The 141,918-nt window shown below is 44.5% G+C and overlaps 14 protein-coding genes and 2 long non-coding RNA genes across 18 annotated transcripts in view; 6 read left to right on the forward strand and 10 right to left on the reverse strand.

The window, feature by feature from the left end:
- Positions 1–3,713: 3,713 nt before the first annotated feature.
- LOC121274867 (histone H3) lies at positions 3,714–4,124 on the reverse strand. Its single transcript, XM_041182248.1, has one exon. The coding sequence runs from the start codon at positions 4,122–4,124 to the stop codon at positions 3,714–3,716; it is 411 nt and encodes a 136-aa protein (XP_041038182.1).
- A 230-nt stretch (positions 4,125–4,354) lies between these two features.
- On the reverse strand, positions 4,355–6,429 carry LOC121274858 (histone H1-like). The gene has a single exon (XM_041182239.1). It carries the CDS (start codon positions 6,347–6,349, stop codon positions 5,672–5,674), a length of 678 nt encoding a protein of 225 aa, XP_041038173.1. The 5' UTR covers positions 6,350–6,429; the 3' UTR covers positions 4,355–5,671.
- A 2,996-nt stretch (positions 6,430–9,425) lies between these two features.
- LOC121274896 lies at positions 9,426–42,018 on the forward strand. Its single transcript, XR_005942314.1, has 4 exons — positions 9,426–9,639; positions 12,384–12,470; positions 19,621–19,665; positions 40,833–42,018. It is a non-coding gene; the product is annotated as an uncharacterized LOC121274896 (long non-coding RNA).
- A 5,442-nt stretch (positions 42,019–47,460) lies between these two features.
- On the reverse strand, positions 47,461–48,378 carry LOC121274863 (histone H2B-like). Its single transcript, XM_041182245.1, has one exon. It carries the CDS (start codon positions 48,361–48,363, stop codon positions 47,950–47,952), a length of 414 nt encoding a protein of 137 aa, XP_041038179.1. The 5' UTR covers positions 48,364–48,378; the 3' UTR covers positions 47,461–47,949.
- Positions 48,379–53,161: 4,783 nt separating this feature from the next.
- LOC121274870 (histone H2AX-like) lies at positions 53,162–54,967 on the reverse strand. The gene is made up of 2 exons (XM_041182256.1): positions 54,397–54,967; positions 53,162–54,291 (listed from the first exon to the last, which is right to left on the reverse strand). Exon 1 carries the CDS (start codon positions 54,934–54,936, stop codon positions 54,544–54,546), a length of 393 nt encoding a protein of 130 aa, XP_041038190.1. The 5' UTR covers positions 54,937–54,967; the 3' UTR covers positions 53,162–54,291; positions 54,397–54,543.
- A 2,156-nt stretch (positions 54,968–57,123) lies between these two features.
- On the reverse strand, positions 57,124–61,317 carry LOC121274907 (histone H2B-like). Its single transcript, XM_041182287.1, has 2 exons — positions 61,167–61,317; positions 57,124–57,488 (listed from the first exon to the last, which is right to left on the reverse strand). The coding sequence occupies exons 1-2, from the start codon at positions 61,315–61,317 to the stop codon at positions 57,124–57,126; spliced, it is 516 nt and encodes a 171-aa protein (XP_041038221.1).
- A 307-nt stretch (positions 61,318–61,624) lies between these two features.
- On the reverse strand, positions 61,625–62,261 carry LOC121274883 (late histone H2B.L4-like). The gene has a single exon (XM_041182273.1). The coding sequence runs from the start codon at positions 62,248–62,250 to the stop codon at positions 61,873–61,875; it is 378 nt and encodes a 125-aa protein (XP_041038207.1). The 5' UTR covers positions 62,251–62,261; the 3' UTR covers positions 61,625–61,872.
- A 20,299-nt stretch (positions 62,262–82,560) lies between these two features.
- LOC121274859 (histone H1-like) lies at positions 82,561–83,903 on the forward strand. Its single transcript, XM_041182241.1, has one exon. It carries the CDS (start codon positions 82,593–82,595, stop codon positions 83,247–83,249), a length of 657 nt encoding a protein of 218 aa, XP_041038175.1. The 5' UTR covers positions 82,561–82,592; the 3' UTR covers positions 83,250–83,903.
- A 114-nt stretch (positions 83,904–84,017) lies between these two features.
- Positions 84,018–105,776, forward strand: LOC121274894. The gene is made up of 4 exons (XM_041182285.1): positions 84,018–84,434; positions 85,710–86,085; positions 91,925–91,933; positions 105,458–105,776. Exons 1-4 carry the CDS (start codon positions 84,149–84,151, stop codon positions 105,774–105,776), a joined length of 990 nt encoding a protein of 329 aa, XP_041038219.1. The 5' UTR covers positions 84,018–84,148.
- Positions 85,974–87,448, reverse strand: LOC121274888 (histone H2AX-like). Its single transcript, XM_041182279.1, has one exon. It carries the CDS (start codon positions 87,434–87,436, stop codon positions 87,044–87,046), a length of 393 nt encoding a protein of 130 aa, XP_041038213.1. The 5' UTR covers positions 87,437–87,448; the 3' UTR covers positions 85,974–87,043.
- A 1,645-nt stretch (positions 105,777–107,421) lies between the features above and the next one.
- Positions 107,422–107,832, forward strand: LOC121274908 (histone H3). Its single transcript, XM_041182289.1, has one exon. The coding sequence runs from the start codon at positions 107,422–107,424 to the stop codon at positions 107,830–107,832; it is 411 nt and encodes a 136-aa protein (XP_041038223.1).
- An 887-nt stretch (positions 107,833–108,719) lies between these two features.
- On the reverse strand, positions 108,720–109,121 carry LOC121274891 (histone H2AX-like). The gene has a single exon (XM_041182282.1). The coding sequence runs from the start codon at positions 109,110–109,112 to the stop codon at positions 108,720–108,722; it is 393 nt and encodes a 130-aa protein (XP_041038216.1). The 5' UTR covers positions 109,113–109,121.
- Positions 109,122–109,816: 695 nt separating this feature from the next.
- Positions 109,817–120,020, reverse strand: LOC121274902. The gene is made up of 3 exons (XR_005942320.1): positions 119,911–120,020; positions 119,088–119,172; positions 109,817–109,994 (listed from the first exon to the last, which is right to left on the reverse strand). It is a non-coding gene; the product is annotated as an uncharacterized LOC121274902 (long non-coding RNA).
- Positions 120,021–127,705: 7,685 nt separating this feature from the next.
- LOC121274909 (histone H1-like) lies at positions 127,706–128,362 on the forward strand. Its single transcript, XM_041182290.1, has one exon. The coding sequence runs from the start codon at positions 127,706–127,708 to the stop codon at positions 128,360–128,362; it is 657 nt and encodes a 218-aa protein (XP_041038224.1).
- Positions 128,363–129,432: 1,070 nt separating this feature from the next.
- Positions 129,433–141,918, forward strand: part of LOC121274852 — a 21,838-nt gene continuing 9,352 nt past the window's right edge. Inside the window, exons 1-2 of the mRNA XM_041182225.1 lie at positions 129,433–129,718; positions 131,080–131,455. Of these exons, the coding sequence (XP_041038159.1) occupies positions 129,433–129,718; positions 131,080–131,455 (662 nt within the window). The remainder of the gene's footprint in view (positions 129,719–131,079; positions 131,456–141,918) is intronic.
- LOC121274871 (histone H2AX) overlaps positions 131,404–141,918 on the reverse strand; it is a 12,696-nt gene continuing 2,181 nt past the window's right edge. Inside the window, exons 3-5 of one of the 3 annotated variants that reach the window (XM_041182258.1) lie at positions 134,272–134,346; positions 133,681–133,893; positions 131,404–133,004 (exon numbers count right to left, since the gene is read on the reverse strand). In XM_041182258.1, coding sequence (XP_041038192.1) covers positions 132,427–132,819 — 393 coding nt within the window. In that variant the 5' untranslated portion in view covers positions 132,820–133,004; positions 133,681–133,893; positions 134,272–134,346 and the 3' untranslated portion in view covers positions 131,404–132,426. Of the gene's footprint in view, positions 133,005–133,680; positions 133,894–134,271; positions 134,347–138,316; positions 138,420–141,918 lie in introns of those variants that run through there. The other 2 variants (XM_041182259.1, XM_041182257.1) reach the window with 2 other exon arrangements.

Raw genomic sequence — 141,918 nt, forward strand, 5'->3', positions numbered from 1 at the left:
CTCTCTCTCCCCGTCCCAAACTCACTCTCTCCCCCGTCCCCCACTCTCTCTCTCTCTCTCCCCTCTCCCCACTCTCTCTCTCTCCCCCATCGCCCACTCTCTCTCTCTCTCCCCCGTCCCCCACTCTCTCTCTCTCCCCCGTCCCCCACTCTCTCTCTCTCCCCCGTCCCCCACTCTCTCTCTCTCTCCCCCATCCCCATCTCTCTCTCTCTCTCCCCGTCCCCCACTCTCTCTCTCTCCCCCGTCCCCCACACTCTCTCTCTCTCTCTCCCCCATCCCCACTCTCTCTCTCTCTCTCTCTCTCCCCCGTCCCCACTCTCTCTCTCTCTCTCCCCCGTCCCCACTCTCTCTCTCTCTCTCCCCCGTCCCCCACTCTCTCTCTCTTTCCCGTCCCACACTCTCTTCTCTCCCCCGTCCCCCACTCTCTTCTCTCCCCCGTCCCCCACTCTCTTCTCTCCCCCGTCCCCCACTCTCTCTCCCCCGTCTCCCACTCTCTCTCCCCCATCCCCCACTCTCTCTCTCTCTCTCCCCCATCCCCCACTCTCTCTCTCTCCCCCGTCCCCCACTCTCTCTCTCTCCCCCGTCCCCCACTCTCTCTCCCCCGTCCCCCACTCTCTCTCCCCCGTCCCCCACTCTCTCTCTCTCTGTCCCCCGTCCCCCACTCTCTCTCTCTCCCCGTTCCTCACTCTCTCTCCCCCGTCCCCCACTCTCTCTCCCCCGTCCCCCACTCTCTCTCTCTCCCCCGTCCCCCACTCTCTCTCCCCCGTCCCCCACTCTCTCTCCCCCATCCCCCCCTCTCTCTCTCTCTCTCCCCCGTCCCCCACTCTCTCTCTCTCTCTCTCTCTCCCCCGCCCCCCACTCTCTCTCTCTCTCTCTCTCTCCCCCATCCCCCACTCTCTCTCCCCCCGTCCCCCACTCTCTCTCTCTCCCCCGTCCCCCACTCTCTCTCTCTCCCCCATCCCCCACTCTCTCTCCCCCGTCCCCCACTCTCTCTCCCCCGTCCCCCACTCTCTCTCCCCCGTCCCCCACTCTCTCTCCCCCGTCCCCCACTCTCTCTCTCTCCCCCGTCCCCCACTCTCTCTCTCTCCCCCGTCCCCCACTCTCTCTCCCCCGTCCCCCACTCTCTCTCTCTCCCCCGTCCCCCACTCTCTCTCCCCCGTCCCCCACTCTCTCTCCCCCGTCCCCCACTCTCTCTCCCCGTCCCCCACTCTCTCTCTCCCCCGTCCCCCACTCTCTCTCCCCCGTCCCCCACTCTCTCTCCCCGTCCCCCACTCTCTCTCTCCCCCGTCCCCCACTCTCTCTCTCTCCCCCGTCCCCCACTCTCTCTCCCCCGTCCCCCACTCTCTCTCTCTCCCCCGTCCCCCACTCTCTCTCTCTCCCCCGTCCCCCACTCTCTCTCCCCCGTCCCCCACTCTCTCTCCCCCGTCCCCCACTCTCTCTCCCCCGTCCCCCACTCTCTCTCCCCCGTCCCCCACTCTCTCTCCCCGTCCCCCACTCTCTCTCCCCCGTCCCCCACTCTCTCTCCCCCGTCCCCCACTCTCTCTCCCCCGTCCCCCACTCTCTCTCCCCCGTCCCCCACTCTCTCTCCCCCGTCCCCCACTCTCTCTCTCTCTCTCCCCCGTCCCCCACTCTCTCTCTCTCTCTCCCCCGTCCCCCACTCTCTCTCTCTCCCCCGTCCCCCACTCTCTCTCTCTCCCCCGTCCCCCACTCTCTCTCCCCCGTCCCCCACTCTCTCTCTCTCTCCCCCCATACCACTCTCTCTCCCATCCCCCCACTCCCTCTTGTCTCCAGCTCTCTCTCCCTCCCTCTACTCTCTCTCCCATCCTCCCCCACTATCATGTTCCCCTCCCCCTCACTATCACGTTCCCCCTTCCTCCTCACTATGCGCTCCCCCCTCTGCCCCGTTCCTCATTCCCCCAACCCCCTCTCCCCCATTCCCCCAACCCCCTCTCCCCCATTCCCCCAACCCCCTCTCCCCGTGTCTTGAAATTATTTGCACCCTTGGGAGTTATGTTTTCGGGGATATTGTGAGTGAGGCTTCCCACCTGCAGCTGCATCAGCTCCCGGGAGACCCATACAGCTGTGCCCCTGCTGTGACCAAGGAGGACATATGAGAGAAACTCAGATCAAGCATATTAGCTCGAAAGAATTTAAGGAAATCTCAGACATACATTGAAAAAAATGCAGTCTACTTGACAACATATTTGGGACATAAATGTGCAATGTTGTGTGATGTCAGCCATCAATACATCCCCAATTAAGCAAATTAATAAAAAAAAACATGCTCTAGACTCATAGTTAAGACAGCACAACAACAGGCCCTTCGGGCCTTCGTATCCGTGCCTGTATAGCACCAATCTGTTCCAGTCCAATTTTCCAACACGTGAGATAAAAACAAAAATAAAAACAAAAAACTACAGATGCTGGAAATCCAAAACAAAAACAGAATTACCTGGAAAAACTCAGCAGGTCTGGCAGCATCGGCGGGAAGAGCAAAGTTGACGTTTCGAGTCCACGTGACCCTTCAACAGAACTAATTATCCCTGCATCCACCCTCACACCTTCTCCTCCCTCCCAGAAACATAATAGGGTCCCCCTTATCCTCACTTATCACCCCACCAGCCTCCGCTTCTAAGGATCATCCTCCACAATTTCAGCCAACTCCAGCATGATGCCACCACCAAACACATCTTCCCTTCACCACCACCCCCTCCCCACCCTCCCGCCGGCATTCTGTAGAAATCATTCCCTCCGGGACACCCTGGTCCACTCCTCCATCACCCCCTACTCCTCAACCCCAACCTACGGCATCTCCCTATGCAAACGCAAAATATGCAAAACCTGCTCCTTCACTTCCCCCATCCGCACCGTCCAAGGGCCCAAACATTCCTTTCAAGTGAAGCAGCATTTCCCTCAACTCTGTCTACTGCATTTGTTGCTCCCGATGCGGTTTCCTCTATTTTGGAGAGGCCAAACGCAGACTGGGCGACCGCTTTGCAGAGCAACTTTGGTCTGTCTGCAAGAAAGACCCACACCTCCCTGTCGCTTGCCATTTCAACACTCCACCCTGCTCTCTTGCCCACATGTCTGTCCTTGGCTTGCTGCATTGTTCCAGTGAAGCTCAACGCAAACTGGAGGAACAGCCCCTCATCTTCCGACTAGGCACTTCACAGCCTTCCGGACTTAATAATGAGTTCAACAACTTTAGATCCTGAACTCTCACCCCCAACCTCTTTCCTCCCCCTCCCTTTGGTTTTTTTCCAATGATTTGTATAGATTTTTATTTTCCCAACTATTTCCATTATTTTTAAATGTATTCCACCCATGGTTTATTTCACCCCACCCCTGCTAGAGCTACCTTGCTCGTCCTGCTCTCCAATCTTAATTAGCACATTCTTTTAGCTAATATCACCACCTTCAACACCTCTTTGTTCTTTTGTCTGTGACATCTTTTGGTTATCTGCTCGTATCACTGCTTGTCCCAACAATGCTCCCCTTCCTCGTAAACCAGCTTATATTTCACCGCGTTTCCAGCACTTGACCCGTAGCCCTGTATATACTCTGGCGTATCAAGTGCTCATCTAACTAACTCTTAAATGCTGTCAGCATATTTTGTAACAATTATTGCTCTTTCTCTGACCGACTTGGTGGCTCTTAAAAGAGCCTTTGTGGTTCTCGGTGTCGGGGGAAGTTTAGAGTCTTGTAGGGTCAGTCTAGGCGCGCTCCCCGCGGATACGGCGCGCCAGCTGGATGTCTTTGGGCATGATGGTGACCCGCTTGGCGTGGATGGCGCACAGGTTGGTGTCCTCAAAGAGCCCCACCAGGTAAGCCTCGCTGGCCTCCTGCAGGGCCATGACGGCCGAGCTCTGGAAGCGCAGGTCGGTCTTGAAGTCCTGAGCGATCTCCCGCACCAGGCGCTGGAAGGGCAGTTTGCGGATCAGCAGCTCGGTGGATTTCTGGTAGCGGCGGATCTCCCGCAGAGCCACAGTGCCGGGCCTGTAGCGATGGGGCTTCTTCACGCCGCCCGTGGCTGGAGCGCTCTTGCGGGCAGCTTTGGTCGCCAGCTGCTTGCGGGGAGCTTTCCCTCCGGTCGACTTGCGCGCTGTCTGCTTGGTCCTGGCCATCTTCTGAAGAGCAGGAAAAACACTGAATCGGAGTTTGGCGCCTCCTCTTTTGAACTGCCCGAAGCACCGCCCAGTGAGCAGTGATTGGCAATCGCCGGGACACCTACCCAATCACCGACGACAGAACGGTGCGTTAGAAGTCCTGATTGGCTGAACTCGGATTGCGCCTTATTTTAAAAAAAGACCGCGAATTTCTGTGGCGGGCTTGGCATAAACAAACAGTTTATACGTTTTCTCCCCAGAAACACATTTACTTTATTCATAACATTTGTAAAGGTACATTGCATAGCAGTTTAAAATTTGACTAAAAAACACATTTACTTTGTTCATAATATTTGTAAAGGTACATTGCATAGTAGTTTAAAATTTGACTAAAAAACATTTACTGTATTCATATTTGCAAAGGTACATTGCATAGTAGTTTAAAATTTGACTAAAACAGTTACTTTGTCCATAATATTTATAAAGGTACATTGCATTGTTGTTCAAAATTTGACTTAGAGACACATTTACTTTATTCATAATATTTGCAAAGGTACATTGCATAGTAGTTCAAAATTTGACTAAAACAGTTACTTTGTTCATAATATTTGTAAAGGTACATTGCATTGTATTCAAAATTTGACATGAAGACCTGCGTAGATGAGTTTACTCCATTACATTATGTGGCACTCAAAACGCCTCATGGAGCTATACAGAACAGAAACAACCCCTTCGGCTCAATGCACAAAAAATACAGTTTTACGTTTACAGTGTAGATTTGCATTATCTGCTGCATACTGTCCAAGGAGTTTTCCATAGTTTCCTTCCCCCTCCTCGTTCGATCCTAGTGTGAGCGGAGAGCTTTTGGCCATTTTATTTGTTTTTTTACTCAATACATCAACTATATGTCACCCTGTTTTGTCGTCGAGACGAACTATTAGTTCCTCTACATCTGCCAGTCGCTTTAATCTCCGCAAGCCCATCGATCGTTTCAGATTTACCCAATGTTTTACCCTTACCTAGACGCAGCTCCCAGACTCGGAATCAACCCTCCGTCAATCTCGCCTGGGCAAATAAACAGTTGGCATTCAGATAAAAGCACAGCGCGGTCGAGGAAACTTGAAATAAATACGGAAAAGGCTGGAAAACACTCGGAAGACCTGATAGCAAGCACCTGTGGTGAGCGAGACTCCCCGTTTGACGTTACCCCACGCCCCCCCCTCTCCCAGCTCCACGCAAATGTTCATTATAATAGTTCAAGAGCAACAGGGAACATTTTTTTTTAAAACAAAGCTTATTTAGCCGGTATTTCCCCCTGGAGGCTGTCTATACAGTTGTGTCCCACACTGGACTTCGGCCACACTTTGTGTCACATGAAAAGGCGGGGTGAAGGGGATCAGGACAGGGTGACAAAATTAGCTCGGTCGAGAGGTGCATTCTTTTGCGGTCTCAGCTCATTCGGGCGAAGATGGAATGGCTCTTAAAAGAGCCTTTGGGTTCAGATGTGTTGGGTTTTTTTTTGGTTTTATGAGTTTTTTTTTGTTCAATATCCAAGTCGACCTTCTTCACTTCTTCTGTTTGCTGACCGTCTTCTTGCCCTTGGACGATTTGGACGGGCGATGCCGTTTGGCGACTTCCTTGGGCTTCGCCGCCGCCGAGGCCGGCTTCAACGCCGCGGCTTTCGCCTTCTTGGCGGGAGATTTCCTGGCCAGTTTCTTGGCGGGGGTTTTCTTGACCAGTTTCTTGGAGGGGGTTTTCTTGACCAGTTTCTTGGAGGGGGTTTTCTTGACCAGTTTCTTGGCGGGAGACTTCTTGGCCAATTTCTTGGCCGCTGGCTTCTTGATCGCCGCCGGCTTCTTGGCCGATTTCTTGATCCCAGTCTTCTTGGCCTTCTTGACCACTTTCCCCTGGGGCTCTTTCTTGGGGAGCTTGAAGGAACCGGAGGCGCCCTTGCCCTTGGTCTGCACCAGGGAGCCCTTGTCGACGCTCCTCTTGATAGCCAGTTTGATGCGGCCGCGGTTCTTCTCGACGTCCATGCCGCCGCTGGCCAGAGCCTTCTTGATGGCCGCCACGGAGATCCCCTTGCGGTCGCTGCTCGCCGCCACCACCTTGCGGATCTGGTCGCCCAACTTGGGGCCGGTGGACTTGGCGCGGGCAGACGGCGCCTTCCTCTTCTTCGGGGTCTTGGCTTGAGCGGCGGGTGCGGCGGCGGGAGCCGTTTCCACTGCTGCAGTGTCTGCCATGTCTTGATCTGTGTCGAAAACTCTTCTGTTTCACTCTCTCTTTCTTTCTGTTAAGAATTCGCGTCCGGATTGAAACGAGAGGCGGCGGCACAGAGCAAGTTAAAGGCAAAGAGCGGACGTGGGCGGCGACTGCTCGCTCTCAGCTCCCAGAGCTGGCGACCTGTCTGTGTTTCTCTCCCTCCTCAAACTCCCCAATCCCAAAGAAAGTAGGACACCCCGGAGCCCCAGAAGTGTCCCCAGGCATACCTAAGGAAGGGATATTCAGCGCTGAAAAGGTTCCAGCCAGAGTAAAAGGACCATTTGCGAGTTAAACCAGTCCAATTGCTGCACTGATCTCGCTCCCTCAGCCTGTCCGCCGACATCTGACTTCTTGTTTGGTCAATTTCGACGTCAAAACTGCACGCTTACCCCCAAATTCCCGCCTGAGGTTTCTGCGGGGTATCTGTGTTCTTCTGTGGCGGGGGTTGCAGTTCACCCCATCCAAGAGATTCGGGGAAATACTGACGTGAAACGGGGGCCACAAGCACAGAGGCAGTGGACTCAACCCTCGCCATTCTTTCAGCTTCCGGCCCTCGCCACTCCGCCCAGTCGGGATTTCTGGATCCTTGGGGGTTATGTTCCATATCCCGAGGCTTGCATCTAGCCCGAACTCTTAGCTGGGCAATGCACGGACTCTCTGTTGCCCAGGTTTATTGACGGATCCACAGCATTAGCTGCTACGCACAGTGGCAGCAGTGTGTGTACCATCTACAAGATGCACTGCTGGAACTCACCAAGGCTCCTTTGACAGCACCTTCCAAACCCACGACCACTACCACCTAGAAGGACAAGGGCAGCAGGTGCATGGGAACACCACCACCTGGAAGTTACCCTCCAAGTTACTCACCATCCTGACTTGGAAATATTTCGGAAGTTCCTTCACTGTCGCTGGGTCAAAATCGTGGAACTCCCTCCCTATTAGAGCTGTGGGTGTACCTACACCACAGGGACAAAATCCTGGAACTTCCTCCCTAACAGCACTGTGGTTGTACCTACACCACAGAGACAAAATCCTGGAACTTCCTCCCTAACAGCACTGTGGTTGTACCTACACCACAGAGACAAAATCCTGGAACTCCCTCCCTAACAGCACTGTGGGTGTACCTACACCACAGGGACAAAATCCTGGAACTTCCTCCCTAACAGCACTGTGGGTGTACCTACACCCAGGGACAAATCCTGGAACTCTCTCCCTAACAACACTGTGGGTGTGCCTACACCACAGGGAGAAAATCCTGGAAGTCCCTCCCTTACAGCACTGTGGGTGCACCTACACCAGACGGACAAAATCCTGTTCAGTGAGGGATTGACATAGTCTGTTCGCTCCCTGACTTCATGACAGAAAAATAAACCACAGAATTGTTTGCACCCCTCATAATGAGAAAGAGGTGGATTGTCTATTGTTCCCGCACTTGAAGACATTCCACTAAACAATAACCAAACTGTGTGTTGCGCCTCCTGCAGCTTCTCTGCCCTTGGATTTTCAGATTAATTCTGAGGGATGGAGTGTTTCACTCCAATGAAATTAAGCATCAGGAATCATCCCCAATTGATCAAAGTTTACGTCTTTATGTTTTGGAAGACAGATGCAGCCCTTTTTTGGATTGACTCGAGGCAATTTTACTTTTGTTGCTCATTCACAGGATGTCCCTGGAAAAGCCACCATTACCGGCAAATCACATTTATTTTCCTCCTTGGGAAAGTGGTAGGGAACCACATTCTCGAATGCAACTGAGCGGCTTGCTTGACCACCTCATAAGGCACATTGCTACGGGTTTGGAGTCACATGGAGGCCAGACCAGCAAGGGACAGCTGATTTCCTTCCCCAAAACCCATTTGTGAATTTGGTGGTTCAAAAGCACTAGTCCAAAACGTGGGAATTTCCTCCTTTGGCATCTCAGACTCCACCATTGTCACCCTTTCAAGTTCTCCTTGAAACCTACCGCTTTGAATAAGATCAGAAAATGCTGGAAAAGCTCAGCAGGTCTAACAGCACCTGTGGAGCTTTATTTCCCCCTATCTCCACAGGTGCTGTTAGACCTGCTGAGTTTTCCCCCAGCATTTTCTGTTTTTGTTTCAGATTTTCAGCATCCACAGTATTTTTGCTTTTAGCTCCGAACAAGCTATTTGGCACCAATTCCAGTTTGGCCTTATTGTCAAATTTTCTTTGATGAGGCTCATAACATTGAAGAAGCGTGTGGATGTGCACCTGCCATGCCATGGCATACACGGCTGTGGACCTAGTGCTGGAAAATGGGATCAGAATAGTCAGGCACTTGCCCAGGACTAAAGCTTGGGACAGCCAGAGCAAAGGCACAATGGGGAAAGGTCGCTGTCTAAGACCCTCCTGCCACAGTGCACTGAGGGGCTGGGAACTGTTGAGATCCCCTCGAGCTGTACAGCTCAAAATGAATGTATGCAATGAATACCAATTGTATTATAAATCTATTGAAACACCTCAGAGTGCAACATGATGTATGTCAATAACTCCATACCATTGTCTGATTGTCTGCATTGACCGGATTGAAATGATTGTAAAACAAAAACAGAATTACCTGGAAAAACTCAGCAGGTCTGGCAGCATCGGCGGAGAAGAAAAGAGTTGACGTTTCGAGTCCTCATGACCCTTCGACAGAACTGAAATGATTGTAATATTTATTGATTGTTTTGATGCACCTTGTGATACGTGTGTAAAAGATGATTCTGATTATACTTTTGTGATGAATATTTTGAAATAGTTTGGAATGTTCTTCCGGATATTTTATGAATGAAGTATACTTTTTAAAAAAAAATCTTGTTTGACCATCGCAGACTCGATGGGCCGAATGGCCTTTTTCTGTGCTGTAGACCCCTATGACGCCTGTTCAACATTTTGAGCCGATTTGGGATTATATTACATTCAGATTGTTGCTGCTGTTTGATGCACTTGGCCATGGAGAGGTCTGAGCATGCGTGCTCATTCCTTGCCTGCTGTCTTCAGTTTCTTTAATTGGCAGCAAGGACGCATGCGCCATCCCCTCCCCCCCTCCTCCTCCTCCTTCCCCTCCCCCCACCTAACCCCAGCTCTGCCAGCAGACTCTGCCCTGTTGATTGCTCACAGTATCATGGAGTGATGCAAGCAGCCAGCTCGTCTTTGGACTCTGTCGGGAGCAAGGCTTTCCAGTCTGGTAAAGTCAGAGCAAGTCCGGGTGTTTCAAGAGGCTCAGTGCATGAAGGGAAATCCACGCTGGAGGTAGTGTGTAAATTGCAAGGTAACACAGATCCCCCAGACCTTTATAAATCATTGCTGCATTTTGTTTCCTGGTGCCAGGTTCTTATTCTTATCATGTCCACGGACAGTCTATACATGGCCCGGCCGGAACTGGACACATTTTTGCGCCTTGTTGTTGAATTTTGGCATGATCTGCAACAGTGTAGGGTTCCTCTAGCCATAGGCATTGTAGGAGATGTTGCATAGTCTGTGGCTCAGTTCCACATTCACAAGTTGTGAGGCTGGTTGTATATCCCTATTTGCTTAGTGACACCTTTGAACGACCTACACCAGTCCTAAGTCTTTTAAGGCACTTCCAGGTTGCCCAGTTGCAATTAGCTCCTGGGGGAAGGCTTTCATCCGGTAGAATTTCCATTGCTGGGGGTTCTTCGAGACTAGTGAGCCGCTCTTTCCACAAGGCGAGGCAGGCGTCAGATGGCGTTGATTGTAATGGAACAACACTGTACATGAAGCTCTTCCTTGACTTTAGGTGGCTGGGTGTAGGTGTATGACCATGTACAGGGTGCCTCTCATCTGATGTTTGATGGAATTGCTCTTTCTTGCTCACTACCATTCTTCATATATCGGGGGAGCAATACCTGCCAGGATATATAGGCTGTTGGTGTTTGTTGGTTTTAAACAACCTGTGATAAGTCAGCAGCCAGGAGCTAATTTTCGTAGTGGTATTGTCTCTGAATTACTCGACCAGCGAGGAATCCAGAGACTCAGGGTATTGCTCTGGGGACCTGGGTTCGAATCCTGCCACGGCATTTGAATCCAATAAATAAAAGAATCTGGAATTAAATGTCTAATATTGACCATTAATGGGGTAGATCATTTAGGACCGAGATGAGGATAAATCTCTTCACCCAGAGAGTGGTGAGCCTGTCGAATTCACTACCACAGAAAGCAGTTGAGACCAAAACATTGTATGTTTTCAAGAATGTGTTAGATATAGCTCTTGGGGCAAAAGGGATCAAAGGGTATGGGGAGAAAGCGGGAGCAGGCTATTGAGTTGGCTGATCAGCCATGATCAGAATGAATGGCGGAGCAGGCTCGAAGGGCCGAATGGCCTCCTGCTCCTAGTTTCTATGTTTCTATGTAAACCATTGTCGATTGTTGTAAAAAAAAAACATCTGGTTCACTAATGTCCTTTAGGGAAGGAAATCTGCCACCCTTACCTGCTCTGGCCTACACGTGACTCCAGACCCACAGCAATGTGGTTGACTGTTAAATACCCTGTGAACAAGGGCAACTAGGGAGGGGTAATAATTTCTGGACTAGCCAGCAACACCCAAATCCCATGAGCGAATAAAAAAAACGTTCCCTGTTGGACAGACAGCTTTTGAAAGACTGATCCATCAGGATCCAGGCCCTGTGACAATCTACAAACTCTAAAGGCCCTCAAAGAATTGTTCCATTGAATGAGAAGAATTGTTGTACAGCACAGGTCTGATGGTCTCCTCTGTTTATATCCCCAAGAAGTGATTATAAATATTAGTTACTGGGACTAGGTGATGTAAACATGGGCAGGAACTTACTCAATGCTCTATTGGATAGTTCCAGTGCAAATTATTTTTTTAATTCTTTGTGATGTTGCTTGCAAAGCTGTTTAAGAATCAATCACCTTGCTGGTCTCAGAGGGAGACCGGAGCTGGATCATAGATTTCTTTCTACTAAAGGACATGAGTGAACCAGATGGGTTTTTATGTTACTTTCAATGGTCACCAGTACCGAGGCTTGCTTTATATTCCAAATATATTAATTCAATTCAAACGAAAAAAAAAGAATGACCCTAGAAATGAAAGGCTTAACATATGAGAAATGTTTGAGGACTCGGGGTCTATACTCGATGGAGTTTAGAAGGATGAGGGGGGGATCTGATTGAAACTTACAGAATACTGAAAGGCCTGGATAGAGTGGACGTGGGGAAGATGTTTCCATTAGTAGGAGAGACTAGGACCCGAGGGCACAGCCTCAGAGTAAAGGAAAGACCTTTTAGAACAGAGATGAGGAGAAATTTCTATAGCCAGAGAGAGGTGAATCTACGTAATTCATTGCCACAGAAGGTTGTGGAGGCCAGGTCATCGGGTGTATTTAAGACCGAGATCGATAGGTTCTTGATTGGTAAGGAGATCAAAGGTTATGGGGAGAAGGCGGGAGAATAGGGCTGAGAAACTTATCAGCCATGATTGAATGGTGGAACAGACTCAATGGGCCGAATGGTCTAATTTCTGCTCCTATGTCTTATGGTCTTATAAATCGCGCCCCCCCCCCCCAGTTGCCCTGCTTGGATTTGAACCCATATCCCTACAACACTCCTGGATTGCTGGATTACTATTCCACTATCACCACTACACTAACACCTCCCCCAGATCTGCACCTGGATTCTGATAATTTCCTCAATCCCTAACAGCACTGTGGGTGTACCTACGTCACGTGGACTGTAGCAGTTCAAGATGGCAGCTCACCACCACCTTCTCAAGGGCAATAAATGCTGGCCCAGCCAGTGAAACCCACATCCCTTGAATGTATGAAAAAAAATCTGTAAACATTGTCCTACACACTTAGTGTGGCGTATCTGAATGCTAATGCACTGTGGTTGGATCAGTTGACAGTACTGTGTCTTTCAGCGTTTTAGCCTCATCAGATATATACCTGATTAGAAACACATATATCATGCTTTCTCCCACACCTGTTCAAATAACTAATGTTCACCTTGTACCATTCTCACTGTTCTTACAGCAGATTACCTCAAGAAGGTAGAGTAAATGAGATCAGTCTTCAACCCAGAACACAAAGAAAGGTAAAGACACATCCCTCTCAGTCACAGTAAGTACATCGGTGAATTCTTTTTTATTTATTTGTTCATGGGATGTGGGCATTGCTGGCCAGGTAAGCATTTATTACCCATCCCTAGTTCAGGGGGCATTTAAGAGCCAACCACATTGCTCTAGCTCTGGAGTCACATGTAGGCCAGACCAGGTAAGGACTGCAGATTTCCTTCCCAGATGGGTTTGACAACATACTGCAGAAGCTGGAAATATGAAACAAAAACAAAAAAAAATGCTGGGAAAACTCCGCAGGTCCGACAGCATCTGTGAAGAGAAAGACAGAGTCAATGTTTCGAGTCTGTATGACTCAAAACGTTCTGAAGAAGAGTCAGACGGACTCAAAATGTTAACTCTGTCTTTCTCTCCACAGATTTTCGTAAGGTTGAGTTGGTAGTTGGGAAGGCAAATGCAATGTTGGCATTTATTTTGAGAGGACTAAAATATAAAAGCAGGCATGTGCTGCTGAGGCTTTATAAGGCTCTGGTCAGACCACATTTAGAATATTGTGAGCAATTTTGGGCCCCGTATCTCAGGAAGGATGTGCTGGCCCTGGAGAGGGTCCAGAGGAGGTTCACGAGAACGATCCCAGGAATGAAAGGCTTAACATATGAGGAACGTTTGAGGACTCTGGGTCTATACTCGATGGAGTTTAGAAGGATGAGGCGGTTCTGATTGAAACTTACAGAATACTGAAAGGCCTGGATAGAGTGGACGTGGGGAAGATGTTTCCATGAGTAGGAGAGACTAGGACCCGAGGGCACAGCCTCAGAGTAAAGGGAAGACCTTTTAGAACAGAGATGAGGAGAAACTTCTTTAGCCAGAGACTGGTGAATCTATGGAATTCATTGCCACAGAAGGCTGTGGAGGCCGGGTCATTGAGTGTATTTAAGACCGAGGTAGATAGGTTCTTGATTGGTAAGGGGATCAAAGGTTACGGGGAGAAGGCGGGAGAATGGGGTTGAGAAACTTATCAGCCGTGATTGAATGGCGGAACAGACTCGATGGGGCAAAGGGCCTAATTTCTGCTCCTATGTCTTATGGTCTTATGCTGTCGGACCTGCTGAGTTTTTGCAGCATTGTTTGTTTTTGTCCCCAGGGCATTAGTCTGGTTCTCTGGATTACTCGCCCACTGACAATACCATTACGCCATCACCTCCCCTGCAGTGTGAATTCCTACATTGGAGCTTTGGTGAATTCTTGCAGTTCACCAAGGCTCCTTCGGCAGCACCTTCCTAACCCACGACCACTACCATCTAGAAGGACAAGGGCAGCAGATGGATGGGAGCACCACCACCTGGAAGTTCCCATCCAAATCACTCACCATCCTGCCTTGGAAATATATCAGCCATTCCCTCACTGTCGCTGGGTCTAAATCCTGGAATTCCCTCCCTAACAGCACTGTGGGTGTACCTACACCACATAGAGAAAATCCTGGAACTCTCTCCCTAACAGCACAGGGACTGCAGCAGTTCAAGAAGGCAACTCTCCACCACCTTCTCAAGAGGCAATTAGGGATGGACAATAAATGCTGGCCCAGCCAGTAACACCCACATCCTGTGAATTAATTAAAAAAAATATATATATCTTAAACAGCAGAAAGTCAAAATTAGTCAGTACCACAGTGACCTGAAGTTGCAGAGTTACATTAGTTACATGGAACAGTAGAATTGTGTTGTTTCCAAATGCAGGCATAATTTAGCATTGGGGCTGCCCAATGGAGCATTGAGTTGGTTCCCGTCCATGTTTACATCACCCAGTCCCAGCAACTAACAGTAACAGTTTGAATCACTTCCTGGGGGTATAAACAGAGGAGACAATCAGGTCTGTGTTGTCCAACAATTCTTCTCATTCAATTGAACAGAAAAACTGAGTGGCCCTGTGGAGTTTGTAGATTGTCACAGAGCCTGGATCCTGATGGGTCAGTCTTTCAGAAGCTGCCTGTCGAACACCAAACAAGGTGAAATTCAGGTGTAACTGGGAACATTCACACCTGAGGGGATGGTCCCTTCACTCTCCCTAACTCTCACGTGCAAACTGATAAGCACCAAATACAGCGGCAGCCCATATTGGTGGTATGCTTGGCCTATCACAGAGAAATAGACAAAATGGATTGAACCAACCCTTCTTTTGTGCCAGTCACAAATAATGTTGGGTGATGATGACATAGCTGTAACATCACTGGGCAAGTGGTGCAAGGCGGAAGGCTCATGCTCTGGGGGTCGTGAGTTCAAATCCCACCATGGCAGCTGGTGGAAGTTAAATTCAATGAATAAATCTGGAATTGAAAGCTAGCGGCCATGAGACTAGTATTGTGTGCTGTAAAAAGCCAACTTTCTCTCATGTCCCCATCCTTATCCAGTCTGGCCTAATGTGACTCCAGACTCTCAGCAATGTGGCTGACTCATCAGTGACCGAGCAAGCCTCTCAGTTCAAGGGCAAATAGGCATAGGCAGGAAATGCTGGCCTTGTCAGCGGACACCCACTTCACATGAAAGAATAAAGAAAAAAAGCACAGACATTGCATAGAAAAGGAAAGCAATCCAACTGTGGCACAGAATGAAGAGTATAAAAGACTGATATTGCAAAACAAATTTCACACCCATACACATTACTAGTCTAACAACTGAATAACCCATCTTAAATAACAAACCATAGTTGAAACTGAGATACAGTAATTGACATACAGTTAAGGAAAATGATCAATGCAGAATCATTTCCAAACTCATACACGGCAACAGAGATTGGTAGCTACACTGTGCCTCCAGTGCTCAGAGCCAATGTATAACAGCTGCAGAGTGAATCCCACACAGTGATATCATTCAACAGATATCGTGTGAATCCCAGACAGGAAATGCTAGAGGCAGAGAGAGAATTAACATAAAAATCACAGCCACTTGAATCAGGCGGACTCAGAGCATATTCACTGTAAATATCTGGAGTAAATTTAATCTCATAGTAAAGCAAAGGACCAGAGACAGGTGGGTTTAAAATGAATTCCAATTAAAATACAGTAGAAGAGACTGCACAATACACTGACAGTGATACATTCACATTCACTAACGCAGGTTGATGGATATAGAAAAAAAAACACAAATATATGTATAAAACTATAGTGACTGTCCAATGCAGATTGAATGTTAACTATTCATGTAGTTCCAGACACAGGAATTTTGAACAAACACCACCCTCAGACACAGACCAGACATTGAGAGATTTAGAATTAATCTCACTCACATGCAGTATCAGAGGTTGTCAGATACAAAACAAATCTAGGCCATTCATCCTCTTGACATAGCAGCTGGTCTCTGCACTAATTCCATCCATACCCCTGTGCTCCAGATCCATTTATATGTTAGTCCAGCAAAAATCTACTGACATTGGGAAGTTCTGAGGAACAAAGGGACCTTGGTATGTGTGTCCATAGGTCTCTGAAGGCAGAGGGGCGTGTTAGTGGAGTGAAAAAGGCATATGGGACACTTGCCTTTATCAATCGAGGCATAGATTACAAAAGTAGGGAGGTCATGTTGGAGTTGTATAGAACCTTGGTGAGACCACAGCTGGAGTACTGTGTGCAGTTCTGGTCGCCACCTTATAGGAAGGATGTGATTACACTGGAGGGGGTGCAGAGGAGATTCACCAGGATGTTGCCTGGGATGAAATGTTTAAGTTATGAGGAGAGGTTGGACAGACTTGGGTTGTTTCCGTTGGAACAGAGAAGACTGAGGGGCGACCTGATCGAGGTGTCCAAGATTATGAGGGGCATGGACAGGGTGGATAGGGAGCAGCTGTTTCCCTTAGTTGAAGTGTCAGTCACAAGGGGGCATAAGTTCAAGGTGAGGGGCAGGAGGTTTAGGGGGATGTGAGGAAAAACCTTTTTTCCCAGAGGGTGGTGAGGGTCTGGAATGCGCTGCCTGGGAGGGTGGTGGAGGGGGGTTGCCTCACATCCTTTAAAATGTACCTGGATGAGCACTTGGCACGCCATAACATTCAAGGCTATGGGCCAAGTGCTGGTAAATGGGATTAGGTAGGTAGGCCAGGTGTTTCTCACGTGTCGATGCAGACACAATGGGCTGAAGGGCCTCTTCTGCACTGTGTGATTCTGTGATCCTAAAGTATGCATTCAAATAACCTACCCATCACAGATGTTAGCTTATGTCACGTGGCATATCTCACATTTGCTCTGTCGCTTTATCATTAAATAATGGAGACACATTTGAAATGTTCCAATCTAAACAGGTAATTCTCAAAGTGAGAGCGCTTTGGAAGATTATGTGTCAGCATCTTCAAAGCATCCGCAGTAACTTAAAAAATCATCATTCAGAAAATAAAAGCTCATGGTATAGGGGTAACACATTGTCAGGGTTAGAAGATTAGCTAGCTAACAGGAAGCAGAGAATTGGCATAAATGGGCAGAATTTTCTGCCTGTCAGGCCCCGCTGCCATTTTATGTGGGCGGTTATATTAAGGCCCACCCAGCATCATGCTGGGAGGCGCTATGCGCTCCCTGTGCCCGAGGGGGGGGATTCCCCAAAAGCGAGAGAGCGCTGTTTCGTGCATGCGGACGATAAAGCGCACATCTCCCTGAGGCTAAGTGCCGCCTCAGGGAGATCGTTGACCATCTTTAAAAATGTTAAAAATAGAGAAAAAAAAATCCTTAACATGTCTCCCTCATGTGACAACGTCACATGAGATGGGACATGTTCATAATTTACGTAATAAGTTTACTAAACTTTTTTAAAAACCGACATGAAACCTCATCCCGCTGCTGGTTGGACGGGCAGGTCCTTTATTTGTATAATTGATCCTGTCAATGGCCTCAATTGGCCATTGACAGGTCGGCAGGCCCACAGCTGATTTTTCTGTGGGCCGGCCTTCCTAAAAATTTAAATGGACCCGAATGACATCAGGGGTTCCGCCCGACATCATCTCGTGTCAATTTCGCTGCTGGCAACGTTCTGGCCAGTGTGTTTTTTTTTCTGGTTGGCAGGATGTAACGAGTGGTGTGCCACAGGGATCAATGCTGGGACCACAACTTTTTACAGTTTATATAAATGACTCAGATGAAGGGACCAGAGGAATGGTTGCTAAATTTGCTGATGACGCAAAGATTGTGTCAGATGTGAGGAGGATCTAAGGAGGCTACAAAGTGCTACACATAGGTTAAGTGAGTGGGCAAAGGTCTGGCAAAGTGGAGTATAATTTGAGCAAATATGAAATCGGTCATTTTGGCTGGGGGCAAAAAAAAGAGAAGCTTATTATCTAAATTCTGAGAGGTTGCAGAGCTCTGAGATGCAGAGGGATCTGGGTGTCCTAGTGCACGAATCACAAAAGGTTAGTTTGCATGGAAAGCAGGTAATTAGGAAAGCTAATAGAATGTTATCACATATTATGAGGGGAATTAATTACAAAAGTAGGGAGGTGATATTTCAGTTTTCAATGCATTGGTGAGACCACATCTGGAGTATTGTGTACAGAACTGGTCTCCTTATTTAAAGAAAGATGTAAATGTGTTAGAAGCAGTTCAGAGAAGGTATGGGTAGATAAAAGCAAAAAACTGCAGATGCTGGAAATCCGAAACAAAAACAAGAACAAAAATACCTGGAAAAACTCAGCAAGTCTGGCAGCATCTGTGGAGAGGAAGACAGTTAACGTTTTGAGTCCGAATGACCCTTCAACAGAACTAAGTAAAAATAGAAGAGAGGTGAAATATAAGCTGGTTTAAGGGGGTGTGGGACAAGTAAAGCCAGTAATAGGTGGAGATAACCAAAATATTTCACAGACAAAAGGATGGTTGAAGGTGGTGATATTATCTAAGGAATGTGCTAATTAAGGGTAGAAAGCAGGACAAGCAAGATACAGATAGCCCTAGTGGGGTTGGGGTGGGGTAGGGTGGGGTGAAGGAATCAAAAAAGCCTAAAAGGTAGATATAAAACAATGGATGAAAATACATTTAAAGATAATGGAAACAGGTAGGAAAAGAAAAATCTATATAAATTATTGAAAAATAAAGGGAGGGGGATCGAAAAGGGGGTGAGGATGGAGGAGAGAGTTCATGATCTAAAATTGTTGAACTCATTATTCAGTCTGGAAGGCTGTAAAGTGCTTAGTCAGAAGATGAGGTGCTGTTCCTCCAGTTTGCGCTGAGCTTCACTGGAACAATGCAGCAGGCCAAGGACGGACATGTGGGCATGAGAGTAGGGTGGAATGTTGAAATGGCAAGCGACAAGGAAGTCTGGGGAATGGGTAGGTTGTCCCATGAGGAAACACTGGACAAGTTAGGCTTGTATCCACTGGAGTTTAGAAGAGTAAGACGAGACTTAATGGAAATCTTTAAGATCCTAAAGAGTCTTAACAGGGTGGATGTGGTGAGGATGTTTCGTCTTGTGGGAGAGTCTAGAATTAGGGGTCACTGTTCAAAAATAAGGGGTCACTCATTTAAGACAGTGAGATTTTTTTTCTCTGAGGGTCATGAGTCTTTGGAACACTTTCTCAAAAAGTGGTGGAAGCAAAATCTTGGAATATTTTTAAGACAGAGCTAGATAAATTTGCGATTAGCAAGGAGGTGAAAGGTTAACGGAGGTAGGCAGGAATGTGGGGTTGAGGTTACATTCAGATCAGCCATGATCTAATTGAATGGTAGAGCAGACTTGAGGGGCCAAGTGGCCTACTCCTGTTCCCAATTCATATGTTTGTACCTTGATATCCCTCAAATTTATGTTCCTCTTCTGCTGCATGTTTCTCTCCCTTTAATCTTTATGTTCCACACATTCTTCAATTAAAACTTTTTTTTTACCAGTTGTGTGTATTTATTTTATATATTATATACATTATTTGTTAAGTAGAACGTATTACCTTCTATGTAGACATCAAGCTTTTATTAAGCTAAATTATGTTGAATATCCCTGTTCATCTATAGTTCTATGTAATTACAGCATTTACCATTTTGCTGTCATCAGTTACTCTCTCATCTGATTTGTTACCCCTAGCAAAATGTAAAATCTCAATATTTGTGTTAAGTTTTTCCTTTTGAAACTCAACAGTCAATTCCGTAATGTTGTGGTCATCAGGGGATTAGTATTCTCTTATGGTTAGATTATTAAATGAGTCTGGATCATTATTAAATCTATTCTGGTCTTTCCTCTTATTAGGTCTAGAGCATATTATCTCAGAAATTCATCTTAAATGGGCTCAAGGTATTTATTATCTTTCTGACATGAATTCTGCTATTCTCTCTGATTTATACGCAAACTAAAGTCTCCCCTAAAATCGACTTGGCTATTTTCTACAAGCTCCTCTCACATCTGAATTGAAAACTTCTCTCACATGTGAATTGAAAGCTTCTTTTACATCTGAATTGATATCATCTGTTGTTTTCCATTTCTTTGCCTCCAAGTATTAGATGACTCCAAGTATTGTATTCTACCTTTAATGACAGTTGTAACTGTGGTGTAGTCAACGTTTGCCTCCCCTTAATATTGTCCCCTATTACGAATGTCATAATGCTATCAAAGCTATGCCTGTATGTAATATCTCCAAATTTACAGATGACGCAAAGCTTGGTGGGAGGATGAGCTGTGAGAAGGAAGCAGAGATGCTTCAGTGTGATTTGGACAAGCTGAGTGAGTGGGCAAATGCATGAATGGCTATAAATTGAGAGAGGGGAATGTGCAACGAGACCTGGGTTTCCTTGTACACCAGTCGCTGAAGGTAAGTATGCAGGTACAGCAGGTGATAAAGAAGGCAAATGGTATGTTGGCCTTCATAGTGAGAGGATTCGAGTACAGGAGCAGGGATGTCTTGCTGCAATTATACAGGGCCTTGGTGAGACCACATCAGGAATACTGTGTGCAGTTTTGGTCTCCTTATCTGAGGAAGGATGTTCTTGCTATAGAGGGAGTGCAGCGAAGGTTTATCAGACTGATTCCTTATCTGAAGGAGGATGTACTTGCTATAGAGGGAGAGCAGCGAAGGTTTACCCGACTGATTCCTGGGATGGTGGGACTGACATATGAGGAGAGATTGAGTCGATTAGGATTATGTTCAGAAGAATGAGGGAGGATCTCATAGATATCTATAACATTCTAACAGGACTAGACAGGGTAGATGCAGGAAGGATGTTCCCGATGGTGGGGGGAGTCCAGAACCAGGGGTCACAGTCTGAGGATACGGGGTGGACCATTTAGGACTGAGATGAGGAGAGATTTCTTCACCCAGAGAGTGGTGAGCCTGTGGAGTTCATTACCATAGAAAGTAGTTCAGGCCAAAACATTGTATGTTTTCAAGAAGGAGTTAGATATAGCTCTTGGGGTGAAAGGGATGAAAGGATCTTGGGAGAAAGCGGGAGCAGGTTATTGAGTTGGATGATCAGCCATGACAATGAATGGCAGAGCAGGCTGGAAGGGCCGAATGGCCTCCTCCTGCTCCTAGTTTCTATGTTTCTATGAACACCATGTCTCTGTAAAGATACCGTGGCATAACATCTTTAACATGTATTTGCGCCTCTAGATCACACTCTATTCCTGATACTCCTTAGAATATAAACTATAATTTGAAGTGGGACATCCTAAACTGTTCTCGTGTTGCCTTTTCCAACAACGTTTAAATTAACATCTCTGCCATGGATCAATCCTACTGTACAATATGAGGTATTCTGTATTCCCTGCCCATGTCAGTGTGTGTGAGCTGACCTGTGACTTCCTGGTTTTTTGTATCATTTAAATGATGATTTTTATTATTGAGCAAGACTGAGCCAAAGCTTCATTTAAATGAACAACGATATGAAATTTTACAGTGGACCAAATTGTTAGTGATAATACCATGCCAATTTTAACCTGGACATGGCAATTATTAAATTATATGGAAGTAAGACAAGGCCAATAAATTCAGGCTGAAATTGCAATGGGCTGAGATAAAGTATAATATGTGACTACTTGCTATTTGCAGAATCGAATCACAAGCCAACTGCTTCAATGGTAGTTATACTCAGCATTATATCACTGCTACAGCACCATGGATCTACCACCCATGGGTTTTTGCATCTGTGTACACACACAGGTTCACAAAATACTTTGCAGCCATTTTGTTGTGAAAGGAACTATAAAGGCATTTTCTCTGCTGTTCAAAATGGTTGCTTATGCATGTTTCCCTACATGTGCCGCTCGCTTACCTCCAGTAGATGGAAGCAAATACCAGCAGTTTGGTCCTTATGATTTCTGTAGCCTGCACTCTGAAACTGGCCAAGGTGGTGATCAAATCAACATATTGGTGGGGGGGGGAAAAAGACACATGCAATCCTGTAATTCTGTTAGAAGGCAACAGCAATATCTAGGAAGGCACCTTACGTTAATGTAGCAGCTTAGTCAAGTTATTTGCTCCTGTTATCCATCTCTCACTGAGTTTTTTTTTGGAAAAATATACTTCATTGATAAAATATCTGGAAGAACATTAAAAAACATTTCAAAATGGCCATCACAAAAAGTGTCATTATATTCAAGATTTCCACATAGATCACGAGGTGCTTCAATACAATCAATGAACATTACAGACATTTCAATATGGTCATTACAGGCAGTCAGTGCTATGGCATTCAAGAGTAAAGGGAAGACCTTTTAGAACAGAGATGAGGAGAAACTTCTTTAGCCAGAGAGTGGTGCATCTTTGGAATTCATTGCCACAGAAGGCTGTGGAGGCCAGGTCATTGAGTGTATTTAAGACCGAGATGGATAGGTTCTTGATTGGTAAGGGGGTCAAAGGTTACAGGGAGAAGATGGGAGAATGGGGTTGAGAAACTTATCAGCCATGATTGAATGGCGGAGCAGAGTCGATGGGCCGATTGGCCTAATTTCTGCTCCTATATCTTATGGTCTTATGGCATTCAATTTATTGACATAGATGATATTGCACTCTGAGGTGTTTCAGCACAATTGTGATACATGTAGTAGTGACTGCATACACTCAATGTGAGTCATACAGCCCGAGAGGTCTATACACTTCTCAGCCCCTCAGTACCCTATGGTTGAATGGTCTTAGACAATGACCTTTCCCCATTGAGCCTTTGCAGTGGCTGCCCCAAGCTTTAGTGCCTCCCTCAGCACATCGCCCTGGACCTTGGAATGAGCCAGTCTGCAACACTCGGTTGGGGACAACTCTTTGCACTGGAAGACCAACACGTTTCGGGCAGACCAAAGAGCGTCTTTCACCGAGTTGATGATCCCCCAGCTGCAGTTGATGTTTGTCTCGGTGTGTGTCCCTGGGGAGAACAGAGTCCTGTGTCTTTCACTGAGCCACAGAATGATACAGAAAATCTTATAAAGCACTATCCAGTTATTTTATTCCACTGCTCTTTCTCCATAGCTTGCCATAGGGCCCTCCCTTCATGTATTTATTGAATTCCATATTGCAGTTAGTTTTCTGAATCTGCTTCTGCTCCACTATGAGGCAGTGCATTCCAGATGAAGTAACGCTTTGATTACTTTTTGCTTTTTATTTTCACGCTGATTAGCTTAAATCTGTCTTCTATGATAGAGAACAATGAAGTTATGTATATTAACATATTTACATATATAGCACCTTTAACCGACAGGTTCATCATTCACCTTATCCTTTCATTAAATGCCAGAGACTGGCAGAAGCAGAATGAACCCTGCTCTCTCAGAAACCACAAAGGTTAGACAAATGAAGAATGAACTTAATTTCCACAAATTGTTCCAGAGACTGTATAAAACGCTGGTTAGGCCACAGCTAGCATATTGTGTGCAGTTCTGGAATCTGCATTATAGGAAGGATGTGATTGCACTAGACAGAGTGCCGAGGAGATTTACCAGGATGTTTCCTGGGTTGGATAGTTTTCGTTATGAGGAGAGATTGGATAGACTGGGGTTATTTTGCCTGGAGCAGAGGAGATTGAGTGGGGGGGGGGGGGGGGGGGGGGGGGGGTGCATGATTGAGGTGTATAAAATTGAGGGACATAGGGTAGACAGGAAGGAACTTTTCCCCTTGGTGGAGGGATCAATAACTGGGGCCATGGATTAAAGGTAAGGGATAGGAGGTTTAGAGGAGATGCGAGGAAGAATTTTTTCACCCAGAGAGAGGTGGGAATCTGGAACTCACTGCCTGAAAGGGTCGTAGAAGCAGAAACCCTCATAACATTTAAGAGGTATTGTGATGCCATGGCATACAAAGCTATAGGCCTAATGCTGGAAAATGGGACTAGAATAGTTAGGTACTTGTTTGACTGGCTCAGACTCGATGGGCCGAAGGGCTATTTCTGTGCTGTAGACCTCTATGACTGGCAGTGACAGAGTGAACTGCAAACTCGCAGAATGTTCCAGTGACTGACAGTTGAAGAATAAATACAAGACTCACCCATGACTGGAGAGATTGAATGATACAGAATTAATTTTAAAATTGCACATGACACCTGACACTGATGAATATTTAATAAATCCCATAATCAAAATTGTACAAAGCACTGATTGATAGAAATTGATGTGCATACAATATCAGGGACTGACGCAGGTAGGATTAGCCCATATGTACTTTCAGAAGCAAACATTGACAATCAAAGTCATATTTTTCATCTCAGATAGAGGTTGACAGAGAATGAATCATATGCTCATGTAAAATACCAGGGAGGAATGATCTAACTAATCACACATGACTCAGTGTAGAAGAGACTGCAGCATGTGGGAATACACTGCAATCGTGGACAACCACATCCGCAGAAAAATGCAGTTTAGGCAACTTTGGCTATGAATTGCTTAGCTCGAGGCTAATTTGTGAACATTGTGGAGCATTAGCGAGGGGAAGAGTTACCTAACCACTTTGTTGCAGGAAGCAGTCACTCTCCTTATGTTGTACAGGACCTTCGACTTGGTCAGTGGTCAAGGACAGGATGACGTGACAGCAAGGCAAGTATCTAAGGGGAACCTGTGTGGATGAGGAGAAGGATTGCAAGATGGGTGGGCAGGCTGAGTATGTTGAGTGATGCTATTCAAGTGGGGGTGATGAAGGGGGATGTGTTAGTGATTAGGAAATGATATAGTCAGTGGGATAGATGCTGTTCCCTGCAGTTGAGAGAATCAGTACAGGTAGTTGTGTTGCTGGCCAGGTGCCAGGGTTTGGCATATCTGCTCAGGGCTGGAGGGGAGCTTGCAGTGGGAGGTGGAGGACCCAGTGGTCATGGTCATGTAAGTACCAAGGACAAAGGTAAGACTAGGAAAGAGGTTGTGCGTAAAGAGTATGAGGAGCTTGGCACTAAATTAAAAAGCAAAAGGAGCATCAAAGGCAATAATTTCTGGATTATTACCTGAGCCACAGGCAAAACGATTAGAGAGATGAATGCGTGGCTCAAAGATTGGTGTAGGAGAAATGGGTTTTGATTCATGGGACACTGGCACCAGTACTGGGAAAAGTGGTAGCAGTGCCATTGGGACAGTCTGCACTTGAAGTGGGCTGAGCCCAGTGTTCTTGTGAGTTGCATAACGAAGGAAGTCGATGGAGCTTTAATCTAATTGGAGGAGGTGGGGATCCAGTAGGGGAAGATTGAGTACATTAAAGGAGAATGACAAAGTAATCGATCAAGTTAGCAATAAAGGCAATGAAAATTAGAGTATGGCAAGAAGGGACAGGGATTTCAAATTTAAGAGTGTGGCAAGAAGATCGGCTCAGGGTTTACAAACACAGTGGGGAAGAAAAAAAACTGAATTAAGGACTCTGTCTGGATGTCCACAGTATTTGCAATAAAATAGATGAATTTTGAGCTCATGAAGAAATTCATATGCATGACCTGATAGTTATTTTTTATGATGTGGCAGGTGATGTGTGTCAGGTGGACCAAGTCTACAAGGGAAACTTGACCACACCATCGCAACAGTTTTGAAACTTATATTTATTAAGACAAGATGTGTGCACTGAATTCAGAACTAATGAGTCCACTAAGACCCATAGAGATTTTAAGAATTAAATTAAAATATTTATTAACAAAAGAAAAGATTCCAAACACATGCATAAGACGACAATTATTTAATACTATATTAAATCCTAAAGTTCCTAACTAACCTGACTCCAAGTTACGCACCCCCTTTAAGGCAACAGTCAAAATTAGATTCTAATTTGAAAAATAACAGCCGGCCAGTTACCACAGTACCCACTTAATGGTGGAATTGCAAAAGCTTGTCTCAAACTTTAGTTACTGGACGCAGCAGACTTATGCACAAGTAGCTGTGGGTTTTGTGAAGGCTGTTTCACACATTCCTGTTAGATCTTAAAAACAAAAAACTGCGGATGCTGGAAATCCAAAACAAAATCAGAATTACCTGGAAAAACTCAGCAGGTCTGGCAGCATCGGCGGAGAAGAAAAGAGTTGACATTTCGAGTCCTCATGACCCTTCAGCAGAACTGAAGACCTATTAGATCTTACATGGCCCCTCAACATAGCCTTTTATTTTCCTTTATATATGTTTCTCTCTTTTTAATGTGCAAATTCCATTGTTCCATATGTCTTTGCAACTTTACCATATGCATAATATAACCATTTTTCATGGAAACATTGAAACATAGAAAAAAGGAGCAGAAGTAGGCCCGTCGAGACTGCTGCGCCATTTATTATGATCATGTCTGATCATCCAACTCAATAGCCTGCTCCCGCTTTCTCCCCATACCCTCTGATCCCTTTCGCCCTAAGGGCTATATCTAACTCCTTCTTGAAAACATACAACGCTTTGGCCTCAAATACTTTCTGTGGTAGCAAATTTCACAGGCTCACCACTTTCTGGGTGAAAAAATGTCTCCTTATCTCAGTCCTAAATGGTCTACCCCATATCCTCAGACTGTGACCTCTGGTTCTGGATTTCCCCACCATCACGACCATACTTCCTGCATCTACCCTCTCTAGTCCTATTAGAATTTTATTGGTTTCTACGAGACCACCACCCCCCCACCCCCCCACCCCCCCCACAATTCTTCTGAGCTCCAGTGAACATAATCCTAACCGACTCAATCTATCCTCATATGTCAGTCCCGCCTTCCCAGGAGTCAGTCTGGTAAATCTTCGCTACACTCCCTCTATAGCAAGAACATCCTTCCTCAGATAAGGAGACCAAAACTGCACACAATATTCTAGGTCTCACCAAGGCCCTGTATAATTGCAGCAAGACATCTCTGCTCCTGCACTCGAATCCTGTCGCTAAGAAGACCAACATATCATTTGCCTTCTTTACCATCTGCTGCACCTGCATGCTTACCTTGCGTGACTGGTGCATGAGGACCCCAGGTCTCATTGCATATTGCCATCATTCAATTTATATTCATTCAGATAACAATCGGCCTTCCTGTTTTTGCTACCAAAGTGGATAAGCTCACAGTTATCCACATTATACTGCATCTGCCATGCATTTGCCCATTCATTCATGTTGCCAATATTGTCAGTGACACTTGGGAAAAATAAACACATTGCTTTGCCTTACTTATCTGGCTAGTCGTAAACATCCTAACATCCCTTTGACATCCAACCAACTCCTTCCCTTGTCTAAAAATGCAAATTTCCATCACACCTTACATGCTTAGTCTGCCATCCATGTTAACTCATTAGTATTTCAAGTAGATTTTTATACCCAATTTTTTTTTGTTAATTTCAAGCTTGCAGTCCACCTGACTCCAAGGTAATTGAATCACATTGATAGGACTAACTACACTCACACCCATTACCCTACTTTATAAACGAGGATAATACAATTATTATGCTGTCGTAACAGATCACAAACATATGGTTATAAGGGGAACTGATGCTGAATATCCAAGGATATATGGTTTTCAAAAATGACAGGAAGCTGGGAAAAGATGGTGAGGTAGCTCTGTTAATTAAAGAGGGCATTCCTACTGTAGTGAGAGATGGCCTTTGATTCTCCCTAATTATCTTTAGAACTGTTTGGGTGGAACTGAGAAACAGCAAGGGACAGAAAACATTGATGAGAGTTCTTTATTGGCCACAAAACACAGGAAAGTAGAGCTGTCTATTCTGGTAGTTACATCCTCAAAAAACTCCACAGGCTTGTTAAACATGACTTTCCTTTCATAAATCCATGTTGATTCTGTTCAATCCTGCCACGATTTTCTAAGTGTCCCATTATCACATCCTTACAGATTCTAGCATTTTTTTCTAATACTAATGTCAGGCTAACATTTTCTGTGTTTCAATATTATACAGGGCTTGGTGAGACCACACCTGGAATATTGTGTGCAGTTTTGGTCTCCTTATCTGAGGAAGGATGTTCTTGCTGTAGAGGGAGAGCAGCGAAGGTTTACCCGACTGATTCCTGGGATGGCGGGACTGACATATGAGGAGAGATTGAGTCAGTTGGGATTATATTCGCTGGAGTTCATAAGAATTGGGGGGGGATCTCAGAAGCCTATAAAATTCTAACAGGACTAGACAGGGTAGATGCAAGAAGAATGTTCCTGATGGTGGGGGAGTACAGGGGTCACCGTCTGAGGATATGGGGTAGACCATTTAGTACTGAGATGAGGAGAAATTTCTTCACCCAGAGAGTGTTGAGCCTGTGGAATTCATTATCCCAGAAAGTAGTTGAGGCCAAAACATTGTATGTTTTCAAGAAGGAGTTGGATATAGCTCTTGGGGTGAAAGGGATCAAAGGGTATGGGGAGAAAGCGGGAGCAGGCTATTGAGTTAGATGATCAGCCATGATCATAATGAATGGCAGAGCAGGCTGGAAGGGCCGAATGGCCTTCTCCTGCTCCTAGATTCTATTTAACAGGTAGTAGTTCCCCATTTGCTCTCTCCCTCCTTTCTTAAATTCTTAGGGTTATATTTGCCACTTTACAATCTGCAGGAACCTATAGAGTATATCGAATTTTGAAAGATGGCCACCATTGTCTCTGCAGCTATCTCTTTCAACACTTTGGGACCATCAGGCCCAGGGGGATTTATCTAATTAAGTCCCAATAATTTCTCCAGTACTATTCACTTTTTACTGATGTATGGTACTGAATGTGGTATATTTAAATTTTCAGAAAACATTTGGTAAAGTCCCACACAAGAGGTTATTAAACAAAATTAGAGCATATGAGATTGGGAGGGAATATACTGGCATGGATTGAGAGCTAGATAATGGACCAAAAACAGAGACTAAGAATAAATGGGTTATTTTCAATGTGGCAGGCTATGACTACTGGGGTACAGCAAGGGTCAGTGCTTGCCACCAGCTCATCACAACTGACATGAATGATTTGGATATGAGGATTAACTGTAATATTTCCAAGTTTGTAGATGAAACAAAATTAGGTGTGAGTTGTGAGGAGGATGCACAGAATCATGAAGGGCATTTGGAGTAGCTAAGTGAGTAGACAAAAAAAATGGCAGATGGAATAAAATGTGGAGAAATGTGAGGCACTGGTGTAACATGTCAGAATAGGAATTATTCTGTATCAGCCAGTCTCTGGCATTGAATGTGATAATGGGATTAATCCTGTCACTTTTGGTTGAAAATACAGAGTATTGCTTAAATGGTGAGAGTCTGGGAAGTGTAGAACTTCAAAAGGACTTGGGAGCTCTTGTTCATGAGTCACTGAAGGTAACATGCAGGTACAGCAAGGTATGAAGATGGCAAATGGTATGCTTGTCTTTGTGAAAAATGGACTTGCATTTGCAGTAAAGATGTCTTACTGCAATTATATGGAGCCTTGGTGAGACTGCACCTGGTGTATTGTGTGCACTTCTGCTCTCCTTACCTAAGGAAGGATATACTTGCCAAAGAAGGAGTGCAATGAAGATTCACTAAATTCATTCCTAGGAGGAAATATTAAATAGCCTGAGCCTTTATTATCTGAAGTTTAGGAGAATGAGGGCTGAACTCATTAAAACATTTTTAAAAAGTACAATCCTCAACATGGAATATGCAGGAAAGATGTTCCCCTTTGTGGGAGATGTGTACAGCCAGCAGACATAGCCTCAGATGAGGAGGAGTTTCTTCACTGAGACGGTGGTCAATCTTTAGAATTATTTTCCCCAGAGGGATGTGGAGGCTCAGTCTCTGAGTATGTTTAAGATTGAGATCGATACATTTCTACATATTAAAAGCACTTAGGGTTTCAGATATCAGGCAGGAAGTTGGTTTTGAACCACAAGATCAACCATGATCTCATTGGATGGTGGAGCAGGCTTGAAAGGCTGAATGGCCTACTCCTGCTCCTATTTATTGTGTTCTTATGACTGATTGATCCAAGCAAAACATGAGCCTCACACACAGGAGCTAAAACTGACATTGATGGAATGAATCTTGCTGACGCATATTGTAGCAGAGATTATCAGAGAGAATGCACCCCACATTGATGTACAAAGCTAGGCACTGACAGATACAGAATGAATGTACATCTCACAAGCGCTATCTAAGATGGACTGGGACAGGACAAATCCCACTCTCACATTCAATGTCACTGGCTGTTTGATACAGAAGGATTCCTGCAATAACATGTTGCAGCGTTGACTGATAGATAGTGAAGAAATTGATCTCTCCCACTCAGTACCAGCGACCATGTGACACAGAGTTGATCACAACTTCTCCTGCGTGCCAAAAATGAACAGGCACTGATTTAATTTCCTTCTCGCGTACAATACCAGAGATTCCCATTTGCAGAATGACTCTCAAACAACAGCAAAGACTAACAGATGCAGAATTAATCTAACTCTCGTGCGCAGTATCACAGAGCTGGAAGTATAGCTCACCAGGTTTCTTTCCACAATACCTGCCAAACTCACGAGCTCTACTACCAAGAAGGATAAGGACAGCAGATGAATGGGAACATCACCACCTGCTAATTCCACTCCAAGCTGCACAACATCTAGACTTGGAACTATATTGTCATTCCTTCATTGTTGATCTGTCAAGTTCCTGGAACTCCCTTCATAACAGTACTGTGCATGTCCCTACACAACATGGGCTTCTGTGATCAAAGAATGCGGCTCACCACTACTTTCTCAAGGGCAATTAGGGATGGGCAATAAATACTGTCCCAGCCAGCAATGCCCAAATTCCATTAAATATTCATTAAGAGAAAGAAATCCACACACTCACATTATAACAGTATTCACAAATCCAACACACACTTATATTATCAGAGACTGGCAGAAAGATTAGGAATCTTACTCCAATATACACCATCAGAAACTGAGGGGCAGAAAATTAATCCCACATTCGCACACAGCACCAGAGATTGGTAAGTAGAGAATGAAGCATGAAGTCACATTTAGCACAGGCCACTGACAGAAAAAGCAGTCAGCTTACTATCACACATGAAACTGATAACTGAAGAAAGAAAGCCCGCATTGTAACAATGTACCAGAGAGTTACAGCTACAGCGTGTATCCTAGAAAGAGTATCAAATCATAAAGGCGGAAATTGTCATAAGTGATAAGGAAACTGACATTCACAAGTTTGCACATCAGAAGAACCAATTAAATATCATACTGCCATTAGATCCATTGTCCAGTTCTATGGGAATACCAATCTTTAGAAAAATCAAAGCTAAACTGAATTTTATATCTTATGCAAAATGATGACGAATGTATTCAACCAACGTAAAGTTAGAAATTGCCATTAACTAGAAATGATATTGATTGTGTGGCTGATCGATCACAAGTCAATTCCTTGAAGGCAGCTGTTATCACCATTTAAGCTTCCAAAGGTAAAGGTATATTTTTGCTTTTTGACACTCTCCAGTCAAACATACAGTAAGCCGCAGTCCTCGAGACAGAGAGAGAAGACGTTGTATTTCCAACACTAACATGTCACAGTAAAATTGACACAGTACGAATGACAGATACATAAAATGTCCCATATTCTCCATCCAATCCAACATTGTTTCTTGAGTACAGTTTCAGAGATAGGATCGATCCGATGCTTAAAATATCAAACCCATAATGAAACAGCAATGTACAGATTGGCAGGTACAGTATCTGACCAACATCTATTAGTTGATCCTGAACTAACACCGCACAAGCAATATTAATTATTGAGAGTCCCATGATATCTGAATATGACAAATGCAGCATTTATTCAACACTCACCAATCAAGCACACAATGCAACAGATTATAAGGGAGTAGCATGATGTGTTGTCTTTGCAAATGCAGTATCCATCTAGAAACAGGTGCAGGTTAATATATCATATAGGATCAGAAAGTGACAGAGGCATTATTTATCCAACATTCATCAGGCAAACCAAAACTGGTGCACAGTATCAGAGAGTGAGACTGATTCCAGAGATGTGGGGCTTGTCTTATGAGGAGAGACTGAGCAGTTTAGGCCTATACTCGCTGGAGTTTAGAAGGATGAGGGGAGATCTAATTGAGGTATATAAGATGCTAAAAGGGAATGGACAAAGTAGATGTGGAGCAGATGTTTCCCCTTGTGGGGCATTCTAGAATGAGAGGCCATAGTTTTAGGCTAAGGGGTGGTAGATTTAACTCAGAGATGTGGAGGAATTACTTTTTTCAAAGGGTCATGAATCTGTGGAATTTACTACCTCAGAGTGCAGTGGATGCTGGGACGCTGAATAAATTTAAGGAGGAGATAGACAGATTTTCAGTTAGTAGCGGGTTGAAAGGTTATGGAGAGAGGGCGGGAAATTGGAGTTGAGGCCAAAATGAGATCAGCCATGATTATAGTGAATGGTGCGGAAGGCTCGAGGGGCTGAATTGCCCACTCCTACTCCTACTTATGTTATTATAAACTTGTCTACCCTTTTCACCAGTGAATCTGATGGCTGCAATATACAACACACCACTGACATTCTTTGGTACAGTTGTTTTTAAACCCACAATGACCTTCCAACCATATAATGACAGTCCCATTGCACCATCCCACATTGACACACATTGCCTGAGAATGACAGGTGTGGTGACTAGCCTATATTCACCAGACTATACCCCAGCATTTGGCATATAGAACAAAACTGAAAGAAGGAAGTGTTTATTTGTTTCTCTTTGTCTAAATTACCAGGCTTATTATTCACACAATTTTCTGAGATGGAAAATCCAGAGGAGACAAGTATTTAAAAAAAAACGTAATTCTGATGGGCAGAACCAGATTTAGATCTGAACTGCCACTTGGTGAAGTAACGTGGACTAAAAGGGGTTTACTGGTGATTGTGGGGAATCAGATGAAACTCAACAGTTGGAAAGATATCTGCGCTCATCAGTATGCTACCATTAGGTGACTAGGAGAAATAGTATGACAGTAATAGAGCAGTATACAATTTTGTTCTGTTTATTTATGGGGTGCAAACATCATTAGCAATGCCATTATATATTGTGTAGGAATATACCCATCAATACAATACTGACACTGGACCAGAGGGTCATTTTATCTATCCTATATTCAATCGTTAATCAAAGATTGAAACATATGGTATCAGAGAGTGACAGATGCAGAGCTTACTCAATATACTTGTCATGTTCTGAATGACACAGACAATAAGACCATAAGACGTAGGAGCAGAAGCTGGCCATTTGGCCCATCGAGTCTGCTCTGCCATACAATGAGATCATGGCAGATCTGATAATCCTCAACTTCACATTCCTGCCTTTCCCCCAGAACTCTTGATTCCCCTACTGATTACAAATCTGCCTATCTCAGCATTGAATACACCTAATGACCCTACCTCTACAGCCCTCTGCAGTAAAAAAAAAATCCACAGATTGACTACCCACTGAGAAAAGAAATTTCTCCTCCTCTCTGTTTTAAGAGATTATGCCCTCTGGCCTTAGACTCTCCCACAAGGGGAAACAACCTCTCAGCATCTACCCTGTCAAGTCCCCCAATAACCTTAAATTTTTCAATAAGGTCACCTCTCATTCTTCTAAACTGCAATGAGCACAGGCCCAACGTACTCAACCTCTCCTCGTGAGGAAACCCTCCATCCCCAGTATCAACCCAGTGAACCTTCTCTGGTATAAAAACAAAAAACTGCAGATGCTGAACCTTCTCTGGACTGCCTCCAAAGCCAGGCACACACTGCCAGTTGGAGTTTCACTGCTACTGTCATCTTAATCCCATACTCACACTTTAGCAGAGAGAGACAGAGACAATGTTGCTTCTGCACTCACCTGTGAAATCAACAATGTGACAACACACCAGAAAGCAACAGCTTCATTATACATACTTTAGCCATAAGTAAAACCCATAAAGGCACACAGTACGAAAAAGTGTCAGAATTTTTCCCCCAAACTATACTTTATTAATACCAATTGTAAAAGTTCATTCCAAAACTTTCCAACTTGACAATTACAGGATATGCAAATTGTCTCTCAGGAAGGCAGTTTATTATCTGAATGGCTATAAATTGAGAGAGGGGAATGCGCAATGAGACCTGGGTGTACTTGTACACCAGTCGCTGAAGGTAAGCAAGCAGGTGCAGCAGGTGGTAAAGAAGGCAAATGGTGTGTTGGTCTTCACAGTCAGAGGATTCGAGTACAGGAACAGGGATGTCTTGCTGCAATTATACAGGGCCTTGGTGAGACCACACCTGGAATATTGTGTGCAGTTTTGGTCTCCTTATTTAAGGAAGGATGTACTTGTTATAGAGGAAGTGCAGCAACGGTTTACCCAACCGATTCCTGGGATGGCGGGACTGACATATGAGGAGAGATTGAGTTGATTAGGATTATATTCGCTGGAGTTCATAATAATGAGTGGGTTCTCATAGAAACCAATAAAATTCTAACAGGACTAGACAGGGTAGATGTAGGATGGCTGTTCCCAATGGTGGAGGAGTCCAGAACCGGGGGTCACAGTCTGAGGATATGGGGTGGACCATTTAGGACTGAGATGAGGAGAAATTTCTTCACCCAGACAGTGTTGAGCCTATGGAATTCGCTACCACAGAAAGTAGTTGAGACAAAAACATTGTATGTTTTCAAGAAGAGGTTAGGTATAGCTCTTGGAGTGAAAGGGATCAAAGGAATGCGGAGAAAGTGGGAGCAGGATATTGATATGGATGATCAACCATGATCATAATGAATGGCGGAGCAGGATCAAAGGGCCGAATGGCCTACTCATTTTCCTAGTTCCTATGTTTCTGTGTCTCCAGACAGCATGTTCCACTTTTAGATGTCTCAATGCAATTGTAACACAGCCCCTCTTCATTTAATGGGGAGGCGATGGTGTATTGGTGCTGTTGCTGGACTAGTAACCCCGAGACCCAGGGTAATGCTCTGGGGACCTGGGTTTGAAAACCGCAGACAATGGGATTTGAATCCAATAAGAATCTAGAACTGTTTCATGAAACAGATGTTGATTGTTGTAAAAACTCGTCTGCTTCACTCATGCCCTTTAGGGAAGGAAACTTGCTGTCCTTACCTGCTCTGGGCTACACATGACTCCAGCCTCTGAAATGGCACTTGTCACTACTACCTACTCATGCGCGACTACCACCTTCTCATAGCCAATACACACTGGCCCAGCCAGCGTAGCCCACATCCCATGAATGAATAAAAAAAAAACACAACATACAACCTGGGGCTGTTTTCAAATTGGAAGTTCTGAAATGTGCAATTGAAAGCAACTTTGTAGAGCATGTTCCTCTCTGAGGTGTCTCGATACAATTTCAATTAATTTCATATTCGCAATGTACATTAAATATCAGGCATTCTCTGTTCCACACAGTCTCCAGCAAGTTGGTGCAGTATGGCTGAAAGATCTTAAACGGTGGCCTCTCCCCATTGTTCCTCTGTCACTACCCCAAGCTTTAGTGCATCGCTCAGCATGCAGTTCTGAACCTTGGAATGCTTCAGTCTGCAACACCAAGTCGAGGACATCTCTTTGCACTGAAAATTCAACAAGTTTAGGGCAGACATTCAATGAGTTGATGGTCCTCCAGACACAGTTGATGTTTACCTCGGTATGTGTTGCTAGGAACAGCCCATCGAGCACAGAGCCCTGCTCGAGATGTTTGGGATTAGCGCGGACAAACAAAACTCCTACTGCATCAGGGAGTGGCAATTCCCCACACCCGAACCAACCTCACATTAGTCCACAGTAAAGCAATGGCAGAGGCACTGTCACACACAATGACCAACCTCGCTTTCACCAAAACATCTGAGAGACTCCATTCCCAAAGAGCTAGAAGTAGCGGCAGGTTAAAGAGATAAAGAAGGAATGGGAAACGAGAAGAAAATGCACAAATTAATGTATGTGAAAACAAAAATGGCTTTCCCAAAGCAGCAACTCATTGTCACAGCTGGGAAATGAGAAATAGTTCAGAAAGCCTGTAGATGACTAGGTGGGGGTAGGATTAGTAAGTTTGCGGATGAGACAAAGATTGGCCGGGTGGTTAACAGTGAGGTTGAGTGTCTTGGGCTGCAGGAAGATATAGACGGGATGGTCAAACGGGCAGATAATTTGCAGATGGAATTTAACCCTGAAAAGTGTGAGGTGATACATTTTGGAAGGAGTAATTTGACATGGAAGTATTCAATGAATGGCATGACACTAGGAAGTTCTGAGGAACAAAGGGACCTTGACGAGTGTGTCCATAGATCTCTGAAGGCGGAGAGGCATGTTAGTGGGATGGTGAAAATGATACACATGATATGGGACACTTGCCTTTATCAATCGAGGCATAGATTACAAAAGTATGGAGGTCATGTTGGAGTTGCATAGAACCTTGGTGAGGCCACAGCTGGAGGACTGTGTGCAGTTCTGGTCACCACATTATAGGAAGGATGTGATTGCACTGGAGGGGGTGCAGAGGAGATTCACCAGGATGTTGCCTGGGATGAAACATTTAAGTTATGAAGAGAGGTTGGATAGACTTGGGTTATTTTTCTTGGAGCAGAGAAGACTGACGGGTTACCTGCTCGAGGTGTACAAGATTATGAGGGCATGGACAGGGTGGATAGGGAGCAGCTGTTCCCCTTCCTTAAGGGTCCGTCACAAGGGAACATACGTTCAAGGTGAGGGGGCAGGAGGTTTAGGGGGAATGTGAGGAAAAACATTTCTACCCAGAGGGTGGTGACGGTCTGGAATGTGCTGCCTGGGTGGGTGATGGAGGCGGGTTGCCTCACATCCTTTAAAAAGTACCTGGATGAGCACTTGGCACATCATAACATTCTAGGCTATGGGGCCAAGTGCTGGTAAATGGGATTAGGTAGGTAGGTCAGGTCTTTCTCACGTGTCAGTACAGACTCGATGGACTGTGTGATTCTGTAAATCTCTGAAAGACAGCTATGATTAGCGATACCGTGAAACATTCAATTATTACCTAAACACTTATCTCAGTAATATAGAAGGCAAACACCGCCTTCCTAAAGTGCCTCGGGATGCTTTAAATGTTAAAGGCACTGAAGGATGCCAAGTCTTATTTGATTTGTGGTAAAGACATAAGGGAAGAATGAATGCGAGGGGAGAGGCCATTTTCGAGCTTTGTTAGTGGGTATATTTTTGTGTGAGTGTATTTCTGGATGTGTGTGTGTGTAACCGTGGATGTCTGCATGTGTGAATATGCATTTGTGTAAGTGTATACGTGTGTGTGTTTGTTTGTGTGTATCTGTGTGAGATTTTTCATGAGTATCTGTGAAGGAGTGTGTGTTTGCAGGAGTGTGTATTGTTGTTTTTGAGAGTTAGTGTGTGTCTATACTTGTGTGCGTTTCTTTATTCATTCATGGGATTGGGCGTCGCTGGCTTGGCCAGCTTTTCTTGCCCATCCCTAATTGCTCCTTGAGAAGGTGGTGGTGCCTTCTTAAACTGCTGCAGTCCCTGTGGTGTAGGTACACCCACAGTGCTGTTAGAGAGGGTGTTCCAGGATTTATACCCAGTGACATTGAAGGAACAACCATTACATTTCCAAGTCAGGATAGTGAGTGGCTTGTAGCAGAACTTCCAGGTGTGGTGTTCCCATCTATCAGCTGCCCTTATCCTTATAGATAGTAGTCGTCATGGGTTTGGAAGGTGATATGTTTGGAGCCTTGGTGAGTTGCTGCAGAGCATCTTGTAGATGGTACACACACTGCTGCTACTGTGCGTCGGTGGTGGAGGGAGTGAATATTTGAGGAAGTGGTGCCAATCAAGTGGGTTGCTTTGTGCCCCTGTCCTCCTCCCTCCCCACCCCGGCCCTCCTCCCTAACTCCCCGGGCCTACTCCCACCCTGGCCCTCTTCCATCCCTACCTCCCTGCGCCCTCATCCCTCCCACCCACCGGCCCTCCTCCCTGTCACCCCCCTGGCCTGCCTCCCTCCCTCCCCCTGGCCCTCTTCCCTCCCTCTGCCCCAGCCCTTCTCCCTCCTCCCTACCCCCTCTCTCTGCCCCTGGACCTGCTCCCTCCACCCGCAGCCCACCTCCCTCCCTCCCTCCACCTCGGCCCTCCCTCCCTCCCTCCCGCACTCTGCCCCCAACCCTCCTCCCTCCCTCTGCCCTCAGCCCTACTGCCTCCCTCCCTCTGCCCCGGCCCTCCTCCCTCCTCCCTCCCTCTGCCCCCGGCCCTCCTCCCTCCCTCCCTCTGCCCCCGGCTCTCCTCCCTCCCTCCCTCTGCCCCCGGCTCTCCTCCCTCCCTCTGCCCCCGGCTCTCCTCCCTCCCTCTGCCTTGGCCCTCCTCTCTCCCTCTGCCCCCGGCTCTCCTCCCTCCCTCTGCCCCCGGCCCTCCTCCTTCCTCCCTGCCTCTGCCCCCGGCCCTCCTCCTTCCTCCCTGCCTCTGCCCCCGGCCCTCCTCCTCCTCCCTGCTTCTGCCCCCGGCCCTCCTCCCTGCTTCTGCCCCTGGCCCTCCTCCTTCCTCCCTCCCTCTGCCCCCGGCCCTCCTCCCTCCCTCTGCCCCCGGCCCTCCTCCCTCCCTCCTTCTGCCTCCAGCCCTACTCCCTCACCTCCCTCCGTGTCCTCTCTCTCCTACCTGCGTCTCCTCTCTCCTCCCTCCTTCTCTCCCCCTCTCCCCTCCCCTCCCCCTCTCTCCCTCTCTGTCCTCCCCCTCCTCCCTCCCCTCCACTCCTTCCTCCCCTCCACCCCCTCCTTCCTCCCCTTACCTACTCCCTCTACCCCCCCACCCCCAGGAGTGCCCTTTGTGCGGAATAAAACCTGTTGAGCCCGTCGGGGAGATGTATATCAAGGGCCCGAGTGAAGCTGCAGGCGGCAGTCCCCTGACGCTAGCACTTCAATTGTGGGCTTTGAGCCGATGGAAAGCTGGACAAGTTGCAGCCTGCCTCGAAGCGGAGCGGAGGATGAACTGCTTCCGCGAGAAGGGCTGAGGGGAGAGGGTAAAGGCCATTCTCAGGCTGTGAGAGTGTGTTTTTGCGAGTGGGTGTATATTTGTCGATGTCTGTGTTGGTGAATGTGTATTTGTGAGTCCATAGGTGTGTGTGTGCATTTCTGAAGAATTAGTGCGTGTATGAGTATTAGTGCGAGTATCTGCGTGAGCTTTTTATTTTTTACGTGCCTGTGTATTTGTGTGTGTGCGCGCATTTGTATGCGAGTGTGCGTGTATATATTTGTGTGTGTGCGTTTCGTTACTCATGGGATGTGAGTGCTGATGGCTCGGCAAGCTTTTACTGCCCATTCCTAATTGCCCCTTGAGAAGATGGTGGGTGAGCTGCCTTCTTGAACCGCTGCAGTCCCTGTGGTGTAGGTACACCCACAGTGCTGTTAGCGAAGGAGTTCCAGGATTTTGTCCCTGTGGTGAAGGTAAACCCACACTGCTGTTAGGAAGGGAGTTCCAGGATTTTGTCCCTGTGGTGTAGGTACACCCACAGCGCTGTTAGGGAGGGAGTTCCAGGATTTTGTACCTGTGGTGTAGGTACACCCACAGTGCTCTTAGGGAGGGAGTTCCAGAATTTTGTCCCTGTGATGTAGGTACATCCACAGCGCTGTTAGGGAGGGAGTTCCAGGATTTTGACCCAGCGACAGTGAAGGAATGGTGATATATTTCCAAGTCAGGATGGTGAGTGGCTTGGAGCGGAACTTCCTGCTCCCAAGTGTCTGCTGCCCTTGCCCTGCTAGATGGTAGTGGTCATGGGTTTGGAAGGTGCTATGTATGGAGCGTTGGTTACTTCCTGCAGTGCATTTTGTAGATGGTGCACACTTCTGTCACTGCATTTGGTGATGGAGGGGTTGAACGTTTGCGGATGGGGTGGCAATCAAGTGGGCTGTTTCTCATTGGACGGTGTCGAGCTTCTTGAGTGTTGTGGGAGCTATACTCATCCAGGCAAGTGGAGAGTATTCCATCACACTCCTGACCTGTGCCTTGTAGATGGTGGACAGGCTTTGGGGAGTCAGGAGCTGAGTTACTCGCCACAGGATTCCCAGCCTCTGATCTGCTCTTGTAGCAATAATGTTTATAAGGCTAGCCCAATTCAGTTTCTGGCCAACGGTCACACAGAATTTTGATAGTGGCGGAATCAGCGATGGTAATGCCATTGAATGTCATGGGGTGATGGTTAGATTCTATCTTGTTGGTGATAGTCTTGGCCTGTCAGTTGTGTCATGTGGGTGTATCGGTGTGGGTGTATTTGTGTGTGTGTGTGTGCACGATATGATGTTGGGGATGGGGAAGAGGGAGCTTTCCCATTTTTGAATCCTTGCTGTTTGCTTTCTCCCCCCTCCCCTAAATATTAGCCACTGTTCATCATTCAGTTTTACTCTCTCCAAAGAAGGGTCATATTGGACTCGAGATGTTAAACTGTGCTTCTCTCTGCACAGATGCTGCCAGACCAGCTGAGGTTTACCAGCACTTTCTGTTCATATTTCAGTCTCATTGTATTTGTTGTTACTGGGCGGTGAACAATTCAACCAGTAGCTGACTGGGAGGAACCAGAGAGCTTTTCATGAAGATTTGTTATTGCATGCAGCTGTAGAGAGGTATGGAAGGTCATCTTTCAACCTTCCTGTGAATTGGATTCTCCAGAATCACATCCTTGGTGACCCCTCCATAGATCAGCGCTGTTTTATTTATTTAGTTTTTCTACTTGGTTAATCACACTAGCTTTATCTTCAGTTCTAACAGAGTTGGTCGTTCATCCTGGTTGCTCATTGCTTGTAGGAGATTATGCTTAATTTTGTAGGTAGCCACACAGCAATGGTGGATTGCACCCATGACACTGACAATTTTACTCCTCCCTCAGACAGTCCCAGTCAAGGATGAGGTCAGAGCTTGAGCTGTGCCTGGGTGCTGATAGCTTACAAAAACCTAATCCTTCCTCCCTGCAGGTTGGGTGGACAATTACAATCTTTTCACCTCCCTTGCATCAGTCCAGGCATTAAACAATATGTGGACATGTTCACTCATTGTACTTTTATAAATATATTCCAATCCATACCTGTACATAAATTATAACAAACGCTTTTTTCTTCATTTTTGTATTATTTTCAGAGCAAGAAATTCCTAGGAGAATATATTGGATATGCCTTCATATCAAGACACAAGGTTAGATTTCAGGCTGCTCCTCACACACAGTAGGTACATTGTAAATCACAAGGCTGACAAACACAGAACTGGCATCACTTCTGCTATCATGGGCAGTCCAACCCTGTAGGGATGTGTTATAAATCTCACAGTTTGCATGGAACAATACAATCATATGCTGATTATGCACTGACAGATTGATCCATTTCTCTGCCTTACATCCGTATAATAACAGATAGTACCCACACTGGTGGGTGTATACAAGAGATCAACACCAACAACGAAGATAGGAGACCAGGCAATCAGACGAAATGGGTAAAACCATCACTCCTCCTGAGACCGATACAAACATTCTGGGGGATAAAAAATATACAACATGAAGCGGAGGAGGAAGAAAAACATCCCAACTGTCATGCTGACCAATGTAGTAGAGTCCTAAAGTGTGGCAATGATATAATTCATCTTCCAATAACATGTCATCCCAGCATTATAGTCATACAATGTAGGGAATGCCACACTCTTATGACAATGTGAGGCACTGAGCGACAGGGAAATGTTCTTACACTCAGAAACAATGAATGATGGATTGGGAATTAATCAATTAAATATAATACCAGACACAAAATGAAACCCTCATGCACACACGTCCAAAAACACTGAGTTTTAAATCTCATTGCAAATACATATTTACTGACTGATCCAGACGTTATCTCTTGGATACATAGAGTGTCAAAAATTTGCATAGCAAGGAATGCATTTTAAAGTTGCATAAGATTGCAGAAACTGAGAGATAGAGAATAGATTGCCGCAAACACACACAGACTGAAGTCCACATTCAGAAAATTGAAAGATTTGAAATGAATTTGGGACTTACATGAAGTACCACAGACTGAAATTATAGCTATTAATCTCAGAAAAAGGCAAAGTAATAATTTTAAAAAATGTAAAAGCACATATCACACTTAAAAACTGTAGAAGATACTGAAAGATACAGAATAAATTTCACCCTCACATACAGTATGAGAGAATCATGGAATCTGAATAATTTATACACTCAAACACTATGCCAGAGAATGACAAATTTACAATTCAGGAACAAACTCCCACACTACTGCTCTATACAATACAATATTCATATAATATAGAATATATATAGCACCATGGCTGACAAATAAATAATAACTCTCTCACAATCTGTACCATAAATGACTGATACAGAACAAGTCTCCAACTGACTTAGAAGACCCTAAGAGTGATAGAACAAGAATAAAAGCCAAACTGATTCACTTTGGATCCAGGGCACGACATAAAAGAGACTGACAGGTACAAAATTAATTCCGAAATTGCATACTGAGAAAAAGAATCAGAGCTGCAGTACAAATCTCAAACTCATGTGCAATACCAGACACTTTGCAAATATATAACCTTGAGCATTGTTGAAAAAAAAAAACATTGTGTCAAAATTTTCATGTTGCACTCATCAGGACAATTAGAAGAATACCAATCTCAGCTGAAGTAACAACTTTATACTGTAAGAGAATGCTGATTGGTTGGCAAGTGGACTCTGACAGGTTAGAGGTGTTTCCATTGGGAATGCACCAGTTAATGTTGACTGATAGTTAACTGCCCCTGCCAAGCATTGTTCGAAATTTCAAACAGGCAACAGCTTGACTCTGATTGTCCAAGGCATTGCCTTGAGGAATGCACTAGTGAATGGCTATCACTCATTATGTTTAGCTGAAGCAGACACAATATGTTTAGTTCACCATGGTAACACCTCTACCAATCAGAGTCCACCTGTCAACCAATCAGCACTCTCTCCTCATCCAGTAGAAAGTTGTTGCTTCCCTTGACATTGGCATTTAAATTAAATTAATATGGTGGGACACTGAGTGCAAGATGAAAAGCTTTGATAATATGTTTTTTTTTTGCAGCAATACTCAAGGTACTTCAAAGCGACTATTTTGGTATGTAATCAGTCCCTGGAGCATAAGGTATGATAGACTGACATGGATACGATAAAGCACAGATTGTGAACTTCATTTGGAATTGTTAGATAGAGACTTAGGATATTAGTGAACAAGATGGTTTTTTGAGTATTATAAAGCTTGTCTCCACTGCTGAGATGAGCTTTATAATCCCATATTCACTGAATTTAAATCACACCAGCTGCAGTGCTGAGTATCGAACCATTTATGAATGTTGTAAGTTTTCAATGAAATCACTTCTCATTCTTTGAAACTCAAGAAAAGAAAATACCAGTTTCCTCAATCTCTCCTCATAAGACAATCCTGACATCCCAGGGTTTAGCCTGGTGAACTTCTGTTGCACTCCCTCTATGGCCAGTACATCCTTCCTTAGATAAGGAGACCAAGCAGTACTACAAACAGTACTCCAGGTGCAATTTCACCAAGGCTGTTTACAATTGCAGGAATACATCTTTACTCCTGTTCTCAAATCCCTTTGTGATGAAGACCAACATGCCATATGCTATCTTTATTGCTTGCTGCCACTGCGTGTTAACGTTTACTGATTCATGAACAAAGACACCCAGATGCCTTTAGACATCAACACTTCTGAACCCATCACCGTTTAAGAAATACCCTGCCTTTCTGTCTTCCCTACCAAAAGTGGATAACATCACACTTATCCACACTATATTCCAATTGCCAGAGATATTGGAACTTTATAAATCACCGGGTAAGCCTTATCAGGAGCATTTTGTATAATTCTGAGGATTCCAAGTCAGGGATGGTATAGAGTCCTTAGAATGAGGATATTAACAGGGATGATGTGTGAGAGTTAGGAGGAGAGTTCCGGGTGTTCTCCTTAGAACAAAACAGGTCAAGGGGTTACTTCATGTAGGTTTTCAGGGTGATAGATTTTGATAACGTAAATAGGAGGGACACAATATTATCCGGCGATTGGGTCCAACCAGAGGTCCTGGATTCCAAACCAGATATAGAGGTGAGAAAGAGAATTTTCACCCTCAGATGTCACAATAAGGAATTCTGCATTTGAGAAGATGTTGGAAGTCGATTGAAATTACCAAAATTAGTACCAAACACACACGAAAGGTTAGGAACGTACAGGGTACACTAAGGTGGAAATATGGACTAGGTAAATGCTGACACAATTTGCCATTAGGGGGCAAAGAAGAGCTGAATGTCTCCATACAGGAGTGTAGGCCTCTTTGGTTCTTGGGACTTGATTAATGGGACATTGGGAACAGGATGTGCTGGAAGATTCTGTGAAATCAGGATGATCCCGGAATCAAAACCGAGATGCAAAATGGAGATGGACGAAAAATTAGGCAATGGAGGATGAAATTTGCCCTTATCATTGCTTCCGGCAAATTGTTTTTTTTTTCACTCTACCCAAGCGACGGTGAAATTGGCGGACTTTGTGAAAGTGACGATTTGCAATTTCAGCTCAGCCAATTGGGAATCCGCTCCCTGAAATCTCATCTCAAACTTGACTGAGGGAAAGGGAGGCATCCAATCACAGCGTCTCGTCTGCTGGACCTCAACCGAAAATGCATCAATGGCCCTTTTAAGGGCCACTTAATAGGCCAACGAAAGAGCTGTGATCTCGAATCCTGAACACAAAACATGCCATAATTGCACTGCGTGCTTACTACCCGCTCAATTCTCACACCTTGAAGGAGAAATAAGGTATCGTCTGATGGGAATCGGTAATTTGGAGGCGGCGATGTTTTGCTTTATTATTCGTTAATAGTTTTTTTTTTAAATCATTTATGGAATGTTGGCATCGCTGTCTGGGTCCAACATTTATTTCCCATCCCTAGTTGCCCCTTGAGAAGGTGGTGATGACCTGCCTTCTTGAACCGCAGCATTCCCTGTGGTGTAGGTGCATGCACAGTGCTGTTAGGGAGGGAGTTCCAGGATTTTGTCCCTGTGGTGTAGGTACACCCACAGTGCTGTTAGGGAGGGAGTTCCAGGATTTTGTCCCTGTGGTGTAGGTACACCCATAGTGCTGTTAGGGAGGGAGTTCCAGGATTTTGTCCATGTGGTGTAGGTACACCCACAGTGCTGTTAGGGAGGGAGTTCCAGGATTTCGTCCCTGTGGTGTAGGTACACCCACAGTGCTGTTAGGGAGGGAGTTCCAGGATTTTGTCCCTGTGGTGTAGGTACATCCACAGTGCTGTTAGAGAGGGAGTTCCAGGATTTTGTCCCTGTGGTGTAGGTACACCCACAGTGCTGTTAGGGAGAGAGATCCAGGATTTTGTCCATCAGGTGTAGGTTACACCCGCAGTGCTGTTAGGGAGGGAGTGCCAGGATTTTCTCCCTGTGGTGTAGGTACACCCACAGTGCTGTTAGGGAGGGAGTTCCACAATTTTATCCCTGTGGTGTAGATACACCCATCATGCTGATAGGGAGGGAGTTCCTGGATTTTGTCCCTGTGGTGTAGGTACACTCAGTGCTGTTAGGGAAGGAGTTCCAGAAATTGTTCCCTGTGGTGTAGGTACACCCACAGTGCTGTTAGGGAGGGATTTCCAGGATTTTGCCCATCAGGAGTAGATTACACCCACAGTGCTGTTAGGGAGTGAGTTCCAGGATTTTGTCCCTGTGGAGCAGGTACATCCATAGTGCTGTTAGGGAGGCAGTTCCAGTAATTTGTCCATGTGGAGTAGGTACACCCACAGTGGTTTTAGGGTGTGAGTTACAGGATTTTGCTGTTTGGGAGGGAATTCCAGGTTTTTGTTGTTAGGGAGCTTGTTTGCTGGATCTTGTCCCTGTGGTGTAGATACACCCATAGTGCTGTTAAGGAGGGATTTCCACAATTTTGTTCCTGTGGTGTAGGTGCACCCACAATGCTGTTAGGGAGGTAGTTCTGGGAATATGTCCCTGTGGTGTAGGTACACCCACACTGCTGTAAGGGAGGGAGTTCCAGAATTTTGTCATTGTGTGGTAGGTACACCCACAGTGCTGTGAGGAAGGGAGTGCCAGTATTTTGTCCCTGTGGTGCAGGTACACCCACAGTGCTGTTCGGGAGGGAGTTCCAGGAATTTGTCGCTGTGAAGTAGGTACATCCACAGTGCAGTTAGGGTGTAAGTTAAAATTTTTTGTCCCTGTGGAATGATACACCCACAGTGCTGGTAAGGCTGGAGTTCCAGGATTTTGTCCCTGTGGTGTAGGTACACCCACAGTGCTGTTAAGAGGAAGTTCCACGATTTTTTCCCTGTGGAGTAGGTACACCCACAGTGCTGTGAGGGAGGAAGTTCCTGCATTTTGCCCCTCTGGAGTAGGTACACCCACAATGCTGTTAGGGTGGGAGTTCCTGGATGTTGGCCCTCTGGAGTAGGTACACCCACAGTGCTCTTAGGGAGGGAGTTCCAGGATTTTGTCACTGTGGTGTAGGTACACCCACAGTTGTTGGGGAGAGGGTTGCAGGATTTTGACCCTGTGCTGGTAGGGAGGGAGTTACTTGATTTTGATCCTGCAACAGTGAAGGAACGTCCAATGTATTTCCAATTCAGCGTGGTGATTGATTTGTAGGGGAACTTCCATGTGTGGTGTTCCCATCTGTCTGCTGCCCTTGTCCTTGTTGGCTTGGCCAACGATTATTTCCCATCCCTCAAGTGCCCTTGAGAAGGTGATGGTGAGCTGCCTTCTTCAACCGGTGCAGTCATATATCAATTAGAGAAGACACATCATTGGATGCAGCTTATGTCATCAACACTGGGATGGTCATAGAACGGTTCATGGTGCAGTTATTTTAAATGTCCTATTCTAATGGCAGTTATAATCAAATGCAGTACATTTGGGGAGCCGCGGACATGAATTCGCTGGCTAAAAGGCACGCCTCTGAATGCAAAAACACAAATCAATGCTGTTATTATCAAATTTAGTATGAAGCCTGTGGAATTCGCTACCACAAAGTAATTGAGGCCAAAACATTGTATGTTTTCAAGGAGGAGCTCGATCAAGCTCTTGGGGCACAAGGGATCAAGGGGTATGGGGAGAAAGCGGGAGCAGATGATCAGCCATGATCATAATGAATGGCGGAGCTGGCTGGCAGGGCCGAATGACCTACTCCTGCTCTTAGTTTCTATTAGCCCCTCTCAGATTATAAGTCACCCTTTCACAGATAAAATGTGTGGCTTTTAGAAGAACCTTTGAGTTATCAGTTTAAAGAATGGTGAAATTCCGCCCAATTTTGCCCCCTGGGAAACGTTGGGAAGGAATGTTAGTGTGGGGCACTTGTGATTGGACACTCGGGTCGCATTGGGAACACGAACCAGCCAATCAGATGGCTGCATTGGTGAAGCTGTCAAGGTCAAGGTCAAGGTGAGTGGACGAAAAATAAGCGCACCAAGTTGTCAGGCGCCAAACCGCTATCTTTTCTCAAATTTGAAAAGCCCGCCCATATTTTTTTTTGTAAAACAATCAAAGGCGCTAATGTGGAATATCGCATCAGTAGGTAACACTTATCTTCCGACAAACGTGTTTTATACATAAATATTTCATGTTATTGACCATTTCGTCACAAGCTCCACCTTCAAAATCGGATTTCTCTGTTCAGTTTGAAATAGGCTGAAATTCCCATTCGCAGCACGCAATAACCCGACACATTTCTGATCATTTTTTTTTATTGCAACATCGATGACACATCGCGGAGTTGTGGAGTGAGTACTTATTCCGGCATGTCCAACCAAAGGACAGATTTTCGTTATAAATTGTCGAAAATTGAGACTGGATGACATGTTTTTACATAAGCTCGCTCACTAAAGGAGGATAACAGACATGAAATGGGTGTATAAAACATTTAGCAGGACATATTGTCCAAATAACGTGAAAGAAAATGGCGGAGTGTTAATTTTAAAAAAAGATCAAAATTGACATTAATTGATAAGGCGTTAAGGAATGAGAAACAATGTTCGCATTAATCATTGAAACACACAAGAGTAACAAAGCCCAAATGGAAATAGAAAAATGCACACGTTAAATAAGGATTATTAAATAACCCCAGGCTCATGGCTTTGCTCTTTCAGTGAGGTTTTGGGTGGCTCTTAGAAGAGCCTTTGTGTTTGGAGTTCTTTTGTTCAGTGCATTGTGGCGTTTCACTTGGAGCTGGTGTACTTTGTCACCGCCTTGGTGCCCTCCGACACGGCGTGCTTGGCCAGTTCCCCGGGCAGCAGCAGGCGCACGGCGGTCTGGATCTCCCGGGAGCTGATGGTCTGCCGCTTGTTGTAGTGGGCCAGGCGGGAAGCCTCGCCGGCGATGCGCTCGAAGATGTCGTTGACGAACGAGTTCATGATGCTCATGGCCTTGGAGGAGATGCCGGTGTCCGGGTGGACCTGCTTCATCACCTTGTAGATGTAGATGGAGTAACTCTCCTTTCTGGACCGCTTTCTCTTCTTGCCGCCCTTGGGTGGTGTTTTTTTGACGATTTTTTTGGACCCCTTCTTGGCCGCTCCTGATTTTTTCTCTTCTACCATGGCGCCACTTAGCCTTAGACGCACAATTAGCAACATCGCCCTCGGGAAGCTCCTTTTATAGACAAGGTCTGACGCCTATGCTAATGAAGGATCGTTGAAAGTATGTCTCCTGATTGGCTGTTTTACGATTGTCAATTTCTGATACTATGCATATTTCTGGTTGGTAATTGTCTCTGTACCTGTCAAATTCTGGCATATAATTGGCGGATTTACTAGATTGTGAATGCTGATTTTCCTCTGCACGTTTCTTAGCCGAATGTGACTGGGGCCTACCCACCGTTTGTGTTAGCTTCTTATATGAGTGCGGCTTTCAATATGTTCCTCTCAGCGCAGATGAGCCAGTGTGTATTTAAGTTCCCTGTTAGTTTTCGATACAAGAGAGACTGAGTGTTTAATATGTACATAACAGTTCCTGAACGGGAGAGATGGGTTTACGCTGCACTTGCACCTACCGACATAGGTGGATACAAATAAAATGGTCGCCTGCTTGATTTGGAGAATGCAGGAAGATATCAATGGACTGCTCCTTTGGGCAAGAAAGTGGCAATAGGAATTGTTATGACACAACAGTTGGTAAAGGCTGTTTAAATCCCCGAGGGAAACTTGAACAACTGTCATAACCTTTATATTCAATGAGTATGTTTGTGATGCAGCTCTGAATTCAGGAATAAGACCACCAAGCCTCAAAGGGTTTTTGTATAAAACTAAATTGAACATAAAAAACGACAAATTGAACACATACACATGTCTACAACTTACTACCTTAGCAACTTTTAGACAAATCCCCGAATTAATTACTCCTAGGCAAATCTTCATCAAGGCAACAGTAACCCATGGGCTTTAAACAGACACCAGACAAAGCACATTCGACCTTACGAATTCGAAACGAGGTACATTTCAATTTGGTTCTTTGCAGACACAGTTGTGGGTTGACAGGCTGGTTAGATCTTAAATGCATCTGACCTACACACACAAACCCCTTTCTGTTGGTATCTAACTTCCCCCTTGAATGTACGTTTTCCATTGTATTACTAACTTAAAAAAAATGTATCTCTCCTAACAATAATCCTCTTGGTCCATCAATTTTATTAGTAATATAAACACATTGCTTGGCATCTCCCAGCAAGATTTCATCCATTCTTTTGAATGGTTTATTCAACAAATGCAAATTGCATCTTACCTTGTAACTTCCTTACGTTTATCTAATTCGCATCTCAAAATTACTATACAACCAAGCACCAGGACTTTAATCCAAGTAAACCACACAGAGGCACACACGTAGGCAGAGGTACAATTCCAATTTAAAAATACATTCCAATAACATTACAGACATTAATATCACTTCATGACAGAATTCAGCCCGGGGAATTGTGAGGTGATGCATTTTGGGTGATCAAGCAAGGCAAAGGAATACACAATTCATGGGAGAACACTGGGAGGTGTAGGGGAATTGAGGGACAGTGCAGAGGATGCCCACTGGTTCCTGAAGGTAGCAGGACAGGTCGATAAATGGTTTAAGGCGGCAGATAGAACCCGTTCCTCTATATGGTGAGGTATGAGTATAAACAGGGAGGTTAGGCTGGAACTTTATTAATCATGAGTGAGGCCACAACTTGAGTCCTGTGTGCAGTTCTGGTCATCTCATTTCATAAAGGGTGTAATGTCATTGGAGACAATACAGAGGAGATTTCTGAGGATGTTGTCAGAACTGGAATAATGCGGTCACAACGAAAGATTAGATGTGTTGGGCTTGTTTTCAATTTAAACAGAGGAGGCTGAGGGAAGATTTGATTGAGATGTCTACAACTTTGTGAGAGGCCTGGATAGAATGGAGGAGGAATGTCTATTTACGTTAGTACAGAGGTCAGTTACTGTGGGTCATAGATTTAAAGGGAATAGTAGAAATATTAGAGAGGTGATAAGTTTTTTTTTTTCACCCAGTGTGTAACAAGGCCTGGAACTCAATTCCCGAAAGAGTAGTAGAGGCAGAAACCCTCAATTCATTTAAACAGTGCCTGGATATGGACCTCAAGTGCCATAACCTGCAGGGTTACGGAGCAAGTGATAGAAAGTGGGAATAGGTTGTATGGCTGGTGCAGACACGATGGACCAAGAGGCTTCCTTCTGTACCACGAAATTCCTATTCTTCTATGTGAATTCACTTTTCTTCTGTATGTGTCAGTCTCTTGTCTGTGAACATGAGTTTTGTCCCACCCTCTGTGTCAATGCCTGATATGTGATTGTGAAGTTTACTCAGTATAGCAGCTGTTTGTGATTTTGCAAGGTTTAATCCATAACTCAGTCTGCCATATTAGTAGCCTTCTATGCTCTGTGCCTATCACGTTGTAACATGAGAGTGTGGGTTTCATGGTGTACCAGTGCTCCTATGCTTTATGGAAACCTGTGTTACTGCACGAGTCAGAGGATTTTAATTTTCTGTCAATATATGCCCCAAAGGTGGTTGTCCCTCTGTATCTATCAGCCTGAAGCTTGTGTTTTCTTGGAGGCTAAGGTGGTGTACTTTGAGTTACCCCACACCTGTCTGTTTCGGTTTTTGGAATTCATCCACCATTATTAATTCAATCAATCTGATTATTTAAGCTGAAACTATCATTTATAGTAGGCGTGGGATGTTCTTGTTTGTTTCTTCATTTCTCTGTGAATATTTCAGTTATGGGCATGTGGATGTGGTTTTCATTCTATATCTATCACTCTTTGGGATGTTAGTGTGTGTGTGTGTGTTTGCCCTGTGCGTGTCAGTGTCTGCTTTCGAGATATGTCAATTATCCTGTACCTGTTGCTGTTTAGTAAGTGAATGTAGGGCTTAGGTTGCATCTGCGAATCTCAAGGAGAGATTGGGTCGACTAGGCCTGTATTCACTGGAGTTTAGAAGAATGAGAGGGGATCTCAGTGAAACGTATACAATTCTGATGGGGCTGGACATGCTGGCTGCAGGGATAGTGTTTCCTCTGGCTAGGAGCTCTTGAACAAAGGGTTACAGTGTCAGGATAGGTGGTAGGCCATTTTGAACTGAAATGAGGAGAAATTTCTTAGCTCTGAGGGCAGTGAACCTGTGGAACTTTCTACCACACAAGTCTGTGAAGGACAAGTCACTGAATATATTTAAGAAGGAAATAGATTCAAAGACACAAAATGAGTCAAGAGGTGTGGGGAGAACACAGGACTTTGGTGTTGAGGTAAAGGATTAACCATGGTCATACTGTATGGTGGAGCAGGCTTGAAGGGCCGAGTGGCCTACTCTGGCTCTGATTTTCTATGTTACTCCATGCCTACCTGTCTTTGCCATGATCCTAAACTTAATTATTTTCTGTCAGTATCTGTATTAAATGTTTTATCCTGTACCTGCCAGTTTGATATTTAAGGGTGAGATTTCGTCAGTCCTTACAGTTCCTAGTCTGGATGTAGATGTCATTGGGTTTTATAGCACAGAAACAGGCCCTTTAGCCCGTCGTGTTTATGCTGGACATCAAGCAACTATCTATCCCAATCCCATTTTCCTGCACTTGGCCCTTAGCCCTGTATGCTATGGCGTTTCACATGCTCATCTAAATACGTTTTAATTGTTGTGAGGGTTCCTGCCTCTACCCCCCCACTCAGGCAGTATGTTCCAGATTCCAACTACCCTCTGGATGATTTTTCTTATCCCTCAAATCCCCTCTAAATCTCCTGCCCTTAATGTTAAATCTTTGTCACATGGTTATTGACACCTCTGCTCAGGAGGAGACTTTCTTCCCATCTACCCCCCTCCTAATTTTGTATACCTCTATCAGGGTCCCCTCGGCCTTCTCTGCTCTAAGGAAAACAACCTGAGCCTCTCTTCATAGCTGAAACGCTCCAGCCCAGGCAACACCTTGGTAAATCTCCTCTGCACTCTCTCCAGAGCAATCAAATCCTTCCTATGGTGTGGCGACCAGAACTGCACACTGTACCCCAGCTGTGGACTCATCAAATGATTTATACAGCTCCAACATAACCTCTCTGCTCTTATATGCTATTCCTTGACGAGTAAAGGCAAGCATCCCAAATGCCTTCTCAAACACCTTATCAATCTGTGCTGCTGCCTTCAGGGATCCATGGACATGTGCTCCAAGGTCCCTCTGATCCTCTGTACTTCCTAGGGTCCTGCCATTCATTGTGTATTCTCTTCCTCCCAAAATGCATCGCATCACAGTCATCAGGATTAAACTCTTTTTACCATTGCTCAACCCATTTTACCAGCCCATCCATATCGCCCTGTAATCTAAGGCTTTCCTCCTCACTATTTTCCAAACCACTAAATTCTGTGTCATTTGCGTGTTTCGGGGCGGGTGTGCGCGTCTGGGTGATTTTCCAGTTCCCTGTTCCAAAATTTTTTGTGAAAAATAAGCATTATTCATAAAATATCTGTCAGATCATTCCAACACATTTCAAAATGACCATCACAAAAAGAGAGTCAACTTTTCCACATAGATCGTGAGGTGCTTCAATACAATCAATGAACATTACAGACATCTCAACATGATCATTACAGTCAGGTTCCCTCTTCCAGACATTCTCACAATCTCGTTGTAACAGAAGGATGCTGAAATCCGCCCACATTCGGCTCTCTTGTACCTGCGGAAGGAATGGTGATTCGAGCGTACTGATTGGTCACTTTGGTCTCGGTTTCATAATGATGTTAATATAACCAGATTGTCTGCTAAATTTACCAATCCGGAGATGCCAGGGTATTGGGCGAGAAACTATCAGGTTTCAAACGATTCCCCCCCACCCCCCACAATTTGAAAACACCACCAATATTTGTAACACCAATAAATAAAGCTCGTACAAAATATCGAATGAGTCAGTAGTTTATCTCACGATAAATATTTAAAACTTTACATCTCAGGTCGTCTTGTTTCACATCGGTTCACAGATTTCAGATTCGCCATTACAATCGGTCTCTGATCGGATTCGCTTCTATCCGTTTGAAAATTTGCGGGCAGAAAGTTATTGTTTTTACTCCCAGCATTCTATAAGCGGACACACGTCAGTTCAAGCATTGCGAAACAAACAGATTGTAGACTGATCCCCATGCTGTGAACGACAGAGGAGTGTGCGTCTGACAGTCTCTTGATACTCGTGTTTTAGTTTTAAACATACATTTTAGTATGTTGCATGGAAGTGTGATTTTCACTGTGTTGTTTAATCTCCGGGTCATGGGTGCTTTCACTATTTCTGTCCTTTCCGGTAATTGAAATTTTGTCTTCCCTTTGTCTGTTTATTTGATGTATGCGAGTTTTTAAAGCAATAATTTCGATTTCTGACATGCGAAACAGTCTCACCATCTCGCTCTTCCTCTATACGTGCGAGTTGTTGTTACGTGGTCCCAAGTTTCATGTCGCAGCTTTGAATGTCAATGTAAATTTCAATTTGGCAATGATAGAAAGCCACGTGTTTACTGAGGCCTTTGCTTATCATTCAACTGCTTAAAGCGGAGGAGACCCGAGACACAAAATAATAGTTGAACTAATTGCAGCAAGAAAGATATTCTAATATTGAAGAGTAGGTCGAGAGAGTGGTGGACCAACCCACGTTAGTAGCATTAAACTATAAATGGCAGGAGTAAGTACGATGCGAGGACTTCTTTCCTTTCACCCAGGGGGTGGTTAGAGTCTGGAGCAAGCTTCCTGAAAAGGTGGAGGCAGGTTCGATGGAGTTATTAAAAAATTGGGAACTGAATTAGTACCTGAAGAGAGAATGTGCAAGGTCACGGGGGATAAGGCCGGGGAGGGGGGAGTGGGAGCTAGGTAGAATGTTCTTTCAGAGAGGCAGTACAGGTTCGACGGGCCGATTAGCTTCCATCTGCACAGTAAAAGATTTCTGTGACTGAAGCCACAAACTCACATCAGGCACTGGCGAATCTCCTTCGAGTATGAAGTCTCTGTCCTGATTAAACGTCACCAAGGCCAGACAACAACGTATCTGAAGAAAGGGTTTTAACACATCGATTCTGTATGTACTAGCGAACATGAATGGTATAATTTTACAAAAGAACTCACGAAAAAAAGCGATAAGCAAGTGCATTACCTTCAACCCGAAAAACTGAAAACAATCCCTTAAATGCAGGATGATTGTAAGTAGCGCCTCTCAGCAAGCAATCAGTCAGCCCTTTCACTGATTCAGTGAGTGGCTCTGAAAAGAGCCTTTGGGTTCTCAGTTTAAAGAATGGTCGCTTCACTTGGTCTTGGCGGCTGCAGAGGCGCCGGTTTTCTTGGGCAGTAGCACGGCCTGGATATTAGGCAGCACCCCGCCCTGAGCGATGGTCACCCCTCCCAGCAGCTTGTTGAGCTCCTCGTCGTTGCGGACGGCCAGCTGCAGGTGCCTGGGGATGATGCGGGTCTTCTTGTTGTCCCGGGCCGCGTTGCCGGCCAGCTCGAGAATTTCAGCCGTCAGGTACTCCAGCACAGCGGCCAGATAGACCGGAGCTCCGGCACCCACACGCTCAGCGTAGTTACCCTTCCTCAGCAGCCTGTGAACGCGGCCCACCGGGAACTGCAGTCCGGCCCGGGAGGAGCGAGACTTGGCCTTGGAACGAACTTTCGCACCGGTCTTTCCTCTTCCAGACATCTCAACAATCTCACCAACTCTTTCGCAACGAATGTCAGATCCCGCCCACATTCTGCCTTCTTATAGCTTCCTGAGGGATGCTGATGGGGCATCACCGATTGGTCACATTGTTCACCAATCCGGAGACGCCACGGTGTCCAACAAGGGAAGGAGGGCGAACGTCGAGAGGCCTTCTGTTTCAAAGTTTAAAGGCCGCCCATATTTTCGAAACATTTTTTCTATACAACATCGCCTTAATAAATCGTTTATTTGGAGTTAAACATTTCAAAGTTATGACCGGTTCCACATCTGATCACACATTTCTGATTTGCTGTTATTAACTGGTCTCTCCTCGGAATTATTCATCGTCATTAGAGTTTCATAGCACAGAAACAGGCCCTTCCGCCCATCGTGTCCGTGCCGGCCATCAAGCACCTATCCCATTTTCCAGCACTTGGTCCGCAGCCCTTTATGTTAAGGCGTTTCAAGTGCTCATCTAAATACCTCTTAAATGCTGTGAGGGTTCCTATATATGCTTCTATGGATATAGCTCTTGGGGCGAAAGGGATCAAAGGTTATGGGGAGGAAGCGGGAGCAGGCTATTGAGTTGGAAGATCAGCCATGATCATAGTGAATGGCGGAGCAGGCTCGAAGGGCCGAAAGGCCTGCTCCTGCTCCTAGTTTCTATGTTTCTACCGCTACCACCCCTTCAGGCAGCGAGTTCCAGATTCCTGGATGAAAAAAAATCCTCAAACCCCCTCTAAACCTTCTGCCCCTTACCTTGAATATATTCCCCCTGCTTATTGACACCTCCGCTAAGGGTAAAAGTTTCTTCCTCTCTATGCCCCTCAATATTTTGTATACCTCTATCAGGTCCCCCCCTAAGCCTTCTCTGCTCTAATGAAAACAGCCCTAGTCTATCCAGTCTCTCTTCATAGCTGAAATGCTCCAACACAGGCAACGTCCTTGTGTGCAATTACGTTTCAAGCATTCAGCTAAATACTTCTTAGTTCGCAATGCTTCCTTTCATCCATTTTGTAACTTGTGGGCAAAAAGTTCTTTTTACATATGAAAAGCTGTCTCGTGTCAGTTCAAAATGGTAACAAGAAAAATCGGATTGTAGACAGTTCACAATTTTCTGAATTCCAACAGTGTAGTGTGCATTGTTGGTGTAGAGTTATGAGGTTGAGGGTTTTCTTTTACACCGGTATTGCAGGCACCTTGCTTAAAAGAGTAGGCCGATTAATCAAAGGCCACTTTTGGCGAACATAGTGACAGTGCAAACTGACGCATTCAATTGGCAAGAAAAAAGGGCAAAATCCTGCGAATGCTGGAAATCTGAAACAAAAACAACAAAACAAAAAATGCTGGAAAAGCTCAGCAGGTCTGAAAGCATCTCTGGATGGAAATACAGAGTTAATGTTCCAAGTCCGTATGATTCTTCATTAAATTGGCAAAGTGGTTTAAATGAACGTGTGTGACATAAAGTGCCCAGAGCATCTGCAGCCAGTGATTAGGTACCCAACGGGATTGAACTTTTTGCTTATTTATCCTATTTGGCGGTGAGGGCAGTGGCATTATTTGATAAGGCAACTAGACCAGTAATCAGCATGCCCAATGCTCAAAGCTCTTCACGGCCACTGGCAGAATACAAATTCAGTTAATAACTTCTGGAGTTGAAAACTAGTCATAGTCCGGGTGAAGATGACAACTTCGGTTTTTGCAAAAACCCATCTGGAGGAAGGGGAATTTGAATCCTCACATGGTGTGACACCGTACCCACCTATTATTGGCCTGGTGATACAATTGGTTCACGGGCAATTCGGGATGAGCTACGGATAGTGACCTTTCATCGACTCCCAGGTCTGGTGAAAGAATAAATCATAGAACATAAGAACTAGGAACAGGAGTGGGCAATTCAGTCCCTCGAGCCTGCCCCACCATTCATTATAATCATGGCTGATTTCATGTGATCACAACTCCAATTTCCCACCCACTCCCCATAACCTTTCAACCCATTACTAATTAAAAACTGTCTCCTCCTTAAATTTATTCAATATAAAATATTCAAAGGGCCAGACTCATGTCATTAAAGGCCAAAACAACTCGACACCAATCAGAAATGATGGTTTAGCAATTTCAAGGAGGATATGGGTGACTCTTTTGGAGCCATTATGTTTTTTTTCATTTCAGTGAAATGCAAGTGTTTCACTTGGAGCTGGTGTACTTGGTCACGGCCTTGGTGCCCTCCGACACGGCGTGCTTGGCCAGCTCCCCGGGCAGCAGCAGGCACATGGTGGTCTGGATCTCCGGGGAGCTGATGGTCTGCCGCTTGTTGTAGTGGGCCAGGCGGGAAGCCTCGCCGGCGATGCGCTCGAAGATGTCATTGACGAACGAGTTCATGATGCTTACAGCCTTGGAAGAGATGCTGGTGTTTGGGTGGACCTGCTTCTTCACTTTGCAGATGGAGATGGTGTAAGTCTCCTTCCTCACCCTCCCCCAGTGTTTAGCGCCCTTGGCCAGGGCCTTTTGAGTGACTTTTAGGCTCCCTCTTTGGGAGCCCCCTTCCCTTTCTTCTCATTCCCCCATAATCACATCGACCTCAAACAATGAACAGAAGCAAAAATAAATATAAAAATACCTGGAAAAACTCAACATGTCTGACAGCATCCACAGAGAGGAACACAGTTAATGTTTCGAATCCATGTGACTCTTCAACAGAACTAAGGAAAAATAAAAAGGAGGTGAAATATAAGCTGGGTTGGGAGAGGTGGGGTGGGGCATGTAGAGCTGGATAGAGGGCCACTGATAGGTGGAGATAACCAAAGGTTGTCATAGACAAAAGGACATTCTAAGGAATGTGCTAATAGATGACATTAAGGGTAGAAAGCAGGATGAGCAAGGTACAGATAGCCCTAGTGTGGGTGAGGTGGGGGAAGGGATCGAAATAGGATAAAAGGCAGAGATAAAACAATAGATGGAAATACATTTAAAAATAATTGAAATAGGTGGGAAAAGAAAAATCTATATAAATTATTGGAAAAAAAGGGGGATTGGAAAGTGGGTGGGAATGGAGGAGAGAGTTCATGACCTAAAATTGTTGAACTCAATATTCAGTCCAGAAGGCAGTAAAGTGCCTAGTCGGAAGATGAGGTGATGTTCCTCCAATTTGCATTGAGCTTCATTGGAACATTGCAGAAGGCCAAGGACAGACATGTGGGCATGAGAGCAGGGTGGAATGTTGAAATCTCAAGCGACAGGGAGGTCTAGGTCATGCTTGTGGACAGACTGAAAGTGTTCCACAAAGCGGTCACACAGTCTGCGTTTGGTCTCTCCAATGTAGAGGAAACCACATTTGGAGCAGTGAATGCAGTAGACTAAACTGAGGGAAGTGCATGTGAAATGCTGCTTCTCCTGAAATAAGTGTTTGGGCCCTTGGACGGTGAGGAGAGGGGAAGTAAAGGGGCAGGTGTTGCACCTTCTGTGGTTGCATGGGAAGGTGCTGTGGAAGGGGGTTGTGGTGTAAGGGGTGATGGAGGAGTGGACCAGGGTGTCCCAGAGGGAATGATCCCTGCGGAATACCACTGGGAGGGGGTGGGGTGGGGGTGTGAAGGGAAGATGTGCCCGGTGATGGCATCATGCTGGAGTTGGCAGAAATGTTGGAGGATGATCCTTTGAATGCGGAGGCTGGTGCGGTGATAAGTTAGGACAAGGAGGACCCTACCTTGTTTCTGGGAGGGAGAAGAAGGTGTGAGGGAGGATGCGCGGGAGATTGGCCGGACGCGGTTGAGCGCCCTGTCAACCACCATGGGTGGAAAACCTCGGTTAAGGAAGAAGGAAGACATGCCAGAGGAACAGTTTTTGAAAGTGGCATCATCAGAACAGATGCAGCAGAGGCGAAGGAACTGAGAGAATGGGATGGAGTCCTTACAGGAAGCGGGGTGTGAGGAGCTGTAGTCAAGGTAGCTGTGGGAGTCCGTAGGTTTGTGATGAATATTGGTGGACTGTCTGTCACCAGAAATAGAGACAGAGAGGTCAAGGAAGGGAAGGGAAGTGTCAGAGATGGACCATGTGAAAATGATGGAGGGATGGAAATTGGAAGCAAAATTAATAAAGTATTCCAGGTCCAGATGAGAGCATGAAGCAGCACTGAAGTAATCATTGATGTACCGGAGAAAGGGTTGTGGGATTGGAACAAGGAATGTTCCACATACCCCATAAAGAGACAGGCATAACTGGTACCCATGTGGGTACCCATAGCCACACCTTTTATTTGGAGGAAGTGAGAGGAGTTAAAGGAGAAATTGTTCAGTGTGAGAACAAGTTCAGCCAGACGGGGGAGAGTAGTGGTGGATGGGGATTGTTCGGGCCTCTGTTCGAGGAAGAAGCGGAGAGTTATCAGACCATCCTGGTGGGGGATGGAGGTGTAGAGGGATTGGATGTCCATGGTGAAGAGGGAGCGGTTGGGGCCAGGAAACTGGAAATTGTTGACATGATGTAGGGTGTATAGAGGATTCATGGATGTAGGTGGGAAGGGACTAGACAAGGGGAGGGAGAATTGAGTCAAGATAGCAAAAAAAGAGTTCCGTGGGGCAGGAACAGGCTGACACGTTCGGTCTGCTGGGACAGTCCTGTTTGTGGATTTTGGGTAGGAGGTAGAAGTGGGCCGTCCGAGGTTTGGAGACTATCAGATTGGAAGCTGTGGAAGGAAGATCTCCAGAGTAGATACGGTCAGTAACAGTCCTGGAAACAATGGCTTGATGTTCAGTGGTGGGGTCATGGTCCAGGGAGAGGTAGGAGGAAATGTCTGCGAGTTGACGCTCAGCCTCTGTGAGATAGAGGTCAGTGCGCCAGACAACAACAGCATCACCCTTGTCAGCAGGTTTGATGACAATGTCAGGGTTGGACCTGAGAGAATGGAGTGCAGCAAGTTCAGAGAGAGGTTAGAGTGGGTGAGAGGAGCAGAGAAATCGAGACGTTGATATCATTCCAACAGTCCTCAATGAAAAGATCAAGATAAGGTAAGAATCCAGAGGGAGGGGTCCAGATGGAGGGAGAATATTGGAGACGGGTAAAAGGATCCATTGAATGGGGAAAGGACTCCTGCCCAAAGAAGTGAGCACGAAGATGAAGGCGGAGGAAGAATAGTTCAGCATCGTGCCGAGCACGAAATTCATTGAGATGAGAGTGCAAGGGTATAGAACTGAGTCCTTTGCTGAACACTGAACGTTCAGCATCAAAGAGGAGAAGGTGAGGGGGTATGATGAATACACAGCCGAAGATGGGATTGGAAGACAGGATAGGGTCAGAAGGACAGGCGAGGGTATATCATCCTGGATGGGTGTTGAAATCGACGTGTTGATGAAGTGGCGGAAGTCGCTTTTTATAGGCAACTGCATATCCCTATGCAAATGAAGGATGAGCGAAGGGAATGTTTGTGATTGGTAACTTAGAATGATGTCAGTTTAAAAGTTCTATATGCTTCTGATTGGTTGCTTTAGGTAACCAATAATATTGAGCTCTACTCACAGCCACAAGGGGCCGCAGCATTCAGGTCCCCCAGTCCACCTGCCCGTTATTCCCTTCACTATTTTCGGGTCCCTGCTAAATCCACCAATCCGCCATGGCACAGGGGGCGCTAAATAATAGCATCGCATTCCAAACCAATTTTCGGATTTCAAAAGCCCGCCAAAATATTTTTGAAACACGGAGGGTCTTTAGTACACAATATCACGTAAACCTGTAACATCTTCTCGCGGCAAAGGCTCCAAATTTCTCCTGCGGTAAAACGATTTCCCATTTCGTCACAAACCCGGCTTCCCTTTCTAAAAACAAAAAAAACTGCGGATGCTGGAAATCCAAAACAAAAACAGAATTACCTGGAAAAACTCAGCAGGTCTGGCAGCATCGGCGGAGAAGAAAAGAGTTGACGTTTCGAGTCCTCATGACCCTTCGACAGAACTTGAGTTCGAGTCCAAGAAAGAGAGAGTTGAAATATTTATGTTTATGTTTTGTTTGGATACTACAGGCATCAAGGGGTATGGAGAGGAAGCGGGAATATGGTGTTGAGATAGAGGATCAGCCATGATCATAGTGAATAACGGAGCAGGATCGAAGGGCCGAACGGCCTTCACCTGTTCCTAGTTCCTATGTAAAGTTGACTCGAAACGTCAACTCTTTTCTTCTCCGCCGATGCTGCCAGACCTGCTGAGTTTTTCCAGGTAATTCTGTTTTTGTTTTCCCTTTCTAACCCGGATTCCTATTTGCATTTATTCTCCGTCCCTTTGAAATCACCTGTACTTGCAAGGTCCAATGGACAACATATTCCCCGGGGCGGATACATTTCTGGTCAACCTTTGTGAATAGGTCATATGGCAGGAGTATAGATCGGTTAAAGTTCATGGATGCCGATCCGGAGCGCACAGACTTTCGTCGTAAAATGAAGAAAAGTGAGAGTGAAGTCTTGCACGTAGAGTGGCAGGTAATTGGATGTTTCATTCAGTAACAATTAGAGGCGATGTATATTCAAGAAAAAAAGTGATTTTGTTTTGTTTGGATATTACAGGCATCAAGGGATATGGAGAGAAAGCGGGAATATGGTGTTGAGATAGAGGATCAGCCATGATCACAGTGAATAACGGAGCAGGATCGAAGGGCCGAACGGCCTTCACCTGTTCCTAGTTCCTATGTAAAGCTGCGTCATTTTGCATTTAAAAAGGAAATTAACTCATTAGACTTAAAGACCAAACAACAGTGAAACACCATTTGACAGCAAGTAAGTGTAATAGAAGCGAGAGAGTGCGTGTGAGCGGGGTCACGAGAGAGAGAGAACAGGAACACTGTAAACAAGGTGCCGAGTCTATTCTAACAGATGTTGTAGCTCTGTCACAGAGACTGTGTGTGGCTCTTAGAAGAGCCGTTGTGTTTTGGTTGAATTTGTTTGCTCGGTTAAGATTTTCATTTGGAACTGGTGTACTTTGTCACCGCCTTGGTGCCCTCCGACACGGCGTGCTTGGCCAGCTCCCCGGGCAGCAGCAGGCGCACGGCGGTCTGGATCTCCCGGGAGCTGATGGTCTGCCGCTTGTTGTAGTGGGCCAGGCGGGAAGCCTCGCCAGCGATGCGCTCGAAGATGTCATTGACGAACGAGTTCATGATGCTCATGGCCCGGGAGGAGATGCCGGTGTCCGGGTGGACCTGCTTCATCACCTTGTAGATGTAGATGGAGTAGCTCTCCTTCCTGGCCTTCTTCCTCTTCTTGCCGCTCTTGGGCGGCGTCTTTTTGATGACTTTCTTGGCGCCCTTCTTGGGAGCTCCTGCCTTTTTATCGTCAACCATGGTCAAGTTCAACTTCGGAAATAGACTAAGCGAAATGTGCTCGCACAGCCCGTTTTATAGGCAACGTCTGAGGTCTATGCTAATGAAGGATGGGTGAAGGGAAAGTTGCTGATTGGCTACTGTAGGTGATGTCAATTTCGGGTCGTCCTGATTGGTTAGCGGCGCTCCCCTTTCACATCCAGTGCTTGGCACAGACACACACTTGGCAACGCCAGTCATGTCCTTCACATTTTACACTTCAGACACCAAACCGATCAAATATCCAAAACAAAAACAAAAGTAAAATTAAACTAGTTTTTCCAGGTAATTCTGTTTTTGTTTTTGTTTTGGATTTCCAGCATCCGCAGTTTTTTTGTTTCGATCAAATTTCCATCTTGCCTCATTTCTGAGGAAGGCTCGTCGATCTGAAACGATAACTATTGTCGTTGAAAAAAAAACATCCATGGGATGTGGGTGTCATGCAGCATTTATTGCCCCTGTTCAGAGGGCATTTAATTGTCAACCACACTGATGTGGGTCCTTTCTGTAATTTTCTATTGTTTCAATGCGACTTTAACAATCTACGTGTCAGATTTGGTACGTGTGAGTCCGTTGGGACAGTGACGGTCCAGGACTCTCCTTCTTAGCTTTATATATATATATATATATATATATATGGGAAACAAAAACAGAATTACCTGGAAAAACTCAGCAGGTCTGGCAGCATCGGTGGAGAAGATAAGAGTTGACATTTCGTGTCCTCATGACCCTTCCACAGAACTGAGTGAATAGAGCCAGCATATATTTCACCCCTCTCCTTATATTCACTCTGTTCTGTGGAAGGGTCATGAGGACTGGAAACGTCAACTCTTTTCTTCTCCGCCGATGCTGCCAGACCTGCTGAATTTTTCCAGGTAATTCTGTTTTTGTTTTGGATTTCCAGCATCCGCAATTTTTTGTTTATATATATATATATATATATATATATATGTGTGTGTGCGTTTTATTTTGTACAGGATGCTTTTTTTTCCAATATTGTGTCTTTCTCTAGTATGTGTGTGGGCTTTAGTTTGTATATTTTTTGCTTTTGATATGATTTCCATTTCTCATATGTTAATATGCTTTTTACATTGAATTGCTCACTATCTGATGAGTGAGCATGCACTGAATGTGTCATTTTCTGGTCTGAGTGTGCGTTTATAGTCTGTCGTTTTCATTCATGGAATTCATTTGATATACAGTATTCTTATTAATTTCTGGCATCCAATTGTCTCATTTAATTTAATTGCACCTTTCAGTTTCTGAAATGTCATTGTAGCTTTTTATGGTGATGAGTAAATTTCCACTAAGCGATTGTGGATTTTGATCTGGATCTCCACGTTGCAGGTATGTTTATGTCAGTTTAGTGTTTATTCTGTACATGTTGAGCTCTGCTGTGAGAATCTGGGCTTTACTCTGAAAGTCACTTTCTAGTAGGAGATTACAGATTAGAAGCCACAATTTAGATTCAGTTACAGGCAAGTGAATGTTAATCTTTGTGGCATTTCTGTTAGGTGACTGTGAATATAGTTCTGTTGCTGTAAATTTATGCTGCAGTGAATGATGTTTTCTCTCTGGATCTGGAATTTCTGATATGTGAATCTAAGTTTTCATTTGCACTTATCCACTTTAGGTATGAAAGGAAGGTCCTTACTCTTTACCTGTTAATTTGTGGCAAGTGAATGGAATCAATGTGAACCTATCAGGCTCTGACATGTTATTTTGCAATTTAAAATTTAGTTGACAGTTTCCAGCCCATGAACCAGAATTTCCTTCTGTCCCTTTCAGTTATACCTATTTGATTATCAATTTTTCTCTGGACAGTTAGTTTCTGGTATGGGTAAAAAGGTTTCTCACCTGTATATTTTATACTCGAGCCAGTGAATGTGGGGCCACCCTGTACCTGTCAGTTCCTCATAAGTTGTTTTGTGTTTTATTCAGCACTTGCCTATTTCCAATATGAAAGTGTTGATTTTATGGTGTACGCTTCATTTACTGCAATAGAATATATCTATATTTATTTGGTGCCTGTTTTTACTTTTCCCCATGCTAACATGGTTTGGATTTTGCTCTGCATCTCTCAATCTCTGGAATGTAGTTATTGCCATAACTTGGCATCTGCATAAGTTTTGTAAATAATTGCTTTATTTACCCTGGCTGTTCCTGACCTGTGAAATTCGATTTTTGATTGGATCTCACAGTGCTATGCTATAAGTGTGACTTGTGATTTGTCTGCATGCCTATTTTAAGTGAGTGAAATTTGTTTTAACCCCTCAACAGGGTATCAAGCTTGAGTATGACTATTTTTTTTTCTGTGCCTGTGAGTTTATGGTAAGTGAGGGCATTATTTAATGTTATTCTGCTATACAAGTTCTACAGCCACAGGAACAGGTCCAAACAGGTCTTTAGCGAGTGAAAAAAAATCCTCATTCTCCAAAGCCTGTTCTGCAACCTACAATTCAAGAAGTAGTTTACATTGTCTTGTCTGACTGCACCTCCAGCAACACCAAAGGAGTTGTACACCATGTCGGACAAATTATTTGATTGGCACACGATTCACCATCTTAAACATTTACTCCCTCCCCCACTGTCACACTGTGTAGCATCTACTGCAGCAAGTCAAGGAGAGCTCTTCAACATCACCCCCCAAACCTACAAACATTTAGGCCTAGAAGAACATGGACAGTAGGTCCCAGTAGGGAAGAACGCCACCTGTAAATTCACCTTCAACACAAACACTATCCTCTCTTGAAAATATTTCACCATTCCTTCATTGTGGCTGGAGTAAAATCCTGGAACCCCCTACATAACCTTTGACAGACAGACATCAAGGTGAAAGAACACCACCACCTTCAAAGTGGCAATTATGGAGAGAGAAAACTGCTGGCATTTGCAGCGATGGCTGCATTCAAAGAACAACCATAACAATACTAGTAACTGGCCTGTATTTGAAATACACTTATTCAGTATATCTTCATTACTGGTTCAATATGTGAGTATGTAAGTCATTTTGTATCTGTCAGTCACTGCAAGTCAATGCTTGTAGATTTCATTTTGTTTTCATCATTCTCTGTTCCAGTATGTGAGTTTCAGGCGAATATCTGTTATTTTCTTCTCTGTGATTTTCTGGAATGTGGGTGTGGGAATAAGTCGGTGTATGACTTTCTCTCATTGGAATGCAACTATTGGATTTATGCTGCACATTCTAGTCCTTTGAAAGGGGCATGGCTGAGATTTTTTTCTGCATCTGTCGCTGTCTGATTTTTGTAATTGTGGAATTATTTCTCTCTTTGTCAATCTTCACTGCATGTGAGTGCAGCATTCACACTGCATCTGTCCGTCTCTGAACTGAATGTGTGAGAGAGACTTATTATGTGTTGGTCAGTCTCTGTTTCTCTATTCGAGTGTTCCTTGCAATCTATACCTCCCAGTCTGTCAACCACTGTTATTGTGTATGGCTGTGGGATTAATTCTGTGATCTTCACTCCTTGGGAACCTGTGGCTGTTGGACACAATCTGTATCTCTCCACCTCTCATACATTATTAGGTTAATTCTCTGACTATCATTCCTTGCAGCTGTGTTATTAAGGCCTCAATTCTGCATCTGTTAGTATCTGATTTAGTATATGATTGTGGTATATAATCTGTAGCTTGCCATATATGTCAGTGTAGACTATTTTTCTTTCTGCCGTTCTCTGGTACTGAACATGGCTGTTAGCTTAATTATGTACCAGTCAATTTTGTGTGATTTATGTGAAACAGCTTTCAATTGTTTATATAGCTATGGTACTGTGTGACAGCAGGAGATGCCTGTCAATGGAATTGACTGTGAATTTGCACTCTATTTTCTATGTAAGTCTCCAGAATTACATGTGCATGTGGAGCCCATTCTGAAGCTGCCAGTGTGTGGAAGTGAATACCAAGTTTGACATTAGTTCTGCAGTCATCAGCCTTCGACTAAATGCATCTGTGCATGACTCATTCTGAATGTGATCAGTCTCTGGTATTGTATACAAATGCTGTTTTCCTTCTGCATCTGTCAGTCATGGTGCTGTGTTTGAGTGTAGCATTAACTTTATAGAGTTACTCTAATATTCTCTGATTCTGTGTGAGTTGCGGATTCATTTGGCTTCAATATTACTTCTGTTAAATGAAAACCCAAGTGTTTCATTCAGTGCTTTCTTCCAGTTTCCTCTGAAATGTAATACTTTTGCTTTAAATCTGCAGCTGTCAGTCTATGGTATTGCGTGTGAATGTGGCATTCTTTCTCTGTCAGTCCCTGCATTTGCACATGAGAATGCCATTAATTGTAACTCTAACATCCTCTGGTGCTATCTATGAAAGTGGGAAATAATCTGTAGCTGTCTATATTCTTTTCCTGTCAACATCTTCTACTGTGTTTGATTCAGACCTGTCTTGTATCAGTCAGTCTGTGGAACTTTAAATAATTGGCAATGGTCTATGGCTTTTAGTGTTTTGTTTTGCTTTTCTTTGTGTATGTGTACTTGTGGTTTTCAATTTGCCTGTCAGGGTCAGGTATTCTGTATGAGGTGGGCTTAATGCAATGAATGCTATTTGAGTGTGGGCATGTTACTGTATTAGCCAGTCTTATCAAACCGAATGTGAGCATGGATAAATTCATTTTTCATCAGCATCTGCCAGGTATTGAGTGTTGAGTTCATTTAATATCTCAGTTTATTGGTATTTTATCTGAACATGCAGCTCAGTGTGTGTCAGTGTCCTGTAAAGTGATTGAGTGGAGAATTTATTTGTACCTGTAACTATGTGATATCTCACGGCATTGTGAGATTCATTCTGTATTTTCAATCTCTACTGCTCTGTGGGAATGAGGTTTCTTTCTTACCCAACTGCCTCAGGTACTGTAAGTGACTTCATTATATCTTTATCAGTCTCTGGTGCTGTATACAACATCCGGCTACTTGCTGCATCTTCCAGTCAATGGCAATGAAAATAAAAGTAGGTTGAATTCTGTACTTGTCAGTTCCTGGACTGAATATGTGTTTTGGATTCATTGTTCATATGCCTGTCTCTAGGCAAGTATGTGATTGTGGGAATCTTTTTTCTATCTATGTGTCTCTGGTGCTGTGTGTAAGGGTGGAATTTTTCTGTATTGGTACTTAATATGTATCTCAGGCACTGTGTTGTTTAGGCAATTACTCTATTAATATTTGTTGAACCTTTGCTTTATTGTAAAATACATATTCAATGAGTTTTTTTCAGAGCCATAGATTGCATTCAATTGGTTTTAAGCAGGTTATGTAGTGGTATTTAATTTATATTATAATTCGAGTTTGTTCTTCACAGCAATATATGTGTCAATCTGATACATGGCCTGGTATGTAATTCCTGCTGTATGGCAAAAGGGAATTATTTCATTAACTGTGCGTTCTAGTCTAACAATTAGTGAGATTTTTGGTCTGGTGCTTGATGCATAGCTCAGTTTAAATTCTGGGGTTCTTAATTGCAATTCATACTGTATCTTACAGTAGATTAAATTTTGTCTGATCTAGTCAATAATTTGTATTTTATTTGTGTCAAAGTGACAATGTGCATTTAAATCTAATAGTGATGCATTAGGTTGTTGGGAAATTGAAACAACTTCTCACACAAAATAGTTCTTTTTCTTTTTTTATTGAAAGGTTGCCTCTCTACCTTGGAATCTATGTGAGCCTGTGTTTTTTTGATGGTGGACCTAATGATCTGGCACTATCCCTGTGCTTTGTGGGTGATATTATACTTACTGTGTGTTTAAACCATCACTTTTGCTTATTCCAAGGAATCATCTGGTCCTTTCATATACTTCCATCAACAGAGAAGATGTAACTGCTATAACTGAAGGTTAGGTGAGCTGGAAGATACAAAAGTGAACAGTGTATATATTTTATCCAATAATAATTATAATGAATAATCATAAGAGCAAAACCAACAGTGCTTGAGGGTCTGAGCCCACTTTAGTGCTGCAGCAATCTGTCCCTGCTTATATGTGATTTTGAGCGGTTTTTCACCAATTTTCTGGCATTCAGAAACAATCCATTCGCTGCACTGCCCCTTGGATTGGGCAGTCCTATGGAGCAGTGACTGTTGCAAAGTTCAGATTTCTATTTGCAGCTGCCTTTGAACAAACTGTTGTGTGGTATTGTCGCTGTAGGAGTAACCCAGAGGCCCAAGCTAATTCTTGTATTCAACCACGGCAGGAAAAAACCTGGACATAAAAATCTAAATTGTCGATGGACCGACCCATCTGGTTCACTAATGCCCGTTAGGGAAGGGAATCTGCCACCCTTACCTGGTCTGGCCTACACGTGACTCCAGGCCCACAGCCAATGTGGTTTACTCTTACATGGCCTCTGAACAAGGCCTGGCCAGTGACACCCACACGAATGAATTACAAAAAAATGTATACAACTGTTTAAAATGTGACTTTCACATTTCCCCACCATGGTGGATGCATTTGATCTTCTCTGAGTTACTGGAAACATTGTTGGTTTGCTGATACTTTCACCCCCCATTCTCCCTGTCCAGTAACAAGGGGCAGAGGGAGACCGGGACAGAGCTGGTGAGTACTCTCAGTTTTGAGAGGACAAAGCAGCAATGATCTTAAGGACCTTCTTTCCATACTGTGCAAGCATTAACAGAGAATTGTCTCTCGCTACTGCCCAGCCTCCCCATTCCACCACCCATCCGCCCCCCTCCTCATCCTCCTACCCCAATCCTCTCCCCTCCCCTTCCCCCATACCGCCTCAATTCCCCCTCCTCTCCATCCTCCCCCCTCCCACCCATTCCCCCTTCCTCCTACCACCACCATCCTCCCTCCTCCTCCATCCCACCCCATCTCCTTCCTCCTCCCCCCAGCCCCTTCATTCTCCCCCCAATCCCCTTCATCCTCCCCCCATCCCCTTCATCCTCCCCCCCAATCCCCATCCTCCTCCCCCCATCCCCTTCCTCCTCCCGCCATCTCCTTCCTCCTCCCCCCATCCCCTTCATCCTCCCCCCATCCCCTTCATCCTCCCCCCATCTCCTTCCTCCTCCCCCCATCCCCTTCATCCTCCCCCCATCCCCTTCATCCTCCCCCCATCCCCATCCTCCTCCCCCCATCCCCTTCCTCCTCCCCCCCATCCCCATCCTCCTCCCCCCAGCCCCTTCATCCTCCCCCCATCCCCTTCATCCTCCCCCCATCCCCATCCTCCTCCCCCCATCCCCTTCCTCCTCCCACATCCCCATCCTCCTCCCCCCAGCCCCTTCATCCTCCCCCATCCCCTTCATCCTCCCCCCATCCCCTTCCTCCTCCCCCCATCCCCTTCCTCCTCCCCATCCCCTTCTTCCTCCCCATCCCGCCCATCCCCTTCCTCCTCCCCCATCCCCTTCCTCCTTCTTCCTCCCCCCATCCCCTTCCTCCTCCCCCATCCCCTTCCACCTCCCCCATCCCCATCCTCCTTCTTCCCCCCCATCCCCTTCCTCCTCCACCCATCCCCTTCCTCCTCCCCCCATCCCCTTCCTCCTTCTTCTTACCCCCATCCTCTTCCTCCTCCCCCCATTCCCTTCCTCCTCCTCCCATCCCCTTCGTCCTCCCCATCCCGCCCATCCCCTTCCTCCTCCCCCATCCCCTTCCTCCTACCCCCATCCCCTTCCTCCTTCTTCTTACCCCCATCCTCTTCCTCCTCCCCCCATCCCCTTCCTCCTCCCCCATCCCCATCCTCCTACCCCCATCCCCTTCCTCCCCTCCCATCCACCATCACCTTCCTCCCCCCATTCCCCATCCCCCATCCCTTTCGTCATCCCCATCCCGCCCATCCCCTTCCTCCTCCCCCAACCCCATCCTCCTACCCCCATCCCCTTCCCCCTTCTTCCTCCCCCCATCCTCTTCCTCCTGCCCCCATCCCCTTCCTCCTCCCCCATCCCCTTCCTCCCCCCCATTCCCTTCCTCCCCTCCCATCCACCATCACCTTCCTCCCCCCATCCCACATTCCCTCCCTTCCCCCATCCCCTTCCTCCCCCCATCCCCCATCCCCTTGCTCCCCCACCCATCCCCCATCACCTTCCTCCCCCATCCCCCAATCCCTTCCTCCCCCCAACCCCTTCCTCCTTCCCTCCCCATCCCCTTCCTCCTCCCCTCCCCATCCCCTTCCTCCTCCCATCCCCATCCCCTTCCTCCTCCCATCCCCATCCCCTTCCACCTCCCACCCCATCCCCTTGCTCCCACCCAGCCCCCATCCCCTTCCTACCCCATCCCCCATCCCCTTCCTCTCCCCATCCCCCATCGCCTTCCTCCCCCATCCTCCATTCCCTTCCTCCCCCCATCCCCCATCCCCTTCCTCCCGCCCATCCCCCATCCCCTTCCTCCTGCCCATCCCCCATCCCCTTCCTCCCCCCATCCCCCATCCCCTTCCTCCCCCATCCCCCATTCCCTTCCTCCCCCCATCCCCCATCCCCTACCTCCCGCCCATCCCCCATCCCCTTCCTCCTCCCCCCCATCCCCATCCTCCTCCCCCCAGCCCCTTCATCCTCCCCCCATCCCCATCCTCCTCCCCCCATCCCCATCCTCCTCCCCCCATCCCCTTCCTCCTCCCACATCCCCATCCTCCTCCCCCCATCCCCTTCATCCTCCCCCCATCCCCATCCTCCTCCCCCCCATCCCCTTCCTCCTCCCCATCCCCTTCTTCCTCCCCATCCCGCCCATCCCTTTCCTCCTCCCCCATCCCCTTCCTCCTTCTTCCTCCCCCCATCCCCTTCCTCCTCCCCCATCCCCTTCCACCTCCCCCATCCCCATCCTCCTACCCCCATCCCCTTCCTCCTTCTTCCCCCCCATCCCCTTCCTCCTCCACCCATCCCCTTCCTCCTCCCCCCCATCCCCTTCCTCCTCCCCCCATCCCCTTCCTCCTCCTCCCATCCCCTTCGTCCTCCCCATCCCGCCCATCCCCTTCCTCCTCCCCCATCCCCTTCCTCCTACCCCCATCCCCTTCCTCCTTCTTCTTACCCCCATCCTCTTCCTCCTCCCCCCATCCCCTTCCTCCTCCCCCATCCCCATCCTCCTACCCCCATCCCCTTCCTCCCCTCCCATCCACCATCACCTTCCTCCCCCCATTCCCCATCCCCTTCCTCCCCTCCCATCCCCCATCCCCTTCGTCATCACCATCCCACCCATCCCCTTCCTCCTCCCCCATCCCCATCCTCCTACCCCCATCCCCTTCCCCCTTCTTCCTCCCCCCATCCTCTTCCTCCTGCCCCCATCCCCTTCCTCCTCCCCCATCCCCTTCCTCCACCCCCATCCCCTTCCTCCTGCCCATCCCGCCCATCCCCTTCCTCCTCCCCCATCCCCTTCCTCCTTCTTCCTCCCCCCATCTCCTTCCTCCTCCCCCCATCCCCTTCCTCCTCCCCATCCCCATCCTCCTACCCCCATCCCCTTCCTCCTTCTTCCTCCCCCATCCCATTCCTCCTCCCCCCATCCCCTTCCTCCTCCTCCCATCCCCTGCGTCCTCCCCATCCCGCCCATCCCCTTCCTCCTTCTTCTTCCCCCATCCTCTTCCTCCTCCCCTCCATCCCCTTCCTCCTCCCCCATCCCCTTCCTCCCCCCCATCCCCTTCCTCCCCCCCATCCCCTTCCTCCCCCCCATCCCCTTCCTCCCCTCCCATCCACCATCACCTTCCTCCCCCCATCCCACATTCCCTTCCTTCCCCCATCCCCTTCCTCCCCCCATCCCCCATCCTCTTCCTTCCCCCTTCCCCCACCCCCTTCCTCCCCCCATCCCCTTGCTCCCCCACCCATCCCCCATCACCTTCCTCCCCCATCCCCCAATCCCTTCCTCCCCCCATCCCCTTCCTCCTCCCCTCCCCATCCCCTTCCTCCTCCCATCCCCATCCCCTTCCTCCTCCCATCTCATCCCCTTCCACCTCCCACCCCATCCCCTTGCTCCCACCCAGCCCCCATCCCCTTCCTACCCCATCCCCCATCCCCTTCCTCCCCCCCATCCCCCATCCCCTTCCTCCCCCCATCGCCTTCCTCCCCCATCCTCCATTCCCTTCCTCCCCCCCATCCCCCATCCCCTTCCTCCCGCCCATCCCCCATCCCCTTCCTCCCGCCCATCCCCTTCCTCTCCCCATCCCCTTCCTCCCCCCCATCCCCCATCGCCTTCCTCCCCCATCCCCCATTCCCTTCCTCCCCCCATCCCCCATCCCCTACCTCCCCCCCATCCCCCATCCCCTTCCTCCTCCCCCATCCCCCTTCCCCTTCCTCCTCCCCATCTCCTTCCTCCTCCCCCACCCATCCCCTTCCTCCTACCTCATACCCACCACTTCCCCCTCTCCCCCTCCCCACCGTCTCCCGGGACCAGCTCCTGTCCAGAGTGCCTAGTGAAAGCAGCGGCCGATTCCCTCTCAGCCGCCCTGGTTTTCAATCCCATTGTCCGAGCAGAACCGCGGGCGCCATTCTAACCCCATCCGCTGCCGTGAGCAGGTGCTGTTTGTTCACTCACCTCTGGGGGGCGATGATGACTCCGCCCGCTGCGGAATTAAACCCGATTGCGGTCACTGAGTGAATGGGGCACGGTGGGTGGGTGGGGTTGACGTGTGGAGAGCGGGGATGGTTCGCGCATGCGTTCCTATCCTCAAGAGAGCGAGAACGGGTTAAGGCGCGCGTGCGCAGATCCCCGGGACAATTCAGCAGACTCATTGGGAGTTTCCACCAGTTCAACTTCTAAACCTGTGCTGGCGCGGGGAGTGGGGGTGTGTGGGGCAGGGGGCGCTGGGTGCAAGTGGACCAATAGCGTTTGAAGGGCTATTGTTTGTCCCATATAGACATTCAATTACCAGTCACCGCCTGCAAATTCTTTGCTATTATATTGTTACCCAGCCCGTTAAATTTAGACAAAAGCAAAATACTGGGGATGCTGGAAATCTGAAACAAAAACAAAAATAGCTGGAACAACTCAACAGGTCTGACAGCATCTGCAGAGTTAAACTTAGACTTTCTGTAACCTAGGATGTTCGCATTTGTCTTCATTTTCATCTTTATCCGATTTTAAATTGAATTTGATTAAATTGTGTTCCCTCTTATATAAACATGTCTTTATTGTCCGATTGTAGAGTCACACAGCACAGAAACAGGCCCTTCGGCCCATCGCGTCCGTGCCGGCCTATCTATTCTAAGCCAATTTTCCAGCACGTGGCCCGTAGCCCTGTATGCTATGGCGTTTCACGCAGTCATGAAGTAAATGAAAGGACCAGATGATCCCTCGAAACAAGCAAAAGTGGTGGTTTCAACACACAGTAAGTACAGTATCACTCACAAAGCACAGACATAGTGCCAGATCATTAAGTCCACCATCAAAAAGAAAAATAACACAGGCTCACTTGGGTTGAGAGGCAACCTTTTGCATTAATACTCCTTATGAAGCAAGTTTGACTCCACAGCTCAATCCTAAATGTATCATGGTCCACCATTTTGATGGCCTGGAACATATACTACTGGAGACAAATACTGGGTGAAACAAAAAAAAATCTTTAAACAGGACTCTGTGCTCTACGGGCACACACCGAGACAAACATCAAATGCAGCTGGAGGATTATCAACTCGATGAAAGACGCTGTTTGGTCTGCTGGAAACTTCTTAGTCTTCCAGTGCAAAGGGTTGTCCCCGACTGAGTGTTGCAGACTGTCACATTCCAAGGTCCAGGACCACGTGCTGAGGGACGTACTAAAGCTTGGGGCAGCTGCTGCAAAGGCTCAGTGGGGAAAGGTTGCTGTCTAACACCTTTCTCCACAGTTCACCCGAGGGGCTAGGGATTGTATAGACCCCCTCGGGCTGTATGACTCAGAGCGAATGTATGCAGTGAATATTGCAAGGATTACAATTGTACTGAAGCACCTCAGAGTGCAACAAGATCTATGTCGATCACGTTAATCCTATTGCAATGTCCCGTTGTCAGCTTGAAATGTCTGTTAAGTTCCTCTGATTGAACTGAAGCAACTCAAGGTGCGACATGCACTATGTGGATAACTTGAAAATGAATGCACTTTTTGGAATGGTCATTTTGAAATGTTTTGTAGTGTCCTTTCAGATATATTATGAATAAAGTGTATTTTTGCTAAGAAAAACTGCTTCATGGTTGCGCGAAGCTGCTGAATCCAATCTATCAGACTAAGACTTTAATCAAGGCACTAAGCTTTAGTTGCAAGCTTCTATAATCATGGCATTTTTAAGTAGCACCTTTTCATTGCTCGTTTCAGGCCAATATATGAATTCCAAAGCACCCTGTTGTTAATTTAATTCGACTTATGGAATCTTGACTGAATGATTGCCATTTTATATAATCTTCTCTTGCGAATGCTACAAAAAAAATTACCCATCCTCATTTTCCAACTGTCCCATTCTTTGCAAAACCGTTCTAACATGCAATGTTTAACATGCAGTTCAATTGCTGCAGTTTCTCTGAAATGGACACGGTGACATTTTATAAACTGCTTTTTGGACTTCTTATTGAATCACTGTATTCCCAGTAACCACATTTCTTATGTTCTGCTTAACAGTGCATAAGTCTCTCCTTCTGGCACGAGACCTTAATTTGTCCTTGAAACCTTTGAGCACAGCAGAGCCTTTGAATATCTCTAAGGCAGCAATAGAGCGATTCTAGATAACCAAAGGGTTGAGTTGAGGCTATAATCGCATCAGCCAAGATCTCATTGAATGGTGAAGCTAACTGGAAGGACCGACTGGCCCACTCCTGCTCCAAATTAGTACATTTCTATGTATAACAAAAACAGAAATACCTGGAACAACTCAGCAGGTCTGACAGCATCTGCGGAGAGGGATACAGTTGACATTTCGAGTCCCTAAGACCCTTCATCAGAACTAAGACATATAGAAATTAGATGAAATATAAGCTGGTAGAACGGGGTGGGACAGAGGAGCTCGATAGGGGGTCAGTGATAAGTAAAGGCCAAGAAGAGACTGCCAAAGTTGTCATAGACAAAAGGACAAAGGGCTGTTGACGGTGTTGATATTATCTAAAGGATATGCTAATGGAGACATTAAGGGAAGCAAGCTAGGGGAAGTTGGCCCGAGTACAGATGGGGTGGAGGGAAGGGATCGAAATGGACAAAAAGGTGCAGATGGATCAATAGATCAAAATAAATTTAAAAACAGGAGGGAAAATAAAAAAAAATATATAGTTGTAAAAAAATATATAAATTTTTGGAAAAAGCAGGATCGGAAAGGGGGTGTGAATGGAAGAGAGAGTTCATGATCTGAAATTGTTGAACTCATTATTAAGTCCGGAAGACTGAAAAGGGCCTAGTTGAAATATTTCTACGTATGATCGTATGTTTATTCTATTTAAGCTATTTTTTAAAAAATCTGTCAATATGATGCAACTACATCAATGATTTTATTATTAAATTCATCAAGCACCAACAAGTATTCATAGCAGAGATTGGCAGGTGAACTTTGCTTATCTCTATTTTTGTACATTTGAAAACCAGAATTGTTATTGTTTCTGACTGAGTACATAGTTAGTAATTCAGATAACTGTTCATGTATTTCAGGAACGTTTTCTTTAAAAACAAAGTGATCTTGAATTTTATGTTTGAATGTAAAATGTGATGAAAATGTGTTTTTTGTTCTATTTCATTATATCCGGCTTGGAACTATTACTTTGGGATGACACAAAAATTGGCTGGGTGGTTAAAACTGAGGTTGAGTGTCCTGGGCTGCAGGAAGATATAGATGGGATGGTTAAATGGGTATACAAGTGCCAGATGGAATTTAAACCTGAAAAGTGTGAGGTGATACACATTGGAAGGAGTAATTTGATAAGGAATTATTCAATGAACAGCATGGCACTAGGAAGTTCTGAGGAACAAAGGGACCTTGGCGTGTGAGTCCATAGATCTCTGAAGGCAGAGGGGCATGTTTATGGGGTGGTCAAAAAGGCATATGGGACACTTGCCTTTATCAATCGAGGCATAGATTATAAAAGTATGGAGGTCATGTTGGAGTTGTATAGAACCTTGGTGAGGCCACAGCTGGAGTACTGTGTACAGTTCTGGTCGCCACATTATAGGAAGGATGTGATTGCACTGGAGGGGGTACAGAGGAGATTCACCAGGATGTTGCATGGGATAAAACATTTAAGTTATGAAGAGAGGTTGGATAGACTTGGGTTGTTTTTGTTGGAGCAGAGAAGACTGAGGGGCGACCTGATTGAGGTGTACAAGATTATGAGGGGCATGGACAGGGTGGATAGGGAGCAGCTGTTCCCCTTAGTTGAAGGGTCAGTCACAAGGGGGCATAAGTTCAAGGTTAGGGGCAGGAGGTTTAGGGGGATGTGAGGAAAATCTTTTTTAGCCAGAGGGTGGTGATGGACCGAAAAGCACTGCCTAGGAGGGTGGTGGAGGTGGGTTGCCTCACATCCTTTAAAAAGGATGTCATAACATTCAAGGCTATGGGCACAGTGCTGGTAAATGGCATTAGATAGGTAGGTCAGGTGTTTCTCACTTGTCGGAACATACTTGATGGGCTGAAAGGTCTCTTCCGCTCTGTGTGATTCTGTGATTTTGTGCTATGCATTATTATTTTATGCTCATTTTAAATCCAATTTGCATCAATTGGGAGGTGTTGGTTGAATGGCCTTACTGAGGACAGCAGTCTAAATAAGTCTCAAATATGATAGCTGGGAGTTGAAATCTGGTCAAATGTTTGAAGGGCAACTATGCTCACCATTATACCAACATCACTCTTTTGCAATAGGCGCACTTTGCAGTTCCACGCCATCGAGCTTTGATCCCTTGAGTTTGATTGATAAAATGTTTCCAATCATTCTTACCATGCAGCTATTTCACACCAATTCTGAATTGGTGCTTTCTTGCACTACTCAGGTCCAGCCAAGGGATGGCACCAGTGCACAGTAAATTGGCTCAAGCTGCTTCCGTGGAGACATGAAGACATGAATGGGTCTGTTGCTACCAAGGGTTTGTCACAAAACTATAATAAGTTTCATAATATTATTGCGGGTTTTTTTTTGTAATTTAAGTTTATGGGTGTGAGTGTAGATGGTTCTGTGTGATTTAATTAAATTCAAGTCTGATAGGTTGTAACCTGAAATTATCCAAAGAATTTAGGGGCAAAAGTCATTTGAGATGCTAATGGTTAAACATGTATGAGTCTTAGTATGTAGCGTGTGAAGGAAATTTGGATTTTTTGGCAAGTGAAGGAGCTGTTTGGGTTTGAAAGGAATGATAGGCTGTTTATGACTAACAAGATAATTAGGATAATACTATTATGTTTATTTTTCCCAAACTATACTAACCATATTGGCAACATGAAGGATTTTTATATTATCGGAAAAGTACATTTCCAAATGTATATGGAACAGTCGAATTTAAAGATTAAAGAAAGATACACACATATAAAGAAAGAAGGAATTTATGTTGTGGAACCATATAAGAACAAAAGAGGAGTGTGTAAAACAGCCTTGTGAAAGCCCACAGCCATATTCTTAAAATGTTGCTGTTTCCAGTAACCAATGGTGGAGTAAAGCCTTTGGAATTCCACTGTCCAGTGGGGGCTGTGGAAAGCTTGCTGCTTTGCCATTTAAATTCAAAATCTATTTAGGACTGTTGCATGAAAGTGGGTGTAAACTTGGGAGTCAGGTTAATTCTGAATTTTGGGATTTGTTGTGGTATTAAATAACTAATCTTATGTACATGCTTGATATTTTTATTTTGTTAATAAATGTTGCAATTTAGGTTTTAAAATCTCTAAAGGTGTTACTGGAATCATGACTTCTGCATTCAGTCCCCAAATCTTCTCATAGCAAGTACAAATTGGGAAACCATCGTGCTAGCATGGCCAAGATTCCCTTGTAGGACACATCACCTGCCCTTTCATAACAGGTCCCCCTTTTTTGACGTCGGAGACCCTCCCCACGCTGATGTTTATGACATGAGATTCACAAGTGTATGGCTTGAACAGAATGACCAGAGAGGCAACATTTCTGCTGATAATTCACAATCGCTTCATTGAATTACCCACATCCCTACATGAAGGGTTGCACTCAGCAATCACGAAATGCAGTTACAATTACAACTACACTACCCAGAACCCTGTCCCACACCTCGTTCCTAACATTATACTTAATTCTTTAAAACTCAACTTAATACTTACAATCACCCCATCGACTAGTCTTCCAGTGGTATTGTAGGTCCCTCAGTGGAGTTGACCAGACTCTACCGACTCCCTTGACTGTCTTTAGAAAGCAGTGGTGTGCTCCAATTTCTGGCCACAATTATACCATTTTTGCTGCTGGGCTTGGCCAACTCATTTCAATGTCCAGGAATTAGCATCCTTAGTTTATTCCGCGCATAGTCTCGGTAAATATGATCAGCTCATGCTGGTTGAAACACTAGTCCTTCCTTGGAACATACCTCCCAGACGACCATGGTTAGCTCTGACATTGAGTAATCAATTCTCCTGCTATATATGAGAAAATTCGTCGATTTGGCGCCAAGGTCCATGAAACTGTGCTGATGAACAGCATGCTTCTTGTGCCATGGTATCGGGAAATCAGTATCTAAACTGTGTTAGGCCATGGCATTTCCATGGTACTTTTCCTTTTTCCATGATAGCTATCAGTCACTGTACAATGCCCTTTGATGAGCTACTGCCCTTTACTAAATACCTGAATTAACCCCTTGCTGCACAGTCTGAGCCATTGGCTGCAGGCTTGGATTCTGTACTGTTGTGAAAAAAAAAACATAAGCACAAAACACATCCGTGAGTTTGGGTTTTATACTCCATAAATTTCCCAGTTGGAGCCGATTCCAATCCTCAGTAGCCAAGCACAACACCATGTAAGAGACAATTATAATGACCAGCTACAATGGCCCCACATAGATATCTACAATTCCCCAAGCAATTTAAAAAATACAATATAAAATTTAAGATATGATGACTTCTACCCTCGAAAAGACTTACACCGACATGTCCCTTAAATAAATTGGTGTGCCGTGGCTAAATCAAAACAATGGTTTAAACATTAGCTGTGGTCCAATTCCTGCTCAGAGACAGGCAATTTCACTGAGTGGTTTTATCTTTACGCCACTTCTAATTTTTGCGTGCAATTAACTAAATTGCAGGCTCATGATCCGATTTACACCCATTCTCAGCACCATTGATTCGTTTTGCCCCTGTACTAACTCATTTTAAGGCTGAACTGATTGCAACCTTAGTACCTCAGTCTGAAGTGGAGCGAAGGTTTACCAGACTGATTCCAGGGATGGCGGGACCGACATATCAGGAGAGATTAAGTTGATTAGGATTATATTTGTGGTAGTTCAGAAGAATGAGGGGGATCTCATAGAAACCTATAAAATTCTAAGAGGACTGGTCAGGGTGGATGCAGGAAGGATGTTCCCGATGGTGGGGGAGGTCAGAACCAGGGGTCACAGTCTGAGGATACGGGATAGACCATTTAGGACTGAGATGAGGAGAAATTTCTTCACCGAGAGAGTGGTGAGCGTGTCGAATTTGTTACCACAGAAAATAGTTGAGACCAAAACATTGTATGTTTTCAAGAAAGAGATACAGCTCTTGGGGCAAAAAGGCTCAAAGTTTATGGGGAGAAAGCGGGAGCAGGCTATTGAGTTGGATGATCAGCCACGATCACAATGAATGGAGGAGCAGGCTCGAAGGGCCAAATGGCCTACTCCTGCTCCTAGTTTCCATGTCCTGTCAGGCCCTCATAATTCTTGACTCTCTTGTAGATTAAAGTCTGCCTAATTTAGTTTTGGGCATATTCAATGACTCAATCCTCACTGTTCTCTGTGGAAGAGAATTCCAGTGACTAACAATCCAGTGAGAGAAGAAATTCCTCCTTATCTTAACTCAGTAACTCCTTATTTTTAAACCTTGCCCCCTACTTCTAGATATAAACTCTCACCATCTATCCTGCCAAGCAACCACCCACAAAATCTTTCTCATGTTTCAAGGAGATCGACGTTCACGCTCCGAAGATCCAATAAGTATAGGCACAACATTTTCAAACTTCCCTCATAAGGCACCACTTCATCCCAGGAATCAGCACAGTGAGCCTTATTTGACCAGTTTGCAATGTAATGATATCCCTTTCTGATTTTGTACATATGCTTGGAGCACATTTATTGTTTGTGATATGTGTGTACTCTGTAGTAGCATTGATACTGTATCTGACATCCTCAGCTGATGCGTTAAAAAATGTAATGCTGTTGCTCATTGTGATGTCGATATGTGGTTCGGTATTGGAAGATGAAATTTCTCTCCCTCTCCCTCTACTCCCTCTCTTTTTCTCCCTCCCTCTCTCTTTCACCCACGCTCTCTCTTTCTAACTCCCTTGCTCTCTCCCTCCCTCTCTTTTCCCCCTTCTCTCTTTACCCCTCCCTCACTCTCTCTTTCCCCCTTCTCTTTTACCCTCCCTCCCTCTTTCTTTCCCCCTCCCTCCATCTTTCTTTCCCACTCCCCCTCTCTCCTTCCCATTCCCTCCCTCTGTCTTTCCACCTTCCTCCCTCTCTCTTTCCCCCTTCCTCCCTCTCTCTTTCCCCCTCCATCACTCTCTCTTTCCTCCTCCCTCCCTCTCTCCTTCCCTCCCTCTCTGGTTCTCCCTCCCTCACGATCTTTTTCACCCTCCCTCCCTGTCTGCTTCCCCCTTGCTCCCGCTCTCTTTCTCCCTGCCTGTCTCTTACCCCACCCTCCCACCATCTCTCTTCCCACTCCCTCTCCTTCCCCCTCCCTCCCCATCTTTAACCCCTTCTCTCTTTCCCCCTCCCTCCCTCTATCTTTCCTCCTCCCTCTTCTCTCCTTCCCCTCCCTCCCTCTCTTTCTCCCTCCCTCCCTCCTGTTCTATTTCAGCATCTCTACCTCTCTCCTTCCCCCTCCCTCTCTCTTTCTCCCTCCTTCCCTCTCTCTTCCCCTCCCTTAATCCCTCTCTCTTTCCCCTCCCTCACTTTACCCCTCCCTCCCTCTCATATTCCACTTCCTTCTTTACCCCTCCCTCCCTCTCTCTTTCCCTCTTCCTCCCTCTCTGTTTCCTCCTCCCTCTCTCTCTCTGTCCTTCCCCCTCCCTACTTCTCTCCGTTAATTTTTACATGTTTGTATATGTTATTCTACATGTCATGGACAAAGTAATAGGATATATGAAAGATGGCAGTGTGGACAGTCCTGCCGTGTTGTGTATGAGGCACTCACTGCCACTTCCCTTCGAGCCTCTCTCCACCCTCCAACTCCTCTCAGAAGGTAAAGCGTTGAAGGGACTCTACTTTTAAAAAAATCTCCAGTCGGGGTCAGCCTGTCACTGTCCAAAAATCCACTATGAGCGTGTGTGGGATTATGGTTTATTGTAAGGCCTCCGGTTGGTGAGCTTCGTATATATGGTTACTGGTCAGTGCAGGGGGAGCAATGAAGACAAGAACATTTGGAGGTATAAAGGCTAAATTGTCTTTCACGTTCAAGAAACTTATTGCTGTCCGCCATCAATGCAAATACGTTAAAACAGACAGAAATGTCTCCTGCAGAGGAATCAGGTCACCCCGCGATGTGTGGGAAGCAATCCTCAGAGATTTTTTTAAGAGTTAATGATTTGAGAATCGAGAATATACCCCGGGCCCCGTCAGCCCACCCCACCTCAGCTCCTCCAGCTCCCCAGAATCGGGAAGGATGGTCGAAAGGAGGGGAAAATCTGCCCTGGAATTTTTACATTAGCTGAAGCTGTGTGCATCTGAACTTGGAAAAAGAGAGTGCCTGAAAGGGGCGGGCAAGTCAGGCTGATAGCACTGTGTTTGTGCATGCCTACTGATCGTGAGATTGCCGAAAAACTTTTGTGTAAAATACAGGTAATTCCCATTCAAACATTCCCTCACATCCCCTACTTAATCCCAAAGCGAGTTTTCAAGGCAATTTCTGTTCTCATTTCCATATTTCGGTCCAAAAGTAGAGAAATTCCCAGCGATCGGGTGAGAGAGACTGCTCAGCGCGGTGGAAAAATGCCGTAATGTCGAGCATGGAGTCTTCAATTCGCGAGAAATCATTTCGACAGCAAACAGTACAATGTCAGATATAAGAAGGATTTAGTCTGGGACACTGGAGAGCCGGAATTTCCATGGAATCGGGGAGTTTGTGAGGAGAGAGAAACACAGAGAGGCAGCAGCAGCCTAGAGCTGACAGCAGCTTGTCTCCGCCCCGTCCGCTCGTTGCCTTTAAGTTGCTCAGTGCCGCCACCAGCGGCTTCATTTCTCACCCCGTTCACGTTGACAGAGACACTTTTTTGTGCAGAGTCCCGGAACATGACTGACACCGCAGCCGCCGAAACGGCTCCTCCAGCCGCTCCTGCCGCCCAGGTCAAGACTCCCAAGAAGAAGAAGAAGGCGGCTCCCCGGAGCGGAGTAGCCGGTCCCAAGCTGGGCGAGCAGATCCTCAAGGTTGTGGCGGATTGCAGCGATCGCAAGGGAATGTCGCTGCCCGCCATCAAGAAGGCGCTGCGCGGCAAAGGGCTGGATGTGGATAAACTCGGCTCCCAGATCAAGCAAAGCATCAAGAGGAATGTGAAGAATGGCTTCCTGGTTCAGGTCAAGGGCACGGGCGCCTCGGGATCCTTCAAAGTCCCTAAGAACACACCCCAGGGGAAAGTGGGGAAGAAGGCGAAGGCAGCAGCTGGCAAGAAATCTCCAGTGAAGAAAGCGGCAGCCAAGAAGGTGACGGCAAAGAAAGCAGCGGCCAAGAAAACTCCAGTCAAGAAAGCAGCAGCCAAGAAATCCCCAGCGAAGAAAGCAGCAGCCAAGAAATCCCCAGCCAAGAAAGCAGCAGCCAAGAAAACAGCCAAGAAGTCGGCAACTCCAAAAAAGCCGGTGAAGAAAGCAGCCCCCAAGAAAAAGTCTCCTGCCAAGAAGGTGCCGGGTGTCAAAAAAGTGGCGAAAGCGAGGGCCAAGCCCAAAACGAGATAAACAAAGACAGGAAAGAAGGGAAATGTCCCGAGCAAATTGTAAACCTCTGAAACCCAAAGGCTCTTCTCAGAGCCACCCACATTTCACATGAAAGAGCTGATCCCCTGATCATTTGATCCCTATCTCGAAGCTAGGAGCAGATTCCAGATGGAAATGTTTCGTTTTCCTCCCACGTAAATCCTATTTTCCCGCTCACTCACTGACACTGTCAGCACTCGACCCCTCCCCAACTATGCAACAAAACTCAGGGATGACCTTACAGCTCCCTAACCGGAATGTTTAAGAGTGCATTCAATGTTTATCTTTTCTTTATTCACATTATCAAGGTGAGAGTCAGCAATAGAGTGAGCATCGTTCCAATGTCTGCCTCACAACTAAGGCCCATACATGTTGTTTCTCTAATTCTGTTTGAAGAGATGTTAGCGGATTTCTCAATCCCATTTTGCAGTGTGGAGGAGAGGGGTAGGAGGCGAGTCTAGAGTTGTGTTGGTATAGCACAGGACAGGGATTGAAATAGATGCAGACATTTGACTTTTAATAAAAATGCATTATCGAGGGCGGGGGGATATTAATTTGAGGATTGGATTTAATACCTACGATTTTCTGACTAGTTGGTTTATGACGTTGAAGTATTTCAGTTTCTTTTAAAGTTTTCTGTACAGCTCTCTTCAGATTATGATGAATAAATGTATTTCGGGCAGGCAGGAGGAGGGTCTGTTTTATCAGAGACATTGCCCTGACTGTCACTCAGGCTGTCTCAGCCCGCCTCTCTCTCTCTCTCTCTCTCTCTCTCTCTCTCTGACTCTCCGTTTCTCAGCCAGGTCGGGGCGGGCTGTATAAAAGCGGAACGTGAAACAGCTCCCCCACTCATTCAGCAACGATTTGACTGAAGAAGCATCATGTCTGGCAGAGGGAAAGGAGGCAAAGGACTGGGGAAAGGCGGAGCAAAGCGGCACCGCAAAGTGCTTCGCGATAACATCCAGGGCATCACCAAACCGGCCATCCGCCGCCTGGCTCGCCGTGGCGGTGTCAAGCGCATTTCAGGCCTGATCTACGAGGAGACCCGCGGGGTGCTGAAGGTTTTCCTGGAGAATGTGATCAGGGATGCTGTCACCTACACCGAGCACGCCAAGCGGAAGACGGTCACCGCCATGGATGTGGTGTACGCTCTGAAACGCCAAGGCCGCACTCTCTACGGATTCGGCGGCTGAACAAATCGACCTGACTCTATAACACAACCCAAAGGCTCTTCTAAGAGCCGCCCACAACCTCACATTGAGAGCAAGTGACCTCAGAGCGGGAGAGGGAAAATCTAGATAAATACACAGCTTTGTCATCTGCGCATTTTTCATTAACACTATAATCGTGAGTCAAACAAAATTAATGGTTTAATTCGTTTTCAGGAATTCGCTTCCTTTATAAGTGCCGAAACTCGATTCAAAGCTTGACTGAGGAATACGACAGCTCCCAAACTGACACCGAGTTCACACGATAAAGGTCATCATTTCTTATTCTTTGATCAGGACTAACTATTTGAGACACATCATTTTGGCTTCATCGCACCATCTTCACCCTGTCTTTTTCGCCATCTGTTCCTGGGTCTTTGAAACATGATAGGACCTGGGAGGTACCTATATACGTGCTTTATATGGATCAGCCTGTATCGATATAGCATGTTGTCTAGTTCCAGGAAGCACTGAACAGAGCTTTATTCTGGCTTGTTTCAGAACGATCAACGAAATAATCCGAATTTAAGACGGAATGTAAGGGGAATATTGTATGGCTGATGGAAAAATATAACTACAATTAATCACCTCGATTCTGCATCCCAGGACGGACGGAAGGGTCAAGTGGAATGCGTGCTTTTTGTGCATGGTTTGGACTGTGAAGATGCATTTACGAATATTGTGGAAGATAGTTCAAATATATAAACTTAGAGATAAATTTGATTTAGAGTGCGCAAGCCGCCCACCCACATCGCTTCCCCAAGCCATAAAACGAGAGCCAAGCCATTCCCTCTGTAACATCTTTGACATGAATAAACCGATAACGTTGATCAGTTTTATATGTGAGACCCAGAATTCCGCCCATCAGTGGGAATTTAACACCAGACTGCTGCAAACCGATCAGGGAATGAATGAGAATTTAATCCGTGTTCAAAAGCAGGAAGTCGCAGCTGGGACCGAAATGGGAGTCGCAAACATTGAGACCTTGTGATATTTGTCCATTCAGATTTATTTTATCTGCCTTCAATCAAGGATTATTTTAATGTCAGTTACTCGTCCCTCTGAAATTGGCGGGCATTATGAAATTGATGAACTGCCAGTTGCTGCTCCACCAATCAGGGCCCAGAAATCCATGCAGCCCCGCTGCTCTTTTCAAATTTCTCGGCGGGATTGCGCTGCATCCAATCAGGACAGGAGGGAGGTGACGGACAATGTCTTAAATAGACAGACACAGAGCGGCTTCATCATTCTCAGAGTCTGTGTTCCACAGCGTTTGTTATCATGGCCAGGACCAAGCAGACAGCGCGCAAGTCGACCGGAGGGAAAGCTCCCCGCAAGCAGCTGGCGACCAAAGCTGCCCGCAAGAGCGCTCCAGCCACGGGCGGCGTGAAGAAGCCCCATCGCTACAGGCCCGGCACTGTGGCTCTGCGGGAGATCCGCCGCTACCAGAAATCCACCGAGCTGCTGATCCGCAAACTGCCCTTCCAGCGCCTCGTGCGGGAGATCGCTCAGGACTTCAAGACCGACCTGCGCTTCCAGAGCTCGGCCGTTATGGCCCTGCAGGAGGCCAGCGAGGCTTACCTGGTGGGGCTCTTTGAGGACACCAACCTGTGCGCAATCCACGCCAAGCGGGTCACCATCATGCCCAAAGACATCCAGCTGGCGCGCCGTATCCGCGGGGAGCGCGCCTAAACACCCCACCTCAGCACCAAGTGAGACAAAGGCTCTTTTAAGAGCCACCAAGTCGGTCAGAGAAAGAGCTGCCATCTCTTAACCACACCAGCACTTTAGCGTCTCAGGCCTACAATTTATTTTCCTCACTTTGTAAACCGGTAATTGTCCTTTGTTCCCTTTACCGGATGTTTCAGACGATCTGAGGTCATTTCAAAGGCGATTATTTTAATGATATGGGAACGTTTTCCCTAATAGAAGAGTTTGGGCATAAATAGATGGAGCTGATGTCCGTAACAAGTAAGAGTGCTAGCAGGATGCGTCTCACTCTAACCCACCCGTTCACAGATATCATCAGAAATGTTTTCATTGCGAAGCGATCGGAATGTTCACACATGCACTAAAACCCGGATTCAGTTCCACTTGCAACGAAGGCTCTTTTAAAACGCCGCCTAGTCGGTCAGCGAGAGCAGCGACGTCTTATTAAAAGCTCCAGCTCCTAAAACCCTCAGACCGACAATTAATTTTCATTCATTTTGTTTACCCGGTTCACTCCCTCTGTTGCATTTGGGGTTTTGAGTGGATTCTGTTTATATGTGTATGTAATTTCACATCATTTAATTAGAAATGGGACGAGTTAAATATTAAAGAACGTCTTTCTGAACATTGACAATTGGTCATATATAGATGCAGCAGAGACTCCTGATGTCTGGATAAGGCAACAGCACCAGAGTCTCGTTGTAACCAGCTCTTTCACAGATCACATTAGAAATATCTCATTCAGAATCGATAGGGATGTTATCGCACATCCGGATAGACAACAGGTCGCCCCTTTCACCGATTAAGTGAGTGGCTCTGAAAAGAGCCTTTGGGTTCTCAGTTTAAAGAATGGTCGCTTCACTTGGTCTTGGTGGCTGCAGAGGCGCCGGACTTCTTGGGCAGTAGCACGGCCTGGATATTAGGCAGCACCCCGCCCTGAGCGATGGTCACCCCTCCCAGCAGCTTGTTCAGCTCCTCGTCGTTGCGGACGGCCAGCTGCAGGTGCCTGGGGATGATGCGGGTCTTCTTGTTGTCCCGGGCCGCGTTGCCGGCCAGCTCGAGGATTTCAGCCGTCAGGTACTCCAGCACGGCGGCCAGATAGACCGGGGCTCCGGCACCCACACGCTCAGCGTAGTTACCCTTCCTCAGCAGCCTGTGAACGCGGCCCACCGGGAACTGCAGTCCGGCCCGGGAAGAGCGAGACCTGGCCTTGGAACGAGCTTTCCCACCAGTCTTTCCTCTTCCAGACATTGTAACAATCTCACACACACTTTCACAGAGAATGCTGATATCCGCCTTCTTTCAGTTCTCTTATACCCTCAGGAGGAATGGTGGTGCGCTCACAGCTGATTGGTTAAGTGTCATGTTCGTATTAAAATCGTCAGATTCTTCATATTGCCAATCAGATCTCTGCTTGACTCACCAATCTGGTTTCGCTACGAAATTGAATTCGGAAAGAAAGAGCGCCAAATCGTCAGTTACTAACCGTTTAAATATTTCATATTTGAAACTACCGCCAAAAAATAAATCAAAAGATAAATCGCACTGAAATCCTAATCGCTAATTCAGTTTTCAGTCTAAGAATGTAATTTTCACTCAACCTCTCTCTAATTTGTCTGGTCTGCAGTTTACCTGTAACCTCCCTGTCGCTTGCCATTTTAACACTCCACCCTGCTCTCTTGCCCACATGTCTGTCCTTGGCTTGCTGCATTGTTCCAGTGAAGCCCAACGCAAACTGGAGGAACAACACCTCATCTTCCGACTAGGGACTTTACAGCCTTCCGGACTGAATATTGAATTCAACAACTTTAGGTCGTGAGTCCCCTCCCCCATCCCCACCCCCTTTCTGTTTCCCCCTTCTTTTTTTTTTCCCAATAAATTATAAAGATTTTCCTTTTCCCACCTATTTCCATTATATAAAAAAAAACCCACTAGAGCTATACCTTGAGTGCCCTACCATCCATTCTTAATTAGCACATTCGTTTAGATAATATCACCAACTTTAACTTTAACACCTATGTGTTCTATTGTACTATTGTTGTTGACATCTTTTGATGATCTGCTTCTATCACTGCTTGTTTGTCGCTACAACCACACCAACCCCCTCCACCTCTCTGTCTCTCTATCTCTCCGCCCCCCACACACACACCTTAAACCAGCTTATATTTCAGCTCTTTCCTGGACTCGAACTCAAGTTCTGTCGAAGGGTCATGAGGACTCGAAACGTCAACTCTTTTCTTCTCCGCCGATGCTGCCAGACCTGCTGAGTTTTTCCAGGTAATTCTGTTTTTGTTTTGGATTTCCAGCATCCGCAGTTTTTTTGTTTTTATCTCTGTTAGTTTCTAATTGGGAGCGTGGAGTTTCATGTAACTGACATCAAATGGAAATTCAAGACTCCAATTTAAGAGATTCCAATCCTTTGTTTTATTCAATATTGAAAATCCCACCGGCACATTTGTAAAACGATACATTTGTAAAACGATTTGGATACATGGATGAAGTTTCCTCTGGCTGGGGGTCAAGAACAAGGGGTCACAATCTCAGGATAGAGGGTAAATAGTTTAGGTGCTAATTTTTTTTTCCTCTACTAGTCAATATGTATTTCGTAAGTTAGGTTTTAATATATTTTTGTTTTCTGAAATGTATTTCCACTAATATCTCCCATTTTCCATTATAGTCTCTCCCACACACTCATGCAAATATTCACAAACATGCTCACCTAGAGACACAAACACTCACACACAAGCACGCAAATACAATGAAACACGGAAATAGAATGGCCAAAATCCATTATATTGTTTTATTCAATATTGAAAATCCCACCGGCACATTTGTAAAACGATACATTTGTAAAACGATTTGGATACATGGATGAAGTTTCCTCTGGCTAGGGGTCAAGAACAAGGGGTCACAATCTCAGGATAGAGGGTAAATAGTTTAGGTGCTAATTTTTTTCCCTCTACTAGTCAATATGTATTTCGTAAGTTAGGTTTTAATATATTTTTGTTTTCTGAAATGTATTTCCACTAATATCTCCCATTTTCCATTATAGTCTCTCCCACACACTCATGCAAATATTCACAAACATGCTCACCTAGAGACACAAACACTCACACACAAGCACGCAAATACAATGAAACACGGAAATAGAATGGCCAAAATCCATTATATTGTTTTATTCAATATTGAAAATCCCACCGGCACATTTGTAAAACGGCACATTTGTAAAACGATTTGGATACATGGATGAAGTTTCCTCTGGCTGGGGGTATAGAACAAGGGGTCACAATCTCAGGATAGAGGGTAAATAGTTTAGGTGCTAATTTATTCCCTCTACTAGTCAATATGTATTTTGTAAGTTAGGTATTAATATATTTTTGTTTTCTGAAATGTATTTCCAATAATATCTCCCATTTTCCATTATAGTCTGTTTTTTGTTTAATTTCATGCCAGTCAGCTACTAATATTTGAGTGTGATTTCACTCAATAACTTTCTATCTCTTGGATGTCCTGAAGAAAATTATTTTATATCTATCAGTGTCTTGTATGTGTATTATTTATGTCAGCCGTATTTATGTGAATGTGACTTATTTTTGTGTGTTATTAGTGATTTTTATTTTTCTATTTTTGTAAATTAGGTAACTGGAACAGAATCTTAACCTGAAACTAATCAGTTGTGTCTCACTATCTTATTACATTTGACTAAGTGTCAACAGTTTAATTGCAATGTATATGTTCCTGCAAATTTGCAGCTGTGTATGTGTATGAGTAATATCTGCTCCTCAGCTACCAACCAAGCACTTATTTGCTTAGTTACTGTCAAAGGTCTGTGTATATACTCACAGATGTTGTGTGTGTGTTTGTGTTTGTGTGAATGATTGACATTCATGAACTTTTGGCCATTCCATTTCTGTGCTTCAGTGTTTTCATGTTCTTGTGTATGTGCGAGGGTTTGTGTCTGTAGGTGTGAATGTTTGTGAATATCAGCGAGTGTGTGCGTGGGAAAGCAAGTGCAATTTTGTTACTGTGTGCATCTGTTTATGCATGTGTGTTTGTAAGTGTGTGTGAGATCCTGTGGTTGCCTGTGTTTAAGTTTGTGTGTTCGTGTGTTTGTGTATGTATGCAAGAGATCTTGCGCAAGTCTGTTTAGGTATGAGTGTCTGTCAGTGTGTGTTTGCTTTGCATTTGTGTCTGTGTGTGTTAGTGCATGAGCCTACGAGTGTGTGAGTGTTTGTGTGGGAGTGTGCAGGCCCCATTTCTCATTTGTCTTTCTCTGGTACAGAATGCAATTATGGAATTAATTTTAATGAAATTTAAGTGTCAACCCTCTGACCATCAGCTGTGTTGGAATTAATTCCATATATCTCAATTATTGTACTGATTGTGTACCTCAAATTTGTGCTCTGTGTAGATGACTCCATTATCATACATGTGTAGATTTCATCTGTACTTCATATGTTTCCCTTGCATATGTGTGAAATCTATTTCTTCAATGCATTAATCTATTGCTGTTTCCCGGCTGTTTTGCAGATTTAAACATGGAACTGCTGTTCTGTTCCTACTCTGAGCAATAAATTTGCCTATGTCCATTTGAAGCATAGGGTTGCATGATTATTTTAGATGAGGAATCGATACCTTGGTGCTAGTGCACAAGGGGAGTTGGTGGCACTAAATTATATCATTATGAGATTGCAGGTGAGTGTGTGTGCTTGTGTGTGTGTGTGTGTGCATTTACCTGCCCATCTTTAGTTTTTGGAGAAAATTTTTCCTTCTGCAGTATTATATAACGATATGTGAATGTGGAGTCACACTGTATCTTTCACTTTTTAACATCTTAACATGGGATTTATTCGTTTCCTTTCTGTGAATGGGGTTTTAAAATGCACCTAATTATTTGCTGCTGTGTGACTGTGAGTTTTGCTTTATAAATGTTTTTAATTGATTCTGGGCTTTACTCTGTATCTTTGACTCTCTGTAATGCACTTGTGGCTATTACTCAGCACCTGTCTGTGCCTGATTTGTGAGCATACATCTTACATTCATTGTTTCTGACATATAATGCATATTTTACTTATTGCCCCTCAGTTACAGGTATGTGGATGTGCAGATTTTATTCTCTATCTGTAATTTTGTGATATATCAGTGTGATTCATTTCCCTGTTGTTTGCATCGGGGTCGGAAATGTGAGCATGGAAAAATAATGCTGAAAGTCAGGTTATGTTTAAATGAGTGCAAATTTAATCATTTGCTGTCAATCCCTGTTATAAGAAGGTGTGGTTCACTCTATGTTGATCATATTCTTGTATGACGATTCTCTATGCCGGCACACATCTTGTCGGTCATTGTCGATTTTGCTGTGAATATGTCAGCCTGTGTTGCTTGAGTGTGTTGTTCACATTGCAGCTTTCAATTCAGTGTGTAAGCCTGGACCTCCCCCGACCCTTACAATCCCCACAGCTCCGCCAGATGTATCTCTTGGTCTTTGCTACGTGATGTTATATTTTAATCAGCAACTTACAGATTTTGATACATTTTGAGGTGTGATTTTGCTCTATCTATTAACATTAGATTTCTCTGTACTCAATCTCTTCCCACTGTGAAAAGTTGGATATGGAAAAATGATTTTATTCTACTCCGCTCTCTATATCTGGCATGTGTCTGTGTTTTTACAGTGTAAGGGTCTGCCCCGGTTACGGGAATCCAGCTTTCTTCTGTATCTTTCACTCCCACCTATGAGAGTGCTGTTATGTTATTCACTGTACTTGTCAATATCTGCTTTATGAATTCGGCAGCACACCGAAGCCGAATTTCACATTAGAAATGCATGAATGATCATCCTAATTGATCTTTTTTTTAAATCGTTATCCTTCTGTGCAGGGACTTGTTCTCTGAGTTGCATTGACAGATTGATCAATATACATCCACTGCAACAGGTGGTTATCAAACTATGGTCAACTGCTTGTAAGGCAGATATGTTAATCCTTGCCGGAACATCAGACTCTATCCTACGCTACACCATCTGCATGTAGGAACACATCACACTATAGAGTGTTGCAGTTTTGAATTTGATTGATATACTTCATTGCATATATATGATTCTCTCATTTCCCCATTACATCATCCAATTTAAAGTGCTTCTGCTGAATCCGTATGTTGTTGCATAGCTCATCCGCTGCCAGCAGATGGCAGCAGTTCACTATAACTTGGATCTGGCCTTTTCTGATCAAACATCTGGAAAACAATAGGCCTGATGCTGCACGTGAACCTGGCCAAGCTCACCTCTGTTAAAAAGACTACGACAGCGGTCAACTGCTTCCACTCCATACAGATCGTCACAATGTGTTTTGTTCTGCACTTGATGGCTTCTGTAATGCAATATTCACCCTAACTGGGTATTTCTCGGTCACTGGGATTCAAGTATGTGTTTTATGCCATATCTGTTGTTTTCAAGCAAGGAAGATAGATATTGACTTGTAATTGACGGTCTTTGAGTTTCCTGTCACTGCGCGTGTTGACCGTTGCTGTGTGAGTGCGCTCTTTATTCAATACCTGTCAGATATTTTGACATAAGAGACTGTGTCTTTTTGGTTACTTACCAGTTTTTTGATGTTGAGTTCTATACAGCTGTGTGCTTATTCAGGTACGTGAATTAGATTCCTCACCAACAGCTCACCACCCAACGCAAAACCCCGCCCCTCCTCTCCCTCTAGTTCTCCGGGGAGTGGAAAAATGACTTTTTACCACGATCTCTGTCAGTTCCTGGTAAATGGGTGCCAGTGTTAGACAGACCCTGTGAATTTCTGGAGTGTGGGCATTTATTTTATTATGTGGCAGTTCGTTGCTTGAAAGAGATGGGTGTTTTTTTTTATTTTCTCTCCCCCTCTATTCGTCAGTATGTAGCATGCGAATGTGAGTTTTTATTCTGAAATGCATCTGTTCATAACTGACATGTGAATATGGGTTTTTCTTGGCATTTGTCAATGTTTGGAATGTGTGTGGTGTGTGAATGTGAATATTACATTGGGTTATTGTGTGTCAAATGGGTCATCGTGTGTTTGAGTCTACCTCTCAGTTTCTGACATTTAAATGTGAAGATACCTTCAAATTATCAGTTCTTTTGTATGAGTGTCAACTACATTCTATACCTATTAATCCATTTTAAGCCAAACTAAGGTTTACTCATTCTCTTAGTTAATGTTATGTTATTATGTACTCTCTGTTATGACTGACTGGACTTTTCTCTCTATCTGGCAGTTTCCAATGTATGAAAGTGCCAGCTGATCGGTCCACATCAGTTTAGGAAATCGCATCATTGCTTCATTCTGTACCTATCCAATTCTGCATGAGTTTTTTTTTTTATTAACCACTTCTCACATGATAGTCTTCAATTTAACCTGTAGCTGAGAGACTCTGGTATGTAAGCCTCGGTTTTATTTGGACCTGACCCTTTCAAGTCTGCGTGTGTGTTATTGATTCCACCAGCAGGAGAAATAAGGAAAATCCGGTGGATGTGGTGGATTTGGATTTTCAGAAAGCTTCTGATAAAATCCCACAAGAGGTTAGTGTGGAAAATGAAAGAACATGGGATTGGCATAAATATATTGGCATGGATTGAGAATTGGTTAGCAGACAGGAAACAAAGAGTAGGAATCAATGGATCTTATTTGGAGTGATAGATAATGACTCCATGGAGTAGTGAAGGGATCAGTGTTTTGGCCCCAGCTATTCACAATCTATTACAATAATTTACCTGAGAAAACCAAATGTATTATTTCCAGGTTTGCTGACAACATGAAACTTGGTGGGAATGTGAGTGGTGAGCAGGATTCCAAGATCTTTCAAGGCAATTTAGACAAGTTGATTGAGTGGGTAAACACAAGGCAGATGCTGTAGAATGTCGATTACAATATAAGAACAGAAGAAATAGGAACAGAAGTAGACCATCTGGCATCTCGAGCCAGTCTCACCATTGAGTAAGATCATGGCTGATCTCTTTGTGTTTCAATTCCCACAAAAACATCTAACCCCGATAACCTTTGATTAACTTACCTATTAAGAATCTATCTAACTCTGCCTTAAAACTCTCAACCACCCTACCTCTATTGCTGTCTGAGGCATTGATTTCCAAAGTCACACAACTCCCGGAGCGAGAAAAAAAATATTGTCAATCTGCCCCAAAAAGGGTGACCTCTAATTTAAAAAAAGTGACCCATAATTCTGGAAACATCCTCTTGATGTCCACATTCTCAAGGCCATTCAGGATCTTGTATAATTCAATCAATCACCCCTCACTCTTCCAAGCCCCAGTGGAGCAAACCCAGTCTGTCCATCATTTCTTTATGAGAAAAACCTCTTATTCCAGGTAACTATCTAGTAAAGCTCCTGTGAACCACCACCTATTAGTGTGAAGTTATCCACATCAGTTGAAAAGACAGCATGGCAGAGTATTATATAAATGGTGATAGATTAGGAATTGTTCAACTAAAAAGGGAGCTGGGTTCCCATGCACACCAATCACTGAGAACAAGTATGCAGGTGCAGGAATGTATTATCAAAATTCCATGTATGTACTGACAGATGCTTCTTGTCTGCGTGTGTCAGTGTATGCTGTGTGTATGTGTATGTATGTCCATGTTTGACATTCATGAACTTTTGGCCATTCCATTTCCGTGTTTTATAGTATTTGTGTGCTTGTGTATGAGTGTTTGTGTCTCTAGGTGACCATGTTTGTGAATATTTGCATGAGTGTGTGGCAGAGAAAGTGCAAGTTTGTTTCTGTGTGCATTTGTTAATGCATATGTGTGTTTGTGCGAGTGTGTGTGTGAAGGCCAGTGTGTAAGTTTGTGCACCTGTGCATGTTTAGGTGCTTGTTTGTCTTTGTATTTAACAGATGGTGTGTGAATATGTGATATTAGTATGTTATGAGTGTGTGTGTTTGCCTTGCATGTTTGTCTGTGTGTTATTGCATGAGCCTGCGAGTGTGTGAGTGTTTGTGTGGGAGTGTGCACGGATCATTTGCCATTTGAATTTCTCTGGTACAGAATGCAGCTTTGAAATTAATTTTAGTGAAATTTAAGTGTCTACACTGTGAATGTCAGTTTTTCTGAAATTAATTCCCTAAATCTCAGTTATGTTCTGTACATAATATGTATCCCACGCATATTTGTGAAAACTATTTCCTCCATGCATTAATCCAGTATTGTTTCCCAGCTCTGATGTGGCTTTAAATATTAAAAATTCATTTCTCAAAGACAGATTTTATTCATTTGTTTTGAGTCAGCTAAGGTGTAGCATTCAGGCTTCAAATTGGGAAAAGTAATTTTGAATGATAACGAGACACCTGAACTCACATGCTGTGTATGTCATACCTGATTGATTCATTTTGTAATGATTTAACATTTTGAATCACAGTTAGAATATTGACCTGGCATGTATTGGGTATTCATGCTGTATTAATTAAAATTACATTTTTCTTTATTCCTGATTTTGCATGAGATTTTTGGAGGGGAAATTCAATCTGTTCTTTTTGAGATCCCACAATAAATTCTTAGGATAATTTTGTGCATTTCAGTCAGTTGGTCTATCTGTGGCTAAGACTGCACTCTTCTGAAATTAATGACCTGCCTGTTAATCTGATAATATTAGTAGTTTTGGAGTGAGATTGATGGACCGACCATTCTGTGGTGCTCAGTGAGTGTGAACTGGGGATAAATACTATCTCTCTCCTGTTGTATTTGAATGTTGCATTGGACACATCTACCTGAAACTTAAGATCAAAGTGAATCTGATTCCTGCTCTCTGTGATGAGGAACTGCTGTTCTGCTGTGTTCTTTGAACAATAATGTGCCCATGTCCATTCGAAGCAGAGGGCTGCATCATTATTTTAGCTGGCGAATCAGTACCTTGTCCCTGGTGCACAAGGGGAGATGGTAGCCTAATGTCATATCATTATGAGATTGCTGGTGAGTGTGTGTCTGTGCATCTGTGTTTGTGTGTGTGTGTGTGTTTGCCTGCCACTCTTTCCTATGGGAGAAATTTATTCTTGTGCACTGTTGATATTACAATATGTGAATGTGTGATCACACTGAATCTTTGACTTTTTAACATCTTACGATGGGGTTTATTCATTCCCTGTCTGTGCATGGGGATTTCAAAATGCACCTAGTTGTTTGCTGCTGTGTGACTGTGTGTTTTATTTTATAAATGTTTGTAATTGATTTTGGGCTTTACTCTGTATCGTTGACACTCTGTAATGCACTTGTGGCTACCATTCTGCACATGCCTCTGCCTGAATTGTGAAGATGCATCTTACATTGATTGTTTCTGACATGTCATGCATATTTTACTCATAGCCTATCCGTTACTGGTATGTAGATGTGCAGATTTTATTCTGTATCTGTAATTTTGTGATATGTTAGTGTGATTCATTTTCCTGTTGTTTGTGTCAGTATCGGAAACCTGAGCATGGCATAGTTGCATTGACATTGGGCTGGTAATCTGGAGACACATGGTAATGCTCTGGGTTTGAATCCTGCCACGGGAGATCATGGAATTTGAAATCAATAAAAGTATGATTTGAATTAATGATCACCATGAAACCATTGTCGATTGTGGTAAAAAAAAACCCTTCTGGTTCATTAATATCCTTTAGAGAAGGAAATCTGTCATCATTGTACATGTGACTCTAGACTCACACTTAAATGCCATCTGAAATGGCCTAGCTAGCCACTCAATTCTAACAAAGGCTACAAAGAGGTCACTGACAATGGCAAAATTAGCCATGTTGACCCTGAAGGAGAAGGGCAGCAGAGAGATGAAAGTACCATCACCTGGAAGTTCCCATCCAGGGCACTCACCTTTCTGACTTGGAAATATGCTACTATTGCTGGGGCAGAATCCTGAAAATCCATCCCACAGAACTGTGGGTGTGCCTACACCACAGGGACTGCAGTGGTTCAAGAAATCAGCTCACCACTGCCTTCTCATTTGCAATTAAATGCAGGCCCAGCCTGCAAAGTCCACATCTCAGGAATGTATAAAATAAAAGTATGGTATTGTATGAGATCCTTGGTATTAAATGTAATGTGTTGCTTTTTGAATGTTGGGTACATTCATTGATTAATTGTGTAAATTTCAATCAGCTTTATTACCTGATATTTAAATTGCAGCCAATGTTCCATTCTTGTGACATGCATGGAGTACACTTCAATCTGATAATGGCTGTGAGTTTGGACTGAAATTGGTGGACCTGCCATTCAAAGGTACTGAGTAGGAGTGTAATGTGATTATTCCAACCATATCCTCAACCCCGACCGCCTCTGAGTGTTTTACTATTGAATTGAGCACATGTATCTGGTATGATTTCAATTTTACTCTGTATAATACTGTTCGTGGTCATGGTGGAAATGATGTTCTGTCTGTATCTCAGCATTCTGTGAGTAATATCATACCTGCTGTCAGTTAGATGGAGACGGCTGCATTTTAATTTGGCTGGGGGAATCATCAGCTTGAAACTGACCCCTTCATGTACTTGCCTAGAGGAAGAAACATATCTCTTGTAACTCAAGATCAGCGGAGGCATTTGAAAGAACTTAGATCAATGTAAACTGTTAACTGAGAATCAATTTTTATAATGCTCCACAAATCATAAGGAAAAATAAAATAGTACAATATCTGATTCCACTTAAGCACCCTGCTTTGGTACTTTTCCAACAACTGTGTGACATTCAGAAACAATCCTGACCTGTCCTGCTCCAAGGATGTCACTACCCAAGGGGACAGAGACATTGATGCAGGTCAGCTTTCAATCTCCAGCTCCCATTGTAAGAGCCGTCAACTGAAACCAACAGCCGCTGCTACAATGTTTCTATAACACTTATCACTTGAAAAGCTGGTCCCTGCGATAGGTGATATTTACATGATTGTTCCCTATCCTCACTGTGCGCCTGTTCAATGTCCAAATGCCGAGAAGTTGCATGAATCAGCCGCTATACTAGGAATATACATTACAGCATTGAGGAGAGAAAATCCCAATAGTTTTCAATTGCAGCTTCCTCAGGTTCTGTCTCCCTCAGCCCCAGAAAGGCCTCTCCCCGTCCACCCGCTCACTCCAAGCTCCGGAACTCGCTCCCGCTTCGCTCCGCCTCTTACAAACAGCCCCCAGTTCTCCTCGAACTGACCCCGAGTCAATGTTGATTTGTGTTTCTGCTCTAACAAACCGCTGCACTGCTGGAATCAGAACGCTGTTTACTCGCTTACCCGGGCGCTAATATTTCCATTTCTATCTGTTTGAAACAAAGGTCTCCCCCTCACTGAGTGAAAAGCTTTCAATGGCAGGGACGTGGAGAAAGGAAGCGCATGCGCTCTTCAAGTTATGTCTGAGAAACTAAAACACCGCAATGCGCAAGCGCTTATCTGGAATTGACGTCACAGATGCAAGATCTTTTGCTCTTCCCCTCAGTCTATGTTCTCCAACTTGAGCATCACTACTGGGGCTATGTGGAACGGGCAGAGTTTTAGGCAGGTGGGCGATGCCTGTATGAAGTTCAAAGTTATATCGTTCCCTGCAGCATCTTTGCTGTTCATTCACCGGTTTAGGAAATCAATCCGCCCAGTGAATATATGAAGCAAAAAAAAAACAAAAAATGCTGGAAAAACTCAGCAGATCTGACTATATCTGTGCAGAGGAAGACTGTCTTTGTCCCCACAGATGGTGTCGGACCTGATGAAGTTTCCCAGTATTTTTTGATTTTGTTTCAGATTTCCAGCATCCGCAGAATGTTGCCTTTATACCAGTAAATCTACGTGTTTGCTGTGACCGCGCAGAAGTTCATATCTGATCTCAAAGAACCCAGTTTAATAGAAACAGATTGAAACTGTCAATCACTTAGTTTCATATTGAACATTTTTTGGCGAATTATTCCAGAGAGCTCCAGAGGTTATCGAACGTTACATTTCAGATACTATTCACCTCACTCTCTGGCATTTTCCTCTTTGTGTGATAGAAATGCGCCTGCCTCTGGACCAGTATTAGCTGGAGCTGAATCGCGTGAAATCTCCCTGCTGTCAGTTTTAAATTAATTTTACCGATCAGGTTCAGAATCTTCGGTGTTTCAAAAAGAAAACCTGCCAATCTTCGAAGTTCCAATGATTATAATTCAACTTGCTCAAAATTCCCTCATCAGTCAACAATATCATTCCAGGACTCATTATCATTCACTGAACTATTTCAAGAGAAGTATATCCCTCTATGGTTCAAGCCGGTATTTGCAACACAATTATTAATTGTGATGTGCGCAAATTCTATCGAAACGCTGAGAATGTGTCTGCCTTCATCCGATGATAGATTTGAGGACCAGTCGCTGTTATGTTGACACATGTTGGGCACAGAGAGACTATTCTCTCTCTCGTTATCTCTCTCACACAGAATCACAGAACCAAAATGCAAAATAGGCCCTTCGTAGCCACGAGTCTTCACAGACACATGAGAAACACCTGTCCTACCAACCTAATCCCATTTACCATAAATTGGCACCTTGAATGTTATGACGTGCCAAGTGCTCATCCAGGAACTTTTTAAAGGATGTGAGGCAACCTGCCTCTACCACCCTCCCAGGCTGCGTATTCCAGATCCTCACCACCCTCTGGGTAAAAAAAGTTTTTCCACACATCCTCCCTAAACTTCCAGACCCTCACTTTGAACTTATGCCCTTTTGTGACTGACCCTTCAACTAAGGGGAGCAACTGCTCCCTATGCACCCTGTCCATGCCTCTCATAACCTTGTACACCTCGATCAGGTCACCGCTCAGTCTTCTCTGCTCCAACGTAAACAACGCAAGTCTATCCGTCCTCTCTTCATAACTTAAATATTTCATCCCAAGGCAACATCCTGTCAATCTCCTCTGCACCCCTTCAGTGCAATCACATCCTTCATTTAATTTGGCGACCAGAACTGCATAAAGTATTCCAGCTGTGGCCACACCAAGATTCTATACAACTCCAACATGACATCCCTACCTTTGTAATCTATGCCCTGATTGATAAAGGCAATTTTCAGATCTGCCTTTTTCAACACCTCACTAACATGCCCCTCCGCCATCAGAAATCTATGGACATACAAGCCAAAGTCCCTTTCTTCCTCAGAACTTCCTAGTGCCATGCCATTCATTGAATACAGCTTTGTCAAATTACTCCTTCAAAATTATATATCCTCACAATTTTGAGGGTTAAGTTCCATCTGCCACTTATCTGCCCTTTTGACCATCCCATCTATATCTTCCTGTAGCCCAAGACACTCAACCCCACTTTCAAACACCCGGCCAATCATTGTGTCATCCGCAAACTTAATAATCCTACCCCCCTCATAGTCATCTATGTCCTTTGTATAAATGAAAAATATTAGGGGACTGGGAACATATCCCTTTGGTGTGCCACTGGGCACTGGCTTCCAATCACTAAAGCATCCTTCTGTCATCATTCTCTGCCTCCCACAACTAGGCCAATTTTGAATCTGCCTTATCAAATTATCTTTAATCCCATGTGCATTGTTCTTATTTATAAGTCTCCCATGTGTGAGCTTGTCAAATGCTTTGCTGAAAAGCATATGAACTACATCAACTGCACTACCCTCATCTACACACCTCGTCACCTCCTCAAAAAAGTCAAACAAATTTGTTAGGGATGATCTGCCACTGACAATGAAATGCTTAATATCCCTAATCAAACCTTGCCTCTCCAAGTGCAGATAATTATTCTGCTTCAGAAATTTCTCCAATAGTTTACCTCCCACTGACATGAAAATCACTAGCCTCTTGTTCGGTAGCTTATCTCCACAACCCTTCTTAAAAGCAAAACCACATTAGCTGTTCTCCAGTCCTCGGGCACCACCACCGTGCCCAGAGTGGAATTAAAAATTCGGGTCAGAGCCGCTGTCATCACCTCCCTTGCTTCCCTCTGCAGTTTGGGACAAAAATCATCTGGAACTGGAATATTTGTCCACTTTTAAGCCTGCCAACACCTCCAATGCCTTGTCACTCCAGATATCAATTTGCTTATGAACCTTGCAAACTCTTTCGCCTAGTTAGACAACTTCATCCTCATTCGCTTATGTGATGATGGATTTGAAGTATTCATTCAAGGCTCTAGCTCTTTCCTCTGGCTCCACCCATAGATTGCCCAGTTGGTCCCATATGGGTTTTACTTTTTCCCTGGTTATACCCTTCCCATTCATATACTTATAGAATATCTTTGGATTTTCCCTACTTTGACCAACCAGAGCTTTCTCATATCCCCTCTTTGTTCTCCTTTTAGCCTTCTTAAGCTCCACCCTGCACTATTATACTCCACTATTGCCTCTGCTGATTTGCTCCCTTTGTACCTGTTAAAAGCCTCCCTTTTCCTTCTCATCGTATCCTGAATATATCTGGTCACCCATAGTTCTCTGGGCATGTTAATCCTTCCTGTCACCATAGAGGGAACATGTTGAGCATATAGGCTCCCCATTTCATTTTTGAACCCCCCCCCCCACCCCCCAACTGTTCCTCTGTAGATTTCCCCACAACTAACTCTTCGCAGTCTACTTTGGTCAGATCGTGCCTTATTTTACTAAAATCCACTCTACCCCAATTCAAAACATTTTGTTCTTCCAACTTTTCGATTTCTTTTTCCATAAGAAACTTACTCTGTACCATGTTGTGGTCGCTATCACTAAAATGCTCGCCCACCAACACTTCAGCCTCCTGTCCGTGTTCATTCCCCAGAATTAGGTCCAGCTATGCACCATCACTTTTAGAACTCTCTACATATTGACTTAAACAGTTCTCCTGTACACATTTCAAGAAATCCACTCCGTCCTAGCCCTTATCACTATGTCTATCCTAATTAATTTTGGGAATGTTGAAATCACCTAATATAATTACCCTACTGCTATCGTTTCACAAACCTCCACAACTTGTACACATAATTGCTCCTCAATTTCCCGCTGACTATCTGGGAGTCTATAATTAACACTTAATAACGTGGTTGACCCTGTTTAATCCTAAACCCTACTATCAAAACTTCATTAGACGCATCCTCACTGAAGTAACTGAAGTATTAATTAATAATGCAACGCGCCCTCCACTTTGACCACCCTGCCTCCCCTGTCTCGTCTGAAGATGCTATATCCCGGAATGTTGAGCTGCCAATCCTGCCCTTCCCTCAACCACGTCTCAGTGATGGCTACTATGTCATAATTCCACGTGTCAATCCTAACCCTTAACTCATCCGTTTTACCTGCAATACTCCTGGCACCAAAGTAGAGGCCATCCAGCCTTGCCTTACTCCCTTGAAACTTATTGCAGCTGTACTCCCTCTGACTTGATTGTTTTACTGGATTCTCATGTGTCCCGAATCTGCTAACATTCTCCCCCTGCCAAATTGGTTTAAATTTCTCACAACAGCATTAGCCTAACTGTTTGTGTCGCACTCTGACTCTCTCTGTCTCTCACTCCCACTCTCTATCTCTCTCTCATTCACGATTGCTTCCTCTCTCTCTTTACACTCTTGCTCACTTTCGCCACCCCATCGCTCTACATCAGGTGCTGTGAATGATACTGATCTGTGATCCGTCCTCCAATAATATTCGTGACACAGTCAGTGTTCTCCACCTTCTCAGAAATTCAGGTCTGACATTTCATCTGATTATCTCTAATAAGAAAATCGAAGCGTGTCCTCAAAATCTCTGTCACTGCCAGGAACGTGACTATCCGCGAGTGCATGTTCATGCATAACTGGCCCCGCTCTGTTTGTTGCGATAGGAGTACATTGCAAACTGTGAAATTGTGACTGTCAGTTCTGAAGGAGCAACATAAACAGGGATTTCTGGAGGGACCGGGAGGAGATAATTGATATTGTCGCCAGAAATAAATATTTGATGTGAGCAGTTCAGATAATACCCTGAAGTCGCATATGATTGGTTCCTCCATGGAATCTGCGAATCAGACAATGTGCGGGTCCCATGTGATTTATTTTTTCTGAATTTACAATATGCAGCAAATTAATAGAGAGGCGATCAAAGTTCGAAAAAAGGGGTAATTATCTCCTGAGACCCTTTCATTAGATAGTGGTTTCAGACTGTGAAGATGGAGATATGAATGTTGTGTAAGAGAGCGTTGGAAGTGCCGTGCGCGTCAGAGGAATGAAACTGTGTTTGTGTGTCCGTTCTGATCATGATATTTCCGAGTCCCGCTTGCCTAAAATAAAAATATTTCCCATTCAGAAATTCCCCCTGTTCCCCAGCTTAACCCCAAAGTGAGATTTCAAGAGCATTTCTGCGTTGTTTTCTAGATTTCAGTCTAAAAGGAAAGGATAATTCAGCGATCGGGTGAAGGAGCGGCAGTAAATCCGGTTTTAGTCGAAATTAGAGTTTTCAATTCGGTTGAAGTTTTTTCGACAGCAAACATTACAATGTCAGATATAAGAAGGATTTAGTCTGGGACACTGGAGAGCCGGAATTTCCATGGAATCGGGGAGTTTGTGAGGAGAGAGAAACACAGAGAGGCAGCAGCAGCCTAGAGCTGACAGCAGCTTGTCTCCGCCCCGTCCGCTCGCTGCCTTTAAGTTGCTCAGTGCCGCCACCAGCGGCTTCATTTCTCACCCCGTTCACGTTGACAGAGACACTTTCTGTGCAGAGTACCGGAACATGACCGACACCGCAGCCGCCGAAACGGCTCCTCCAGCCGCTCCTGCCGCCCAGGTCAAGGCTCCCAAGAAGAAGAAGGCGGCTCCCCGGAGCGGAGCAGCCGGACCCAAGCTGGGCGAGCAGATCCTCAAGGTTGTGGCGGATTGCAGCGATCGCAAGGGAATGTCGCTGCCCGCCATCAAGAAGGCGCTGCGTGGCAAAGGGCTGGATGTGGATAAACTCGGCTCCCAGATCAAGCAAAGCATCAAGAGGAATGTGACGAATGGCTTCCTGGTTCAGGTCAAGGGCACGGGCGCCTCGGGATCCTTCAAAGTCCCTAAGAACACAGCCCCGGGGAAAGTGGGGAATAAGGCGAAGGCAGCAGCTGGCAAGAAATCTCCAGTGAAGAAAGCGGCAGCCAAGAAGGTGACGGCAAAGAAAGCAGCGGCCAAGAAAACACCTGTCAAGAAAGCAGCAGCCAAGAAATCCCCAGCCAAGAAAGCAGCAGCCAAGAAATCCCCAGCCAAGAAAGCAGCAGCCAAGAAAACAGCCAAGAAGGCGGCAACTCCAAAAAAGCCGGTAAAGAAAGCAGCCCCCAAGAAAAAGTCTCCTGCCAAGAAGGTGACGGGTGTCAAAAAAGTGGCCAAAGCCAGGGCCAAGCCCAAAACGAGATAAACAAAGGCAGGAAAGAAGGGAAAGCTCCCAGCAAATTGTGAACCTCTGAACCCAAAGGCTCTTCTCAGAGCCACCCACATTTCACATGAAAGAGCTGATCCCCTGATCATTTGATCCCTATTTCGGTGCTAGGAGCAGATTCCAGATGGAAATGTTTCGTTTTCCTCCCACGTAAATCCCATTTTCCCGCTCACTCACTGACACACTCTCCATTTGACCCCTCCCCAACTATGCGATAAAACTCAGGGATGACCTTACAGCTCCCTAATCGGGATGTGTCAGAGTGCATTCAATGTTTATCTTTTCTTTATTCACATTTTCAACGTGAGAGTCAGCAATAGAGTGAGCATCGCTGCAAAGTCCGCCTCACAACTAAGGCCCATACCTAAACAGAATTACCTGGAAAAACTCAGCAGGTCTGGCAGCATCGGCGGAGAAGAAAGGCCCATACCTGTTGTTTCTCTAAATTTGTTGGAAGAGATGTTAGCGAATTTCTGAATCCCATTTGGCAGTGTGGAGGGGAGGGGTAGGAGGCGAGACTAGAGGTGTGTTGGTACAGAATAGGAGATAATTTGAAATAGATGCAGACATTTGACTCATAATAGAAATTCAGTATCGAGGGAAGGATATTTTTGAGAGGATTGGATTTAATACCTAGAATTTTCGAACTAGCTGGTTTATGATCTTGAAGTATTTCTGTTACGTTTATTTTTTTCTGTACAGCTCCCTTCAGAATTTTATAAATAAATGTATTTCGGGGAGGCAGAAGGATGGGCTGTTGTACCAGAGACATCGCCCTGACTGTCACTCAGGCTGTCTCGGCCCACCTCCTTCACTCTCTCTCTAAGTCTCCATTTCTCAGCTAGGTCGGGTCGAGCTGTATAAAAGCGGAAAGTGAAGCTGCTCCCCCGCTCATTCAGCAGCGATTTGACTGAAGAAGCATTATGTCTGGCAGAGGGAAAGGAGGCAAAGGACTGGGGAAAGGCGGAGCGAAGCGGCATCGCAAAGTGCTTCGCGATAACATCCAGGGCATCACCAAACCGGCCATCCGCCGCCTGGCTCGCCGTGGCGGTGTCAAACGCATTTCGGGCCTGATCTACGAGGAGACCCGCGGGGTGCTGAAGGTTTTCCTGGAGAATGTGATCAGGGATGCTGTCACCTACACCGAGCACGCCAAGCGGAAGACGGTCACCGCCATGGATGTGGTGTACGCTCTGAAACGGCAGGGCCGCACTCTCTATGGATTCGGCGGCTGAACACATCGACTTGATTCTATAACACGACCCAAAGGCTCTTCTAAGAGCCGCCCACAACCTCACATTGAGAGCGGAGACCTTTTTAGGGGAGAAGAAGTACGTAATCTTTGTATTTTTACTACGAGGTATAGCTTTGCCACCAATGCGTCCACTTTTCACAGCAGCATCGTGAGTCACAGAAATGCCATGGTTTAATTTAAACCAGTTTTCAAAAATTGGCTTCCTTTCAACCTCCCGAATCTCGATTCCAAACTTGACTTAAGACCACGGCTGTACCCAACATAAGGTCGAATTTGATCAGAATTAGCTATTCTCAAACATTGCATTCCCCTTCGTCACTCTATTTTAACTGTTTTTATTCACATTGTTTTCGGTTCATGGGTCCTTAGCGCCACTCAGGGCTTGGAAGCTACCATTAGCGGAGGTTTATATGAATCAGCCGGAATCGATGTAGCATGTTGTCTGGTTCCAGGTTGCAATGAACAGCTTTATTCTGGCTTGTTTCAGAACAGTCAGATAAAGAATCCGAATTCAAGACGGGTTATAAGGCAGACATTGACTGTCTTGCTGCCGAATATATTCAGATCAGATTCTACAGCAGTCATGAATCAAACTATTATCGATTTGCAGACCTGAAAATTAAAACTACCCTTAATCACCTCTATTCTGCAACACAGGCCGAACAGAATGTCTGAATAGATAGTTGCTTGATGGCCGCCATAGACACGATGGACCGTAGAGCCTGTTTCTATGTTGTATAACATTATGACTCTAACAGAAGCGAAAATTTGAAGCTCTGCTCTTGGCACTCGGTTTGCAATGTAATAAACATGCATAGAGGAATATAGGTGAAAGAGACTTTGAATGAAAGTGGGGTATGGTGAAATCCATTAACCTGAGGTCCGCCGAGCTAGGGGACATGGTTGTGATTTACAATCAAACGCAACACACATTGAAACTGAAATGAGAGAGGGATGCAGTTTCCGCCAGCTCATTTTAGCTAATCCAATAATTAGAACATAAAAGTTCAACAATGTAAATTTCCACCATTACGCGTTTTAAAAAAACGGTCTGCAAGCACCCCTCCCCCATAAAGACCCCGCCGCGCACCCATTCAGCGGCAGAAACAGGAACTACGCCATTTTCTCTTTCACTTCACCAGCGCGTTGACATGAATGAACCGATAACATTCAAAAGGTTTATGTGTGAATCCCATATTTTCACACGTCAATAGGAGCTTTATTCCAGCCTGTTGCAAACCGACCAGGGAATGAATTAGAATTTAATCCGAGTTCCGATGCAGGAAGTCGGAACCTGGACCAAAAAATGGGAGACACAACCACTGAGATTTTATTATATTTTATAATTCAGATTGACTTTTCCTGCCTTCAAACTTGGTTTATTTTAATGTCAGTTTCTCGTCCCTCTGAAATTGGCGGGCATTTTGAAATTGACGAACTGTCAGTTGCTGCTCCACAAATCAGGGCCCAGAAATCCATGCAGCCCGCTGCTCTTTTCAAATTTCTCGGCGGGATTGCGCTGCATCCAATCAGGACAGGAGGGAGGTGACGGACAATGTCTTAAATAGACAGACACAGAGCGGATTCATCATTCTCAGAGTCTGTGTTCCGCAGCGTTTGTTATCATGGCCAGGACCAAGCAGACAGCGCGCAAGTCGACCGGAGGGAAAGCTCCCCGCAAGCAGCTGGCGACCAAAGCTGCCCGCAAGAGCGCTCCAGCCACGGGCGGCGTGAAGAAGCCCCATCGCTACAGGCCCGGCACTGTGGCTCTGCGGGAGATCCGCCGCTACCAGAAATCCACCGAGCTGTTGATCCGCAAACTGCCCTTCCAGCGCCTGGTGCGGGAGATCGCTCAGGACTTCAAGACCGACCTGCGCTTCCAGAGCTCGGCCGTCATGGCCCTGCAGGAGGCCAGCGAGGCTTACCTGGTGGGGCTCTTTGAGGACACCAACCTGTGCGCCATCCACGCCAAGCGGGTCACCATCATGCCCAAAGACATCCAGCTGGCGCGCCGTATCCGCGGGGAGCGCGCCTAAAAACACCACCTCAGCACCAAGTGCGACAAAGGCTCTTTTAAGAGCCACCAAGTCGGTCAGAGAAAGAGCTGCCATCTCTTAACCACACCAGCACTTTAGCCTCTTAGGCCTACAATTTATTTTCCTCACTTTGTAAACCGGTAACTGACCTTTGTTCCCTTTACCGGATGTTTCAGACGGTCTGAGGTCATTTCAAAGGCGATTATTTTAATGATATGTGAACGTTTTCCTTAATAGAAGAGTTTGGGCATAAATAGATGCAGCACCTACTACTGATGTCCGTAAGATGTAACAGTGCTAGCAGGATGCGTCTCACTCTAACCCACCCGTTCACAGATATCATCAGGAATGTTTTCATTGCGAAGCGATCGGAATGTTCACACATGCACTAAAACCCGGATTCAGTTCCACATGCAACAAAGGCTCTTTTAAACGCCTCCTAGTCGGTCAGAGAAAGAGCAGCGACGTCTTATTAAAAGCTCCAGCTCCTAAAACCCTCAGACCGACAATTTATTTTCATTCATTTTGTTTACCCGGTTCACTCTTTCTACTGCATTTGGGGTTTTGAGTGGATTCTGTTTATATGTGTATGTAATTTCACATCTTTTAATTAGAAATGGGACGAGTTAATTATTAAAGAACGTCTTTCTGAACATTGGCAATTGGTCAAATATAGATGCAGCAGAGAGTCCTGATGTCTGGATAAGGCAACAGCACCAGTCTCGTTCTAAGCAGCGCTTTCACTGATCGCATAAGAACTATAATGTCATTCCTAATCGATAGATATGTTACCGCACATCCGGATAGACAACAGGTCGCCCCTTTCAATGATTAAGTAAGTGGCTCTGAAAAGAGCCTTTGAGTTCTCAGTTTAAAGAATGGTCGATTCACTTGGTCTTGGTGGCTGCAGAGGCGCCGGACTTCTTGGGCAGTAGCACGGCCTGGATATTAGGCAGCACTCCGCCCTGAGCGATGGTCACCCCTCCCAGCAGCTTGTTGAGCTCCTCGTCGTTACGGACGGCCAGCTGCAGGTGTCTGGGGATGATGCGGGTCTTCTTGTTGTCCCGGGCCGCGTTGCCGGCCAGCTCGAGGATTTCAGCCGTCAGGTACTCCAGCACGGCGGCCAGATAGACCGGGGCTCCGGCACCCACACGCTCAGCGTAGTTACCCTTCCTCAGCAGCCTGTGAACGCGGCCCACCGGGAACTGCAGTCCGGCCCGGGAGGAACGAGACCTGGCCTTGGACCGAGCTTTCCCACCGGTCTTTCCTCTTCCAGACATTTTAACAATCTCACAAGGACTTTCACAGAGAATGCTGATATCCGCCTTCTTTCAGTTCTCTTATACCCTCAGGAGGAATGGTGGTGCGCTCACAGCTGATTGGTTAAGTGTAATTTTCGTATTATTATCCTCATATTCTTCACACTGCCAATCAGATCTCTGCTTGACTCACCAACCTGGAGTCGCTACGAAATTGAATTCGGAAAGAAAGCACGCCAAATCGTCAGTTCCTAACCGATTGTATTTTTCATATTTGAAACTACCGCCAAAAATAAATCAAAAGATAAATCGCACTGAAATCCTAATCGCTGATTCACTTTTTCAGTCTAAGAATGTAATATTCACTCAATCTCTCTCTAATTTGTCTGGTCTGCAGTTTACCTGTATCTGTTAGTTTCTGATTGGGAGCGGGGAGGTTCATGTAACTGACATCAAGTGGAAATTCAATCCCCAATTTAGCAAATAACAATCCTTTGTTTTATTCAATATTGAAAAACTCGCCGGCACATTTGTAAAACGCAAAACTAATTTCTTGCAGAAAATCGCCGTATAAGTTAACATAGTCAGTTCCCAACTATTAAAAGTTATGCCTCCCTTATTGTACTACAACATATTTAATCGCAAGTTGCACACTCGCATTTAAAATCAGGAATCCATTCGTGTTTAAACTCGGTCCTTTTAGCATTCCTAACAGCCGGCGGATATTCAGGCTACATTAACTTGCACCTTATCGTTTCTGAACACTCGTCGAGAAGCAACGGGCCTAATGCTGCTTTTGGAACTGGCCAAGCTAGCCCCCCGTTAAAGAAGCAATGGTAGTGGCCAACTCATCGCCCTCCATACTGATCGGAACAAGTTGTTATATTCGGCACTTGCTGTTTTCTGCAATGGAATAGTGACTTTAGATCTGAACCTCTCCGTCACTGCAATTTATTTATGCATTTTATTCTATAGCTGTCAGGGCCTGGAAGTAAATGTGAGGCGGACTTTGCTTCTGCAACCACCAGCTTTTGACAAGCTGTAAAAACGTCAGATTCCTCCCGTGTGTATCACTCTCTGGTGCAACACACGAAAGGTGTTATCCTTCAGCATCTTTCCGTTTGTGGTACTGCGTCTGACTGCAGGATTAATACTGTAAATGTCATTTCTGTCTACCTTGCCGTGTAGAATTCATTTCTTTTCACAATTTCTGTTTAGGATTGAGAATCGTGTATTTCATTATGTCCTGTTGCTATCTGTGTACTGTGATCGAGATATTTTTGCACGAAGCAGTTATCTTGTATTTCAGGTGAATTTAATTGTACTTCTGTGTATCGCTCAGTATCTGTTATGTACTCAAGAGTGGGATTAATTGTATTTCCTGGTGCAATCAGTGAGAGTGAATTGCATCTGAATCTGTCAATATCTCGAAATAAATGTGAGGTTCAAATTGATACTGATTGATTCAACAACCTTGAGTGAGAGTTGTTTTGTGATAGTCAATCTGTGGCAGGTTATATGACTGTGGGTTTCCTATGTGTATTTTTGACTTTTTTGTGGTGTGTCTGTGTGTGTGTTTGTGTGGGTGCGTGTTTGTGTGTGTGACTCTATCTCTGCATTTAATTTTCTGCTACTCTGTTGAGGTTGGATTCATGCTTTGTTTGTCCTTGCTATGCCTGTGTTTAATTTTTTGTGTGCGTGTGTTTGTGTATGTATGCAAGAGATATTGTGCGCAAGTGCATTTATGTCTGTGTGTTTGTGTGTGTGTGTTTGCTTTGCGTGTTTGTTAGTGCCTGAGTCTGCGAGTGTGGGAGTGTTTGTGTGGGAGTGTGCAGGGCTAATTTCACATTTGTCTTCGTCCGTTACAGGATGTAGTTTTGGAATTAATTTACATGAAATTTAAGTGTCAACCCTGTGACCGTCAGCTGTGTTGGAATTAATTCCCTATATCTGTTATTGTACTGATTGTGTATCTCAAATTTGAGCGCTGAGTATATGACTCCATTATTGTACATTTGTAGGTTTCTTCTGTACTAAATATGTATCCCATGTTTGTGAAATCTATTTCTTCAATGCGTTAATCTATTGCTGTTTCCCGACTCTTTGCAGATTTAGACATGAAGCTTGGCATTTATCAAAGACAGGTTTTATTCAGTTGTTTTGTTTGAACTAAGCTATAGCATTCAGACTGCAACTAGGCAAAAGTCTTTGTGAACGATAATGACACGCTTGAACTTACATGCTGTGTATGTCATATCTGATTGATTCAGTTTGTAACGATCTTCCGTTATGAATCATAGTGAGTATATTGACCTGGAACGTGTCGTTTATCCATGCTCTATGACTTACAATTACACTTTATCCTTGTTTCAGATATAGCATACGTTCTTTGGAGGGGAATTGAACGTGTTGCACTGTGGGAACCGAGGGACCATTCTTAGTTTTAATTTTGTACATTTCAGTTAGTTGCTCTATCTGTAGCTAAAACTACCCTCTTCTGAAATGAACGAGCTGCCTTTTAACCTGATAATGTTTGTGATTTTGGACTAGGATTGATGGACCTACCAATCTGTGGTGCTCAGTGAGAGTGAATTGGGGAGAAATATTTTCTCCCCCCTGTTGTATTTGACTGTTGCATTGTACATGTCTATCTGAAAGTTGAGATCAATGTGAATCTGATTCCTGCTCTCAGTGACGGTGGAACTGCTGTTCTGTCTGTGCTTTTTGAATAATAATGTACCTATGTCCATTCGAAGCAGAGGGCTGCATAACTATTTTAGCTGGGGAATCAGTATACCCTCAGGAGGAATGGTGGTGCGCTCAGAGCTGATTGGTCAATTATATTATAGCTCATAATATTCTTCATATTACCAATCAGATTTCTGCCTGACTCACCAATGCGGGCAAGCAACATATGAAGTTGGAAGTTAAGGGCGCCAAGTCATCAGTTAAACAAACGATTTTATATTTCAAATTGAAAACAACCGCCAAAAAAAGTAATCGAAGGAAATATCGCACAGAAATCGTCTTAGCTAAACAAAGGAAAAATCCTATACAAATCGTTCTAATGCTTAACGTTAAAGCAGTTCTGTTACAGAATGTTAGAAGTTTTCTCGCACTCTTTTCCTCACCTACAGTTTACCCGAAACTGTCAGTTTCTGCTTTTGCCTTTGGACAAGAAGACAATAAAGGCGCCAATTTTCCGGAATCAAACAATTTGTTTTATACATTTTCGTGAGTGTCAAGAGCGGAGTGCATATTTTTTGGCGTAAATCTGCCAGTATTGAAACTGAGGCTTGCTATACCGCCAGGGCTTATACGGACTGAATTGATCAAATCAACTTTTATAATGCTGCGGAGGGATAGCATATTTGAGGGATGAAAGATAGGCTCTGCTTGATTACATTTATGCAACAAGGCAGGGTCTATTCTGAAGCAGTAAGCTTACGTTGTATTCACAGTTTTGGTGCCCTCGCTTGAGGAAGGATGTAGTTGCACTGGAGGCGGTTTGGAGGAGGTTCACTAGATTGATTCCAGAGATGCAAGGCCAATCTAATGAGGAATTAGCAGTTTAGGCCGAAAGTTGCCGAATTTGGAAGGATGAGAGGAGATCTAATTGCGGTATTTAAGATGCTAAAGGGGATAGACAAAGTAGACATAGAGCGAATGTTTCCCCAAGTGGAGCATTCTAGAAGGAAAGGCCATAGTTTTAGTTTAAGGGGTGGTAGATTTAAATCAGAGATTAGGAGGAATTACTCTTCTCAAAGGGTCATGAATGTGTGGAACTAATTACCTCAGAGTGCAGTGGATGCTGGGTCGCTGAATAAATTAAAGGAGGAGATAGACATATTTTAATTAGGAAAACATTGAAAGGTTAGGTGGAGAGGGCTGGAAATTGGAGTTGTGGCCAAAATGATATGAGCCATGATCGTAATGAATGGGCGGCAGGATCAGGTGTTTAATTGCCTACTCCTGCTCCTAATTTGTTTGTTTTTATGTATTCCAGACAAAAAATAACAATGACAATTCTCCGCCGGCTATGTGATTCTGGGATTAAGCCTACCCATCATTATTTGGTATTGAAATGTAGCTTTCATTCACTGACACTCCATGGTCAATAATATTGAGTTTTTCTTCCTAAATTGAAATCACCGAAATATGTTTCTGTTTTTGTTTTTATCTCTGCATCATTCAGTTTTAAGTCAGCGTCGATTTTACCTGGTGCATGTCAATCCCTGGACATTATGTTATGTATCAGTCGACATATGTTGCTGCTAACATCTGAGTATGTTTCTATTGTCATTTTATTCTACACATTAACTGTTAGATCCTGCTATGGGTGTATGGAATACCTGTCTCTTCATGATATATAAATGTGAACTTTAATCTGTAATGGCTATTATTCCAACAACAAAAAATAGGGAAAAACAAGGAATGACAGACCGATTGTCTATTATGTCATAACAGGACACTTAGACAATATCAACAAAATTGGATAAAGGCAGCACGCATTTATGAAAGGAAATCATGTTGGCCAAACCTATTGGAGCTTTTCTGGAGAGGTAACAAGCAAAATCGACAAGGGAAAAACAAATGATGTGGTGCATTTGGATTTTCAGAAAGCTGTTGATAAAGAGGTTAGTGTACTACATTGAAGTGCATTGGATGGGGTAATATATGGGCATGGATTGAGAAAAGAGTAGCAAATAGGAAACAGAGAGCAGGAATAAATCAGTCTTTTTTGAGAATGGCAGGAAGTGACAAGTGATTTAGCGAAGAGATCAGTGCCTGGGCCACAATATTCAGAATAAACAACAATTATTTTGATGAAAGAACCAAAGGTAATATTTCTAAGATTGCTGATGACATAAAGCTAGGAGGGATGGTGAGAGAGAGGAGGAAATTAAGAGTGTTCATGGAGATTGAGAGAAGATGAGAGTGGACAAAAACAGGGCAGACTCTGTAAAGTGTGGATAAATATGAATTTATCCACTTTAGCACATAAAATAGAATGGCAGAGTTTACTTAAATAGTGATAAATTGGGCAATTCTGATATACAGGGTTACCTCCGTGTGGCAAATGATCACCAGGCAGATTCATGGGCTGGAAGGGTTGTTGCATGAGGAGAAATTGGACAGTTTTGATATGTATTCACTGAAGTTTTGTAGAATGAAAGGGGGACATAGTTAAAATACTGACAGGGCTGAACAGACCTGATGCAGGGATGATGTTTCTTCTGACTGGGAAGTATAGAACAAGTGTTCATAATCTCAGGATAGGGGGTAGGCCATTTAGGACTGTGATGAGCAGAAATTTCTTCACTCGGAGGGTGGTGAACATGTGATCGAGCTGCATTCATTTTGTTACCTCCAGTATCTTGTATTATTGGTGAATGAATATATTTTCCCCTCTGTGTATCACTCACTATTTGTGATTTTTGCATGAGTTGGATTAACTCTATATCTAATATGTTATTGCATTTGCGACAAATGTGGGATTTCATTTGAATGTCTCAACATCTGGAATTAGATGTGAAGTTCAAGTAGTTGTTCATATAGTCAATCTGTTTCTGGGATTCTGAATGTGACTGCGACTCAGTACTGGTCAGGTTCTGGTAAGTGATTGCTGGTGTTGGCCTTTCGATGTGAATGTCTAATTGTTTTACGTTCTAGCACTTCCTGACTTGTAACTGAACCTTTTTTTTCTCACTCTCTCCATCAGTTTTGTGGCAAGTGAATGTGAGTTCTATTCTTTATCTCTCAATAACTGCATTGTGAGTGTGGGTCATTCTTGCAATTGCCAGTTGTAGATATGTGTCTGGAGTGCAAAGGAATTGGTTTAATTCTGTAAATCTCTGTCTTGTTGATGTGTTGTTGATTTTACATTATAACTCTCGGTCTCTTTTATGAGAATAAATATTATTGTGTTTTTTGGCAGTCTCTGCTATGTGAGTGGTGTTAGTTTATTCCCTACTCTTGTCAATATGTATTTGGTGAGTTAAGGTTTAATATCTTCTTGTTTTCTCAAATGTATTTACATGAATATCTCCAATTTTCCTGTATAGACTGTGTATTTTAATTTTCCGCCAGTCAGCTTCTAGTATTTGAGCGTGATTTCACTCGATATCTTTCTGTCTCTTGCATGTGTGCCTTGGTGAAACATATTTTATATCTGTCAGTGTCTGGTGCATTTATTATTTAAATGTCAGCCATCTTTCAGTGAATATGACTTTTATTTTTGTGTCTTTTTAGTGATTTTACTTTTATATATTTTTGTAAATTAGGTAACTGGTCCAGAATCTTAACCTGCAGCTAATCAGTTGTGTCTCACTACCTTGTTAGATTTAACTAAGTGGCAAAAGTTTACTTGCAATGTTTATGTTCCTGCAAATTTGCAGCTGTGTATGTGTATGAGTAATATCTGCTCCTTAACTACCAGCACAGCATTTAATTGTTTAAATACTGTCCAAGTTCCATGTATGTACTCACATATGCTGTGTGTGTGTGTGTGTGTGTGTGTGTGTGTGTGTGTGTGTGTGTATGTGTGTGTGTGCATGTGTGTTTGATTGACATTCATGAAATTTTAGCAATTCCATTTCTGTGTTGCAGTGTTTTTATGTGCTTGTGTATGTGTGAGGGTTTGTGTCTGTAGGTGTGAATGTTTGTGAATATCTGCGTGACTGTGTGTGGGAATGAAAGTGTAAGTTTTTTTACTGTGTGCATGTGTGTGTTTGTGAGAGTGAGTGTGAGGTCCTGGGTGTGCCTGTGCTTAAGTTTCTGTGTGCGTGTGTTTGTGTATGATTGCAAGAGATGGTGTGCGCATTTGTGTTCATGTATGTGTCCCTGTGTGTGTGTCTTTGCGTTGCATGTGTGTCTGTCTGTATTAGAGTATGATTCTGCGGGTTTGTGAGTGTTTGTGTGGGAGTGTGCAGGGCTAATTTCCCATTTGTCTTTCTCTGGTACAGAATGTAGTTTTGGGATTAATTTACATGAAATTTAAGTGTCTACCCTGTGACCGTCAGCTGTGTTGAAATTAATTCCCTATATCTCAGTTATTGTACTGATTGTGTATCTCATATTTATGCTCTGTGTATATGAATCCATTATTGTACAAGTGTAGATTTTGTCTTTACCTAACATGTATCCCATGTATGTTTGTGAAAACTATTTCTTCAATGCATTAATCTGTTACTGTTTCCCGGCTCTAATGCACATTTAAATATGAAACTTTGCATTTATCAAAAACAGGTTTCATTCATTGGTCTTGTGTGAACTAAGGTGTATCCTTCAGGCTGCTACTCCGCCAAAGTCTTTGTGAATGAGACGCTGGAACTCATGGTAAGTATGTCATATCTGTTTGAATCAGTTTGTAATGATCTTACTTTATGAATCACAGTGAGAATATTGACCTGGCACGTGTTGTATATTCATGCTGTATTCATTAAAATTGCACTTTCTCTTTATTTCTGAGATATTATGGAATCTTTGGAGGGGAATTACATGTTTTCCACTGTGAACACCCAGGGTAGATTTTTAGGATTAATTTTGTTCATTTCAATCTGTAGCTAAGACTGCACTCTTCTAAAATTGATGAGCTGCCTTATAATCTGATAATGTTTGTGGTTTTGGACTGAGATTGCTGGACCTACCATTCTGCGGTGTTCAGTGAGTGTGAATTGGGGAAAAATATTCTGTCTCCCCACAATGTATTTGAAACTTGAGTTCAATGTGAATCTGATTCCTGCTCTCTGTGACAACAGAGCTGCTGTTCTGTTCTGACGCTTTGAGCAATAAATTTGCCTATGTCTATTCGAAGCAGAGGGCTGCATGATTATTTTAGATGAGGAATCAATACCTTGGCCCTGGTGCACAAGGGGAGGTGGTGGCTCAATGTTATATCATTATGAGATTGCAGGAGCGAGAGTATGTGTTTGTGTGTGTGTGTGGGTGCCTATATTTACCTGCCAGTCTATATTATTGGAGAAATTACTTACTTCTGCACTATTTATATTTTGCTTTGTGAATGTGGGCTCACACTGTATCTTCCACTTTTTAACATCTTACTATGGGTTTATTTGTTTCCTGCTTGTGCATGGGGATTTCAAAATGCACCTAGTTATTTGCAGCTGTGACATTGTGTGTTTTATTTGTATAAATGTTGTAATTGATTCTGGGTTTTTATTCTTGATCTTTTCCTCTCTGTAATACACTTGTGGCTATCATTCTATGCCTGAATTGTGAGGATGCATCTGACATTCATTGCTTCTGACATGTAATGCATACTTTACTCATTGCCTCTCAGTTAAAGGTATGTGGATGTCCAGATTTTATTCTGTATGTACAATGCTGTGATATATCAGTGTGATTCATTTTCCTATTGTTTATGTCAGGATCAGAAATGTGACAATGGAAAAAATTTGCTGAAACTCAGGTTATTTTAAATGAGTGAGAACTTATTCATTTGCTGCCAATCCCTGGTATGAGAAGGTGTGGATTAATCTAAGCCTATTTTCTTGAATGTGAGTAATGTCTTTTCCGGTGGTCTGCTTGCATCTTATAGCTCTTTGTAGATTTTGCTGTGAACATGTCAGCCTGTGTTACTTGAGTGTGACGTTCACATTGCAGCTTTAAATTTAGTGTGTGAGCATGGACCTCCCCCCACCTTAACAGCCCCCCACACCAGCCCTGGCTGTAACACTTGGTCTTTGGTGCAGGCTGTTATGTTTTAATCAGCAACTTACAGATTTTGGTGCATTTTCCCATTTGATTTTACTGTAGCTTTGAACATTCTTCCTATTTTGAAAAGTCAGTGATGGAAAAATTGATTTCCTTCTTCACCTCTCTATCTCCGGTATGTTTCTGTAGTTTCACAATGTCAATATCTGCTTTGTGAGTTAAGGTTTCAACTTTCCTGTTTGTAGAGATCTGTCAATATAACTAATCTGAGAATATTGCTCTGGCATGTGATGTTTATGCGCATCTCTATTAATGAATATGTACTTTATCATTAACTGGGGATGTGATGGCGAAGTTGTATTTACATTGAGCTAGTAATCTGGAGACCCAGTGTAATGTTCTGTGTTCGAACACTGCCACGGGAGGTCGTGGAATTTGAAATCAATAAAAATATGAATTGAATTAATGATCACCATGAAACCATTGTCAATTGTGTTAAAAACACTTCTGGCTCATTAATATGCTTTAGAGAAGGAAATTTGCCATCCTTGTACATGTGACTCTAGACCCACACTTAAATGCCCTCTGAAATGGCCTAGCTAGCCACTCAGTTGTAACAAACAGCTACAAAGAGGCAATTGACAATGTTAGTCTTAGCCCTGTCGACCCTGAAGGACAAGAGCAGCAGATAGATGAAAATAACATCACCTGGAAGTTCCCCTTCAGGGCACTCACCATTCTGACTTGGAAATATGCTGCCATTGTTGTGTCAAATTCCTGGAAATCACTGCCCCACAGAACTGTGGGTGTAGCTACACAACAGGGACTGCAAAGTTTCAAGAAAGCAGCTCACCACCACCTTCTCAAGTGCAACTAAATGCAGGCCCAGAAAGGCTCAGGAATGAATAAAATAAAGGTAAAATATTGTATGAAATCTTTGATATTAAATGTATTGTGTTGCTTTATGAATGCTGGGTACATTCAGGGATTAAATCTGTAAATTTCAATCATCTTTATTACATGAAACGTAAATTGCAGCCAATGTTCCACTCTTGTGACATGAATGGAATAAACTTCAATCTGATTATGCCTGTGAGTTTGGACTGAAATTGGTGGACCTGCCATTCAGAGGTACTGAGTAGGAGTGTATTGTGATTATTCCAACCATCTCCCCAACCCCCACTCCCCTCTGAGTGTTTGACTATTGAATTAACACATGTATCTGGTATGACATCAATTTGACTCTGACTATTTCTGTTCATGGTGATGGTGGAAATGATGTTCTGTCTGTATCTCTGCAATCTGTGAGTAATATCATACCTGCTGTCAGTCAGAAGGAGGCGCCTGCACTTTTAATTTGGCTGGGAGAATCATCAGCTTGAAACTGATTCCTTCATGTATTTGCCTAGAGGAAGAAATATATCTCTTGTAACTCAAGATCAGCAGAGATTTTGAAAGATCAATTAAAACTGTTAACTGATAATCAATTTTTATAATGCTCTGCAAATCATAAAGAACAATAAAATAATACAATGTCTGATCCCAATTCAGCACCCTGCTGCGGTACTTTTCCAACAATTGAGTGACATTCAGAAACAATCCTGACCTGTCCTGCTCCAAGGATGTCACTACCCGAGGGGACAGAGACATTGATGCAGGTCAGCTTTCAATCTCCAGCTCCCATTGTAAGGGCCGTCAATTGAAACCAACAGCGGCTGCTACAATGTTTCTATAACACTTATCACTTGAAAAGCTGGTGCCTGCGATAGATGATCTTTACATGATTGTTCCCCATCCTCGCTGTCCGCCTGTTTCCACTGTTCACCTTCCAAATGCGAACAAGTTGCATGAATCAGCAGCTAAACTTGGAATATGCTTTACAGGTTTGAGGGGAGAAAAATCCCAAAGTTTTCGTTTGCAGCTTCCTCAGGTTGTGTCTCCCTCAGCAGGGTCACACACAGCCCCAGAAAGGCCTCTCCCCGTCCACCCGCTCACTCCAAGTTCCGGAACTGTTCCCGCTTCGCTCCGCCACTTAAAAACAGCCCCGGTTCTCCCTGAACTGACCCCGTGTCAAAGTTGATTTCTGTGTCTCCACGGACAAACCGGAGCACAGCTGGAATCAGAACGCTGTTTACTCGCTTACCTGGGCACTAATATTTGTATTTCTATCTCTTTGAAACAAAGGTCTCTCTCTCACTGAGTGAAAAGCTTTCAATGGCAGAGTCCGGGAGAAGGAAGGCGCATGCGCTCTTCTAGTCATGTCTGAGAAACTGAAGGCCGCCACAGCGATGCGCATGCGCCTCTCGGGTTTTGACGTCACAGTACAAACGACATTTGCTCCTCCCCTCGGGCAATGTTCTCCAGCTTGAGCATCACAATTGGGGCTGAGGGCAATGTGCAGAGTTTTAGGCTGGTGGTCGATACTTGTATGAAGTTCAAAATGATATCGTTCCCTGCAGCATCTTTGCTGTTCATTCAGCGGTTTAGGAAATCAATCCGACCAGTGAATCTATGTCAGAAACAAAATTACCTGGAAAAACTCAGTAGGTCTGTCAGCATCTGTGCAGAGAAAGACTGTCTTTCAGCCCCACAGATGCTGCCAGACCTGCTGAGTTCTCCAGTGTTTTTTGTTTTTGTTTCAGACTTCCGGCACCGCATTATTTTTCCCTTATCGCAGTGCAACTACGTGATCGCTGTAGCCGCGCAGAGGTTCATATCTGATGGCAACATAACCCATTTTGATATAACCAGATTGAAACTGTCAATCACTGCGCGTCATATCAAACAATTTGAGACGATATTTTCCAGAGAGCTCCAGAGGTTTTGGAACATTACATTTCGGATAGTATTCACCTCACCCTCTGGCACTTTCCTGTTTGTGTGACAGAAATGTGTCTGCTTCTGGCCCAGTATTAGTGGGAGCTGAATCGCGTCATCTCTAAACGCTGGGGGTCTGTCAGCTTTCAATTAGTTTTACCGATCAGGTTCAGAAACTTCGGTGTTTCAAAAGGAAAACCTGTCAATCTTCTAAGTTCCAATGATTATAATTCATCTTGCTCAATATTCGCTCATCAGTCAACAATATCATTCCAGGAATCTACTCCTGAACATTTACTGATCTATTCATTGGTTCCAGCAGATATTTGCAACACAATTATTAATTGTGATGTGCGCATATTCTATTGTAACGCTGATAATATGTCTGCCTCTATCCGATGATAGATATTAGAACCAATCGATCCTATCTTGTCACATGGTAGGAACTGAGAGACTGCGCTCTCTTTCTCTCTCTCTCTCTCTCTCGCCGAACGAAAGTGCAAAATAGGACATTGGGCCCATCGAATTTGAACGGACACGTGAGGAACACCTGACCTACCTACCTAATCCCATTTACCAACCCCTGACCACTTGAATGTTTTGACATGCCAAGGGGTCATCCAGGTACTTTTTAAGGGATGTGAGGCAACCCGCCTCCACCACCCTCCCAGGCAGCGCATTCCAGACATCACCACCATCTGGGTAAAAAAGTTTTTCCTCACATCCCCCCTAAACATCCTGCTCCTCACCTTGAATTTATGCCCCCTTGTGACTGACCCTTCATCTAAGGGAAACAGCTGCTTACTATGCACCCTGCCCAAGCCCATCATAATCTTGTACCCCTCGGCCAGGTCTCCCCTCAGTCTTCTCTGCTCCAACGGAAACAACCCAAGTCCATCCGACTTCTCTTAATAACTTAATAACTTTCATCCAAGGCAACATCTTGGTGAATCTCCTCTGCAACCCCTCCAGCACAATCACTTCCTTCATATACTGTGGCAACCAGAACTGCACACAGTACTGCAGCTGTGGCCTCAATAAGATTCTATACAACTCCAACCTGATCTCCCTTTTTTTTAAATCTATGTCTCAATTTTTAAATGCAAGTGTCCCATACGCCTTTTTCACCAACCCACTAATATACCCCTCCGCCTTCAGAGATCTATAGACACACACAGCAAGGGCCCTTTGTTCCTTAGAACTTCCAAGTGTCATGCCGTTCATTGAATATTTCATTGTCAAATTACTCCTTCCAAAGTATATCACTTCACACTTTTCAGGGTTAAATACCATCGGCCACTTATCTGCCCATTTTACCATCCCGTCTATATCTTCCTGTAGCTCAAGAAACTCAACCTCACTGTTAAACACCCGGGCCCATCATTGTGCCATTTGCATACTTACTATCTCACCCCCCACATGGTCATCTATGTCATTTATATAATTGACATATAATAGCGGGACGAGCAAAGAACCCTCTCGTACTCCACTGGACACTGGTTTCCAGTCACTAAATAATCCTTCTGTCATCACCCTCCGCCTCATACAACTAAGCAAATTTTGAATCCACCTTAGCAAATTACTCTGTATCCCATGAGCATTTGCCTTCTTTACAAGTCTCCCATATGGGGCATTGTCAAAGGCTTTGCTGAAATCCATATAAACTACAACAAATGCACTACGCTCATCTGCACCCCTGCTCGAAAAAATCAGTCAACTTTGTTAGGCATGACCTCCCTCTGACAAAGACATGCCGACTATCCGTAATCAAACCTTTCCTCTCCAAGTGCAGATAGATATGCTCCTTCAGAACTTTCTCCAATAGATTCGCTACAACTGAGATGAGACTCACTGGCTCTTCTCCATTCCTCTAAAACCTCACCCGTGGCCAGGGAGGAACTAAAAATTTCACCAGAGCCCCAGCGATCTCGTCCCTTGCCTCCCTCAGTAGTCTGGGACATAAATCATGAAGACTTGAATATTTGTCCACGTTTAAGCCTGCCAACACCTCCAATACATTATATCAACTTGCTTAAGAACCTTGCAGTCTCTCTCCACGAGTTCAGTAACTTCATCCTCATTCCCTTGTGTGAAAATGGACGTGAAGTATTCATTCCACGCTCTAGTGATGCCCTTTGGCTCCACCCACAGATTGCTCCCTTGGTCCCTTATGGGCCACATTCTCTCCCTGGTTTATCTCTTCCCATAGATATACTTATCCAATAAAGTGAGATTTTACCTACTTGTACAGCCAGAGCTTTCTTATATCGCCTCCTTGCTCTCCAAATTGCTTTATTAAGATCTATCCTGCACTGTCTGTATTCTACTATTGCCTCTGCTGATTTGCTTCCCTTGTACCTACTAAAAGCATCGCTTTTCCTTCTCATCATAACCTGAATATCTCTGGTCATCCATGGTTCTCTGAGCTTGTTATTACTTCCTATCACCTAGAGGGAATATCTTGAGCCTTTAATCTCACCATTTCCTTTTCAAACCATCCCACCCCCCACAATGTTCCTCTGTATAATTCCCCACAAGTAGTTTTACCGATCAGGTTCAGAATATTTGGTGTTCCAAAAAGAAAACTTCTCAATCTTCTAAGTTCCAATGATTCTAATTCAATTGCTCAAGATTCCCTCATCAGTCAATAATATCAGTCCAGGAATCTACTCATGAACATTCTCTGAACTATTTCAAGGGAAATATATCCCTCTCTGGTTCCGCGGTTATTTGCTACACAATTATTAATTGTGACGTGTGCATGTTCTAATGAGACGCTGTTAAAGTGTCTGGCTCAATCCAATGATCGATATGAGGACCAATCGATGTTATGTTGACACATGGTAGGAACAGAGAGACTGCTCTCTCTCTCTCGCTCTCTCTCATACACACACAGAATCACAGAATCATAGTGCAAAGATGTTCTTCGGCTCACCGAGTCTGCACCAACAAGTGAGAAACACGTGACCTAATCCCATTTACCAGCACTTGGACCATTGAATGGTATGCCGTGCCAAATGCTCATCCAGGTACTTTTCAAAGAATGTGAGGCAACCTGAGTCCACCACCCTCCCAGGCAGTGAATTCCAGACCGTCACCAGTCTCTGGGTAAAAAAGGTTATTCCTCACATCTCCCATAAACCTCCTGCCTCTCACCTTGAACTTATGCCCCCTTGTGACTCACCCTTCAACTAAAGGGAACATGCACCCTTTCCATTCCCCTCATAATCTTGTACATCTCGATCAGGTTGCCCCTCAGTCTTCTCTGCTCCATCGGAAGCAACTCAAATATATTCATACTCTCTATATAACTTAAATGTTTCATCCAAGGCAGCAGCCTGGTGAATCTCCACTGCACCCTCTACAGTGCAATCACATCCTTCATACACTGCAGCGAACAAAACTGCACGCAGTAGTCCAGCTGTGGCCTCACTAAGGTTCCATGCAACTCCAACATGACCTCCCTAATTTTTGTAATCTATGCCTCGATTGATAAAGGCAATTGTCCCATATGCCTTCTTCACCGCCCCACTAATGTGCCCCTCTGTCTTCAGAGGTCTATGGACACACAGGCCAACTTCCCTTTCTTCCTCAGCACTTCCTAATGCCATGCCATTCATTGAATGCTTCATTGTCATATAAGATCTTCGAAAGTGTTTCACCTCACACCTTTCAGGGTTAAATTCCATCTGCCACTTATCTGTCTATTTGATCATCCCATCTATATCTTCCTGTAGACCAAGACACTCAACATCAAAGTTAACCACGCAGCCAATTGTTGTGTCATATGCAAACCTACTAATCCTACCACCCAGATAGTCATTTATGTCATTTATATAAATGACAAATAGGGGACAGTGAAGAGAACCCTGTGGTACCCCACTGGGCAATGTCTTCCTGTCACTAAAGCAGCCTTCTGTCATCACACTCGGCCTCTTACACATAAACCAATTTTGAATCCACCTTATCAAATTACCATGTATCCCATTGTGCATTTGCCTTCTTTAAAAGTCTCCCATGTGGGACCTTTTCAAAGGCTTTGCTGAAATCCATATAAACTACATCAACTACACAACCCTTATGTACACACCTGGACACTTCCTCAAAAAATGCAATCAAATTTGTAAGGTATGACCTCCGTCTGATGAAGCCATGCTGACTATTCCTCATCAAGTAGAAATAGATATTCTCCTTCAGAAATTTCTCCAATAGCATCCCTACAACTGACTTGAGACTCACTGGCCTTTATCGCCTTGGCTTATCTCTACAGCCCTTCTTAAATAGGTAAACTACAATAGTTGTTCTCCAGTTCTCTGGTACCTGCCCCGTGGCTGGAAAGGAATTAAAAGTTGGGGTCAGAGACCATGCGATCTCCTCCCTTGCGTTCAGCAGCGGTCTAGGTCACAAATCATCCGGACCTGGAAATTTGTCCAATTTCAAGCCTGCCAACGCCTCCAATATCTTGTTACTCCCTATATCAATTTACTTAAGAACCTCTCAGTCTCTCTCTCCGAGTTCGATAACTTCATCCTCATTCTCTTGTGTGAAGACAGATGTGAAGTATTCATTCAATGCTCTAGCAAAGTACTCTGGCTCCACCCATAGTTTGCTCCCTTGGTCCCATATGGGCCCTGCTCTTTCCCTGGTTATCCTCTTACCATTGATCTGCTTATAGAATAGCTTTGGATTTTCCCTACTTTTCCCAGCCAGAGCTTTCTCATATCCCCTCTTTGTTCTCTTAATTGCTTTCTTAAGCTCCACCCGGTACTGTCTTTAATCCGATAATGCCTCTGCTGATTTGCTTCCCTTGTACCTGCTAAAATCCTCCCTTTTCTTCTCATCATAACCTGAATATCTCTGTTTGTCCATTGTTCTCTGGGCTTGTTACTCCTTCCTATCACCCTAGAGGGAACCTATTGAGCCTGTACCCTTCCCATTTTCTGTTTGAACACTCCCCACTGTTCCACTGTATATTTTCCCACATGTAACTGTTCCCAGCATACCTTGACCAGATCCTGCCTTATTTTACTAAAATCCACTTTCTCCCAGTCCAAAACATTTCCATACAATTTGTCGATTTCTATGTCCATAACAAACTTAAACTTTACCATGCTGTGGTCGCTATCACTGAAATGCTAGCCCACCACCACCTCCGCCACCTGTCCAGCTTCAGTCCCCTGAATTAGGTCCAGCACTGCACCATCCCTTGTTGGAATCTCGACATATTGACTTACAAAGTTCTCCTGTACATATTTCAAGAAAACAACTCCGTCAAACCCCTTTACACTATTTCTATCCCAATTAATCTTGGGAAAGTTGAAATCACTAAATATAATTACCCTTTATTATTGTTTTGACACACCACCCAAAGTTGCGCAGGTATTTGCTTCTCAATTTCCCGCTGAGTAACTGGGGTGCTATATTCAACACCTAATAATGTGGATGACCCATTTTAATCCTAAACTCCAGCCACAAAGCTTCATTAGATACATCCTCACTGCAGTAACTGACGCCTTAACAGCTAACAAAACGCATCTTGCTATCTGAACCCCTCCCCTGTCTCACCTGAAGATGCTATATCCCGGAATGTTGAGCTGCCAATCCTGCCCTTCCCTCAACCACATGCAGTGATGTCTACTATATTACAATTCCACCTCTCAATCGGCAACCTTAACTCATCTGTTTTACCTGCAACACCCCTGGCACTAAAGTAGAGGCCATCTAGCCTTGCCTTACTCCCCCGAAGCTTATTGCAGCTATACTTTCTGTGACTTTATTGTTTTACTGGATTATGATGTGTCCCTATTCTGCTAACACTCTGTGTTCCCTCCCCCTGCCGAATTTGTTTAAACTTGTCCAAAAGCACTAGCCTATCTGTGTGTGTGCCACTCTCTCCCTCTGTCTGCCTCTCTCTCCCACTCTCCACTTCTCTCTCACTCATGCTCCCTCTCTCTCAATTCAATGTTGCTCCTTTTCGGCCCCCCACCCCTCTCAACTTCTGGTGCTGTGAATGTTACTGACGCTGTGATCCGTCCTCCAATGATATGAGTGACCATCAGTGTTCTCTTCCCTCTCAGAAATTCAGCTCTGATATTTCATTTGATTATCTCTAATAAAAAAAAATCGAAGTGTGTTTTGAAAATCTCTGTCCCTGCCAGGAACGTGACTATCCGCGAGTGCATATTCATAAATAACTGGCCCGCTCTGGTTGTTGAGATTGGGGTACATTGCAAACTGTGAAATTGTGACCTGTCAGTTCAAGAGGAGCAACTTAACCAGAGAGATCTGGAGGGACCGGGAGCAGATAATTTATATTGTCACCTGGAATAAACACCTTGATGTGAGCTATTCAGATAATTGCCTGAAATTACATGTGATTGGCTGTTCCACGGAATCAGCGAATCAGAGAGTCTCCGGGTCCCATGCTTCAGAGTTTTAAATGTTTTTTTTTTCTGAATTTAAAACCTACAGCAAAGTAACAGAAAGACGAGCAAAATTCGAAAAGGGGGGCAATTCTCTCCTGAGACCCATACATTAGATAGTAGTTTCAGCCTGTGGAGATGTAGATGTGAACGTTGTGTAACAGAGTTTTGGGAGTGGCGTGCTAGTCAGAGGAATGAAACTGTGTTTGTCTGTCCGTTCTGATCATGAGATTTCCGAGTCCCGCTTGCCTAAAGTAAAAATATTTTCCATTCAAAAATTCCCCCTATTCCCTAGCGTAACCCCAAAGTGAGATTTCAAGAGCATTTCTGTGTTGTTTTCTAGATTTCAGTCTAAAAGTAGAGGACATGTCTGCGATCAAGTGAAGGAGCCGCAGTAAATCGGGCATTAATCGAAATTGGAGTCCTCTGTTCGCGAAAAATATTTTCGACAGCAAACATTACAATGTCAGAGATAAGACGGATTTAGTCTGGGACACTGGAGAGCCGGGATTTCCATGGAATCGGGGAGTTTGTGAAGAGAGAGAAACACAGAGAGGCAGCAGCAGCCTAGAGCTGACAGCAGCTTGTCTCCGCCCGGTCCGCTCGCTGCCTTTAAGTTGCTCATTGCCACCACCAGCGGCTTCCTTTCTCACCCCGTTCACATTGACAGAGAGACTTTTTTGTGCAGAGTCCCGGAACATGACCGACACCGCATCCGCCGAAACGGCTCCTCCAGCCGCTCCCGCCGCCCAGGTCAAGACTCCCAAGAAGAAGAAGATATCGGCTCCCCGTAGCGGAGCAGCCGGTCCCAAGCTGGGCGAGCAGATCCTCAAGGTTGTGGCGGATTGCAGCGATCGCAAGGGGATGTCGCTGCCCGCCATCAAGAAGGCGCTGCGCGGCAAAGGGCTCGATGTGGATAAACTCGGCTCCCAGATCAAGCAAAGCATCAAGAGGAATGTGACGAATGGCTTCCTGGTTCAGGTCAAGGGCACGGGCGCCTCGGGATCCTTCAAAGTCCCTAAGAACACAGCCCCGGGGAAAGTGGGGAAGAAGGCGAAGGCAGCAGCTGGCAAGAAATCTCCAGTGAAGAAAGCGGCAGCCAAGAAGGTGACGGCAAAGAAAGCAGCGGCCAAGAAAACTCCAGTCAAGAAAGCAGCAGCCAAGAAATCCCCAGCGAAGAAAGCAGCAGCTAAGAAATCCCCAGCGAAGAAAGCAGCAGCCAAGAAAACAGCCAAGAAGGCGGCAACTCCAAAAAAGCCGGTGAAGAAAGCAGCCCCCAAGAAAAAGTCTCCTGCCAAGAAGGTGACGGCCGCCAAAAAAGTGGCGAAAGCGAGGGCCAAGCCCAAATCCAGATAAGCAAAGATAGGAAAAAAGGGAAAGGTCCCAAGCAAGTTGTAAACCTCTGAAACCCAAAGGCTCTTCTCAGAGCCACCCACATTTCACATGAAAGAGCTGATCCCCTGATCATTTGAATCCTGTCTCGGAGTTGGGAGACAGAAACTGCGAACGGAGCACACACAATGCACATGGAGCACAGACACTTCGCATGGAGCACAGACACTGCACATGGAGCACAGACCCATCACATGGAGCACAGACACTTTACATGGAGCACAGACAGTGCACATTGAGCAAGGACACTGCACATGGAGCACAGACACTGCACATGGAAATGTTTCGTTTTCCTCCAACGTAAATCCTATATTCCAGCTCACTCACTGACACACTCTCCACTCGACCCCTCCCCAACTATGCAATAAAACTCAGGGATGACCTTACAGCTCCCTAACGGAATGTGTCAGAGCGTATTCAATGTTTATCTTTTCTTTGTTCACATTTTCAGGGTGAGAGTCAGCAATAGGGTGAGCATCGCTCCCAAGTCCGCCTCACAACTAATGCCCATACCTGTTTCTCTAATTCTGTTGGAAGGGATGTTAGCGAATTTATCAATCCCTTCTGGCTGTGTGGAAGGGAGGGGTCGGGGGCGAGTCTAGAGTTGTGTTGGTATAGAATGGAAGAGGGATTGAAATAGATGCAGAATTTGACTCTTAATATAAATGCATTATCGAGGGCTTGGGGATTTTACTGAGCTGTTTGAATTTAATACCTCCGATTTTCTAACTAGCTGGTTTATGATGTTGAAGTATTTCAGTTACTTTTATAGATTTTTGTACAATTCTCTTCAGAAATTGATAAATAAAAGTATTTCGGGCAGGGAGGAGGAGGGGCTGTTTTACCAGAAACTTTGCCCTAACTGTCACTCAAGCTGTCTCGCCCCGCCTCTCACTCTCTCTCTCTCAATCTCATTCTCTCTCTCTCTCTCTATTTAACTCTCCCTTTCTCAGTCAGGTCGGGGCGGGCTGTATAAAAGCGGAACGTGAAGCAGTTCCCCACTCATTCAGCAGCGATTTGACTGAAGAAGCATCATGTCTGGTCGAGGGAAAGGAGGCAAAGGACTGGGGAAAGGTGGAGCGAAGCGGCACCGCAAAGTGCTTCGCGATAACATCCAGGGCATCACCAAACCGGCCATCCGCCGCCTGGCTCGCCGTGGCGGTGTCAAGCGTATTTCGGGCCTGATCTACGAGGAGACCCGCGGGGTGCTGAAGGTTTTCCTGGAGAATGTGATCAGGGATGCTGTCACCTACACCGAGCACGCCAAGCGGAAGACGGTCACCGCCATGGATGTGGTTTACGCTCTGAAACGCCAAGGCCGCACTCTCTATGGATTCGGCGGCTGAACAAATCGACCCGACTCTATAACAAAACCCAAAGGCTCTTCTAAGAGCCGCCCACAACCTCACATTGAGAGCGGAGACCTTCGAGCGGCAGAGGGAAACCGAGATGTAGTTTTATATAAACACATCTTTCCCAGCTGCGCATTTTCCATTCACAATACTCTCGTGAGTCACACAAGGTTTCATACTTTATTTTAGTTCGGTTTTCAGTAATTCACTTCCTTTCTATTTCTTGAAGCTCAACTCCAAGCTTTGCTGACAGCTCCCAAACTCACACCGATTTCAGTAGATAAAAGGACATCATTTATTATATTTTGATCAGGAGCAGCTATTTTGAGACACATAATTCTCGCTTATTCGCACCATTTTCAACGTGTCTTTTTTCTTCGCTTTCTCTTCCTGAGTCTCTGAAACATGACAGGGCCTGGGAGGTACCTGTATACGATCTTTATATGAATCAGCCTGTATCGATGCAGCATGTTGTCTAGTTCCAGTAAGCACTGAACAGAGCTTTATTCTGGCCTGTTTCAGAACGATCAATGAAAGAATCCGAATTTACACAGCAATGTAAGGCAAAAATTGAGTGGCCCGTGCCGCGGAGCATGTTTAAAACAGACATTCCAGCAAGCATGACACAGAATATTTCCGATTTACTGAGTGAAACATATAATCCTGTTAATCACCTCGATTCTGCATCCCAAGCCGAACGGAAGTTCTGCTTTTGGTGCATGGTTTGAACTGTGAAGATACATTTATGCATATTGTGGAAAATAGTTCAAATACATAAAATTGGAGATACAAATGGTTAACATGAAGGGTGCGCAAAACCCCCACACACAACGCCTCCCCCACCCATTAAACACTAGACACAGGGGCTACACCATTCTCTTTTTAACATCAATAGCGCTTTGACATGAAGAAACCGATAAAGTTGATCAGTTTTATATGTGAGACCCAAAATTTCGCCCATCAGTAGGAGTTTTATCCAGTCTGCTGTAAACTGATCAGGGAATGAATGAGAATTTAATTCGTGTTCAGAGGCAGGACGTCGGATCTACGAACGTAATGGGACTCTCAAACACTGATACCAGTTGATATTTAATAATTGAAATTTATTTCAACGGCCTTCAAACTAGGTTTATTTTAATTTCAGTTACTCGTCCCTCTGAAATTGGCGCGCATTTTGAAAATGATGAACTGTCAGTTGCTGCTCCACCAATCAGGGCCCAGAAATCCATGCAGCCCCGCTGCTCTTTTCAAATTTCTCGGCGGGATTGCGCTGCATCCAATCAGGACAGGAGGGAGGTGACGGACAATGTCTTAAATAGACAGACACAGAGCGGCTTCATCATTCTCAGAGTCTGTGTTCCACAGCGTTTGTTATCATGGCCAGGACCAAGCAGACAGCGCGCAAGTCGACCGGAGGGAAAGCTCCCCGCAAGCAGCTGGCGACCAAAGCTGCCCGCAAGAGCGCTCCAGCCACGGGCGGCGTGAAGAAGCCCCATCGCTACAGGCCCGGCACTGTGGCTCTGCGGGAGATCCGCCGCTACCAGAAATCCACCGAGCTGCTGATCCGCAAACTGCCCTTCCAGCGCCTGGTGCGGGAGATCGCTCAGGACTTCAAGACCGACCTGCGCTTCCAGAGCTCGGCCGTCATGGCCCTGCAGGAAGCCAGCGAGGCTTACCTGGTGGGGCTCTTTGAGGACACCAACCTGTGCGCCATCCACGCCAAGCGGGTCACCATCATGCCCAAAGACATCCAGCTGGCGCGCCGTATCCGCGGGGAGCGCGCCTAAACACCCCACCTCATCACCAAGTGCGACAAAGGCTCTTTTAAGAGCCACCAAGTCGGTCAGAGAAAGAGCTGCCATCTCTTAACCACACCAGCACTTTAGCGTCTCAGGCCTACAATTTATTTTCCTCAATTTGTCACCCCGTAACTGACCTTTGTTCCCTTTACTTGATGTTTCAGACTATCTGAGGTCATTTCAAAGGCGATTGTTTTAATGATTTGGGAACGTTTTCCCTAATAGAAGAGTTTGGGCATAAATAGATGCAGCACATACTAACTGATGTCAGTAAGATGTAACAGTGCTAGCAGGATGCGTCTCACTCTAACCCATTCGTTCACAGATATCATCAGGAATGTTTTCATTGCGAAGCGATCGGAATGTTCACACATGCACTAAAACCCGGATTCAGTTTCACATGCCACAAAGGCTCTTTTTTAACGCCGCCTAGTCGTTCAGAGAAAGAGCAGCGATTTCTTATTAAAAGCTCCAGCTCCTAATTGTCAGAGCGACAATTTATTTTCATTCATTTTGTTTAGCCGGTTCCCTCCCTCTGCTGTATTTGGGGTTTGGTGCTGATTCTGTTTACAATTGTATGCAATTTCACATCATTGAATTAGAAATGGGATGACTTAATTATTAAAGAACGTCTTTCTGAACATTGACAATTGGTCATATATAGATGCAGCAGAGACTCCTGATGTCTGGATAAGGCAACAGCGCCAGCGTCTCGTTGTAACCATCGTTTTCACAGATCGCATTAGAAATATAATGTCATTCAGAATCGATAGGGATGTTATCACACATCCGGATAGACAACAGGTCGCCCTTTTCACTGATTCAGTGAGTGGCTCTGAAAAGAGCCTTTGGGTTCTCGGTTTAAAGAATGGTCGCTTCACTTGGTCTTGGCGGCTGCAGAGGCGCCGGTTTTCTTGGGCAGTAGCACGGCCTGGATATTAGGCAGCACTCCGCCCTGAGCGATGGTCACCCCTCCCAGCAGCTTGTTCAGCTCCTCGTCGTTGCGGACGGCCAGCTGCAGGTGCCTGGGGATGATGCGGGTCTTCTTGTTGTCCCGGGCCGCGTTGCCGGCCAGCTCGAGGATTTCAGCCGTCAGGTACTCCAGCACGGCGGCCAGATAGACCGGGGCTCCGGCACCCACACGCTCAGCGTAGTTACCCTTCCTCAGCAGCCTGTGAACGCGGCCCACCGGGAACTGCAGTCCGGCCCGGGAGGAGCGAGACCTGGCCTTGGACCGAGCTTTCCCACCGGTCTTTCCTCTTCCAGACATTGTAACAATCCCGCAAACACTTTCACAGAAAATGCTGATATCCGCCTTCTTTCACTTCTCTTATACCCTCAGGAGGAATGGTGGTGTGCTCAGAACTGATTGGTTAATTGTAATTTTCGTAAAATAATCGTCATATTCTTCATACTGCCAATCAGATCTCTGCTTGACTCACCAATCTGGAGTCGCTACGAAATTGAAATCGGAAAGAAAGACCGCCAAATCGTCAGTTCCCAACCGTTTATAAATTTCATATTTGAAACTACCGCCAAAAAATAAATCAAAGGATAAATCGAACTACAATCCTAATCGCTAATTCATTTTTCAGTCTAAGAATGTAATATTCACTCAATCTCTCTCTAATTGGTCTGGTCTGCAGTTTACCTGTATCTGTTAATTTCTGATTGGGAACGGGGAGTTTCATGTATCTGACATCAAGTGGAAATTCGAGGCCCCCAATTTAGCAGATTCCAATCCTTTGTTTTATTCAATATTGAAAAACTCGCCGGCACATTTGTAAAAGGAAAAACTAATCTCTTGCAGAAAAATCGCCGTTAAATTTAACACAGTCAGTTCCAAGCTATTAAATGATAGGCCTCCCTAATTGTACTATATCATTTTTAATCGCAAGTTCCAAACTAGCGTTTCAAATCAGGAATCCATTCGTGTTTAAAATCGGACCTTTTTGTAGTTCTAACAGCCGGCGAAAAATTACGTTTACTGAGTGCTGCGCTTAAGCAATTTGTCTGGATGTACAAGTGTGATATTGTTTGAAAACATTTTAAAAATGATATTATTTTATTGTATCCATATTGCAGGCTGTTAATTCACTCCAATTCGAAGTGGTTCCGAATGAGTATTTACCTTGTTGCACGACTCGTGTTCGGCCAGTAGATGTCACCAGGTCACTATAACTTGCACTTTATGGTTTCTGAACTCTCGTCGACAAGCAATGGGCCTAATGCTGCTCTTGGAACTGGCCGAGCGAGCCCCCCGTTAAATAGGCAATGGCAGTGGTCAACTCATCGCCCTCCATACTGATCGGTACAAGTTGTTATATTCGGCACTTGCTGTTTTCTGCAATGGAATAGTGACTTTAGCTCTGAACCTCTCCGTCACTGCAATACATTTCTGCATTTTATTCTATAGCTGTCAGGGCCTGGAAGTGAATGTGAGGTGGACTGTGCTTCTGCAACCATTAGCTTTTGCCAAGCTGCAAAAATTGGCAGATTAATTCCGTGTGCATCACTCTCTGGTGCTACACACGAAAGGTGTTTAGAACGTCCATTACGAATATAAGAACAGAAGAAATACGAACAGGAGTCGGCTATTTGGCACCTCGAGCCTGTCTCGCCATTCAATAAGATCATGGCTGATCTCTTTGTGTTTCAATTCCCACTTTATCATCTACCCCCGGTATCCATTGATTCCCTTGCCTATTAAGAATCTACCTACCTCTGTCATAAAAGTTGCCATTGACCCCGCCTCCACCAACTTCTGTGGCAGAGAGATCCAAAGTCACACCGCCCTCTGAAATAGAAAAAAATCCTCATCTCTGTCCAAAAAGGGCGAGTTCTAAGTTAAAACACTGCCCCCTATTCCTCAAAACATCCTCTTGATATTCACCTTGTCAAGGCCATTCAGCATCTTGCATACTTCAATCAATCACCCCTCACTCTTGTCAGCCCCAGTGGAAACAAGCCCAGTCTGTCCAACCTTTCCTCATAAGACAAACAACTGTATCCAGGAACTTATCTAGCAAAGCTCCTCTGAACCTTATGCAATGCACCTCCATTTCGTGTGAAGTTATCCACTTCAGTTTAAAAAACAGCATGGCAGATTATTATTTAATTTGTGATGGATTGGGAAATTTAGTAAAAAGGGAGCTGGGTACCCGTGCACAACAATCACTGACAGCAAACATGCAAGTGCAGGAAGCACTTAAGAAGGCAAATTATATGTTGGCCTTCATCGTGACATGGTTGATTGCAGGAGCAACGGAGTCAACTGAAGCTATACAGGGCCTTGGAAAGACCACTCCTGGAGTATTGTGTGCAGTTTTGGTCAACTTACCTAAGAATGGATACTTTTGCCATAAGAAGAGTGCAGCGAAGTTTCACCAGAGTGATTCCTGGGATGGCAGGATTGTCCTCTGAAGAGAGTTTGGGTCGACTAGGTCTATATTCACTGGAGTTTAAAGGAATGAGAGGGGGTCTCAATGAATGTATAAAATCCTGAGAGGGCTGGAAAGTTTGGATGCATGGATGAAGTTTCCTCTGGCTGGGGGTCTAGAACAAGGGGTCTCAGGATACAGGGTAGATGGTTTACGTGCCAATATATTCCCTCATCTATTCAATATGTATTTTGTGAGTTAACGTTTAATGTATTTTTCTTTTCTGAAATGTATTTCCAGTAATATCTCTCATTTTCCATGATATATATTTTTTTTAATTTCATGCCAGTCATCTAGTAATAGTTGAGTGTGATTTCACTCGATAACTTTCTTGCATTAGTATCTGTGTGTGTTAGTGCATGAGCCTGCGTGTGTGTGAGTCTTTGTGTGGGAGTGTGCAGGTCCCATTTCCCATTTGTCTTTCTCTGGTACAGAATGCAGTTATGGGATTAATTTTAATGAAATTTAAGTGTCTACCTCTGACCATCAGCTGTGTTGGAATTAGTTCCCTATATCTCATTTTTTGTACTGATTGTGTACCTCAAATTTGTGCTCTGTGTAGATGACTCCATTATTCTACATGTGTAGATTTCTTCTGTACTTAATATGCATGCCATGCATATGTGTTGAAATTATGTTTTCAATGCATTAATCTATTACTGTTTCCCGGCTGTGTTGCAGATTTAAACATGGAACTTTGCATCTATCAAAGACAGGGTTTATTCATTTGTTTTGAGTCAGTTAAGATGTAGCGTTCAGGCTGCTACTCAGCAAAAGACTTTGTGAATGATAACAAGATACTTGAACTTAGATACTATGTATGTCATATATGATTGTTTCAGTTTGTAATGACCTTACGTTAGAGAGCATATTGACCTGGCACGTGTTGTGTATTCATTCTGTATGAATTAAAATTGCACTTTTTTTTATGTCAGATATAGTATGATATATTTGGAGGGCAATTTAACCTGTTCCACTGTGGGAGCTCATGGAACATTTTTAGGATTAATTATGTACATTTCAGTTAGTTGCTCTATCTGTAAATAAAACTGCACTCTTCTGAAATGAATGAGCTGCCTTTTAATCCGCTAATGTTTGTGATTTTGGACTGGGATTGATGGACCCACCATTCTGCAGTGCTCAGTGAGTGTGAATTGGGGAGAAATATTCTGTCTCCCCTGTTGTATTTGACTGTTGCATTGTACATGTCTATCTGAATCTTGAGATCAATGTGAATCTGATTCCTTCTCACTGTGACGATGGAACTGCTCTTCTGTTATTACTCCGAGCAATAAATTTGCCTATGTCCATTCGAAGCAGAGCGTTGCATTATTATCTTAGATCAGGAATCGATACCTTGGTGCTACTGCAAAAGGGCGGATTGTGGTGCAAAGTTATATCATTATGAGATTGCACGTGAGTGTGTGTCTGTGCTTGTGTGTACTTGTGTGTGTGTGTGTGTGTGTTTGCATTTATCTGCCCATCTTTAGATTTGGGAGATAATTCATCCTTCTGCAGTATTATATTACGATATATGAATGTGGCTTCACACTCTATTTTTCACTTTTTAACCTCTTAACATGGGGTTTATTCGTTTCCTTTCTGTGAAAAGGGTTTTAAAATGCATCTAATTATTTGCTGCTGTGTGACTGTGAGTTTTGCTTTATAAATGTTTTTAATTGATTCTGGGCTTTACTCTGTATCTTTGACTCTCAGTAATGCACTTGTGGCTATTACTCAGCGCCTGTCTGTGCCTGATTTGTGAGCATGCATCTTACGTTCATTGTTTCTGCCAGGTAATGCATATTTTACTCATTGCCTCTCAGTTACAGGAATGTGGATGTGCAGATTTTATTCTCTATCTGTAATTCTGTGTTATATCAGTGTGATTAATTTTCCTGTTGTTTGCATCAGGGTCAGAATTGTGAGCATGGAAAATTATGCTGAAACTCAGGTTATGTTTAAATGAGTGAGAATTTAATCATTTGCTGTCAATCCCTGTTATGAGAAGGTGTGGTTCACTCTATGCTTATCATATTCTTGTATGACTATTCTCTATGTCTGCACAAATCTTGTTGGTCATTGTCGATTTTGCTGTGAACATGTCAGCCTGTGTTGCCTGAGTGTGTTGTTCACACTGCAGCTTTCAAATCAGTATGTAAGCCTGGGCCTCCCTCCACCCTTACAATTCCCACACCACCACCAGCTCTATCTCTTGGTCTTTGTTACGGGCTGTTATATTTTCATCAGCAACTTTCAGATTTTGATACATTTTGAGGTGTGATTTTTTTCTAGCTAATAACCTTGGTTTTCTCTCCACCCAATCTCTTCCTATTTTGAAAAGTCGGATTTGGAAAAAGTATTTTATTCTGCTCCTTTCTATATCTGGCATGTGTCTGTGTTTTAATTGTCTGCCCCTGTTACGGGAATGTAGCTTTCTTCTGTATCTGTCAGTCCCACCTATGAGAGTGGTGTTATGTTATTCACTGTACTTGTCAATATCTGCTTTATGAATTCGGCAGCACAGCAAAGCCGAATTTCACATTGGAAACGCATGAATGATCATCCTAATTTATCTATTTTTATCGTTATCCTTCTGTGCAGGGACTCGTTCTCTAAGTTGCATTGACAGAATGGTCAATAAACATACAATACAATAAACAGGCAATTATCAAATAATGGTCAACTGCTTACAAGGCAGATATGTTAATCCTTGTCTAAACATCAGACTCTATCCTATGATACACCATCTGCATGTAGGAACACATCACACTATAGAGTTTTGCAGTTTTGAATTTGATTGATATACTTCATTGCATATATATGATTCTCTCATTTCCCCATTACATCATCCAATCTAAAGTGCTTCAGCTGCATCCGTAAATTGTTGCATGGCTCATCCTCTGCCAGGAGATGGCAGCAGTTCACTATAAGTTGGATCTGGCCTTTTCTGATCAAACATCTGGAAAACAATAGGCCTGATGCTGCACGTGAACCTGGCCCAGCTCACCTCTGTTAAAAAGACTACGACAGCGGTCAACTACTTCCGCTCCATACAGATCGTAACAAAGTGTTTTGTTCTGCACTTGATGGCTTCTGTAATGCAATATTCACCCTAACTGGGTATTTCTCGGTCACTGGGATTCATGTATGTGTTTTATGCCATATCTGTTGTTTTCAAGCAAGGAAGATAGATATTGACCTGTAATTGACGGTCTTTGAGTTTCCTGTCACTGCGCGTGTTGACCGTTGCTGTGTGAGTGCGCTTTTTATTCAATACCTGTCAGATAATTTGACATAAGAGACTGTGCCTTTTTGGTTACTTACCAGTTTTTTGATGTTGAGTTCTATACAGCTGTGTGCTTATTCAGGTACGTGAATTAGATTCCACACCAGCAGCTCACCACCCACCGCAAACCCCCGTCCCTCTTGTCTCTCTAGTTCTCCAGGGTGTGTAAAAATGACTTTGCCACGATCTCTGTCAGTTCCTGGTAAATGGGTGCCCGTGTTAGACAGCCCCTGTGAATTTCTGGTGTGTGGGCATTTATTTTGTTATGTAGCAGTTCGTTGCTTGGAAGAGCTGGGTGTTTTTTTTAATTTTCTCTCCCCGTCTATTCGTCAGTATGTAGCATGCAAATGCGGGTTTTTATTCAGCAACTGTTAATAACTGACATGTGAATATGGGTTTTTCATGGCATTTGTCAACGTTTGGAATGTGTGTGGTGTGTGAATATGAATATTGCATTGGGTTATTCAGTGTCAAATGGGTCATCGTGTGTTTGAGTCGACCTCTCAGTTTCTGACATTTAAATGTGAAGATACCTTCAAATTATCAGTTCTTTTGTATGAGTGTCACCTATATTCTGTACCTATTAATCCATTTTAAGCCAAACTAAGATTTACTCATTCTCTCAGTAATGTTATGTTATTATGTACTCTCTGTTATGACTGACTGGACTTTTCTCTCAACTGGCAGTTTCCAATGTATGAAAGTGCCAGTTGATTGGTCCGCATCAGTTTAGGAAATCAATGTATTGCTTCATTCTGTACCTATCCAATTCTGCATGATTATTTTTTTATTAAACACTTCTCACATGATAGTGTTCAATTTATCCGGTCGCTGAGAGACTCTGGTATGTAAGCCTCGGTTTTATTTGGACCTGACCCTTTCAAGTCTGCGTGTGTGTGTTATTGATTCCACCAGCAGGAGAAATAAGGAAAATCCAGTGGATGTGATGGATTTGGATTTTCAGAAGGCTTCTGATAAAATCCCACAATAGAGTTTAGTATGGAAAATGAAAGCACATGGCATTGGCATAAATATATTTGCATGGATTGAGAATTGGTAGCAGACAGGAAACAAAGAGTAGGAATCAATGGATCTTATTTGGAGTGATAGACAATGACTCCATGGAGTACCAAAGGGATCAGTGTTTTGGCCCCAGCTATTCACAATCTGTAACAATAATTTGCCTGAGAAAACCAAACGTATTATTTCCAGGTTTGCTGACAACATGAAACTTGGTGGGAATGTCAGTGGTAAGGAGGATTCCAAGATCTTTCAAGGCAATTTAGACAAGTTGATTGAGTGGGTAAATACAAGGCAGATGCTTCAGAATGTCGATTACAACATAAGAACAGAAGAAATAGGAACAGAAGTAGACCATCTGGCATCTCGAGCCAGTCTCACCATTGAGTAAGATCATGGCTGATCACTTTGTGTTTCAATTCCCACATAAATATCTAACCCCGATAACCTTTGATTAACTTACCTATTAAGAATCTATCTAACTCTGCCTAAAAAGTCTCAATGACCCTACCTCCATCGCCGACTGAGGCAGAGAGTTCCAAAGTCACACAACCCCCTGAGTGAGAAAAAAAAATTGTCAATCTGCCCCAAAAAGGGTGACCTCTAACTTAAAAACAGTGATCCCTATTTCTTTTAACATCCTCTTGATGTCCACATTCTCAAGGCCATTCAGGATCTTGTATAATTCAATCAATCACCCCTCACTCTTCTAAGCCCCAGTGGAGCAAACCCAGTCTGTCCATCATTTCCTTATGAGAAAACCAACTTATTCCAGGTAACTATCTAGTAAAGCTCATCTGAACCACCTCCTATTAGTGTGAAGTTATCCACATCAGTTGAAAAGACAGCATGGCAGAATATTATATAAATGGTGATGGATTAGGAAATGTTGAAGTAAAAAGGGAGCTGTGTTCCGGTGCACACCAGACACTGAGACCAAGCATGCAGGTGCAGGAATGTATTGTCAAAATTCCATGTATGTACTGACAGATGCTTCTTGTCTGTGTGTGTCAGTGTGTGCTGTACGTGTACGTATGTCCATGTTTGACATTTATGAACTTTTGGCCATTCCATTTCTGTGTTTCATTGTATTTGTGTGCTTGTGTGTGAGTGTTTGTGTCTCTAGGTGAGCATGTTTCTGAATATTTGCATGAGTGTGTGGGAGAGAAAGTGCAAGTTTGTTTCTGTGTGCATGTGTTTAGGCAAAAGTGTGTTTGTGCGAGTGTGTGTGCTTGTGTGTGTGTGAGGGCCAGTGTGTAAGTTTGTGTGCCTGTGCATGTTTAGGTGTTTGTTTGTGTTTGTATTTAATAGATGGTGTGTGCATATGTGATTATGTATGTTATGAGAGTGTGTGTTTGCTTTGCATGTTTGTCTGTGTGTAATTGCATAAGCCTGTGACTGTGTCAGTGTTTGTCTGGGAGTGTGCAGAGATCATTTGAAATTTGAATTTCTCTGGTACAGAATGCAGCTTTGAAATTAATTTTAGTGAAATTTAAGTGTCTACACTGTGAATGTCTGTTTTTGTGAAATTAATTCCCAAAATCTCAATTATGCTCTGTACATAATATGTATCCCATGCATATTTGTGAAAACTATTTCCTCAATACATTAATCCAGTATTGTTTCCCGGCTCTGATGTGGCTTTAAATATTAAAGATTCATTTCTCAAAGACAGATTTTATTCATTTGCTTGAGTCAACTAAGGTGTAGCATTCAGGCTGCAAATTGGCAAAATTATTTTTGAATGATAACGAGACACTTGAACTCACATGCTGTGTATGTCATACCTGATTGATTCATTTTGTAATGATTTAATGTTTTGAATCACAGTTAGAATATTGACCTGGCATGTATTGGGTATTCATGCTGTGTTAATTAAAATTACATTTTTCTTTATTCCAGATTTTGCATGAGATTTTTGAGGGGAAATTCAATCTGTTCTTCTGTGAAATCCCACAATAAATTCTTAGGATAATTTTGTGCATTTCAGACAGTTGGTCCATCTGTGGCTAAGACTGCACTCTTCTGAAATTAATGAGCTGCCTGTTAATCTGATAATAATAGTAGTTTTGGAGTGAGATTGATGGACCGACCATTATGTGGCGCTCAGTGAGTGTGAACTGGGGATAAATAATATCTCTCTCCTGTTGTATTTGACTGTTGCATTGGAAACGTCTACCTAAAACTTAAGATCAAAGTGAATCTGATTCCTGCTCTCTGTGACGAGGAACTGCTGTTCTGCTGTGTTCTTTGAACAATAATGTGCCCATGTCCATTCGAAGCAGAGGGCTGCATCATTATTTTAGCTGGCGAATCAGTACCTTGTCCCTGGTGCACAAGGGGAGATGGTAGCCTAATGTTATATCATTATGAGATTGCTGGTGAGTGTGTGTCTGTGCATGTGTGTTGGTGTGTGTGTGTGTGTTTACCTGCCACTCTTTCCTATGGGAGAAATTTCTTCTCGTACACTGTTGATATTACAATATATGAATGTGTGATCACACTGAATCTTTGACTTTTTAACATCTTACGATGGGGTTTATTCATTCCCTGTCTGTGCATAGGGATTTCAAAATGCACCTAGTTATTTGCTGCTGTGTGACTGTGTGTTTTATTTTAT

The sequence above is a fragment of the Carcharodon carcharias genome (assembly GCF_017639515.1).
Source record: "Carcharodon carcharias isolate sCarCar2 chromosome 39 unlocalized genomic scaffold, sCarCar2.pri SUPER_39_unloc_1, whole genome shotgun sequence".
Classification (NCBI taxonomy): domain Eukaryota; kingdom Metazoa; phylum Chordata; class Chondrichthyes; order Lamniformes; family Lamnidae; genus Carcharodon; species Carcharodon carcharias.

Coding starts and splice junctions, on each gene's coding strand:
- LOC121274907 (XM_041182287.1), bottom strand. CDS start 61,317: ATGAACTTTAACCGATCTATACTCCTGCCATATGACCTATTCACAAAG. Junction 57,489..61,166: donor AAATGCAAATAGGAATCCGG/GTTAGAAAGGGA, acceptor GGGAATGAGAAG/AAAGGGAAGGGGGCTCCCAA.
- LOC121274894 (XM_041182285.1), top strand. CDS start 84,149: ATGTCTGGCAGAGGGAAAGGAGGCAAAGGACTGGGGAAAGGCGGAGCA. Junction 84,435..85,709: donor CGCTCTGAAACGCCAAGGCC/GCACTCTCTACG, acceptor AGACAGACACAG/AGCGGCTTCATCATTCTCAG.
- LOC121274888 (XM_041182279.1), bottom strand. CDS start 87,436: ATGTCTGGAAGAGGAAAGACTGGTGGGAAAGCTCGTTCCAAGGCCAGG.
- LOC121274891 (XM_041182282.1), bottom strand. CDS start 109,112: ATGTCTGGAAGAGGAAAGACCGGTGGGAAAGCTCGGTCCAAGGCCAGG.
- LOC121274858 (XM_041182239.1), bottom strand. CDS start 6,349: ATGGCAGACACTGCAGCAGTGGAAACGGCTCCCGCCGCCGCACCCGCC.
- LOC121274909 (XM_041182290.1), top strand. CDS start 127,706: ATGACCGACACCGCATCCGCCGAAACGGCTCCTCCAGCCGCTCCCGCC.
- LOC121274908 (XM_041182289.1), top strand. CDS start 107,422: ATGGCCAGGACCAAGCAGACAGCGCGCAAGTCGACCGGAGGGAAAGCT.
- LOC121274870 (XM_041182256.1), bottom strand. CDS start 54,936: ATGTCTGGAAGAGGAAAGACCGGTGCGAAAGTTCGTTCCAAGGCCAAG.
- LOC121274863 (XM_041182245.1), bottom strand. CDS start 48,363: ATGTTGCTAATTGTGCGTCTAAGGCTAAGTGGCGCCATGGTAGAAGAG.
- LOC121274883 (XM_041182273.1), bottom strand. CDS start 62,250: ATGGTTGACGATAAAAAGGCAGGAGCTCCCAAGAAGGGCGCCAAGAAA.
- LOC121274859 (XM_041182241.1), top strand. CDS start 82,593: ATGACTGACACCGCAGCCGCCGAAACGGCTCCTCCAGCCGCTCCTGCC.
- LOC121274867 (XM_041182248.1), bottom strand. CDS start 4,124: ATGGCCAGGACCAAGCAGACAGCGCGCAAGTCGACCGGAGGGAAAGCT.